This window comes from Phascolarctos cinereus, unplaced genomic scaffold, assembly GCF_003287225.1.
Source record: "Phascolarctos cinereus isolate Bilbo 61053 unplaced genomic scaffold, phaCin_HiC Scaffold_3;HRSCAF=262, whole genome shotgun sequence".
Lineage (NCBI taxonomy): Eukaryota > Metazoa > Chordata > Mammalia > Diprotodontia > Phascolarctidae > Phascolarctos > Phascolarctos cinereus.
In genome coordinates, this window is record NW_027555736.1 from 47,935,021 (window position 1) to 48,059,094 (window position 124,074).

Here is a 124,074-nt window from a genome sequence, read left to right on the forward strand (position 1 = left end):
TGAGGAGGCTGAGGCTCAGATTAGGCAGGTGACTCCTCTAGTACCACATGGAAAGCAGAGCTAGAATTCGAAACCAGATCTAGCTTCAGATGCCAGGTTCTCTGCTGTGTTCCCCCATGGCTTACAGACAAAGTGTCCTTCCTCTACACATCTGTACATGTTCTGACTTGTGAGAATCTGCTCCCCTGCATGGGAAATGCATGCCAACAGCCTAGGAAACCTAACCCACTTACATGCTCATAAGTCCAGGTAGAACCAAGTCAAGTCTGGAAGGGACTCTTCCATCTTACAGATGGAGAAACAGAGACGCAGAGAGGAGAGTGCTTACTCACTCAAGTATCGCCCTCCCTTCACATCCATAATGGCTCTCCCCTTCTGTGGGGCAGGGGGTGGTGGATAATCAGAGACCTCTCCTTTTGAAGAGAATTCTCCAAAACACCTTGTACCTAACTCCCATGCCTCAGTTTCCCAGAAAAGAACAGGTGAGATAAGGAGTCCCGGGTTCAAAGGCATAGCCAAGTAAGTAGCCACCAATCCCTGGTGTGATGTTAGGGCATCAAGAAGATCATCAGACTGTCACAGAGAGGAACATGTCTCCACAGAAGCCTTTTCCCTTTAGGCTCTTCTTTGCCTGGAGCCTAAAAGTCCTTGAGAAGGGGAGCATCTTTAGTCCCTGCCAGCCCAGGGGAAGGATGCTGACTACAGACTCAGAGAACCTTAGAGCCGGCTGGGACCACCCAGATCATCTGGTCCAGTCCCCCCATTTGACTGATAAGGAAACAAAGGCTCAGAGAGGGAAAGAGCTAGCATTTGAATCAACCACTTTCCCCCCTGATTCGGGAGTAAGGACAGGAATTCTGGGAAAGCATGCAGATGAGGAGTGGCTGGCCTGGGGAGGACGAGGACGACAGCCCCGAGGGTCTCCACTAAAGGCTGGATAGCAGCCTGTTAGGGGTGTTCTGCTCAAATAGAGGGAGCCATATTGTGTCCTGGAAAGAGCCCTGAGCTCCAAGTTGGGAGACTGTGGGATGGATCCTGGCACTGTTGCTTAAACCCAGGGGACGTTGGCTGTGTCACTCCTTGGGACTCTGTTTCTCTATCTTTCAAGTGAGGGGTTTGGACTCCCAGAAGTCTAAGGCGCCTTCAGGATCCATGATCCCAGATTCAACATTGAAACTCTGTAACAGAAGGGGTAGAAGGCATAGAACACGAGGGCCTCTCCATAGAGACAGACTTTACTCAGGGTGGGCCAACACTGTGCCCTTGGCCACAGCACATCCCTGCGCCTGGGCAGTAGGAGCTAGAAAATGTGGAGTATGCGTGTGTGGGGACCCCTTTGGGGAAAGAGAAAGGAAAAAGGAAGGGTAAGAGGGACTAACGCCAGAGGTTTGATCGCTGGTGCTCCATCCTTGCCTAACAGGATTCTGCCACAGGGATATTTCTAAAGTACTGTCCTGATCACCTCACTCTCCTGCTCAAAAACCTTCAATGGCTCCCTAGTGCCTCCAAGACAAAAAATACAAATTCCACTATTTGGCATTTAAAGTGTTTCACAACCTGGTTCCAACCTCCTCTTTCAGGCTTGTTGCACATGAGTCCCCTTTTACACACACCCCATGGCCCCGGTAAATGGGCCCACTTGTCGCTCTTCAGGCACCACATTTCATCTCTATCCTCCTAGACTTTCCAAGAGCTGTTCCCCCGGGGCCCAGAATCCCCTCCCTCACCAACCCCACTTCCTAGAATCTCTGGCTTTTTTCAGAGCTTTCCTCAAGTGCTAACCTCCTCCACGGCCTTTCCTGATTCCTCACACCTCTACCAGCCTTCCCTTGCAAGAAATTAAAATACTTTACATACATTATCTCATTTGAACCTCAAGGTGCTATTAGTACCCCTGCTTTACAAGTGAGGAAAGTGAGGCAAAGGGTAAATGACTTGCCCAGAATAACATAGCTAGTATCTGAGGCAGGATTTGAACTCAGATCTTTCCTGACTCCAAGTCTCATGTTCTACCCACTGAGCTACCTATCTCCTTAGAGTTGTAAAGACAATATATGATTATATGTATGTATAATAAATATAATATATAAGCATATAGGTATATACAAGTATTTATAAATATATATGTATGTATATGTATTATGCATGTTTACATACTGTACATGTTGTCTCCCTGGGCAAACCTGGGAGCACCATAGCTAGTGCTGAAGTAGGAGTTTAATAAATGCATGTTAATTGATTGACTGGTGGGGGGACAATCCCAGCCTCCTCCCACCCCCTGCCTCCCCCTACAACCCACCCCTGAGATTGTGACCTTCCCACAGCTCAGTACATGTTTCCATGAGGTCCAGGCTGACAGGTGTCCACACCCAGTGTCCAACCTGCCAGTAAAGTGGTTCTCTGAGGAAACGGAATGGTCCTCAGTGACGGGTTTGTAATCTATCCCAGTACATTCTGCCAGCCTGGCGAACACAGGAGGAAAACCTTGAGTTATGGGATGGTGTGGGGATAAAGTAGGCATGTGCTGCCCTCTTGTGACCAGCAGTACAGACTCACAGCTTCTTTCAGCCACTCGGAGAGGTCAGCACCACAGAGGGTTCACCAGATGAAAGGGAGCTTAGAGATGAGCTAGTCCAGCCTTTTTATTTTAGTAACTAAACTGAGGCCCAAGAAGAGGGAGGAATTGACCTAGAGGCAACGTGGCTCAATGAGTAAAATGTGGGAGTCAGGAAGACCTGAGTTCAAATTCTGCCTCAGATACTTACTAGCCGTGTGATCCTGGGCAAGTCATTTCAGTCAGTCAATTATTAAGCGCCCACTAGATGCCAGGCATTATGCTAAACACTAAGCACAGAAAAACAGTCCTGGCTCTCCAGGAGCTCACAGTCTCATGGGGAAGACACCATGCAAATAATTACAAACAAAATGTCTATAGGATAAATTGAAGAAAACGAAAAGACAGAAGGCACCAGCATTAGGGGAGCCCTGAAAAGGCTTCTTGCAGATTGTGGGATTTTAGCTGTGGCTTAAAGGAAGCCCAGAGAGCCCAGGAGGATGTTTGAGGCTTGGCAGACAGGGAAAATGACTTTGCAGACTAGAGGTGGAATGTCTTGCTCAGGGAACAGCGAGAGGCCATTGTTACTGGATCTAAGAGTAATGGAGGTGGTGGGGAAGACTGGAAAGGATGGAGGGGGCTAGGTTATGAAAGGCTTTCTTTGAATGCCAAATATTTTCTGTTTGATCCCAGAAATAACAGCAGCCAGTGAAGTTTATTGAATGGGGAGGGAGAGGTGACATAAAAAAGATCTGCACTTTAGGCCTGGATTGAGGCAATATGAGTGGGAAAGGACTGTATTCTTTTCTGCCTTTGTTTCCCCAGTGCCTGAACAATGCCTGGCATATAGCAGGCACTTAATAAATGCTTGTTGATTTATTTAAGTTAAATTAAAATTTTAATTTGATTAAACTAAAGACAGTGGTAAGCAAAGTGCTATATGGGGTTTAAAGGAGAAAAAGTCATTGTGAAACAAAAGGAGGCTGGCCAGAAAAGGTAACAGGTAAGGATCCATGGCGAGGCAGAATCCAGAGCAGAAGATTTCTGAGTAAACTCAGGGACCCAGCAAAGTCAGCTGGTTCAACAACTTAAATTGGACTTCATTGTTCACTGTGGGAGCTTTCAATGTAAAGAAAGTTGAAAGCTCTGAGACCAAAGGGCCAGGACCTGTGGATCAATTCTGGAAGAAGAAGTTGATAGAAACAGAAGTCAAATTAGCTCGGACCTAAGGTCCAGCATCTCGGGATTCTCTTTCCTTTCCCATTTCCCTGAGAAAACAGATCCTATTTGCCCCAAGGCACATACATATTGATGGCTGAGGCTGGGAACTGAGGGCCAATGAAACAGGTGAGAGAAGGAAATATCATGTGGTCCTTTGCCTGAAATTTACAAAAAGATGAAGCCTTGGGGAGACGGTGTTGAGCAATAAGAGGAATCCATATTTGGCCTGATCTGGCCCAAAGAAATAGGTGGTGTGACCATGCTACGATGCCCCCCTCCCAACTCTGCCTCCCTTCCAATGGCAGAGGCCATCCAGGGAGCAATAGGGCCAAGACGAGACATTGGGGAAAGAGCCTCAGATGGCTGGTATTCATGGCCCTAAGTGAACCTGAGGATTTGCACCCATTGTTGTGACTAATAGTTGGTGTCCTAGCAACTCTTTTTATTTCTTCTGTAACACTGTGAACCGCCTGCTTATAGGTGGGGAGCTGGCCTCAGTGCACTAGGAGGCACCAGACCACAACAGAGGACGGAGAAAAAAATCCTCCAAGGTGGCTCTGGTCCCTTTGTGTCACGAATGCTTTTCCGACACAAGGGTTACATTTCATAGGCAGGAAGTGAGAATGGCTGATTGAAGTGTGCCCCCATCAAATTCAGTGGCCGTGTCCCCCAGACCTATGCTTCTTTCCTGAGAGTAAGCTAAAAGACAATCCCTCTGTTCTCAGAGAGCTTATACTCTGTCTAGGGGCACATGTTATTTAAGGTCCTGCTCAAGTCATGGAATAAAAAAAGATTAGGTGGTCAGAATGGACCTCTAACCAAAGGCAGGAAGGGAGGGGGTGCAATGGTATTATCAGTGACGCACAAGTATAGGGTATGGAGGGGGCAGCTAGGTGGCGCAATGGATAGAGCTCTGGCCTTGGAGTCAGGAGGACCTGAGTTCAAATCCAGCCTCAGACACCGAACATTTACTAGCCGTGTGACCCTGGGCAAGTCACTTAACCCTGATCACCTCACCAACAAATCCAAAAAAGAATAGGGTATGGAGGTATGGAGAGATGGGGTCATGCAGAACAGTAAAATGCTGCTTTCCACTGAACACAACAATTGTATGCACTTTGGGGCAGCGCACTGCAGAGTTAAAAGATGCTTTTTGGGGCGGGGAGTGGTGGAAGGTAGTTTGGGACGCGCTCCTAAGGCTGTCAGAGAAATATCAGAGACAGGCAGCAAGACAGACACTCTCCCTGGTCACTTCGCTATCATCGCTCTATGTGTATAAACGCAGCCACGAGAGAGAGCGGATCTGAGGAGAGGGGCCGTGTGTGTGTCAGCAAAGGAGTCACGCAGGGAGATGGGGAGCAGGGAGGTGTGAGTGTGGGGCACTGGTGAACAAAGAGATGTGTGATCGACCAAACGGGGGCAGGGCAGGAGCCGATCCAGGGCAGGTGAGTGAGGTCGCTTAAGCTGCAATTGCTTCGGTTTTGTCTGTATTTCCTCAACCTGGCAGTAGGAATTGAGCCAAATTGAAAGGACTGAGTAAAAGGCAGGGTTAACAAAGGAACGAGTGTGTGGAGGGGTGGAAACTGAGGTGGTGGGAAGTTAAGCCGGGAGGAAGCGGGAAGGCTTTACGAGGGGAAGGGGGAGGGTATCCAGTGTCCTGCTGACTCAAGCTTCTCATCTCCCTGCAGTTCGCACCCTCCAAGGGGGTTTATGTACATGCAGCATGTCCCCAAAATCTTAATGCAGGTTTTAAGCACACTGTATCAGATCTCCTTGGACTCTACTCTTCCCAACTTTCCTCCCCTCCTACCCTCTCACTAAATCAGACTAGGGACAAGAAGGAAAATGGATTTGCCTTGAGACAACGTTCAGAGGAGCCTCGGTATCTCCCCATTGGCCCAAAGGGCCAGGGCCAAGTTGAAGTCTCTCCCTCACCAGGGGCAGCTTTCACCTATCATTTCTCCCTGTGGGGCCCACCTGAAAAAACAGCAACAATAACAAAAACAATGTGGAGTCTGAGCGAAGAGGGCGCTCAGAGTTGACATGTGGAGTACTGAGTTCAACTGTAGCCGTAGGACAGCTAAACAGTTCAGTGAATAGACTGCTGGGCTTGGGAGTCACGAAAACCAAGGTCCACATCCTGCCTCTGACCCTTACTACCTGTGGGCCCCTAGCCAAATCACTTCCCCTCTTTCTACCTCAGTTTCCCTGTCTATAAAGTGGGGATACCAATTTCAAATACCTCACAAAGTTGCTGTGAGAGTCAAATGAAATAACATGCAGTAAAGTACTATATACAGAGCCAGGAGAGCGCTGTGCACAGTGACAGCCATGCTGTGCTGTGACTGACTTCGACAGACTCATCTCCTCTCAGCAAGGCAAGGATCCAAGACAACTCCAAAGGTCTTGTGATGGGAAACGCTGACCACATCCAGAAAGAGAACTATGGAGTCTGAATGCAGATCAAAGCACATAGTTTGATCTTTTTGTTTGTTTGTTTCTACTTTCTCATGGTTTCTCCCATTGGTTCTAATTCTTCTTTACAACATGACTAATGTGAAAATAGGTTAATATGAATGTATATGGAAAGCCTACATCAAATTGCCCGCCATCTTGGGGTGGGGGAGGGGAGAGATGGGGAGAAAATTTGGAACTCAAAATCTAACGGAAGTGAATATTGAAAACTAAAAATAAAAAACAATTTCTTAAAAAGCGCTATATAAATGCTGGTTATTGTTATTTGAAAGGATATTGACAAAGTGGGGAGTCTAGAGAAGAGCAGTTGGTGTGGGGAAAGGGACGCAGTACGGGGGAACAATCATATCACTCCAGAAATGATTAAAGGGACCAAGGAGAGAACAAAGGGTAAGGGCTGACATGTGGAAGAAGGATTAGAGTGAGTGGGGCTGGGGGCTCAGCAGCACTGGGCAGTTTTACAGAGATTACTACGAGAAAAAAACCCTCCACAATCAGAGCTTTCGAAAGGTAAGATGGGCAGCCTTGGGCGGTAACTGAGTCCCCCAATAACTGGAGACTAGATGACCATGCATTCTTTAAAAAAAAAATTTACTTGTTTTTCCGTCACTTTCATTTCCTAATCTATTTCCTCCTTTTCTTATCCAGACAGCTATTCTTTATAATGAAATGGGGGGAGGGGGGAGAGACAGAGAGACACACAGAAAGAGAGAGAGAGGGAAGGGGGAGAGAGAGAGAGAGAGAGAGAGAGAGAGAGAGAGAGAGAGAGAGAGAGAGAGAGAGGGAGAGAGCACAGTTCAGCAAAGCTAACTAACAATAATCAGTCAACAAGTATTAAGACCCTACTCCATCTGTCAGGCCCTCTCCCAAGGGCTGGGGATAGATACAAGGACAAAACTGCCAGTCCCTGCCCTCAAGGAGCTCACATTCTATCACATCCACTGAGTTTGGTGGTATATATACTTACTTAACATTCTACTTGGGGAAGTACTTACAGATATTATTGTGTAATGTTAAGGTGACAGGCATACCAGAAAGTTGTAAAATAAAGCACAGTATAAGATCAGAAGAGTCAGTATGGACCAGCAGAATTGCAGAAGATGGCATTTGTATTTGGTTTTTTGGTGGGTTTTTTTTGGCATTTGTATTTGTAAGATAGGTAGTAATTCAACACAGGCAAAGAGGGGGAAGAAGGTCATAGGGTAGGGCCTGAACGAAGGCATGGAGGTGGGAAAGCACAGAGTGTGATGTAAAAACTAGTCCAGTCTGGCTGGTTTGTAGAAAGCTTGGAGGCAATAGGAGGTATGAGATAAAAGTGAAAATGTAGGCTGACACCATCTTGTGGTGGGTTTTGAATTCTGGGCAAAAAATAATTCAAGCTGGCACTGATGATTTTTGAGAGGAGGATTCTGGGAGCTCTTTGAAGGGTGGTTTGGAGGAAGGGGAGAGTGGAGGCAGAAACCCTGTTAGGAGGCTACAGTAATAATGAGGACAGGTGGTGAACTCTTCTTGTATTAGGAGGAGGGCAGTGGGAACAGATACACAAAGTCAAGGTGGAATCCACTTCTAACTGACCATCTAAGAGGAATGAGGTAGAGGGGGAGATTCCAAAAGAATCCAAAGGTTTCAAATGAGACGGAACAAATGGTGGGAGCCCAGAGATAGTCAAGTCAGAAAGAGGAGGCTGGGATGGAGGAGAAGTCTGAAATAGAATTGGGATTCAGTTGGAGACATGCGTCTGGAGCCCGGAGAAACAGAGGTTAGAGCCTGAGGTGGCGATCAGGAAGTGAGTGAAGATCCCGCACAGGGTGATGATGGGGGCAGCAGAACCAGAAGGGGGAAGTATCTGTGTATAATCAGAGCCACAAAGGCTACGAGTAGGTTATGAATGTGAATGGAAAAAAGGCCACTGACTTTGTCATTTAGAAAGTCCTTGCTGATCTGGGAGAGGACAGATTCAGTAGGTGGGAGTAGAAGCCACATTGCAAGGGTTTGAGGAGAGAGGGGTTGATGAGGAAGTGGAGGCATTTGGTGGAGAAAGTTTTTCAAGAAGTGAAGAGAGAGGGGAAAGTAATTGTGTGAGAGAGAAGGCTTTTTTAGAATTGGTAACATCTGAGTGTATTTGTAGGCAGACAGGAAGTTTCCAGGAGGGAGGCAGAGTTTGAAGATGCTTGAGGGGGGATTGATGCCCAGGGTAAGGGCCTAGAGAAGGCTCATAATGGTGGAGGGATGCTCTGTGAGGAATTACTGCTCAAGTTTGGGTTAGACTGGATTTAGAATCAGAGGGCCTGGGTTTGAAACCAGGCTCTGCCACCTACATGGCCTCTGACCACAGGCAAGACACTTTAACTTCTCTGGGCCTCAGTTTCCTCATCTGTCAAGTGAAGGAGTTGGACTTGAAGAGCTCTGAGACCTCTCCAGGCTCTAAATCTCTGACCCTGTGACTTGGGATATTTCCGGCTCTTCTGGGAGTTAGTGGCTTATGACTCTATAACAGTGGGGATTAGGGTATACCTGTGGGGACTGGGGGAAGTGGGAGGTCAGCCGATGGGCTCAGTCCTTTGCATTGAGTGAAGGACCCATTGCTCTAAGGCCCCTAGGTTGTCACCTCAGGTTTTTCTATCTGGCCCAGAAATATCTGGCCTAGATATAGCTCTTCCTGTCTTCTCTATTCTCATCAGCCAGGGGCCCAGCCCCCTCCTACAGGTAAGCCGAGCTATTAGCTGTCTATGCACCTGTCCTAGGGTGGGGCCAGCCAGAAGGTATGCTACTGTGTGGGGTGTAGAGAGGTACCAGCTTAGGGCACTGGTCTCAGCAACAAGGACATAACTTTCTTCTCCCAGCCCATGGCTCACAAAGAAAGGGGTCATTGGCTGAGGATATGACCACGAAGGGCAAGTTAGTAAAGAACATGCATGTGCTCACTAGTGGGCACTGGTTTTGGGAGCCACATTTTCTCCAATCCTCCCATGCCCTGCACGTTCCTTCCCACTGTCCCAGCTTCCCATCTCCACCCACACCCCACATAGTGTGGTAGCTCAACTTGGGGGAAAAACCAGCCAACCACAAATGATTTCCTTCTGGGTGCTCTGCCTCACAAACAAAGCAAAAATAAAGCAATAAACAGACCCCAAACCCTGCCTGCCTCCGTCCCCAAACTCCAGCGCGGTCAACAGGAAAGTGGGAGGGCAGTACTAAAAGGGCCCCAAGGAGAACAGAGAGGCCCCGACCCAAGGGACAGATCAGCCTGGAACCAGAGCATCTGGGTCTTTCCAATCACCTGGCACCAGGCTGGCATGATGGAAAGGACACTGGGCTTGGAGCGAGAAGACCTTAGCTGAAGTCCCTGCTCTGACACATACTAGCTATGGGACCCTGGGCAAAACTCTTAACCTCTCTGGGGCTCAGTTTCTTCATCTGTAAAATGGAACCAACCATTGCTCACATTTGGATGGTGCATTAAAGATTAACAAAGTGCTTTCTCCTTACAACAGTTCCATGTGGTAGGTAGTATCAAGTATTATGACCTCCATGTTACAGATGAGGCAGTTCAGAGTGTTTTTATTTCCTATTTCCCAGGATTTCTGCTTCCTGCTCTGTGTGTGTGTGTGTGTGGGGGGGGTCATTCAGGGCTAGTATTTTCTCATAAGTTTATCTCTTATCGTACAAACCCTCACCAGAATGTGAGACCAGGGACCTCTAAAGTCATTTTGGAGCCATATTCTCAACCTTAAAAGGGCCATAAATGTGTGAATCCATTTCTTTTCTGAAATTCTACCTAGGGGGCTCACATTCTGGCTTGGGAGTCAACACGAACCCCAAAACTGTACGAAATGGGAAAGAATTGGAACTCCTGGGAAAAAAGCTCAGCATGCTCCCTCACCCCAGGGACTTTGTGGTGTGAGAGGGGAACCTGGAGTAGAGACAATGATAAACTCAAAAGGTGTTTCACTGGGAGAAATGTCAGGGGAGAGGGATGGGGAAGATATTTGGGGAAATGCAAACTCTATTTCTTGATCTCAAGGGAAACTGACCAAGGGTTGTGCCTACTGAGGATTTTGATATATCCAGCTTCCTGCTCCAGTCAAACTCAAGGGAATAAGGTTGGGGCTGCAGAGGGAAGCACTTGGAGGCAGGGGGGAGGAAACCCACCTCTCAACCTGGGCAGTAAAATATCCAGTTGCTCACTTCTACTGAGGACACCAGGTGGCGCTGCATCCCCATTTCATATCTGTGAAGGTCAAACCTGGAGAGGCTTCAGTCAAAGTTAACTGGCCTCTCAGCTCAGGTGCTGAACCCTTCAGTTCTGATTTGGGGAGTTTAGCAGACACTATGCACTGGTCCAGCCTTGTAGGGTTCATTTGAATAATAATTTATCCAACACCTTCTATGTGCAAGACCTTTCGCCAGGTCCTCCCCATCCTTCTTGGCTCATACCACTTAGGCATTTACCCCATTGGTAAAGGACTATGGGAACATCACTAACATCCCTGAGGGTCAGCGCCACAGCCCTCACAGTTAGAGACCCTGGAAGCAGCTGCATTCATCCTCACTGTCCTCACCACATCCCAAACAACTAGCGTCAAATGACATTTGTCCCTCAGAGATTTCTCCAAATGCCTCTTCTAGAGCCTGGTTCTGTTCTCAGCTTGGCTTGAAGAACAAGTCATAGAATTACAGCCTGCTGAGGAAACTGGGAGGGCCTGACACTGGTCCTGAAATGGCCCCTTTATCTCTAAGAAAGTCTCTCATTGTAATATCAGCCCTGGGCCATCCACTGTTTAGGTCCTCCTGGACTTGGGTTCATATTTGCACTGTGTGCAAGTAGCAAATAGCAAGTTTCTCTCCTGGTTTTCAAGTTCTTTTATTTCTCTGGGCCTCCATTTCCTCATTTGTCAAATTAGGGGACTGGACCTGATGACGTCTCCGGGCTCTAAACCTATGATCTAATGACTTGGGATGCTCCCCAATTTTCTGAGATTTAGTGGGGATTAGGGTATAATGTGAGGACTGGGGGAAGGGGAGTTTAGCCAATGGCTTCAGCTCTTTGAATTGAATACTCGAGGGAAATAAAAACCCTCTGAACTAGAGCCTTGAAACTCAGTTATTGCTATAATAACGGAACTCTAGACAAACAACAATACAGAATCTGCACAAGCATTTAGTTGGAACAGAAAATGAAACAAATAACAAAAAAAGAGAAATGTTCTTAGCAATTATCCAAATTAGTATATACTTCCCTCTTCCCCAATATATTCCAGAGAGCCCCTCTCCTATCCATAAATATAATTATAATAATTATTATATATTATTAATGATCGATAATAATTTAAATTTTAAAATAAGGATAGTTTGAATTTGTAGAGCACTTAAAGGTTCTCAGACTTTTTCCTGAGGTGATGATCATATCCTAGGAGCCAGGACTCCAATACTTGCTGGCCTCTCCACTGACAGGAGATCCCGACAGTCTCCACCTGCCGCCGCCATGTGTGCAGAAGTCGACCTTTGCCTTTGCTCCAGCTGGATCCATCTAGAGCTGCTTAGAACCTGGGGTCGGTCCTCTTCCCCGGCTCCTCCTTCTCTGGTTTTCCTCTTCCCCGTAATGATGTGTCTCCTGCACCTAACCGTCATCCTCCTAGGAAATGAAGTCCTGGTCAGACAGGCTGCAACAAGGATTTGTCCAATAGGTATTTATTGAGAGCCTGTGGTGAGCCAGGCCCTTGTGCTGGGTGCCAGGATACAAAGAGAAGCCCTCAAGGAACTTACATTCTAGAAGGGGAAGAGAAAGAATATGGTACAAGTATACATTGTAGAGTAAATACAAAGTGATGGGGGAATATTAGGAAAGGTCTGATGGGGGTGGCACCCGACATGCCCTTTGGAAGCTACGGAGTGTACAAGGTAGAGATGAGGAGGAACGGCATTCCAGGTGTAGGGTACAGCTCGTGCAAAAGCACATAGATGGGAGCTGGAATACGGTTTGGGGGAAGAGTAAACAGACCAGTCTAGTCAGAGCACAGACAGTGTTAGGCAGAGCAATGTGTCATCAGCCTGGAAAAAAGATAATTCGGTTCTCTGCCACCGAGCACATCAAGAAGGGTAGTCCTGCCCTTGCCTTAACCCTCTTCCCCCATCACGCCTCGGAAGGCCTGAAGACCTTGACCCATGCTGATGGTGAAGATAGATAACAGCAGTTAGGACGCAGCAAGTGATGATGGCAGAATGTCGGTGACTGAAACAGTGGTGACATATGGCTAATGACAGCGGTGGTGTTGACAGAGTAGTACAGGTGATGGTGGTGAACAGTCCTCAATGAGACCACCTAGGGACTGGCCCTCCCTGGCCTCGGCCTCTCCATCCACCAGTTGGAGGAATCTCTTGGGAGTGGTCTAGAAGGGCTCCTGGGGAAGGTGGAGGAGGGGAGCCCAGGGAGGTTAGAGAGGCGAGGGAGGGAGGGAGCTGCACACAGGGAAGAATGCTATATAAGGGTAGAGCTGGGCCAGCTTATTTCCTCCCATGTCTAGCTCAGCCTTGAGCACCTGCTCTGCAGGAAGTAGATGGGACACGGCTGCAAATCAATCTTTTATCTCGGCTTCCTGTTTTCTGCCCCTTGGGGCCCGACGTACAGTCAGAGCTCCAAACCACTTCACACCAACTTCTTTAAACTGTTATCTCTGGCCCCCTTGGCTGGGGGGCAGAGGGGAATGGGGGAGGAGGCCCTCCTCCTGGTGCACAGAGGTCTCGAGCCTGCCACGACCCTGTAGTCAAGGGTGCCCGGACTCTGGACCACAGTTCAATTCATCCGAATTTGCATCAATTTTGCATTTAACTGGTATAACTAAATGCAGAAGTCCCCTCAGGTCCCTCTTTCTTTTTCCTCTCCTCCCACGGTTTTCCCGTTCTTCCTCTTTTCTCAACACCTCTGGTCCCTCACCCACTGTAATGTAAGAGCTGAAGGGCCCTCGGGGATACTCCACCAGTTCATAGCCTTTGCTGACCAAAGGAGGAAGTTGAAGCCCAGAGAGAAGGAAGTAACTTGACCAAGGTCAGGAGGCCAGGAAGGGCTCTTGACTGTCCACTGGATGAGGTGGGCCTTAGTCCAGCCAAGGGGAGAAAACCCAAAACAACAACAATCAGTGATGGGCCTCCACCTAGATCAGTTTAACCTGGGAGCTGGGATGGGGAGTGGGGGGGGGGGGGAAGAAGTTACATCTAAATTTTCTAACTAAAATCAAACATTTCCTTCCAGGATGAATTTTTTAAATATACATCATTCAGAGAAGGTATCCATGGGCTTGAGACCACCAAAAATGTCCATGAGGTTAAAAAGTTTAAGAGCTCCTGACCAAACTGCTTATTTAAAACTGGATTCCAGACCTGGCCTCCTACATATCTTTCCTAAAAACTAGCTGGAAGTACTTTTCCCCAGGCTGTCCCCCCAGTAGCCCTCTAACTGGGCACCCCTACTTACCATCCACATGGAATCATCTCTTAAAGGCACAAGTCTGCTCACCAAGGTTCCCTGTTGTTTCTAGGCAACCTTTTAAACCCTCTCAGCTCTCAGTAAACCTTCCTGTACCCCTTATCCAGACATATGTTATCTAAATACATCCAAGAGTTTACTGTGCTTCTATGACTATCAAAACGGAGTAAAGAGATTCATTTCTCATAAAGAAAAATTATCCCCGCCTTGACAAGCTTCTCATACCCCAGGCTAGAACTCCCGACGCTGGCACTGAAAGTTCTCCACAATCTTGCCGCTGCCCTTCAGCCTGCCCAGATTTGTTCACCAAACTTCCCTTCTGGAACTCTCCAGGCCAGTCCAACTGGCCTAGCAGCTGTTCCCTAACTCTCCTCTCCGGGCCTCCAGCCAGGCTGTCTCCCCAAACCTCTCCACCAGCCCACCTCTTAGAAGCCAGAGCTTCCTTCTAGACTCAGCTCCTAGGGCACCTGCTCCCTAAAGCTTTCCCAGACCACCCCTACCCCTGCCCCACCCCCTCACCCAACAATATCACTTCGGTTCTTTCCTTATCTGTGTACCAGTTGTATATCCCCTCCCCCTCCCCAAACCCGAGTCTGCTGGCATGGTCAGGTGTCATGCTTGAAGCCTGACACACCACAGGCCCTCAATATGGAAATGTTGGTTCAACTGAAATCCCTTTACCACCTCAATAAGGAGTCTTTTTTGCCAAGACTATTAGCTTAGAACCATTACAGTCCCCACTCCCACCCCAGCATCTCCCAGTGGAAGACCTAAGACCAGGAGTTAAATGACCTGGGTTTCTAGCTCTGGATCTATCGTAAATTTGCTGTGCAAGCTCAGGCAAATCACTTAACTTCTCTGGGCTTCAATTTCCTCAACTGTCAGATGGGTTCTGTGAGGATCCAGTGGGACCAATAAAAGCACTTTGTCTCTCCCCTCTCCAGTCCATCCTCCACCCAACTGTCAGAGTGAGCACCCTCACTTAAGAAACTCCAGTGGCTTCCTATCGCCTCCAGGATTAAATATAACATTCACCATCCCCCCCCCCCCCCGACACCCTTACTCTGGGATCCAGTAACACTGGCCTCCTCGTTGGTCCCTGAACAAGTCATTCCATCTCCCAACTAGCTATGTCTCCTAGCTTCCCTCAAGCACCAGATAAAAACCCCACTTTCTACAGGAAGACTTTCCTGACCCCTCCTCTCCCTCTAAACCAGGGCCTTCCCTCTGTCTACAATGTCCAATTTGTCATTGACAGCAGGGACTGTCTTTTGCCTTTCTTTGCGTCTCCAACGCTTAGCACGTCCCTGGTGATTAGGAGGCACTTAAATATTTATTGACTGACTCTGAAAAGTACCAAGATGCATGTGAACTGAGGCAGAGTTAGAGTGAGCAAGGACCATGAAAGCCCTAAGAACTCTGAACAACACACTGATCAGCCATGTTTCAGAGGACCAATGATGAAGCAGGCTACCCACCTCTTGACTGGGCAAGGGGAGGGGGTGATGGATTCAGGTTGCAAACTGAGACATCTATTTTTTGGACAAGGCAGGAATTCTTTTTGCTTGATTATGCATATTTGTAATAAAAGTTTTGCTTTGTTTTGGGGGGAGGAGTAGATTTTTGTTCATTGAAAAAATTTTTAATAAAAAAACCAGAAAAATAAAGTATGACACATCACATACATGTAAAGTCAGTCAACAAGCTTTTATTTAGATTGGCCAAGGCTAGTTTTGTTTGGAGCCCAGGGGAAGGGAGAATTCAGTACTCTTGAAGGACATCTGTCTACCACCTTCCATACCTATTCTTCCCACCCAGCACTCAGAGTTCTCTCTCTCTCTCTCTCTCCTCTCTCTTCTCTCTCTCTCCTCTCTCTCTCTCTCTCTCTCTCTCTCTCTCTCTCTCTTCTCTCCCTCCTCTCTCTCTCTCTCTCTCTCTCTCTCTCTCTCTCTCTCTCTCTCTCTCTCTCTCTCTCTTTCCCTCTTTCCCTCCAGATATCTCTCTCTCTCTCTCCCTCCAGATATCTCTCTCTCTCTCTCCCTCTCTCTCTCTCCCTCCTTCTCCCTCCTCCCTCTCTCTCTCTCTCTCTCTCTCTCTCTCTCTCTCTCTCTCTCTCTCTCTCTCTCCCCTCTCTCTCTCTCTCTCTCTCTCTCCCCCCCTCTCTCTCTTTTCTCTCCCCTTCCCCTCCCCCAATATCAGCTGTTAGTCTAGCTCACACCAGGTCTTCCCCTATCAACCCTGGCACCTCAGTGCTAACCCAACAGTAAGGAATCCAGGAGACAGGTGGCACTGGAGAACAGTCTTCCCCTTGTTACTCCAAGGGTCCAGTTTCCTGCTTCACTTCTAGCTTAAAAAGGGAAATTTCAATTCAACTGCCAATGACCAGGCTACTAACTAGCTGCGTAATCCTGGCCAATTCATCCGGAATTCTTCAGCTCTAAAATGCAGAATTAAAAGATTTCTGAGGCTCACTAGGGTACAGCCTAATGTCCTGAATTTGGGATGTTCTGGCTTCCCTGGCTCTGTTACTGACTACCTGGGCAATTTTGGGAGAGTAATCTCTTTCGCCTCAGTAATCTCTCTGGGCCTCAGTTTCCCCAGCTGTAAATAAGGTAGTTGAGCTTCTAAGGGCCCTTCCAGCTCCAGCTCTGTGATCCTTTGTTCTGGCTCTAACACTCTGTGATGTTGCTGGGCGTACCAAGCAGGTGTCACAAGACTCACTACTTGCTCTCGGGATTGTGGTTGGATTTTTTTTAAGGCCTTTAAGGTTACTTAACTTTGTTTTTATTATTTTCATATTTATTCTATACATACACATAGACACATGCATATATGTATGTGTATAAATACACACTTGTTTCCTCCCCAATTAGAATGTGGAAGATCCTTGAGAGGGGGAATAGTTTCACTCTTGGTCTTTCTATCCCCAGCACCTAACACAGTGCCAGGCACATAGGGGGCATGTAATAAAGACCTGTTCATTGACTGTGCTCAGTGCTGGCAAAATAAAGATGAAAAATCATCCCAAAAAATTCAAAGAGGTGGTAATCTATAAGGGGAAATGTGCCATGTAGGCAGAGGAGAATAATAAAGGCAGAACGTGAATGGGACAAGGCAGCTAGGTGTCTCAGTAGGTAAAGCACCTGGCGTCAGGAGGAACCAAGTTCAAATCCCGTCTCAGACACTTGACCCTTACTAGCTGTGTGATCCTGGGCAAGTCACCTAAACCCAAGTGCCCCTCCCCCTAAAACCAGTATGTGAATGGTTCAAAGACAAAATCCAGACCAAGTGCTTCAGGAAAACCTGAAGCTTGAGATCACTTTTAGTTGAGGGGAAATACAGAAGGGCCTCCTGGCAGAGGTGGCTCCTGAGCTGGGCCTTGAAGAAAGAGGTGGGGAGGTTCCAGTCAGAAGGAACAGCCTGATCAGTCTATACTAAATCAGGAAACAGGAGGGTCAAAATCAGAGCTAATTGTCAGTTTGGCTACAATGCAGAGTGTGTGAAGGAGAATAATGAGAAAAATCAGTCTAGAAAGGTAGGCTGGAGCAGATTATGCAGGCTATGGAGAGACTGTGGTGACAAGGAGCCAAAGAAGGTTTTAGAGAAGGTGAGTAACTCCTCAGATCTAAAAAAGGATGGTTACTATGGCAACTGTGGGAAGGGCAGGATTGATTTCCATCTTGACTCCTGGAGTTTTTAAGTTTTCATTTTTTTAACTTTTTTTCGGGGGGGGGGAGCCAATTGGAGTTAAGTGACTTGCCCAGGGTCAGACAGCTAGTGAGCGTCTGAGACTGAATTTAAATTCAGGTCCTTCTGACTCCAGCCCATCCTCTATTCACTGGGTAATCTAGTTGCCCCAAGATGTCTTCTTAAGAGGAGGCAGGGAAGAGTCATCTAGATCAGGACTTCTTACACTTTTTCCATTCTCCATCCCTTCAGCATTTCTTAAACTATGGGTCGAGGAGGTGGTAGGGCTATTTTCTCCCAGCCCATGGGGGAGAAAGAAGGAGATCCTTTTCTCTCCATAAAGTCTGGTGACCCCACAGCTTATTGAGGGCCAGGAAATCCAGCCCTCCAAGAATTTTAAAGTTTATTTACACTGGGGTAAAGGGATCCTCCCCCAAACACACTGTACTGTTCCTGTCGACCTGACCAATGAAGGCTGTTCCTTAATTTCACTCTGTCCTTTCTAGGGACCCAGGGTGTCCAGTTCTTTGTCCTAACCCTGGCTTCCTTCAAGTCTCAGATAACCTCTGCAAGAAGCCTTTCCTAGGGCTCCCTGATCTCAGCACCTTCCATCCAACGATTATGGACAATTTATCCCTGTCTATGCTGTTATACATGTGTGAATCTCATCTTCCCCAAGTGAAGCACAGACTCTTAGGACTGGAAGGAACTTCGGGGGTCAACTACAGAAATTCACCCCTGAACAAGAATCCTTTCTAGGACATCCTCAACAAATGGTCAGCCCGCCTCTGCTTGAAGACAGCCTGCCAGGGAGGGGAAATCAACAGCAGCTCATCTGCTTTGGGATTGCTCTAATGGTTAGGGAGAAGTTTCTCTTCTTTCCAACAACCACCCATTGCTTCTAGTTTGGTTTCTGGGGGTCAAACAACACAAAGCTGATCCGTCTTCTACCAGACCACCCCCCACACACAGTTTAGTTTGACAGTTTGGCCTTTCGACTATGGTTGGGGAACCTTTGGCTTCCAGGCCACATGTGGCCCTCTAAAGTTCAGCCCTTTGAGGCTTTGATTTCATTCAAAGGGCCGAACTTGAGGACCTAGAAGGCCACATGTGGCCTAGAGGCCGCAGGTTCCACATCCCTGCTAGACTGTGAGTTCCTTGAGAGTAGGGGCTGTCTTTTGCCTTTCTTTACACTGCCAAGCTTAGCACAGTGCCTGGCACATAGCAGGCACTTAATGAACGTTTACTCACACACACACACAAGGTTACACAAGCAAGGACTCTAGCTATTTATATTTGAACTCTGGACCTTTGTTTATCCTTTGGCCCTTTACAGTCCTGTCCTGGGGTGGTCTCAGGCCGTTCACTCCGAATAATCACAAAGCAAAGCTGGGTCCCCCCTGCAACAACGAAAGCCCGTCTCTCCCCAGGGCCGCAGCTGACCTATGGCCTGGAGCTCTCTTAGGGAGCCACCTGGACGGATGACCACTCACCACTTTGCAGGCGAAGGGCAGAGAGTATGCCATTGTCCTGGGACTCCGGCTCGGCGCCCACCTCGCTGGGGGCCGCCGGACAAGCAGCTCCAGTCTTCAGAGCCACCATCCCTCCGGCCGCCGCTCGGCGTCTCGCGCGGCTCTCCGTTTCAGGAGTCCAACAGCCAATGGGTCCGCAGCCAGGCCGTGAGGCTGGGCAGAAAGGGCCGCGTCAAGGGCTCGGGACGCCGGGACCTAGACACACCCCCACGTAATGCCCGTGGCGTCCGGTAGGTGGCACAGCCTCCCCGCTCGCGCCCCGTCCGCGAGCGGGTCAAGCCCATTTGGCGCAGGCGCGCTGCTGCAGGCGGATGGATCCGGGCTCCCCTTCCTCCGGCCAGGCCTGCGAGCTTCCTTCCAGCTGAGCCGGAGAGGGACTGGGGAAGGGGCGGCCACCGCAGCAGAGGACGCGCGCGCGCGCGCCGCCACCCTTTCCCCCCTCCCCCGCCCCGCCCCGCCCCACCCCTCCTGCCGCGCTCCCGGGGTGGGGGCAGCAGCCGCCGCCGCCGCCGCCGGCCCTCTAGTCCGGCCCGGGAGCCGTCGATTCTGTCCCTCCCTCCTGCACTCCCCCCTCCCTCCAGCCCCCTTCCAGCCTGGGCCGCCGGTGCCCGGAGGGGTTGGATCGCTGGGAGCCGCAGCGTTCCAAAATCGAACGTCGCGTGTCGGGGCTGCCCGGGCGGCGAGCGCTGCGTTCCAAAATCGAACCTTGGCGGCGGCGGCGTTCGGAAGCGGAACTCTCCTGGGGCCGCGGCAGCTACATTGTTTCCTCCTTCTCCCTCCGGCTCTTTTCTTCCCTCCGTGACGCGGGCCGCGCGGTGATCCCTGCTCCTTGGTCCAGTCGCTAGTCCTCTCTCCTGCCCTCTTCCCGCTCCTTCTTTCCTTCTCTCCCCCCCTCCCCCGTGCTCCTTTGTACCCCTCCCACTGGGGACGCCCCCCCCCCGCCCCTCGCTTCCACCCAGCCCCTCGGCCGCATGGACTGTCCCGCAGCCCACTGATGTCGCCGGCGGCGAGGTGGATCGGACCGCAGCGCTCAGAGAGAGGTGAGTGCCCAGTGTTCAGGGGCTCTGGCCCGGGCGGCTGAGTCTGGGTGGAGGTCGCCTGCCCCGGAACCGACTGGTCCTTGTCCCGCTCCCGCCCTCCCTGCGTCCGCTCCCCTCCCCCACCCGAGGACCGAAAGGGTTTGAATTCTCCCGGGAGTTGCTGTCACCGTCGTAGACCCAGGGAATAAGCCATCTTCTGAGATGGGCCCCGGGCCCTTGGGGCAGGCGAGCAGAGCGCCAAGTTTATGGGTCCTCACTGCCCCAGGGCCTACCACGGGGTTCCAGTGGGGTTTCTATGGGTACTGGGGAAAACCCCAGTCCAGAGGAGGCTCTGACAAACTCCTCCTCGCCAAGCCTTTATCTCCCTCCCCAGCGAGAGCTTGGAGCCTCTGTCCCGGAATTGGAGGGGCAGGGATGGGGCGGGACCCAGGGTAATGCCAGCTTTCCCTCATAGTGGGACTGTGCGGGATGGGCATGTGGCTGATGGAGGGAGGGAGGAGGAATTAAGCTTCCAGCATGGGGTGGGGTCAGACTGGACCGGGGCGGGGGGGGGGGGGGGGATGTGGAGAGAGAAGCCATTTCATCGTCCCTGGGGGTTTGCCAGCACTGCCCAAAGCTCTGTCTTCTCCTCCCCCTTCCATTCCCCCCATCCCCACCCTCTCCCCTGTAACCGTGTAACCTGCTGACTGAGCCTGAAGCCTGACAACAGGGGTGCTCACGCCAGCCTGGGGACAATGCTCCTTGTGGCCCAGCCTGTACCCCTGTGTCCAGCCTATACCTTAGGACTCATGCTCAAGACACGGGAGACTGGGCTGCTCATAGCCAGGACAGGACTTCAGAGGGTTGGTTTTCTTGATTTGGCCCCACTGAAGAGGGTGAGATAGTCTCTGTCTGGGGCTGCTCCTTCTAGTCTATGGTTCTCACTGACTACATCCCTGGGTATCCAGGGAGAGCAGCCTTGGAAACAAAGCCCCCTGTACCACCTAGAGGGAGCTGGTCTTGCACATGTGGATTGTATTTCTCCCCTTCTCCACCCCACTGGGCTCCTTCCTTCAGCCAAGGCCTGTGTTAGACATCTGGGACTGGGGTGATCTGATTAGGGCAAAAGAGACCTTTAGTGAACATTTAGGCCAACCTCTTTATTTTACTTTGGGGCAGACTGAGGCATGGGGCTTGCCCAAAGTTAGGGTGATAGGATTTAGAACTGGAAGAGAGTTTAGAGGTAATCTAGTCCATCTCCCTCATTTTACAGATGAGGAAACTGAGGCCCAGAAGTGACTTGGCCACAGTCACACATTGAATTACTCTCTAAGGCTGGGAGAGGTGTAGCAACTAATAGAAACCAAAATTGTTGCTTGAGCAGGCAGTGGCCAAGACAGACTAAGCTGAGCCCTGAGAGGCTTAACAGGCTCAGCTGGGCTGCAGATCTAGGCATAGGGAAAAAAGAGGTTTGGAGAAGCCACCCAGCTGCCAGGTTTATGGCTCAGTGGGGTGCTGGCCCCAAGGCATTCCTGTCTTTCCCAGATTTACTTTCTCTTACTGGGGTCCTGGGCTCTGAAATCTCAGCTGCTTTGGGGACCCAGACCTTGTCTTTCTATTCTTCAAAGCAACTATCCTGTCAGGCTAAGAGGTCCATGTGTGAGGTGGGGAGTGATTAGAGCTTTTTTTTGGGGGGGGTGATAACTGTTGAAGTGACCTTTGGTGTCCTTGGCTTTCCTTGGAGAGAGTTTTATACATAAGAGTTGCCCATAGGCCTGGTTGTTCTGGGTGAGAATCCTTCATGTTCAGGGATACAGAAGGTAACTAGCAAAACAGGAAGGGTCATGTGGCTGGCTAGGGACTCATGATGTTCAGAAGCCCCACATTTTGTCTTCCCCTTTCCCCTTTGATTTGAGATAATAAGGGCAGCCAAGAAACTTGGGGTGGGGGGAGAACTGAGGGAGATCTTAACTTCCTAGTTGAATGCCATCTTCATGCCTGACTGGTCACTAGGGTAGCTTCTGGCCGCCACACACACTGCCAGCAAGGGAGACACACAAGGGTTCCTTGTGCCCTTGCCATGACCACCTCAGAGTACCTGAATTCCAGGCTCTTAGTGGAAATAGCTGATAGTAGAGTCAGAGAAACACTTAGAAATTTCCCTGCAGAAGGAGACTTGGGGTGGTGAGGGAGAAAGGGGTATGGGGCACTTATTTCTTAAGAGCCTTGTGTCTGTGGCTCTTTTAGAGGCATAGTTTAGAGGTGTCCGCACTTAAGTCTTTTGGCACAGAGCTAGGGTCAGCCTTTGCCTTCATTGGAGGCTGATGTCTTTGCCATCCGATAGCTGGTTCCAGCCTCAGTTTCTTCCTCGAAGAAGAGTTGGGGAGAGTCTAGTGTCCAAGCTCAAAGTCATTCAAATCCCTCACTTCCAGTTCTTGTGAATCTATTCCATGTGGCTCCCCTCCTCCTCCCTCTTTCAAGGTGATGACTGGAAGCCTTCCTAAAACTGGTCCTACCCCTCCTTTCCTCAGTGGCCACCATGAGCTTTGTTAAGGCTTGGGGATGAGGCTCCCAAACTGAAGGGCCTGAAGGTGGGAATGTTTGCAATCTCCCTCATGGGCCGTGTCCTCATCTCCATCCCATCCCCATCCTTTGGGGCCTGTGCTGGAGCCCCTGAGTTCAGTCTAGGACTTACATCCTCTACGGGGGCTGCATTCCATAAATCTGCCCCGTACTCCCTGCATCCCAGGCCATTAGCATCTTCTCGATGAAGCTCCTAGTGGAACTCAGCCCTTCTGATCCTGCCAATCTCTCTGTACCTTAAAGTGGCCATGTTGGGAGCTTGTGGAAAACTGGCTTAAAATATGGGTCGAAGCCTTGGGAGAAGGACAGAGAAGGTGCTGTCCTTCTCCTTCCCCATGCCAGCCCACCAAATAAGATGGGAGACCTGAAATAAAGGGGAGGAGCTGATACCAGAGGGGAGCTCTGGTGGGCTGGAAGCAGCTGGAGCCTTTTACATCCGGTCAGCACCATCCCCAGGGGCTCCCCAGGGGATGCTTGCTTGGCCTCTTGGGAAATCCCCATCAGCTTTGTAAGGACTCAGGAGGTCTCCATCTGGGTGTGAGTGCTGGGGCTGGGGAGAAGAAGGGAGTCCTCACCTCTCATTAGCCACTGAAAGGAGGCATGGGAAGATTCCTCTAGCCAGAGGGACAAATTCAGGGGCCTTGAGGCTGAAACATCTCCAAAGAGAGTATTGTTGATAAGATAACCTAGGAGGACATGAAGTGGACTCTGGACCATTATTAGGATATTTCTCCAGAACTGCCAGAGGATAAAGACCTAAGTTGTTCCCTCCCCGGGCTGGTGAGAGGACACCTCATTTCTGCAACTATGAACTAACTGAGTACTTAACTCCAGCTGGTCACAAGGGAAACTGGTCTAGATACCATGCGTGGTTCGATGTAGCCCATCCTCACAACTGGAGACACATTCCCTGCTATGGTGGGTCATTTGGGGTTAGCTGGGGCATAATGTGATTCCTGCAGAGATGGAGAGATCTTCAGAGGTGATTCACTTCCTCTCATCACAACCTGATGAAGTAAGGAAGAGTTAGAGGTGATTCCCCCTGCCCGTCTCTCCATCTTTTATAGCTTGGTCCCAGAAAGATTAAGTGACTTGCTGGGTGAAACAGAAAGCATCAGAGCTAGGATCCCTTCTGACCCTCTTGATTTCTGTTTGTGCCTGGTCTTTGTGCTGAGGGGTATCCTGGTCCTGACTTAACCCATACTTCTTCCTGTCCTCCTTGGAGCAGGAGGGAGATTTTTCTCTCTGAGAAATGTCCAGGCTATCTCCTTCCTACTGTCCTGGAGCTTCTTGGGCTGAGCCCAGCCTTCACCTAACTAGCAGAGATCCTGGGGCTGTGTGAAACAAGATGAGAGTCAGAGGCTCAAGAATGGGACTCAAACATCCTAATCAGAGCTTTGGTCCCCCTCTCCCTTCTACCACTGTTTCTCCATCTCTTTATGGGTAGGGGGTTGTGGTGGGAACTGTGGTTTTGAGATTTTTCTGGCTAGACCGCACAGATCCCCAAATCAGAGCAAAGAGTTGGAAGGAAGAACAGAAAACCATTTACTGTGGCCTGCAGACAGGGCCTCTTGCTGCCTTCAGCCATCTCCATTAGGTGACTATCCCCCTGCTCATTAAAAGTTACCCCACAGAGAGAAAGTACCTAACCCCACTTGGCCTGTATTCCATTTCTGTTGTGAGAGCCAGCCCTAGAGATGGGCGAGGTAGACAGCCACCTGGGGCAGAAACCACAGGCAGAGACTCAAGGAAAGGAACTTTTCCATCTGATTTTTTACAAGTATGGTTTTCATGTCTGTGGCATGTAGAGTTGGTTATTATCAGTTAAGCTACATGTGACAGCCTGGGGCCCTCTAATAGACAGTAACCATGGAGGTGGAGTTAGCCAGCCTTGCCTAGGACTCGGCTCTGCTCTTCATCCCATCAGTCAGGTAGCCTTTGTATCTACCTGAGCACGCCTTGCTGCATTGAGAGTCACCTTCTAATCTGCCCTCTGCAGAGCTGGAGAGCAGCTGCCAGCATCTTCCTGCCAGTCCGTGAGGCACCAGGCTAAGGTGGCTCCTGGGTGCTAGTCCCCGAAGAAATCTCAGCAGCCCTGAGAGTATGTGGGGCTCCCAAGGCCTAGTGCATAAGAGTTCTGGACTTGGAAGTCAGAAAGACCTGGGTTCAAATCTCGCCTCTGGTATTTTTTGGCTTTGTGACCACAGGCTAGATGATGTCTAAGGTCTCTTCTGGTTCTGTGTAAATCTAGGATCTTCTTTCTTCTTGACCCTCTAGAGAAAGGCCACTGATGGGCTGGATCAGTTTGAGGAGCTATGACTGGAGCCATAGCCTTAAATCCTGGTTTCTAGAACTTTGACCAAAGCACTTCCCTCTGGACATTCTCCCAGGTTGCATCTTCCTTCTTTTAGAAGGCTCAGGACAAGGCTCGGGTGAGCTGTCCTACCTGGTTTGGGATAAGGGGCACCTCCAAGGCTCTGACTAATTCATTAATCAGCTTTTTTTTTTTTTGGACTAGGATAAGGGGTGTGTGTGGGTGGGTAAGGTCAAAATCCAGGGTATCTCAGAACTGGATGGGTCAAAGAGCATTGTATCTTAACTAACTGTGTGACTTTGAACAATTCATTTTCTGTTCCTGGGCCCCCAGTTTCTCCCTTTGTGAAGTGAGTGGGGGTGATTTCTGAGTTCCCTTTCCGCGTACAGTCCTATAATTATAATGCCTGTCTTCCCAAGGGGCATCCTTCAGTTTCTTCCACCTCAGCCTTCTTTGGGGATTTCCTAGCCCCCTTTGGGGTAGTATGTAAGCTGGCTGGCTCCCCCATCCCATCCTCCACCCCACAGATCACTGCCTGCCTGCCTTGGGCTGCCCTCCGTGGGCTGGAAATAGAATCCGCTAAGTAACGATTAAAGTCAAATTCGGGCCTAAAAATAAAGTACTGGGGAAGGAAGAGTGAGAGCACATGTGAATGTGCTTGGGCCCAAGGGGAGAAGTGGAGCCTCCAGCTGGGGCCCCTAGTATCTGTGTGTAGGGAGAGGGAGGGAACCTCCAAGGGCTACCCAGACCGCAAACATCAGCAGTTTGGAACAGCCATCCTGTCCATTTGGGTACGCTTAGTGCTTCTCAGACTTCTTTCCCATTCATTGGCCCATTTGATTTTCCCGAGCAGCCCAATGTGGTAGACAAGGCAGGTGCTCTCCCCATTTCCCAGGTGAGCAGCAGACTGAGGCCTAGGGAAAGGAAGTACCTCAGGGTCACATAATAGCTTAATGGGAGAGCCAGAGTTTAAACCCAGTATGTTTTGTTGGGGTTTGGTTTGGTTTTTTTTGTTCGCAAGCCCTAACTTAAGAACCCTTGCACTAGATTGGGGGGAGGGGTGTTGCTCAGGGACGGGATCAGTGATTCTAAAATCAGAGGATTTGGTTTCGAGTCCCATCTCTGATTCTCACTCTCTGTCAGACCTTAGACAAATCATTGAACTGATTTAGGCTTCAGGGCCCTCTACTGTAAAATCGCAAAGTTAGATTTTGTGGTGTCTGAGATCCCGTTGCCCTCTAGAGCTGTGCTTTTATGGCTGAGTTCCCTGTGGGAGGTCTGAGCCTGGATGAGAAGCCCCCTGCTAACTTATCTGTATCACCTGGAACAAGTCATTCCCCTCTTACTGGGATTCAGTTTTCCCATGTGTCAAATGAAGACATTGGTCTTGGATAACGTTGCCCCTCTGCCTGCCAGCTCTCTAGGCATAAAGATGCCGGGCCGGATCAAAGGTGAAGGAAAGAAGGGCCCTGCCCTGGAACCAGAGCAATCTCTTCCCGTAGGAAATGGCTGTCAGGGTTCAGGGGGGAGCTTCGGCCAGGCTGCCCCAGCTCCCCTTATTGGGCTCCTCTCCCCTTACCTCTTCCCCCTCCCCCCCCCACGGCAGTTTCCCTTCCTGGTTTTAAGGCACAAAGGGCTGGGGGTGGGGATGTTAAGCTGATTTTTAGGCTCTTAGATACTCTACTCCTGTTGGGGTGAGTGAACAAAGCTCCCTCCTCTTACTTCCCCCCCAACCTGGTTCCAGCCCAGAAAACTGGGGGAGAGGGGAAGGGAAGTGGCCCATAGCTTGCTGCTTTCCAACCCTCACTTAAGCCAAGGCCTCTGCTCAGAGTCTGACCTTCTAGGTCTCTTAGCTTCTGGGTGGGGTTGGGGGGAATCCTGCCTGGGTCCTCTCCCTTTCCACCCCCGTGCCTCCCCCATTTTGGAGACAGTTCAGTGAATCGCCTGGGTTTCCCCTAGGTCCTGCTGACCAGCTGGGATGCTGTGTTCTCCCGTTGTTGTATTCACTCCACACGTGGCCCAGTTAGGCCCTGGAGGGGGTGGGGATAGGTTTGGAGAGGGAAATAGAAGAAGAGACTAGATACTGCCCTGGGGAATTCAGTGTAGTTGGGGATTTGCACAGAAAATAATTGGAGAACTATCTGTGGAAGTGCTTCCCTCTCTCCAGGAAGGGAGAGGGGCCTTTGAACTTCCAAGGACTCCTAGAAGAGATGGCCCTTGAGTCTGATTTTGAAGACTGAATAGGCTTTATCTAAATCTGAGAATCTCAGAGTTACAAGGGACATCATCTAGTCTTACCATCTTCTTTACAGATTGGGAAACTGAGGCCAGGTAAAGTGAATTGTTCCCAGTCACAGTTATTTAGTGGTAAATAAAAGATTACATTGAGGAACTTTGTCAAGTATTTATTTATTTATTTTCAAGTATTTATTAAGGTACACAATGCTAAGCGCTGGGAAAGCAAAACCAGTCCCCACTCTCAAGGAATTCATAGTCTAATGGAGGAGACAACATGCAAACTGTACAAACGAGATCTAGGCTGGATAAATTGGGGATAATCTCAGAGGGTTAATTTAGGTTAACCTTAACTGAGAATCAGGAGGACTGGGAAAGGCTTCTAGCATGAGACTGGAAGGAAGGCAGGAGGTACAGTAAAAGAAGGAGAGCATTCTAGGTATCGAGGAGAGCCAAGGAGATGTCCCCAGGGGGAGTTAGAGTGTCCGATCACAAAGGGGAGAATGGTGTAAGAAGACTGAAAAGGAGGGGCCAGATTGTCAAGGGCTTCAGAAGTCATGCAGGATTTTATATTTGATCCCAGTGATAATAGGAAACTACTGGAGTTTATTGAATGAGCGGATGGCATGACCAGAGGTGTGCTATAAAAAGATCACTTTGACAGCCGAATGGAGTGGGGAGAGACTTGAGGCGGGCAGACCCCGTAGTAGGCTATTGCCATAGTCCAGGCAGGAGGTAAAATAAAGGCCTACACCAGGGGAGTGGCAGCGTCAGAGGAGAGAGGCTGGTGTATAGGAGAGATATTATGGAGATGGAAATGGTAGAATTTGGCATCTTATTGGATGGATATGGGAGTAAGAGTGAGGGGTCAAGGGTGACACCTAGCTTGTGAGCCTTGGGGACTGGGACAGTGGTGGTAACCTCAGCAGTAATTAGGCAGGTTAGGAAGAGGGGAAGATTTGGGAAGGAAATATAATGAGTTGAGTTTAGGGTGTGTTGGGTTTAAGATGTCTGTGGGAGAGATCATCCAATTCCAGATGTCCAAATCCTGTGCTCTCCTCACTAGGCTAGTCATTCAATCCAGTCCAACAGTATTTAAGTACCTACTGCACAGTGTCAAAGACTAACCATACAAAAATCCCACTCCCAAGGAATTTATATTCCACTAGTGAGCTCTGCTGGGTTCTGCCCAGAAGCTAGGGCTAGCAAGAGGTGGATAAGCATAAAATGTGTTGCACAGTATTTTTAACTTTGGAAGTGTTCTTGGCTTAGGTGTATAATAACTTGTCTTCCCTGAGCTTAGGGGGATGTGGGGAAAGAAAGTCAGTAATCTGTCCAATAAGCAAACCTTTATTAAGCACTAACCTATTAAGCACTCACATGTGCCAGGCACTGTACTAAGCTGGAAATACAAAGAAGGGAAGAAAAACAACAGCCCCTTTAAGAAAGATACATTCCCGGGGCAGCTAGGTGGTGCAGTGGATAGAGCACCGGCCCTGAAGTCAGGAGGACCTGAGTTCAAATATGGCCTGAGACCAAACACTTGACACTTATTAGCTGTGTGACCCTGGGCAAGTCACTTAACCCCAATTGCCTAAAATAAAAAAGATACATTCCTTATAGGAGAGACGATTGGTACCCATCTAGGTATGTCCAAGATGTATAGAGAGTAGATGGAAAGTAGTCTGAAAGTGAAAGGGGGAACCAGGGAAGGCCTTCTGCAGAAGCTGAGGCTTGAAGGAAACCAGGGAAACTAGAGATGGAGGTAAGGAGGCAGAGCAAGCCACCTTAGTTATGGTGTGCTGTAGCCAGCGACTTACCTTTAGCAAGAATGAATCAACTCGTGGTTCTCTGTGATGGGAGGCAGTGTCTCATCATGGCAAGAAGGTTTGACAGGCAGACCCAGGTTCACTTGGGCTTTGGCCTCTGTTCCCTTTGCAACCTGAGTGATAGGGCAGGAAGACATAATTCAGATGTCTCACACCTTGGCCAAGTGGTTTCCTCAGTTGGCCAGCAAGCAATCATGTGGTAGATGCTGGGAACGAAGACAAAAAGTCCTGGCCTCATGGAGTTGACAGGGTTTGTTAGGGGAGACAACATGTGCATATATCAGAAGGGGGGGCACTGCAGCTGGATTAATCAGGAAAAGGCTTCATGTAGGGGGTGGGGTTTGAGCTGAGCTTTGAAGGAATCTAGGAATTCTAGAAGAGAAAGGGCATTGCTGGCATAAGGGGGTAGCCAGTTCAAAGGCCTGTAGGGTTGGATCAGAATGACCTGGTAGGTCCCTTGCACAGGATGGGGGACTACATACAACCCAGGTTTTCTGACTCCCAGGCCAACACCCTTTCCACTAACCCCAAGCCTGGCACCTGAAGAATGAAGACACTTTCCGCTGCATAGAGGGGGAGGACAGGGGAGCTGGTTAGATTAGTAGATCTCTAGGGGGTCCCATGCCAGTCCGGTCACGCCCACATTCTAGGATTCATTTGCTGGGTTGGTCTGCAGGCTTGGGAAGATTTATGAAAATGTAGGCAAATGGATATACAAAGGCATTTAGGCCCAAGCCTGGAGTCTAGGGGCTTTGGAGCCTGGGATCACCACTTCAGGTAAAGGGGGTGGGTGGGGAAGGGGGAGTGCAGTACTCTCACCTTCTACTGGCTCAGGCCCCAGCGCCTCTACTTTCTCCTTTCTCCAGGGTTTCGTGTGGTAGCGCAGGGTACCTCGAGCTGCGCTGCTGCGTGCTAGCCTGGACCAGGCCGCCTTGCGCCCGAGCTGAGCTCCGGCTCCACTCCTCTCCCAGGCCCGGGCGGGGCGGGCCACTCCTCCCCAAGGGCCCGGCCGGCTCAGTAATTAGGCGCTGAAGCTGTAGTTAAATACCTTTCTGGGCTGGTAGGGCCGAGCTGTGTGCACTGCAGCTCAGCCCCGATGGGGGAAGGAGGAAGGTAGGAAGGAAGGAAGGAAGGATGGGAGGGAGGGAAGAAGGAAGGAAGGAAGGAAGGAAGGAAGGAAGGAAGGAAGGAAGGAAGGAAGGAAGGAAGGAAGGAAGGAGGGAGGGAGGGATCGAGGGATCGAGGAAAGGCCTCCGGTCCCCCAGAGGGGACAGACCGAAGCAAGTACGTGCATAAAGTTAGTTCATACAGTTAGTTCCTCGATACTGTTTTATTTTTAATGAATGCGAAGAAATGCCCTAATGTCCAGTTGAAAACGTTTTTTCCTAGACACCAGGTTTTAAGAAAAAGCCTTGGGGAGCTGGCTGACTGGAGAAGCTAACCAGGGATTTCCCCGCCTCTAGAAGATTATGTGACCTCAGTTTGCCTAGCTGTAAAACAGAGGGGTGGGGGAGTGGCTAGCTCCAATCCTCCCATTAGTATAATTAGAGGATAGAGACTGGCCTGAGGGGAAGGAGCCCCCTGGGTTTTAGCCCCTATTCAGGAACTAATTTATGAACTTGAGCAAGTGGCTTCTGCTCCCAGGCTGGCTTCTACTTCTAGCAAATGGGTGGATCATAAAATTAGCCCTACCCCCACCTCCCAGTGGCTGCTGTGCGGACTCAGAATATAGTGACCCTGGCAGATCTGTGAACTTCTCTGAACCTCAGGCTCCTCTTCTGTAGAAAAGGAATGATTTTATTTGTATCATTTGCCTCCGGTGTGGTGAGATACTGTCTATAAAGAACTTTGCACACTTAACCTTGTATTTATAAAAGCAAGTGTTATTATTATTTTTGGTACAATCACATACTCCTTTGTATCTTAGTTACTCATAGCCTCCTCCCTCCAGCCCAGCCCCTCCACCCCTATTCAGCTCCTCTGGGACCTTTACCTTTATATCCTGAGGGCTCAAGTGTCTAGGACCTTAGTAGGTGCTTAATGGTTGCTGAGCCTTTTAAGGGAGTACTCGTGAAGAACTCGGAGAACCGATTAAAAAGATCCCCTGTAGATGTCAGATAGGTAGAACCACTGTATGGGACCAAATATTGAAAATTCCTCACCCCCTTAGCCCCCCAAGATCCCAACCCTGCCTTAGGGTTATTAAGACTGGAATAAAGTTTCTAATTGTTATCTTTTTTTCAGCATATCCATCTGTATGATTTCTTTTAAAAAGACCCCCATTGGAGAGGTTGGATTTCCCACTTCCTGACTGTAGGACCTTGTTTGGGCAGGTCACTTTTTGGGGTGCAGTTTCCTCATCTAAGTCAGGTCCACAAGCATTGTAAGTACCCAGGGGTCAGATAGCAGCTTCCCTAGAGAGGCCTCCAATTTCTCTAATAAACAGTATTTACTGGATAATTTGAGGAGCATCTCAAAGGGTTGTAAAATGGAGAGGTGGAGGCGTGGCTTCTGAGCTCTCTCCCAGTTCCAAAGCTCAGATCCCAGAATTGTATTTGACTGGTCTCCAGTGGCCTGAGGGCCCGAGACCAGAGGGCAGAACAGCTACCTTTTCTTTTCAGGTGAGAGAGAAGGGGAGAGACACCCAGATCTGGGAGGTTCATCTAACTTCCTCGGGAAAAGTGGCTTGTATAAATAAATGCCTGGACAGTCATCCCTTATTATTGTGATTATTTAATTGCTGTGGAACTAGCTAAACCAAACGGAGGGGTTGGCACGCCCTGCCCTGGGGCTTCCGTGCTACCGTTTCCAAGATGCAGTTCAGCTTTTTAGCACCTCCTGTGTGCTCACCTGGCCTGGCTTGCCCTGCCTAGCCCAGGCCTGGGCCAGGTGTGCTGGGAGGGAGCCCACCTGCCTTATTATCCCAGCTGCTTAAAGCCATCCCTCTCCACTGTCAACAGCAGGGGTTTGGATTCAGTCAAAGGGTCACACGTGAGGACCTAAAGGGCCACATGTGGCCTTTACGGGCCACAGGTTCCCAACCCCTAGTCTACAGGATCAACTTAAGACTTGTTTCATCCGTGGCTGTTTCCACAGTCTGGGCTGACCCAATGGCTCAAGCTATCTCTGATGATTACAGAGATCAAACCAGCCTCCTGGCTGCCTCAGTGGCCCCTTTGTTCCCGGCTTTCCCTCTTCCAAGAATGCCCTCCCTCCCACCATTTCTGCCTGTCCTTCACAGGCTAGCTCCTGCCTTATCTCTTTGGGAAGCCTTCTTAGGGAACCTCCCCAGCCCCACACTGATTTTTTTGGGGGGTGTTGGGGGCGTGCTGCCCATCCTAACATTATACACAGTGCTCTGGATGACAAATCACGGCAGTGCAACTTCAGGGTTCAGAGAGGCCTCAGAAGAGGAGTTCTTCCCACCTTGGGGTCTTAGACCCCTTTGACAATGTGTGCTGACGTCTTTGGGTCTCTTCTCAGAATCATGGTTTTAATGTGTTACTGTAAAATATGATTGAAAACACACAAGTTCATACACTCCAGATTAAGAACTCCTCCCTGAGAACAGAGAACTTTAGGGCTAGAAGAGACCTAAAGAACATAGGCTATTCAATTTAGAAAATATCTTAGAACGTAGAGTATTAGATATGGCAGAGACCCTAAACGTAATCAAGTTTAACCTAATTTTTCAGAAGAGGAAACTGAGGTGATGCCCACAATAAAGTGGGGGGCAGGATTCACGGTGAAAGAACACAGTTTGAACCTCCCATCCTGTCGCCAGACTGGCTGTAAGAGACAGCCTTAACTGTGTGGCAAGGATGAGGGGGCCTGTGGAGGACAAGGCTGTACCCACATACAAGCATTGGCCCATTTGAGGACTCCCGGGTGAAGATGGATTACCCCCTACTCCCTCTGCCTGCCCTAGCTTCATGCTGGGGTGCTCCATAACTATTTCTGGGACCCCATTAGGATCTAATTCCTACCAATTCCTGCTTTGAGGTGCCTCTGCCTGAATTTACAAAGTGCCCACCCCACCCCCCTTCTGTTCACTTCCCTTTTCAGCTGGTATTTTTAGATTCGTGTAAACAGCCGCCCAGTGGCTCCCACGCCGCACCAGACGGGGCTGAGCTTGGGGTGGGGGAGTAGGGGGCAGGGAGCTGGGCTAGAGACCTCATGTCCCCCCCCTGCCCTTCAACATCTGCCTGGTTTTCCGGGGTCTCTGGCTTCCTTGGGCGTTCTGGTAGCTGGGACCATACCCCTCCAACCCCTTGTACGCACACTCCTTGCTTTTAGCCATCCCATCTTCCCCTAGGAGCCCAGACCTTCTAAGAAAGGGCTGCTTGATGCGGTAGCCACTGACCTCAGAGCAGACGGCACAATGCCCGGCTTGTTCCCCTGGACTTCGACACACAGAGAGGCCCCTTTTCTGAGTCAGGGGCTGCCCCAATCCCCAACCCCAACCCCCACCCTCCCCCCAGGGCCTGCTGGGAATTGTAGTTTGGGGGCCCACCCCATCCCACATCCCCTCCCATTGGTCCCAAGGGGGTGTGACAGCTGCTTCCAGGAGTTAAATATAGCAGTTCAGCCACAGAAGGGTACATTCAGAATGGAGGCTCTGGAGGAGGAGGAGGAGGAGGAGAAGAAAGTATTGCTGGGAGCTCTGCCCATATGGCTTCTCTTCCAGTCCTGGTCTTTCTGGTGGAGCTCACTGTTACCTCTCCCTTTCTGACTCTGGATCCCAGAAGACCCCCTGGGCTGCTCAAACAGGAGGAGAAGGGGCAGCCTGGAGACACTTCCCTTGAATGAGTGGGGCCCCATCCCTGGAGGCCAGGCCACGAGACTGAGAGTGTCGTGAGAGACAGTTGTGGTGTAATCATCACTTCCTTTCCTATAACCCTTGACAATTTTTAATCAGTCAACAAGCATCTATGTAGGGCTTGCTCTATGTGTCAGGCATTTTACTAAGCCATGAGGCTACAAAGAGAAGCAGAAACAGTACCTGCCCTCAAGGAGCTCACATTCTGATGGGGGGGGGACAACATGGAAAGAACTAGCAACATACAAGCCGTCCATGGAAGGTAAGATCAGAGGAGAAGTTATAGTTGTTATTCAATCTTGTCCAACCCTTTGTGACCCTATTTGGGGTTTTCTTGGCAGAGATACTGGAATGGCTTGCCATTTCCTTCTGCTCATTTTACAAATGAGGAAACTGAGGCAGACAGGGTTAAGTGACTTGCCCAAGGTCACACAGCTAGTGAATGTCTGAGGCCATATTTGAACTCAGGAAGATGTGCCAACTAAAATTCTGTCTTCTACAGAAGCCTTCCCCACCCTCTCCTAATTCTAGTGCAGACCCTCTGTTAATTATTTCCTATTTACCCTGTATCTAACTTACTTTGTATTTGTTTGCGTGTTGTCCAACACACACGCACACACGCACGCACACATACACACACACGCACGCACGCCACTCCTCTGATTGTAAACTCCTTGAGGACAGGCACTGTCTTGTGTCTGTTTTCCTGTGTCCCCTGCACTTAGCATTGGTGCCTGGCTTAGTAAGTGCTTAATGTTGATTGATAGCAGCTGGGGGTTGGGGTGGCTAGGGTGCAGGATTGGACCCCTGGAAAGGCCTCTGGGGTGGGATTTGAGCTGAACCTTGGAGGGAGGCTGGAGAGGCAGAGCATTCCAGGTGTAAGCGGCTGTCATAGATTGTGGAGGGTATGGAAGAGGCCTGGCTCGGCCCCAGACAGGATCTTACGTTTGATCCTGGAGATAATGGGGGACCACGAGGGCAGGGGTTGACACGGCCAGACCTTCGGTTTAGGAAAATCACTGGCGGCCTAGCAGCGGAGGTGGGTTGCTATTTAGATAGCTGTGATGGAGAGGCCAGTGAGAGGCTGTTGCCATAGTCCAGGAAAGGCGATGAGGAGCTGACCCAGGGGGGGTGGCTGTGAGTGCAGCGTCACAGTAACCCCACAGAACCACCCCATAGGGTAGGGAGTGCAAATGTCATCTCCATTTTACAGATGAAACAGTGTCCCAGAGGGGCCAAAAGACTGACCTCTCAAGTCTCTTAGCTGATGAAGGGCAGAGCCAGGGACCTGAACCCTAGGCTCTCCCCAGCAGCAAATCCAGTGTTCCAGTTCTTCCTAACCTGCCTGGGAGCCCCCTGAGGGCAGGGAGGTGTCTGGAATTCTTTGTTTCCTTCCTGGATTTTCCTTCCTTTGATAGATTGGGACTGTTGGCTTGCCAGTGATTGAGACTTGATGATCGAGGGACTCATCTTTCAAGAGTCAGAATCCTTCCTGGGAGCCGGATTCCTAGGGGCCTGAGTCAGGGGGAGAGGGAGGGATCTACAGTGGGTGGTGAGAGCCAGTGAAGAGAGGGAGTGTTCGCCAGCAGATTGCTCGGCAGACTGGGGCTGACTGGAGCAGTTCTGGGACCTCTGGGTATGGGCAGCCCTTAGGGAGTTCTGAACACTGAGTACTCACTGCAAACCTGGGCGGCAGTTGACTGACTTGATGGTGGGATCCATCCCCATTTTACTGATAGAAAAGTTGAGTCGTAAAATGACCTGTTGGGGGGGGTCGTAGTGCTAGGTAGGGTGTGACAGAGCTGAGATTTGAAAGGGGGACTCCTGCTTTTTTCCAGAACACCCTATCTCCCTGTCCTGATGGCATGGAGTCAGCAGAGGACTGATGTGAGTCCCGTTCCTCCCTGCAGCCACTGACCGACTCCGTGATCTTGAATGAACCACTCTTTGGGCTTCAGTTTGCCCTTCTGTCAAATGGTTGTTGAGTCCTTTCATTTGACTCATTGTGACCCCTTTTTGGAGTTTTCTTGGCAAAGATACTGCAGTGGTTTGCCATTTCCTTCTCCAGCCCAATTTTACAGATGAGGAAACTGAGGGTTGAATGACTTGGCCAGAGTCACACAGCTATCTGCCCTTGTCAGATAGGTTTAAGTATAAATGCCTACCCCATTGATCTGGTGAAAATGAATTGGGCGCCTTTGGCATGCAGGGCACTGCTGGGCACACAACATATGTGAGAGATAGCATCTGTGCCTTTGAAGAGCCTGCCACCCGCCATCTAGTTGAGAGGGCAGACGTGTATCAACTGCACACGTAAAGGATGGGGGAGAGGCGCGATTAGATAACAGGTCATGTGGAAAAAGATCTGGGGTTTTTAGTGGGCCGCAAGTCGGAGATGACTCAGCATTGTGATGGGACAATCTAGCAAGCAGAAGCTGATTAAAATCCCCGCTGCCTGTAGAAGCCTAGTATTTGCATAGTGAAGGAGGTTAGTTTCCTGTACTGAACCCCAAGCAGACTGTGTCTGGACCATGTTGTCAGTTGAGGGTGCCACATTTTAGGGATCCCTGGAGGGGAGGGTGGTGAGGGGGCTGGAGACTTCATCGTGAGAGGGTCAGCTGAAGGAAGGAATGAAGCTTCCCTTGGAGAAGAGAAGACTTGGGGGGTGAGGGATAATAGCTAAATAGTGGAAGGTTTGTTACTGGAGGAAGTCTCGATCCTGGGAAGGAGAGGTTGGCCCCAGGGTAGAACTGGTGTCTTGGGGGAGAGGTGGTGAAGAGTCAAGACTCCCAACAATTAGAGTCATCAAGGAATAGAACAGCCTCTTGAGGTACTGAGTTCCAGTCCTGTCGCTAGAGAAGGACCTTAGTACAATGGAGGGGGTCTGGAGGATGGAGGCCAGTTTGGTTAATAGGTCTAATACAGGGCAGCTAGGTGGTGCAGTGGATAGAGTATCGGTCCTGGAGTCAGGAGGACCTGAGTTCAAATCTGGTCTCAGACACGTAATACTTCCTAGCTGTGTGACTCTGGGCAAGTCACTTAACCCCAATTGCCTCACTAAAAAAAAAAAAGTAGGTCTAATATGGAGCAATTGAAGGAACTGGGGATATTTTGACCCAAGAACAGAACCCAGTGTGGACAAGATAAGGTTCCAGTATTTGGAGGGCTGTCCTTTGGGAGAGGGATCGGACTTGTTCTTGTAAATGACAAAGAGGCAGACAAAGTCGTTTTGGTCATGACCCCATCTGGAATTTTCTTGGCAGAGATACCCGAATGGTTTGCCATTTCCTTCTCCAGCTCATTTTACAGATGAGGAAACTGAGGCAACAGGGTTAAGTGACTTGTCCAGGGTCACACAGCTAGGCAGTATTATATGTCTGAGGCCGCATTTGAACTCATGAATATGAGTCTTCCTGACTTCAGGTCTGCCCCAATGGGCTCAGTATCAGGAAATAATTCCTAACAATTTGAGTGGGCCAAAAGTAGCATGAGCTGTCTTGGGTGGTAGTGAGTTCCCGACATTGGAGGTCTTCAGGAAGAGGCTGGCTGGCTGTCAGGAATATTATATGGGGGATTCCTGTTTGGGTTTGACTAGTGGGGGCTGGGGCCTGGGTGATATGTAGAGGGGTGTGTGTGTATATCTCGATGGTGATGCAGTCAAGAGACTGGCTCCCCCTGAGACTGGAAGCCAACCAGTCTCCTTGTTCTCTGGATGTTCCTTGGACATAGGAGTTGTAAATCTACTGCAACTCAGAGAAACTGAGGCACAGAGAAGTAATTTTACCTAAGGTAAATGACAACAGAATCCACCTGGTTCTGTGCTCTTGCTCTCTCTCTGTCATATGAATGGACAAGCATTCCACCAGTCAGGTAGAGTTTTAATAAGACTAATAGTGTTCTTGAGGGAAGCTGGGAGCCAGGAAGCCAGGAAGCCCTGGGTTTGAGCCCTTCCTCTGACCTGCCCTGTTTGGGGTAGGTCTGTGAAGCATTTGGTGTTCCTGGTATCTCTCTCAGACATGGCAGAGGGTGGTGACCATTGTTGGGAAGAGGACTTTCCTCCCCCTGGGAATCCGTATGCCAGGAAAATCACAAGCCCACCCTTAGTAGTAATCTCGTCCCAGTGTGTGGTCCCTGGCACCGTGGAAGGTCAGCTTGGATGGATGAGCTGTGCCTTGGTCTAGTACCCAGAGCAACCCCCCCACCCCCCACCCCAGGGTCGCAGGCTTCCCTCCTCCCCACCTGCTTGGGGCAGCCCATGTGATTCCTTCACCTGCCAGCAGGGGAGGCTTCAGGGGCTTTCCCTGAGTGAGACGAGCCGGGCAAGGGCTCATCGATGATGCTTTTGTTCTCCATTCCCTTTGCTGCGTAACAGGCATCCATCCTGGGAGTCCCTTCAGCTCCAGGATCTTAACCTCAGTGGTTCTTCCACTTCTTCTCTTCTTTGGTGGAGTGCTGGACAACCTTCCCTTGGAATAAAGTGCCATCTTTAAGGAAAACAAATAGACACGTTGGCACTGTATGGTATCAGCATGCCTCATTCTGTACCCGTAGGCTACCAACTCTCCGAGGGGAGATGGGAGCTATACTCCCTGGATGGTCCCCACTGTGTACCAGGCATTGTTCTAGTCCCAGCCGCTCAGGGGTATTGATCACTTTTTTAAGTGATCTGTTTTTTAAAGTCTTCCCAAGTTGTTTTAGTCACTCTTTCTTTTGAAGACAGTGGATTTCCGCGGAGAATCTCGTTAGCCCAGGGAGCGGTGTGCAGTCTGGTGGGACTGCTCTGCTCACCAGCTCTTTCTCTTTGCCTGATTCCTGTTAGCTCAGCCTTGCTCACCCAGATTGGAAACTTGTTTTCCTTCAGCTCCTAGAGCCGGTCACTTACTGCATCCTAATGATTCTTCCTTTGGCCCTTCAAGGTCATCAGACCGTAGATTTAAAACTACAAGATACCTTCGAGGCCACGTAGTTTTATAGATGAGGAAACTGAGCCCCAGAGAATTCAAGTGTATGATTAACTGAGGTGCCTTCATTAAGACTCTCCCAGGGCCACATGCATCCTAAGCCTAAACTCCCCTGGCCCCAAGTGATGAAGGACCCGCCCTCTGGAAAAGAGTTCTCAGTCATCATGTTAGAGGAGAAATGTGGAAGCCCCTGGGGCCCCCAGCATCCCTCCTGACAGACCTGCTTTGCCCCTGGGTAAAGCCAAGCCTTGGGAGGAGAGGAGGAGGAGGAGGAGAAGGAGGAGAAGGAGGGCAATGCCTGGGGCCCACCTCCTCACACTGCCCCCTCTTCCTTGGCCTCCCTCTTTCTAGCTCTAATGGTACCTAGTGACGGATCCTTCTTGTGAGAGTCGGACGTCAGAACTCCAGAGAAGATGTCGGCAATCCAGGTATGGACAGGACTGGGGAAGAGAGAGCGAGGAGGGAGCGGAGAGGACAGACCCTCCTCTTACCTCGGCCAGTTTGGGCAGTGGGCACTCAGCACAGGGCCCTGAGTCTGGAGGCGAGAGCCCACTCTTGTATCCAGGTTCTGCTTGTCTACACTGTGGAATCTGCAGCAAGTTCCCTCCCGACTTCGGGTCTGAGTCTCTTCTCATCTGTAAAATGGGCCACTTGGACTAGGTCATTCCTGAGGTCCCTTTAGCTAATGGCTCTTGATCTCTGGAGGTCTCCAAGGCTGAGTGAACACCGCACCCTGCCCCCAGGTGGTAGAAGGAGTGCCTTCAGGTGCATTTGGGCTGGACCTTCAGCGCCCAGATTCAGGGGTTCTGCTTCCCAGGAAGGAGAGGCAGGGATGGGGTGGATCTCTCCAATCCTGGTCCCCTGGCCCCTTTCCTGCCTGTCCCCCAATGCTAGCTTCTTAATTTCATTGAGAGAAATTCTATTTGGAGCCAGGAAGTCTTCTGGACATGGGAGCTGGCAATTGAGGGTGGGATTTCAGGACCAGAAGGGACCTCAGAAATCATCTAGTTCTTTTCCTGCTTAATTTCCAGAGAAGAAAATTGAGGTCCAGTGAGGTTAATCAGTATACCCAAGGTCACACAGCATATTAGGGACAGAATCCAGGTTTAATAGCTAGGTCTCAGGCTCTTCCCCCTGTAGCCTGAAGAAGTGATAACATGTGATACTTGGGACTGGGCTGGGCTGGGACCCCCCACTGGGTGGCTGGGACCTCCTGCTGGGAGAGGGGGCTGGGAGGTCTCCAGGTCCCTTCTGGAGATGGGTGCCTGACCCCGTGCTGTCCTTCTGTCTGACAGGCCGTCTGGCCATCCGGTACAGAATGTATTGCCAAGTACAACTTCCACGGCACAGCCGAGCAAGACCTGCCCTTCAGCAAAGGGGATGTGCTCACCATAGTTGCTGTCACCAAGGTAACAGTCACCTAGCAACAGCGGACTCTTTCTTTCCCTCCTTTCTCCCTCCCCCTTTCCTCCCCGTCCTTTCTCTTTCCCGATGCCTGGTCCCCTTCATGAGAGGGGTCCTTCCCTAGGGGATGGCCTGTTTGAGAGCCAGGGCATCCAGGCCCTACCCAATGCTCTGTACCTCGGTCCATCCCCGTCGTGGCTCCTGGGGTCACCTCTTGTCACGTAGACCCCTTCCCATCCCGGCCTTGTACCCTCTTGTGAGGGGCAGGACTCTCATTCACCGTCGGGATGGGGGGGTGCTGGCAGCTGGTGTCCCGTTCACACGTGCACCTCTTTTCCCTCCCTAGGACCCCAACTGGTACAAAGCCAAAAACAAGGTTGGCCGGGAAGGCATCATCCCAGCAAACTATGTGCAGAAGCGGGAAGGAGTGAAAGCTGGCACCAAGCTGAGCCTCATGCCGTGAGTAGCCAGGCCAGGCATCATCAGGAAGGGAGGAGGCCGTTCCTTCTCTGCCCTGGGCTGCCTCCTCCTCCCCTTCCCCGTCAGCCTCCCGGTGCCCATTCCCCGTCTGGCCTCTCGTATGTCCGGATGCCCCTGAAGGTATCCCGTGACCCAGGTGGGGCATCAGACGGCAGTCAAGCGCCTGCTGGGGGCAGGGCGCTGTGCTGGGCACTGGGGGTGGTTTGAAGCCCAGTGCTGCCGTGGTCTGTGCATGCCTTAGTAGGGGAAGGAATCCAGACATAACTGTGATGCACAGTGTTATAAGATAAAGGAACTAGAGAATGGTGGGTCAGAGTGCTATCTGGCAGGTCGTTATTTGTGTGTGTATTTGGGGAAGGGTTGGGGGAGGGGGCGTTTAAAGTTGGGCTTTCCAGCATTTGAAGAGAGGGCATGGAACAGTGTGAGCCAAGGGGTGGAAGGAAGTGGGGCGGCAGAGGAGGTTCAGGAGGCAGAGAGTTTGGGGGCCCACAAGGCATGTATTGGGGGGAGCGGCAATGTGCTTAATTCAGCACCTTCTTGGGTGGGCCTGGTTCTGGGGAGACACTTACCAGGAAGGAGAAGGAAGGGACATAGTCCCTGCCTCGGGAAGCTCCGGGTCCATCTAAGGAGACAAAACAATTATTCTTGTTGTCATCAATAATATTAATTAATAATTCTTAGTAATAACAATAATAGAGAGGCAGCTCAGCCTCTCTCAGTGCCTTGGAGCCAGGAAGACCTGGCTTCTGACCTGACTGACTGCGAGGCCCTGGGCAAGACCCTTCCACCATTAGTGCCCCAGGCCACCCTCCAAGATGGTGGTGACCTGCTTTGTAAAGGGCCTTTCCTCACCTGGGAGGTCCCTTCTGTAATGAAACTGCAGGTCCCATCCGTGTCAATAACAACAGTAGCAGTAACATTTATTTCTAGCATGCTTTTCAGTTTACACAGAGCTTTCCTCATAACTCACTAGGGAGCTTTTCAGTGCAGGTTCAGAGAGGGGATGTAATTTGTCCAAGGGGGCACAGTTAGGAAGCATTGGAGCCGCGGCCCCCAGGTGCATTTTGTTAGATGACGTTGTAGTGGTAGGTGTAGACACTGCCTGCACACAGGCTCAGCCTCACTCCCATTCTCCAAGAGGCACTTCCCAGTTCCCCCAGTTCTTAGTGCTCCCCATCTCATCGCCAAATTATGTGTATGAACATTGCGTTTGCTTGACTCATGAGCAGTTGTGGCTTTCCTCAATAGAATGTAATCCTTTTGAGGGCAGGGACTCTTGTCTTTGTGACAGCAGTGCCTAGTACAGAACCTGGTATGTAATGGGTGCTTAGTAAACGCTTCTTGTTATTAAGCCATGTAGAATCCCATGACTGGACCTGGTGCTTAGAATCTAGGGGGTCTAGGAAGTCAGGAAAGGGGGGGCCCAGTGTGGGCTGTAGAGGTTGGGGGGCAGACTCCCCAGACACAGAAGGTGGGCAGGATTTAGAGAGGCGGAGAGGAAGGGGAGTGCACTATTGGAGGAATGATATAACCAGAGATCCGGAGATAGGAACAAGCCAGATGTGTGCCCAGGGAGGGGGAGGGAGCCTTGGCTGGTGCCAGATGAACTTCCAGGTGAGGAAACGCCACCAACCAGCCCAAGTTACCACCTTCCTCTACAATTAATAATCTTAGATGCCTGGAAGGCGAAGAGGTTAATTTGCCCAGCATCAGAGCTGTGTAGGACTTGAACCCAGATCTTCCCACCTGCAAGGCTGGCTCTCTGTCGCCTGCCTCTCACTAGATTACTAGTTTGGCATCTCAAACCAAATTCAGGATGAACTCTCTCCTTTAGATAGCAGGGAGCTATTGAAGGTTATTAAGTAAGAGAACATATACATGAAACATATACTCTTGCAGGGGCCCTGCCCCAGGATTGCCCCAAGCCGGGGTTCGACCTCCAGCTCTGATACCCCGTGTGTGCCCTTCCCTAGGTGGTTCCATGGGAAGATCACTCGGGAGCAGGCAGAGAGGCTGTTGTACCCCCCAGAGACAGGCCTCTTCCTGGTCCGAGAGAGCACCAATTACCCGGGGGACTACACGCTGTGCGTGAGCTGTGAGGGCAAGGTGGAACACTACCGAATCATCTATTCTGCCAGCAAGCTCAGCATCGACGAGGAGGTCTACTTTGAGAATCTCATGCAGCTGGTAGAGGTGAGTGGCTGGTGTGGTACAAGGGCTGTGGCTGTGATTGGCTTTGGGGGGGCATCTGGCATGGCCACATGCGTGATGGGGAGTTAACAGCCTTCCAACCTCTTTGTCTCTGGAAGGCCAGAAGCAGCGCTTAAATCTAGGCCCAGGATTCTTGCCCTGTTGGCATCGTGGCCCTCTGGGGCAGCCTGGTGACGACCCCTTCTTGAATTTGTGGTTTTAAATGCATAAAACAAAGTACAAAAGAAGCCAATTACATTGAATACAGTTACCAGTTTTTTTAAAAGTCCAGGGATCCTTGAAATCTATTAGTAGAGCCCCGGATTAAGACCCCACATTTAAAGCTGGGATCCCCACCTAGTTGACTGTGAGTACAACAGCCCTGTCAGCTCCTGAACGTCTCAGCCTCAGACTGCCAGAGCGTAGGAGCTGTGCTTTTAACAGCCATCGACGGAGGAAAATGCAGGATCATATAATATGGAGAATCCATAATTCAGTAACACTCAGATTTGTATTTCATGAAGCACAACAGCATCTGTGCACATTTGAAAGTAATAGGTCTGTGGAGGACACATTGAGTCCACAGAAAGTGGGTTTGCTGCTTTAAGGAGGCCCACAGGGAGTCTCGGGCGCCTTGTGATAACTCCATAGCCCCCCTCCAAAAGATTGTGGTTTGAAGATTGGGAATCTCTAGTGGAATCTGGTTCAAACCCTCCCTCAGGCACCTCCTAGCTGTGTGACCCTAGGCAAGGCAGTTTGCCTCAGTTTCCTCATCTGCAGTTCACTGATCTCTAAGCTTTGTTCCAGCCCCAAGAATGTCATAGTTGACCTCTCCTTTATCAGCCTTCAGACAAAACAAGTCTAATTAGAAGCAGCTGGTGGTACAGTGGATAGAGCAGCAAGTTTGGAGTCAGGAAGATCTGAGTTCAAATTCTGCTTCAGACACTTAGCTATGTCACTTCACCTCTATATGCCTCAGTTCCCTCATCTTTAAAATGGGGATAATGACAGTCCCTAATTCCCAGGGTTGTTGTGAGGATCAAATGAGATCCTATTTGTAAGATGCTCTTGCAAACCTTCGAAGTGTTCTGTAAATGCTAGCTTGTTGGTAATATTATTACTACTCAGAGTAATCCTCCTACTGCAAGATGGCCCTTCAGATTTTTTTTTTTCGAGGTAGTGGTCAGCAAGTATCCTAAGGCCAGATGTCCTGAATTCACCCTCTTCTGTCGCGTTCACTCCCCTTGGCCATCCCAGCTTTCCTCTGGGTTCTGTTTCTCAGGGGCACTCCACAGATTTAACACCAAGACAGACATGTCCTATAGGTGTGCCTGGGGTGGGGGACAGGAGAATGGTCACCCCACCCCCTTGTTATGTGTATTGCTTAATGTAGCTTATGATCAAATTCAGGTTTGGTGCCATCTGGTTGCCCTGTCTGACCCAGGCAGGTAGAAAGAGGGCCATTGGAACACCTCTTTAAATGCACAAGAGACAGAAAGAAGCTGGACAGTTTTGAAAGTAATCAGTGAAACTTATTAGACTCTTTTTTAAAGCACAGTTTCATATACAATCCTCTTTTTCTGTTTTGCTGTGTATATGGAAACTCTTTTGGGGTATTTATAGTCAATAAAAAAAAATTAATAAAGGCAAATCCTCAAGCCTGACCCACCTTCTTTCCTCTCCCCAAAAGCCCGCCCCCCCTCCCCCCACGCATACACACACTCAGCAGCTGATTGGCCAGCCCAGGGTGTGCTGGGTTGGGTTATGTCCCAGCCCCATCTGTGAGCCAGCCCTGCCCCTCCCCCTGGCCACAAGCCTCTCCACCCAGGACACACCTTTTATGTGGGAAACCCTGTGAGTGCAGAGTGTGGGAGCATAGAGAAGGCTGGGCTCTGGCAGCTGGACTGCCAGCTGCCACCTTTTACATGTGGAGAGACAGGCTCAAGAGAAAGGAAACTGCTCTCCCCAAGGTCCCACTGTGGTCACGTGGTTCAGTGGCTGAGCTGGGTCTCCTGACTTCCAGACCAGGCCTTGTTTCTCCCACACAGTGTCTTCCTCTTCTGTGTGCAGTTACATGTGTGACATTGTCAGACATGTGTGTGCATACACACAGATACATGTGAAAATGTGGTCCCTTACCAAAAAGCCAAAAGACATGTGTGCCTTGCCTCAGACACTTGGGTGTGGCACATCCCCTGCACTACAAATGGCCTTGTGAACACCGAATTAGAACTTGGTTTCAGAAATCAGGGTGACTCAGGCACTCCCCATTAGATTGTGAGCTCCTGGGGGCAGGAGCTGTCTTTTGCCTCCAGCACTTAACACAGTGCCTGGCACACAGTAGGTGCTTAATAAATGTTTATTGATTGAGTTACTCTCTGCCTCAGTTTCCCCATCTGTAAAATGGGAATAACCGTACTTCCTACTTCACAAGGGTTCAGCAAGGATGTGTTAGCCAAAATAAAGCCCTGTGTGTATTAATAACCTTGTAACAACTATGTAAATGGGTCCAGAATGGACCCTAGAGTGGGAGGCACCTTCCTCAGCATCCCTTGTCTGTAGAAAACTCCCCTTTTTCTCCATCCCTGCCCTGAAGTCACTCTGGGCTGTTGTGGCCTCATCAGTTTGGGATCTTCACTGCCTCTTCTCCCTTCCCCCTGCCCCCCAAGCCTGTGGGTGTCTCTACCCGATAGGGACTGGAGCGTTTCCGGCAGAGGCAGGAAGCCCTGCTCCCCAGCTCGCCCCCACAGAATAACTTATTCCATTACCCTCAAGGGGGTGGGGACCCATGAGGATGAGCTGAGGGAACGGGTCCCCTGGACATTCAGGGACCCTCTTTGGACAGTGAGGGAAATAATGATACAGGGTGAGGAACTCTGAGAATCGAGACCAGCCTTCTCTAGTATTTATCTCCTAAGTCCCCTCCCCCTTTGCTTCCTCATCCTAACCCTCCCCACACCCCAGAAAAGTTCAGACCAGGTTGAGCTTACGCGTTCATAGGAGTGAGGGCTAAACCAGCCTGGTACTAGGCTGCCCTCTGGTGGCCAGAAGCTAGAAGTGCACCTTGAATCAGCTGGATGGGGGGTGGGGAGACCCAGAGCGTTCATCTCCCAACTCCCCAGTTCTACCAGGATTATTAAATGCCTGCTGTATGTAGAGCACTAGGCTAAGCCCTGAGAGAAAGACAGTGACTGAGTTAGGTACAGTCCCTTTCTGCTGCTCACAGACTGCTCTCTATTCCACCCCCTGCACATACTTTTCCTCCCTCTCTCCTATCTCTCTCTGTCTCTGTCTCTGTCTTTTACACACACACACACACACACACACACACACACACACTCCCTGTAGTGTACAGTGATGCCTGAGAAACAGAGACCAGGTGTTTTTTTGGCGGTCTGAAGTGGGAAAAAGTTATTACCAATGGGAGGTGGGGTTAGAGAGGGAGTCGGGGAAGACTATACTGCTAATAACAACAACCATTGTAACTGATATCTAAGGTTGGCCCAGCTCTTTCCGTACATTATCTCCACTCTTTGAGATAAGTGCTACAGGTATCATCCCCGTATGACAGATGAGGAAACTGAGACTTCACAAGCTTCGGTGACTCACTGGACTGTGGAGTCACCGCTAGTCCATTTCAGACAGGATTTGCACCCAGATCCAGAGCTCTCCATTGTACTAAGCTGGTGCTCCTCCAGTAGATGGACAGGGCGGGAGGCCGTTCTAGGCACAGAGAGCAGCAAGCAAAGGCCTGGGCCAACACTATTATTATCACTGGTTCTTTGCACCTTTCACGGGGTTCCGTTAGAGGCGGTGCTGGGATGCTTCGCCGTCCCACTGGGCCGATGGGTAAAATAACTGTACTTGAATAACAGTACTAGAAAGAAGGCACCTCCTCCCAGCAGCCTGGGAGTGCGTCTGCTGCAATCAGCCAGCAGATCAGACGTCCCCCCAGGCGTGGATCTCCTCTACACGATCCCTAGATTTCTAAACGCTTTTCATTACTCATAGCTTAGAGATTCTGGGTGTTGTGTAGGGCAGCATCTGTTAAGCCCTAATTTGGCAGTTTCTTCCCAGTTAGTGTTATGTCTGGGTCATCGTGGACCAGTTTGGTCTGTGACAACGCCAAGGCCGGCCCGGTGTGTTGGTCAGATTCGCCAGGATGTACCGAGGGCTGCATTTGCAGGACGGAGGTTGGCTCGGCAGCCCATGAGAGATAGGGACCTTTTGAGGTCTGATTCCAGTGGCCAGGTCATGTCTTGCTGGAGAGTCAACGCTGTATTTTTTATGGTTGTTTTGAGGATCAAATGAGCTCACATAATATAAAGCACTTTGTAACACTATTTATTATTATCATTATTAATTATATTAATAATAATAATATTTTAATCATCATTATCATTGTTACATAGTTTCTCCTATTTCTGTGCATCATCATCCTCCTTCTCCTCCTCCAAGCCTGGCAGAGTGGTTTCAGACTCAAAAAGGAATGGATCCCTACAGAGTATATTGATTTAGAAAACGGCAAATTAACGTTGTCTTTGTTGTATCGTATTTTTGATTATTTTGTTCAACATTGCCCAAGGATATTTTGAGTTGGGCTCTGGGTTTGATGCCTCTGGCCTGGTGCTTACAAGTTGTACCAGGGGCTCAGACCTTCCTGACTCCAGGCCCCGGGTCCTTCCAGATGACCGCCTCCTGCTCCCACATTGCGTTCATAAATCCCTCTTTTTCCACCAACAGATTCACAGGACAGTTTGCTTAAGGCTTATGAGTTGATAATGTTGTGATTGTTACTGTTTCTGTAGTTGTTTAAGCTAGGCGGTGCTGTAGTGACAGAGTGCTGGGGTTGGAATCGGGAAGACCTGAGTTCCAGTTTGGCCTCTGTCATTTACTGGCTGTGTGACCTTGGTCCCGTCACTTAACCTCTGTCTGCCTCATCTTCCTCGCCTGTAAAATGGGGATGATAATAGCAGCTATCTCCCAGGGTCGTTGTGGGAATGAGATCATTTTTCATGGGACTAGAGATAGCTTTGCTTCCTTGTCTGAAAACTGCCTGTTCACACCCTTTGACCATTTGTCAGTTGGGGAATGATTTGTATTCTTATAAACTTGACTCAGTTCTCTCTGTCTTTTTGTGGATTCTGCTGCTTTAGAATTTGTTCGAGCCATTTCTGGTGGTATTTTGAGGGGTTTGGGGGAGAGCTCAAGCAAGTCCCTGCTTGCACTCCACAGTCTTGGCTCCACCCTGTGACTCAGTTCTCTCTCAGTTTGAGAAATGAGGCCTTTATCAGAGACATTTGCCATGAAAAATATTTTTCTAGCTTTCTGCTTTCCTTTTCTGGTCTTGGCTGCACTGATTTTGTCTGTGTAAAACCTTTTTAATTTAACATAATCAAAATTATCCATTTTATTAATTTAATTTGTTTTATTAAGACAGGCTCATTTTTGTAAAGCGCTGTATAAATGCTGGCTGTGATTGTATTATTCAGGTACAATGGAAAGAGCATTGACTGTGGGCTCCAAGGGACTGGGTTTAGATCCCGCCTTAGACACTTCCTAGCCTGGGCAAGTCATTCCTTTCCTTATCTGCCAAACAAGGAATTGGACTTAGAGGCTTCTGGGATTCCTTCCAACTCTGAATCTGCGATCTGTTGGACAAAGACCTTTTCCTTATTCTCTCTGAGCGCTGCGATGTAAGGGCTGTTATTGTCCCCATTTTACACATGAGAAGACTGAGGCTCCAAAACGTGCAGCCACTTCCTAGCTAGTACAGCTTTGGGACCTGGTTTGAATCCTGTCTCGAATACTTTGTGAATGTTTGACCCTTGGGGAGTCACTTACCTTGTGTGGGCCTCAGTTCCTCATCTATCTGGCCCTCGGGTCTGTCCCAGCTTTAATGCTGTGATCCTGCGGGTAACCCAGAGGAAGGCCAGAGGCTGGGCAGCGTCAGGCTGTGGAGAGCCTTGAGTGCAGAGCTAAAGCATTGGATCTTCATTTGACAGTCAGTGGGGAGTCTGAAGAGGGCGGTGGGAGCTGGGCTGGCGAGCATAGGCCTGGGATGCCCAGGGCTCCCTCAGAGCCCCCGTACCATGTCCGCCCACTCCTCTCCCCCCCAGCACTACACCAGCGATGCCGATGGGCTCTGCACCCGCCTCATCAAACCAAAGGTCATGGAGGGGACTGTCGCAGCCCAAGATGAGTTCTCCCGAAGTGAGTGCCCGCTCCCCTTTCTCTGCAGATGCCACCCAAGCCCCATCCTTTCATCTCCATCCCCAGGCCCCCCAACTGCTTCTTCTTCCTGGGTGCCCTAGGGTAGCACTTTCTCATTGCTCCGAGCCCATGCCAGGCTTACCCTGGTCCCTTGTGCCCACTTCGGTCCCCCTGCCCCTCCAGTCCACTGTCCTCCTCTCCCTAACACTAAGCTTCCTTCCTCGGACAGGTGGTTGGGCTCTCAACATGAAAGACCTTAAGCTGCTTCAAACCATTGGCAAGGGCGAGTTTGGGGGTGAGTGGTTGTGCCAGGCTGGGATCCAGAGGGGATAGGGAGGGAGGGCAGGCTGGGGGGCCACAGGTGTCTCAACCCTGTACCCCCGCCTGTCATCCCCAGATGTGATGCTTGGGGACTACCGGGGTAACAAAGTTGCCGTTAAGTGCATTAAGAATGACGCCACCGCTCAGGCCTTCTTGGCAGAAGCCTCGGTCATGACGTGAGTAGGGAAGGGGTGCTGAGACTGGGGCGGGGGGAAGACTTGGGAGCCAGTGTCTGAGCTGACCCGGTGGTTTCCTTCACCCCAGGCAACTCCGGCATAGCAACCTGGTGCAGCTCCTGGGCGTGATTGTGGAGGAGAAGGGGGGCCTCTATATTGTCACGGAATACATGGCCAAGGTGAGCAGCCCTCCCTCTGTTTCCCCTCTCCACACCCTCCCCCATCCTTCTCTAAATGCTCCCTTTCCATCATTCCTCCTTCCCTGCAGTCTCTTTTTGGGGGGTGGGGGACACTTTCCAGCTCTTACCCCCTTCCCGAAGAACTTCAGAATTCTCCTGACACCATCGATTGGAATCAGTGACCCAGGGAGATGTTGGAGGGAAAGAGAAGGCTGACAGTCCCGAGAAAGGCATCCTGGGCCAACATCCTGAGACATAGGAACTGGGTTCAGATCCTACTCTTTGACTTGCCCATCTCTGTGATTTTGGGCAAGACAGCCCCTCTGGACCTCAGGAGGAGGCCAAGGACCTGAGGCCTCCACTCCTCGGCTGTTAAATGAGGGGGTCTAACTCAAAGACCTCTGAGGACCATTCCAGCTCTTAATTGATGATTCTTTGGGAATTTATCTCCCTGTCCCAGGGCAGCCTGGTGGATTATCTTCGATCCAGGGGCAGGTCGGTGCTGGGTGGAGATTGCCTCCTCAAATTCTCCCTGTGAGTACCACCAGGGCCAATGAGGAGGGGGCCTGGGAAAGGGTCAGGGATTGTCATGTCTTGAGGAAAAATGAGGGAGGCCTTAAGTCACCCTGTGGGTGGAACCCAGTGCTGGGCACTGTGGAGGGAGACCCAGGAGAGAAGTCACAGTCCTCCCCCTCAGGGAGCTTCCTGTCAGAGTGGGATGTAGGGTTTGTTGCAAAGGGGACAGATTTTGAGTCAAAAAGACTCAAGACTGTTTTGTGGGGCAGGCCATGGGGTTAAGTGACTTGCTCAGGGTCACACAGCTAGTAAATGTCTGAGGCTGAATTTGAACTCAGGTTCTTTCTGACTCTAGGGCCAGTGTTCCATCTACTGAGCCAGCTGGCTGCCCCTTAAAACGTTTTACCTAAAGCCTTATATAATGTTAACTGTTATTATTGATATTATTATTGTTATTATTAGGTGCTTACTTATTCCACATGCTAGGCATGTGAGAAGACAGAAAGGCAGAAATGAAAGTCTCTGCCCTCAGAGGGCTTCTATTCTACAGGGGTGGGGTTTGCAACTTGTCCACAGGTAACTAAATATAAAGTCCCTACAGAGGCATTTTGATGAGTAGGGCTGAGCTCAGGTAGGAGATGGCATCTAAGCCAAACTCAAAATTCCAAGAGATGTTGGGGAGGATTTGGGGAGCTTTCCAGGCATGGGAGACAGTCTGTTCAAAGGCCAGGAGGTGGGAAATGAGATTCAGAGTCACAGGACCGTCAGTGGGAGTGAGATTGGTCAGGGGATTAGGGTTCACATAGGAAGCTGGCCTGAGCATGTAGGCCTGAATCAGCCCTTGACCTCCCAACCCTTCCCTCCCAGAGATGTCTGTGAGGCGATGGAATACCTGGAGGCCAACAACTTTGTGCACCGGGACTTAGCTGCCCGGAACGTGTTGGTGTCTGAAGACAACATCGCCAAAGTCAGCGATTTCGGCCTCACCAAAGAGGCCTCCTGCACCCAGGACACTGGGAAACTGCCCGTCAAGTGGACCGCCCCCGAAGCCCTGAGAGAAAAGGTAGGAGGCCGTCCCTGCCCCATCTCAGCCTGCCACCCCTATGGAGTATAGTGTAGTGAAAAGAGGACCGAATTTGGAGTCCAGAGACTTAACTTGAAATCCTGATGACTCCTTGGCTAACTGTGACCTTCAGCAAGGTAGTTTCTCTCTCCCGGACCTTTAGTCGCATTGGACTCAGGTAGGGGGACCTGCGACCTCAAAGCCAGAGTGGATTTGGATTCAGTCAGAGGGCTGTGCTTGAGGACCTAGAGGGCCACGTGTGGCCTCGAGGCAGCAGGTCCCCACCCCTGGACTAGATGGTCTCTTCTAACTCCAGATAGACGGCCCTTTGATCCTCCAAGGCCATATTGGGCTGAGCGCCTGGACCCCAAGGTCCACAGGTGGGCAGGTCAGGGTAGCTAGGAGGGCCTCAAGCCTCGCTTTCAGATTCTGCTCCTTCCTCCCCCTCGAGCAGAAATTCTCCACCAAGTCCGATGTGTGGAGTTTCGGGATACTCCTCTGGGAAATCTACTCCTTCGGCCGAGTGCCTTATCCGAGAATCGTAAGTTGTCGGGCCGAGGGTTGCGGGGGGCTGGGGAAGCGGGGCAGGTCGAGATCCCCCAAAGACTCCAGCGTCGGGTGGTCTTCCCCCAGCCTCTGAAGGACGTGGTCCCGAGAGTAGAGAAAGGCTACAAAATGGACGCCCCCGATGGCTGCCCAGCCGCCGTCTATGAGGTCATGAGGAATTGCTGGCACCTGGATGCTGCCACCCGGCCCACCTTCCTGCAGCTTAGGGAACAGCTAGAGCGTATCAAAGCCCACGAGCTGCACCTGTGAATGCCAGGTGGGGGGCACCCCATGGGCGCCCTTGCCAGCCTCTTCAATCACCCCCCACCCTCAACACAAAGACTGAGGTGCTGTTGAGAACTGGACCAGCTCGGACTGAAGCCTACTCCTGGCAAAGACTACGTACATCCTTTTGGCCGCCCCTTGTGCCAGGACAGGCCGGGGGGGGGGCTATGACTCAATCCTGGGGGGCGGGGAGCAGCCATCAGGTCCTCCCACCCTGGCCTGGCTCCTCCCCTCTCCCCACTCTGCCCTCCCAGTCCCCTCCACTAGCCTCTGGCCACCTCTTTCCATCCCAGGAAGCCCATCTTGGCCTGTCCCTCCCTCACAGGTCAGCCGAGCGGGGACCAAAGGGGTTTGGGGGACTGCACTGAAATGGGAGGAAGGGGCAGACTCTCCCTTGTCTCCCCCTGTCCTCCTGGCTCCTGCCTCTCTCATTTTCTTCTTTCTTACTCTTTTTTTATGATTTTTTTCCTGTTTTTTTTTTAATTTTCAAGTTGAGGAGAAAAAAAAATACCCAACATTGGGCATTTTACAAGAAGTACGAATCTCATTCTTAATGTATTAAGGGCAGAGGGGGAAGGGAACAGAAAGAAAAGAAACGCCCTCTCCCCCCAAGCTCTCTCCCGTGGACCCTCTGAAGCAGCCCATGCCCGTCCCCCGCCCATCTCCTAGCCTCGGGCCTGGTGTTTGCGCTTGACCCTGTCTCAATGTTGCATGCCGATCCCAGAGGCCTTTGCGTTTCTGTCCGGTGCTTTAATCTCCTGTATTGCTGCCCACCCTGTGAGATGAAACTGTAATAAACCATTCCATGAGGACACCCAACACCCCCAGCCTCAGCGCGTCCTCTCTCGGGGGCCTGCCTGCCCGCCTCCCTCCACACCCCCAACCTGAGGGGGGCCCCTCCCGAACCTGACTGAGGCTTGAGAGGATCCCCCCTGACCACTGTCCCTGCCATCTTGTCCATCCCCCTGTCTCTACGAGCAGGACTGTGCTTGTCCCATTGTATCGGGAGAGGGTGGCGGGAGGGGGCCTCTTGGGGAGATGTCAACTGCCTTCTGTTACCTGCATGAGTGTCTTGTGTCCGTCACCATCAGCGAGCTCTAACCTCCCTCCCGCTTCAGTGGGAAGCCCACCTCTCACTCTGTGGGAGCTGGGCCCGTGACGATGGAGAAGTCGCAGATGGGTGCCCGAATTCTCATGCTGTTGGCTCTGTGGCTTGGGGGGGGGTGTCTTCTGCTGTCTATGTCCCTTGGTCCTGTCCCCAACCCCTCACTCCTACTCTGACCCTCCCAGCTCCCCAGATTAGAATTGAGAGCTGAACCGGGTGTTGGGAATGATAATCACAGATGGGAAAAGGGGTCAGTAGTCTGACATGGGCATTAAGGAAGGAGGTTCTAGGAGATCCACACTTCCTTTTATTTTGAGGCTGGAAAATGTAGAAAGGGGGCAAAGGAGAGAAGGGCCAACAGTCTGTTCTCTTGTGGGCCGTATTGGGGAGTGGGATTGTGTTCCTTGTAGGTGCCTAGAGGCAGGGGTGCAGGAAGCCTGAGTCCTAGAAGAGACATATGGCCCACAGGTTGGAGAATGGGGCAGGAAGGATTCAGGACCAGGCCCCCTGAGAATGACATCTGATGTGTCCAGCCCCAGACAGGAGGAGACATGGGCCTGGACTTTGGGGAATTCATAGTCTGGGTAGGGAGACAGGGCTTATGCAACAGGATGGTGACATGTTTAAATGTGAACATGAGTGATAGGAACACCTGAGTGTTTGTGTCCCACAGTGGGAAGAGATTTGTATTGGAGTTAACTAGCCAGGGAAGGCTTCCTGGAGGAGGTGACCTGAACTGGGTCCTAAAGACTGATGAGATTTGGAAAAGTGGAAGATAGGTGGTGCTGTGGAAAGGGAGGGACCGAGTAGTTACCAAGTCCTTCTGTGTTCTTCACATCCTTCTGAAGGGTACAGGCTGAAAAGGCTGGAGTTGACCCCTAAGACATCAGCTCCCTTTGAGAACCAGCCCAGGACCTCCCCGCTCCCTTGGCCCCGTGGCTTTTCTGTACTGCTGATCTTGAAACCGTTACTTGGAGGCCCAGAGGCCCTCCACATAGACCTTGAATTCGGGGATCAGCCACACCTAATCCCCAGTTATCTCCCCTTCCCTTTTTAGGGCCAGATCCTAGCACCTCCCCCCTTCTCCCAGCCACCACACAGGCTTTCTAGGGCTTATTCCCAAGGAGGAAAGGATCTGCTTGGCTCTGTGACACCCGGAGGGAGAATGGTGATGTTCGTGTTTGTCCAAGAGCATTACTTGTGGCTTGGACACTCCGGGCCCTGGCTCACTTGTCCAGTTCCCCCACCAATCCAATGGCCTCTTTGGGGAGCTAAGTTCAATAAGTAACCATTAAGAGACTTGTTTGTAATCGAACCAAACACATTCCGCCTGGTTCCCTGTTTTACCCCCAGAGTTCACAAAAGAAACTTCAACTGGTAGTTGGACATCTGGGCCAACTTAGCATCTAAATAGGAATCCCCAGCCCAACCCCCAAGATGTTTCCAGCCAGTGGTCATTCAGCTTCTGGGTGGGAAGAAGAGCCCACCACTTCCAGAGAAGCTCACATCCTTCCTTTCCCTTCTCCCTACTGTGCACCCCTCTCCCCTTCCTTGGGCACAGCCTGTTATAGGAGCCTCCCACCTGGTCAGCCTGTCTTTATTTTTTTTTCCTTTTGTAACCATGGTAAGGATATACGGATTGAGAATTCCCAGGTGAGCACATTCCCTCCACCAGTGCAGATCAGCACCTTCTCTGCATTAATTGCCTACATTACCCAGAGGTTAAATGTCTTGTCCGGGTTCCATATCATGAATATGTATCAAAGGTAGGACTTTGAACCCAGATCTTCCCAGTTACACATGGTAGCCAGAACAATTTTTCTAACACCTACCTCTAATCAAGCCAGTTTTATACTCCCAGACCTTCCATGGCTCCCTTTGGCCTACTGAATAAAATCCAAGCTCAGCCTGGAATCCAAGGCCTCTCATGGTCTGGGTGCCCACCTGTCTTATCATCCACTATACCTCTGTCACAGGAGTTCTTAACTCGGAGTTCACGGATTTCGGGGGGTCTGTAAACTTGGAGGGAAAATAACATCTTTATTTTCACCAACCTTCGGTTTGCTTTGTAATCCTACGTATTTTATTTTATGCCTTTAAAATTGTGGTTTTGAAGAGAGATCTGTAGGCCTCTGGAGCCTGCTGCCGCCCAAGGACCATGACATAAAACATGTCATTGCGAGGAGTAGTGACTTAGCAACCTGTCACTATTCACTCAACACCCCTGCCTGGTCTGCTTGTGACCGCTGCTGGCATCTGTAGGTCCTTAACCTTCAGCTTTTGAAGCGGCCACCAAAGGTAGCATTTGTTAAGCCCCTGCCATGTGCCAAGGGGGCCTCTGCAGTCACGCTGAGCTGTATCTCGCCCCTGGACCCAGGTGGCTATGGAGGAGAAGGTAAGGCCAGGGACCTTGCACAGCCCTCGCCCCTCAAATCTGTTCCCTTGAATATCATGGCATCCGCTTCCTGATGTCGTGGTCCTCTTCCAGACGAACCACAACAGCTGTGTGCTGAGCGCTTTACAGGCAGCTCATGTGATCCTTGCGACAGCCCTGGAGGGCAGATGCTGCTATTGAGGAAACTGAGCCAGACTGGTTAAGGGACTTTTTCCAGGGTCATACTGCTAATTAAGCATCTGAGGCGGGATTTGAACCGAGGTCTTCCTGACTCCAGGCCCACCATTGTCCATTGTACCACCCAGATGCTGTAGTAGTTGTAGTAGTAGTACTAGTAGTAGTAGTAGTAGTAATAGTAGCAGCAGTAGTAGCTGTAGTAGTTGTAGTGGTACTAGTAGTAGCAGTAGCAGTAGTAATAGCAGTAGTGTAGTAGTATTAGTAACAACAACATGGGACAGCTAGATGTATAAAGTGCTAGTCCTAGAGTCAGGAGGACTTGAGTTCAAATTTGACCTCAGACACGTATTAGCTGTGTGACCCTGGCCAAGTCACTTAATTCTATTTTACTCAGTTTCCTGGAGAAGGAAATGGCCAACCGCTTCCAGTACCTTTGCCAAGGTCACACAGAGTCAGACACAACTAAAGTGACTGAACAGCAATTACAGGTAACATATTTGCATATATTACCTCATTTGAGCCCCACAGCAGCCTACAAAGTAGGTGTTGTTAATATCCCCATTTTACAGAGAAGTAGAGGCTAAGGGAGGGTGCCTGAGTTGCCCAGGGTTGCAGGGCTATTTAGTATTTTGGGCAGGATTTGAATTCAGGTCTTCCCGCCAATGCTGCAGATTCAAACCCATTTTCATGGCTGCCCATCCTTTTTGACATGTTCATGTCCCGCTGTTTGTCATGGGATTTACACCCAGCATGTTGGGGACTTTCCATGGTTGTTTTGGAATCCCAAGGAGACAGTGGAACATGTGAGCTATTGATTATCTGTCCTTGCCTTCTGGGTGAGACTCCTTTTCACTTCTCCCAAGCCAGCGTCATAGCTGTGCCACCAGGAAAGTATTGGCATTAAAAGGATAGACATCATCGTTCTGGGAGGAGCTTGGGGAACACGGCAGCTTCCCAAAGGCAGTCCAGCTTCCTATCCTTCTTTTCAATTTTGGGCACAATTCATTCATTGGCCAGGGTGTGCAAGAAGGAAATGGTAACCCTATTTTGTGGATTAGGAAAACCAAGAGAGGACCATTAACATTAGGACTGGTGCCTGGGTGGGCCTGGAGTCAGGAAGACCTGAGTTCAAATCTGGCCTCAGATGCTTAACTAACTGTGTGACCCTGGGCAAGTCATTTAACCGCTGTCTGCCTCAATTTCCTCAACTGTAAAATGGGGATCATAATATATAGCATGAGCTTCCTGAGTTCCTGGATGGAATGCCCTCTGAGGGCTTACACAGAGTAGGGGGCTCAGGAAAGCCTTGATCAACTGGGTAGTGTGACCAGGGAGGTATGAATGTGTTGGTAGCATAGCAAGGAGACCAGCCTGGTCTTCATGTACAGAGAGAAGCAGGGGGAGGGGACTGGCAAGATGGGCAGGCAGGCTTCAGAGGGTCTTGAATGCCAGGAGAGCTTGCACTTCATCCCACCCAACGTGGGCAAACAGCTGGTGTAAGGAAGAAGGAAGGAGCCCGGCTCCTGGGCAGTGCCTACATCCTCCTCAGTCCCTTGGACTGCCCCTCCCCAGCAGCTCTTCCTCTAAGCTCTGGGAGCCCCTCCCTCCCTTTCTTCCACGTGGATACTGGATCCACTCTGCCAGCCTGTTGGAGGTACTTCAGGCGAGAGCAGGTGCCACTGATCTGGGGCCCATGGAGTCTGGCCCTTCTCCTCTCCTCTGCCTCCTCTGCCTCTTGCTGCCCTCCTGCAGCCAGGCCAGGGCAGCTCCTCCTTGGCACCGAAGGTTTGAGTACAAGTTCAGTTTCAAAGGACCCAGACTGGCGATCGTCGGGCAAGAGATACTCTTTTGGAACCACCACGGAGGTTAGGGGACAGTGTAGGTGCGGGGGGGGGGGGTCCAGGCCTGAAACTCGAAGAGGGTGGGAAAAGACACTGAGGGCTGTTCCCCTCCCCGGCTTGGTGCCAGCCTCTCTCATGCCTAAGCCCAGGAGTCGCTGAGGATGTAGGTGCCTTTCTGCCTCTGAAGGGCTCTGATTCTGAGTTAGAGAAGATTTGAGCTGCCAAGGGAGAGGGTGGTCATTGAGTTGTTGTTCCCAGGCAGAGGCCATCCCAAGACTACTTTTTACCTGGCAGTGCCAGCCTGTGCCGTAGGACCAGAAACAAATTTTGTCCATCTGGGCTTTGGTGTTCAAGGCCCAGACTTTACCCCTTTGGACTTCTACAAAAGCCAGGTGATCTGACCAGTAAATAAGGACATGGGGAAGAGGCTAGAGGTCATCCATGGGGTCTTGGTTGTACCACTGACTCACGGTGGACTTGGGGCCCAGCTGCAGACCTAACTGACCACATCACATTCTCATTCTCTCCTTCAGCCTCTGTTTCCCCTGCCTCTACCTTTGCAACTTGGCATTTCCCGATGTCACCCATAGATTCATAGGCTGTTAAGGGACTTGAGAATAATTTAACAGTTTGAAGCTTTTTTTTAGATAGAAAGACTGATGTCCAGACACTTTAAGAGACTTGGCCAAGGTCACATATGCAGGAGAGTCTGTTTTAAACCCGCCTCTTGATTCAAGGTCCCGGGCTTTTCCCACTGTACTATATCACCTTTTAGCCTTCTTTCTGTGTCTTTCCCTTCTGCCCTCCCCACCCCTCTACCTCAATTTCCTCTAGTCTGGTGCCTGAGAGGACTGTGGTTTGATGAGTGGGTGTTTGTAGCATCATGGCCTGGAGGAGACTTCTGGGGTCATTACGTCCCAGGCCCTTCTTGTTATAGGGAACTCTCTAGGGTGGCCTTATCCCCGGACTCAGCTACTTTGTAAGCCTGGGCCCTGGCCCTCTCCCAGTGACAGCCTCCCCACCTTCTCTAACCTCCAGGCCCTTCCTCAGTGTTGTTTATGGGGGACCCAGCTCCCCGGACTCCCCAAAGGACTCTGGAGGGGCCCAGAGTCCTGCTCTCCTGCCAATCCTGGCTTCCCCAAGCAAGGAAGACTCCAAATCTTGCAGCCCAGCTGTCTTCCTGGCCCTGGGGTCTGGGACCCAGCAGCTTTGTCCCCCATTTCATTCCCGTTTGTCTCTGGCCGCCATCTCCCGTCTCAGCCGCCCTGTCTTCTTCCTCCCTAGCACACAGGTCAGGGAGAAGTGTCTGCCAACCTTCTTCCCCTAGGGTGCTCCCTCCCAGCCTTCTCTGGAGTTCTTCCTCCCCAGGCTGGATCAAGATCCAAGAATTCCTCCCTGGTGTCAAGTGTGTGGGACTAAGTCCTCCTCCCAGCAGGGTTTGTAAGGCCTATGGAGCAGACGATGTGGACTTTGAAGGGAGGCAGCTCCAATGGGGGAATTGCAGGCGCTGGGGAGCGAGAGTATATTCTGGGATAGGGCCTTCACAGAGCCCCTAAAATCACAACTGCAAAAGTAACCTCGTCCTTCGCCAGGGGTGAGAGCAGACCTGCGTAGAACTTCCTCTGGGTGGTTAGTGCCTTCCTGCTCCCACTGAACCCCAAAGGAGGGCGCCTGAGGGGAGAGGGAAATGGAAGGGACCTTAGAGGTCATTCATTTAATCTGACCCTCTCATTTTACAAATGAAGAAACTGAGGCCCGGAGAAGTTGTGGCCCTGCCTCCTCAGCTCCCCTTCCCTTCCTCCAACCAATGTGAATGTAGTCTTCGGTTTTTTGTGTGCCCTCCAATGTAGGGGATAGTCGAGTGGGACCAGATTTCCATGGCTGTCCCTATCTTGGATTGACTCTGACCTCTTCGGAGGTTAGGGGGAGGGGCTGGGGCAGCCCTGTGACCATCCCACAGGACAGGGGAGGCTCCAGGAAGCCTAGAGGGCACCATGGATTGATTGGGCTGGGAGTCCAGTGGCCCGGGTTCTGGCTCTGGCTTCCTCTCTCTGGACCTCAGTAGAGGAAGAGGTGAGCTTAGAGGGTCTCCAAGTTCCTGCCAGCTCTACCCATCTCTAGAATGAAGACTGGCTCAGAGCCTTCCCCATGCCACATTCCTTCCCTTTCTCTGCAGCTTTTCCCAAGGGCAAATGCAGGGATTAATAGGATCTCCAGGAAGAGCCAGCAGGGACTTGGGTGTGTGTGGGGGGGGGGAGACAATGACAGAGACCTGGGACTTGTGCCATTTTCCAGGCTGGCACATGGCTGGGGGCAGGGGGGATCAGCGGAAGGATGGGCTGTGGTTGGGCTGGCAGCTCCTTTCCCAATTTGGAATTCTGAATGGGCCAAGCTTCAGCTTGGTGACCCCAGCACCCTGATCTTGGCCAGCCTGGCCCTAGCCTTTTCTTCTTTAGCAACAAACAGTAACTAAAGAAAAACAAAAGGTATGAAAGCCATGTATAGGTATAAGTAACCAGGATCTACTGTGAATTTTACCCCTCACAAGGGGTTGTTTTGATTAAAGTATGTGAAGAAATCGAGCTTCACGTGGATATGCAGTTGGAAAAGAGGCAAATAACGTGTTAATATAATTGAGAAAATAGTTTTTGATCTTGTGGAGCCTTGAAAGATCTTGGGGACCCCACTTTGAGAACTGCTGCCCTGAGAGATAAATTCAGAGGAGAGAGCCAAGCAAGTCACAAGAAGGAAACCTAGGAGAGGGAGAACACCCTTGCCGAGGATCTGTCAGCAGAGTTGGGCTTCAGAAGAAAGATGGGACAGGTAGCACACCTTAGATATGGCAGGTGGGGCAGGGGAGTGTCTGAAAAGGAATGGAGAATGAGACACAAGTGGATAAGAACAGGATGTTTGGCTCCGAGGTCAGATATTTGAGATATGTGAGATGAAGCTCCGTCCTAGGTTGGAGCCAAATTGTGAAGGGCCTCGAATACTACAGTCAGGCGTTTGTACTTTGTTTGACGGGCATGGTTTTTCAGTAGTGAAGTGACATGAATTAACAGCTCAGACAGTGCAGGAGTAGACTGGAGAGCACTGCAGAAGCTGCTTATTTTCCAGCCCTGGGCCTGTCCTGAAATTGGCGTTGCATCTCTAGGCAGATAACTTCCCCTCTAGGAACCTTGACTTCTTTCTTTGTAAAATGAGGAAGCTCTCATCTCATCCTGCTGTGACAGGTGATGCACATATCTCTGTCTCCCAGAGACCCTAAAGCTGATCATGCACCCCCATCTGCCTTAGTTTCTCCTCCCAGGAAAGGCTCACTCCCACTCTTCAGGTAAAAGAAGAAAATGTGGTCCAGAAATCCTAAGGGGCTTATGGCAAAACAAAAGAAATCCAATCCAGGTGTCCTGCGTCCCAGCCCAGCATGCTCCTTCCCCCGAGGTCTCTTCGACATGTCCTGACTGCACTTCACTGCTGCCTCATTCCTCAGAGTTCTCCATTCTTCCCCACTCTTCCCCACTTCTCCCCAACCCATCAGATACCTAATCCTACTGATTCTATCTCTCCCACCTCTCCTCTTCCCATCTCCTTTTCTCCATTCACACCGCCACCTCCCCAGATCAGATACTTGTCACCACTCACTAGGATTATTACAGTAGCACCCTAATTGGTCTTCCTCCAATCTGTTTGCAAAATGTATATTCCTAAAGTGCAGTTCTGATCATACTTCCTGCTCAAGAAGCTTCAGTTGTTTCCTGTTCTCTCTAGGATGAAATATAAATCTCTGTTTGACATTTAAAGCCTTTCACAGTCCAACTCCAACCTATATTTTCAGGTTGGGCTTGCATTACTCCTGCTCTCACACTACATTCCAGCCAAACTAGCTTACATCCTGACCCTATCTATACATTACACTCAATCTCCTACCTCTGGGCCTTTGTCCTCTGTGCCTGTAACGCTCTCCCTTTTCACCTCTGCCTCCTAGAATCCTTAGTCTCCTTCAAAGCACAACTCAGCTGTCACCTCCTACAAGGAGACCTTTTCTGATTCTCCCAATTGTTAGCGATCTTGTGCTCCAACCCCTTCCCCCGCAAAAAAAAAAATCTCTTTTGTATTCACTGCATGTAATTTGTATCTGCTCAACGTATTCTTTCCTCCCAATATAGCATAAACTCCTGGAGGGGAGAGATTGTTTAATTGTTGCTGCTGCATTCCCAGCGTCTACCACAGTGACAGTAACTGACAAAGAAGTTTAGCTCAATAAGTTCCTGTCTTACTCGTACCCCTAAATCTTTGCTCAAGCTGTTTCCCCAGAGCGAGACTGTTTTTCCTCCTCTCTCCTTCCTGAAAATCTACCCACCCTTCAAGGCCCTTCCACTAAGTCCCCCTTGACTGTCTCCTGTGCCCGGCCAAAGGTGTTCCCTTCCTCCTTTGACCTGCTGAGTCCTTCAAGTCTGAACCGCTACCTTATGTGATTCTGGACAAAGACACTTACCCTTTCTCAGCCTCAGATTTTCTCATCTGTAAAAGGGGCTGGGAATACATGGCCTCTGAGGTCCCTCCCAGCCCTGATCTGCCCTCATTATTTCATGTATAAGTCTTGTCTCTCTAATTATGCTGTGACTTCCCCAAGAGCTGGAATTGTGTCTTTGGGCAGGGGGCTTCAATTTCCAGACATCTGCTGGAGCACTTTCTGCCAAGAGCAGAACAGTTAATCCTTTCTTGCCTTAATGATACTTTCATCCTTCAAAAGGCGCCAGAACCAACAAGGGGGAAATTCTATCCTGGATCTGATTGTTACCAACACAGAGGAGTTGGTGTCTGGGGTGGAAATAGATGGAAATTTTAAGGAGAAAATGAGTACTTCATCTTAGAAGCTATGATAGGGGAGTAAAGATGAACCCTCGATGGTGGAAGAGACTTGGAAGGTTCCAGAGAAAGGCAAGGTTGACTTCCTTTCTAGGGGAGGGATGAGGTCTTAAAGATCAGAATCAAAAGAAACATACAAAAACCATCCTTATGGGGAGGGAATAGGGACGTTGCCTGCAGAGAACATCGATGTACAGAATGCTCACTAACCAGTTTTTAGTTTTTTAAGGCATGTACACAAAATAGAAGCAAGGCCAGGTAACTCCTGGTGAATTCAGAGGTGCGATGGGGTGATGTAAGAATCATCTCAAGAGAACTAGGGATGTGAATAAGCTGAGAGTGGCAAGGAAACCAATGAATAATAACCAAATAGGAGTTTTTCAAGCTCTGTTGAGGAAAGAGGAAAAACAAAAAGGAGAGACCCACTGCTTGGGGAATAGGGGATGACAGTGACTGATGATGGCGAAGTGGTGAAGCTGCCCAATTTGATTTATCTTGCCTGTTTTCTGAGACAGGGAGAACGACCCTTGAACAGGAAAGCATAAGAGTAAAAATGGCTGATCGGACATTGATACCCAAGATAAGTAAGGCATGAGTAAGGAAGCGTTTAGCTGCCCTTGAAGTCACCTGGTCCAAGTGAACTATGTCCCCAGGGTGCTGAATGAATGGGAAGATGTAATGAATGGCTGAGCCACTGCTAATGAACTCTGAAAAATCATGGAGGATGGGAGGGCAACTGTTGGCATGATTTTCAAAAAGGGGAAGAAGATGTAATCTGCAAAGTGGAGCTTGGCAAGGGAGCTTGATTTTGATTCTTAGCAAAATCTCAGAACATATTATTAAAGAGATGGATGGTGCACATCTCGGGAAGGAAGCAGTGATTACAAAGTACTAGCACCATTTCATCGAGAGCAGCTCATTCCAGACTCTTTTTTTTTTCTTTGACATGGTTGCTAAACTGGTAGATCCGGGTAATGCTGGTTAGTAAAACATTTGTCAAAGTCTCTCATGTTCTTCTTGAAGAAAAGATGGAGATTTGTGGCCTAAGTGACAGTATAATTAGACAGATTTGGAATTGGTTGAATGGTTGGAGTCAAAGAACAGTCATTAATGGTTCAGTGTCGACTTGGAAGGAGGTCTTCAATGGAGTGACCAAGGAATCTGTGCTTAATTTTATGCAGTTTAACATTTTAATCAATTATATCAAACAATGAAATTTTTATTTATCACCAACAATAGGCAACTATGGTCAGCTAGGTGCCACAGTGGATAGAGCGCCAGGCCTGGAGTCAGGAAGACCTGAGTTGAAATCTGGCCTCAGATACTTACTAGCTGTGTGACTCTAGGCACGCCATTTAACCCTGTTTGCCTCAGTTTCCTCATCTGTAAAATGAGATGGAGTATCTTTGCCAAGAAAACCCCAAATGAGATCACGACTGAAAACAACTGAACAATGACAAACTATATGCAGGGTTCTGTGCTAGACACAAAGTGGGTCCAAAACAATCCCTAACCTCAAGGAACTTATGTTCTGCCAAGAGGATATACAGATGTACAGAGAAGAGTAAACAAGAGAAAGCAGTAATAACTTAAGAGAGTAACAAGGTCAGGAAAGGCCTTGAATAGGAGGTGGTACCTGAGATAGTCTTTGGAGAAAGTTGGGATTCTCCAAGGCAGAGATGAAGAGGGCCTGCCTTCCGGTTATGGACAAGTGCCAGAGCAGTCACAGAGGCAAGAAATGAAATGTATACTCATAGGCAGTTTGACTGGAATATAAGGTGTATGAAGGGAAGGTAGCCAAGTATAAGGCAAGTGGGAAGGAGATGGTGAAGAACTTTGAATGGCAGACTAATGATTTTCTATTTCATCCTTGAAACAGTAGGGAGCCACTGAACAGTTTTGTGTAAGGAAATGACATAGTCAAATTTTCTATTTTACAAAAAGCAATTTGATGACTGTATGGATGAGAAGTTAGAAGGAAGTGACTGAGATAAAGGGATAGATGCTATGACTGGGAGGGGGGGATTAACACGCTGGGTGACAGGACCAGGATTCAGGAAGATCTTGACAGGCTATAACTGGGCCGAATCTAATAAATGTAAATTTTTACCCTTGGTTCAAAAAATCAATGTCACAAGTGAAAGATAGGGAAGGAGTGGATGGACACCAGTTAATCCCCCCAAAAAGAGAAAATACGTGGCAGTTTTAGTGGACTGCAAGCCAATTTGAGTCAACAATACAATATGGAGGTCAAGAAAGTGAATGCAATCTTAAGCTTCATTAAGAGAGATAGAACATCTAGGAATGAAGAAGAGCTAATATTGCAGTGTTTTGGCTTCATCAGATCACATCTGGGGAATTATGTTCAGTTTGGGAATATTGTATTTTAGGTGGAACATTAAGGAGCTGGAGTATGTCCAGAAGAGAGCAATTAAGAATGAGTTCACACCCTATGGGGATCAGCTTAAGGAAAAGGGAATAGTTAGCCTGGAGCAAAGACTCAAGTGATAGTTGGCTTTACAGATCTGAGGTGCTATATCATATGTTAGAGGGATTCGATTCATTTTGCCTGTTCTAAAAGGGTGGTACTAGGGGGAGGGAGAGGGAATTGTGAAGAGGTTTGTGTAAACTTCATGGAAGGCAAAACTTCCTCCCCTTTGGAGTTAATCCATAAGTGTCCTGGCCTGTCTCAGAAAATAGGGACCTCCTTCATTGTAGCTTGTCAGACAAAGCCTGACACACCATTTGGCTCAGGTAGTTATTATTCCTGAAAGGCAGAAACTATTTCATTTTTGTCTTTGTACCTCCAGCCCCTAGCACTGTGCCTGGCACGTAGTAGGGATTTAATTAGAAACAACAATAACGATAACTAGGATTTGTGTAATGCAAAACACTTTACTTATGTTAATACATTTACATAAGTTGACACATTTACATGTGTTTGACTGTATTAATGTTTTAATCCTCACAACAACCCTAGAAGGTAGGTGCTTTTGACTGACTTTGGGCATTCATCTCCCTGGGATGTGAATGGGATAAGATTCATTGTCCTCAGGGGCCCCTGTCACTCCAGGTAAATGATCACATGGCTGAGTGTTGTGGTAAAGTGATGTTTGGTCAGGTGTGAGTTGGGCTGGATGGCCTCTGGGCTCCCTTCCAACTCTGAAATTCAGTGATTCTCTTGTCTCCCCCCATAACATTTGGCACAAGGCTAGGCACACTGGAAGCCCTCAACTAATAATGAATGAAATGAATGAATGAATGAATGAATGAATAAATAAATAAATGAATGAATGAATAATATGAATTATTAAGTGAATGAATGAGTGAATATATGAATTAACCAGTGAATAAATGAATTAATGAAGTGAATGAATGAAGTAGTGAATGAATGGCTCATGTAATGAATTACTGAGCAAATGAATGAATGAATGATATGCCTTTGTTAGGCAGTGTGCAGAGATCCCAGGAGGCAGCTGCCTTGAGGAAGAAGGATGGCCCATATCTGAGTAATCCCTGAATACCTACAGATGCCATTCCCGGACTAGGGGAGGTGAGGCTGGCCCCATCCATGAGGAACAGGAGTGGAGCCATGTGGACCCAAACTGCCGTCCCCTTTCCCAGCTGGGAGGTGGAAGTGGCTTTCCATGTATCTGGGCTGAGCAGCCTGGGAGCTGAAGGGATGGTAAGCAGCCAGCCCTCTGTCCGTTCCAGGGGGCCCTCTCTTGTCTGAGGAGCTCCTGTTCTCCCTAGGTTGGTAGGGACAGCTGCATCTCCCTTTAGAAGTAGCTACAGTTTGCAAAAGAGGATCAAGAGCAGCTGCCAGGAATGGGGGAGGGCTGAGGCTGGCCAGGTAGGGATCCCCAGGGTGGAGGCCCTCAGGAATCGTGCACTCCAACTATAAAGCTCCACATAGCTGACTGGAATAGGGCTAGCCACCTTGGCCCGAGGCTAGCTACTAGAGGCTGCCAGATGCCAGGGACGTCTGACTGGGCTGTTGGTACCCGTAGGCAGTGTGGTATATCCGGGACAGAGGCCAGACTGGTCCAACCCTAGGTGGCCCTGCTTTCTGGGATGGCGTCGGGATCCTCTTTGACTCTTATGACAATGATGACCAGGTGAGTTGTGCTACAGACCCTGTGCTCTGGTCCATCCACAGTGCTGCTGGGGCATTGGAGGGCTCAGCCAATCACCTCACTTGTTCTTCCCACAGAAGAACAACCCTGCCATCCAGGTTTTGGTAAATGATGGACAAATTCCATATGACCACCTCAGGTAAGGGTCTGCCCTCTCATCTCCCCCCCAGCCCTGAGAAGGAACAGGATGAAGCTCACTGGTGGAGCCCCCTCACTTCCTTGACAAGGTTGTACTCAGGCACCAGGATTCTGGGTTTGAATCCTACTTCTGACCCCTTACTGCCTGTGTGACCTTGGGAAAGTCACTAAACCTTTCTGTGCCTCAGTTTCCTTATCTGTAAAATGAGGGTGTTGGACTAGATGACCTGAGGTCCTTCCTAGTTCTGAGTCTATTACCTATGATGATAAGTTGCTTACTGAATTATTGTGTAAGGAAGGAAGAAACTTGTTATCAATTCAATAAATATTTATTGAATTCCTACTCTGTATAGAATGGAGGTAGCTAGATGGCTCAGTGGTTAGAGAGCTGGGTTTGGAGTCATGAAGACCTGAGTTCAAGTCTGGCCTCAGACACTTACCAGCTATGTGATCCTGGACAAGTCACCTAACCTCTGTTTGCCTTAATCCACTGGAGAAGGAAATGGTGAACAGCTCCAGTATCTTTGCTAAGAAAAGTCCGTGGACAGTCCTGGTGTGCTGTGGTCCATGGGCTCATGAAGAGTCAGACACAATTGAATGACTGAACAAGTATATAGAATAGGGTGTCAGTGTTAGAGAAATAGAAGGAGAACTAAGATGTGGCTCCTGTCCCCCTGAAGTTCAATCTAGTGGGGGCATCAAATATCCTTTGATGCCCTAGTGGATCTTCTATTTTATCAGTGAGAGTCTTCCCTCCGCTTATACAGACAGCAATCCCTCTATGCCTTCTCATCCTGGACTGTTACTGTCCATGTCTTTCCATAAATCCTTCACAGAGGATCTGTCTGGGTCTAAGACAGGGGTGGGGACCTGCGGCCTCAAGGCCACATGTGGCCCTCTAGGTCCACAAGTGTGACCCTTTGACTGAATCCAAACTTCACAGAACAAATCCCCTTAATAAAAAGATTTGTTCTGTGAAGTTTGGATTCATCAAAGGACCACGCTTGAGGACCTAGAGGGCTACATGTGACCTTGAGACTGCAGCTTTCCCATCCCTCATCTAAGAAAATATAAATGTAGCCTAAACTCCATATGAGTGGGGATCATGTCTTAGTTATAATACACATCCATGTACACAGAAAAACGGGACACAAGTTAGAACTGGACTGAGCGCAAAGCAAAGGCCAAACAGAGAATCCTAAAGGATTTGAGAAGGTTCACTTCTACATGAGTAAATCTGGGAAGGCTTCATAGAGGAGGTGACACCTTCAAGGTAGACCTAGAAGAAAGGGAAGGATTTTAAACGGGTCAAGATGTTCTCATATGGGAGACTGTGGAGATAGACAGCCAGGGTGAGAAATCAGGGAACACTGAGTAGTCCAGTTTGTTGGAACATAGGTAGATTACGTGGGCTTTGAATGCCAGGCTAGATAGTTTGACATTTAATTGATAAGCGATAGAGAGTAACTTAACAGGTTTAAGGAGAGGAATAACATGATCAGACCTGTGCATGAGTGAATGTCTTCCAGGGATGGAGGGGGCCAGGTACTGGGCTCGTGTCTTCGGGATTTCCGGAACCATCTATACCCATTCAGAGCTAGAATCACCTACTGGGATCAGAAGCTTCGGGTGAGTAACCCTGGAGTAGGGCTTACTCTACTGGGTCATTTCGCCACTCCCATCAGCACGTGGGCCTCCACCCTCCTGCACCAACTAAAATCTATCAGGCTCCTTAGATGGGAGAGGGAGGCATGTGTGATCATGTTGACACCACAGAGCGCAGATGTGCTGTGCTAGCTAATGCCTCTGGCAAACTGAGCATCAAGGGGGTGGTCACACCCAACACTCTTAGGTCGTACTTCTCTAGGTCCAGTTCACACTTTCTTAGTGTTCCAAGTGTAAGCTTCTCTTCCTTGGGATACAGAGATGACAGTACCAGGGTCCTCGAAGGCTGTGTCTCAGAGTGAAAGCTCAGGAAGATCTGGCCAAGCCAGAAGATGGCCCAGTGATCACCTGCATGTTGGGTTGTTTGAGGACCAGATTAGCTAAATTCAGAGCAGCTCATCTTCTGTTTTATAAGATCTTAGATGTCGAGCTGGAAGGACCATCTGATCCAACCACTTCATTTTACAGATAAGAAATAGGAGGCCCAGAGAGGTTGAGTGATTTGCCCAAACTCACATAGGTGTGAATGGCAGAGCCAGAGCTCAGCTTCAGTTTTTTCAGTAATAGCCACTCTTTAAGACCTTTTACTGAATTAGTTATGGAAGGGAACATAATCTGTATCCATGGAGGGAAGGCCCTGCAACAACCAGGTGAAGCATATGATACTGGACAAACCTTAAAGACATGTAAATTATCATTATTATTATTATTATTATTATTATTATTATTATTTGTACACATTATCTACTTGGTTCCTCAGAACAACTCTCATTAGGGGATGTACTACAAGATGAGAAAACAAATGAAGGTATTTTCCCAAAGTCACAAGCAAGTGACAGATGCCAGATCTTCTGACCTCAATCTCAGCATTGTATTACATCCTTACATCTAGGGACAACATGTTTCATTGGTATATGCACCCAAGGAATTTTTTTTTTTTGCAGGAGAACATCTATTGAATATTCAGTCATACAAGACATTATTTTTATTTATCAAATAAACTAAAGAAGCAAAAAAACATAGCTAAACTCAATTTTGATATCAACAACTAAATTTTACTTTTAAAATACAAAGCTTTGAAAATGAGACACAAAATGCCAATATTTTTGTGTGCCTGAACACACCCAGCATACCTTGTGTTCATGCTTATGCTTCTGAATATTGACTGCAGGCATGCTGGCCAAGTCATACACGGGCACGTGGACCTCAGTGAGGTTTCTCACATGCCACCAAGTTAGTGAGGTACCAAGTACTAGCAAAGACCTACAGAAAGGTCTTCTCTATTGCTTATCTACCCCACACAGGTATCTGTGAACAATGCCCTCACCAACCAGGGAGCAATAGATGAAGTCTGCACTGAAGTGGGGCCCCTTCTTCTGCCCCCTGGAGGCTTCTTTGGGGTCTCAGCAGCCACTGGTACCCTAGCAGGTAAGGACCCACAGCTGAGCCGGGGGGGGCTGGCAGGGAGAGGTAGCCCCCACTAGGGCCTTGATTGAGGGAAACCAGGAAGGAGTGTGTTATTGTTTTCATCGTAAGGGTGACCTGCCTTATATGAGCTCAAAGAGTAAAAAGACAGGTGAGTGAGCAAATCAGGCCCACTTGCCTCCTAGGGGCTTGGCTAGAATATCTATTCAGAGCATAATCTCTAACTCTGAGCCCAGACCTTCTTCTGCGTCTTGGCCATACAAGAAATCACCAACTTGTATCTTCCAAACAGCAACTAGGTCCTTAGTGCTGCCCCGGTTTTATCTCACCTTGTTTAATCTGTAGTTAAAAGTTCAAAGACTATCAGACAATATTTCATGAATTTATCAAATTAGTCTCAGCTCTCATTAACATCTTATTAACTTTGCATTAGGAATATACATTTGTATGAAAGATTATAGTATATTGACTGAATAGAATTGGAAACAAAAAAGATACTTTGTCACTCTGGTGAGGGTCTGAAACCTCTCCCTTTCCTCTCCCCATTGAGGCAGGAGTTATTGTATAGTCTCTCAGGGCTCACCACTGCTCATCATCTGCCCTTCTCCATCCCTCCACCAGCACCTCATACACCTGGAGTCTCCTCTCAGCATCTCTGTCCTCTTCTCTTGTTTGGACTCTCCTGGAATCCCTGAAGCTTCAAAAGCTGCCAATTCCAGCCCATTGATGCCCAGGAGAGTAGGAGGGTTCCTATTTAACAGTCCTCATTTTATAGTACACAGCAGACCCCATACTCATACTGGGTTTTTGGGGTCACTGATGTAGATTGACTGGTTTTTTTTAAAAAACTGTTTTTAAATACAGCAGGATAGTACTCAACTTTACGCAATACCCAGCCCCTGTTTTTTGCTTTTCTCTGGTGCTTTGAGAGCTGGGGAGATTGCAGGAGAAAGAACCTGGGCTGTTTCAAAATATAGGTTCCATTTCTTCAAGGTTTCAAGGATCCATGATTTCATCAAGGTGGGTGGCTCAGTGGATAGAGTGCTGGACCTTGAGTTGGGAAGACCTGAGTGCAAATCTGGCTTCATATACTTACTAGCTTTGTGACCCCAGACAAGTCACTTAACCTTTGTCTGCCTCAGTTTCCTACATTGTAAAATGTGGATAATAATAACACCTACTTCCCAGTGTTGTTGTGGGGATCAATGAGATATTTGTAAAGTGCTTGGCACAGAGCCTGGCATATAGTAGGTGCTTAATAAATGATTGTTTCCCCTTCATTGGTTGCAGATTGCAACCCTTCCATACCTTAGTAGCCAGTATTCATGAGTTTCCATATTTAAAAAAGAAAACCATCATCTTGTTGAGGAGATCTTTGCACTTAGCTGGTCTGGCCCTCAGGAAACAAACACAGAGGTCATTTCCAGGCCTGAACTTGAAGCCTTTCCACTGTGCGAGAACCTATCAAGGCTTGTGTTCTGCTTACGTAGTCTTCAAGAACCCAGAGCTGCCTCCTCACCATGGTGACACATTGAAAGAAGACTGCCATGGAGAGTTATTGCAATGATTGAGATTATACCATGGATGACCCTGATGGAAACTCAGCATTGCCTCATCCCACAAGTCTTTGCTGTACCATTGTGAAGGAGGCTGGGGAAGAAGATAGACTCCCTCTGCTCAGCTGGTCTCAGGACAAGACTTCTATACATATATAGTCAAAGAGTAATTAATAACAGGATATGGTAAAGACCAAATGAGATTTATAGACACTAAGATCTAGAAGAGGTCAGAGAAGGGAGAGAGAGCATCATGCTTGGCATGCTCAGGGATGATTCCTTAATAGAGGTATGATGAAGGTAGGGGCTTTGAAGGATGAGGGGCAGCCAGGTGGTACACTTGATAGAATGCTGGACACAGAGTCAGGAAGACATGAGTTCAAGTACTACCTGAGACATATACTAGTTATATGACCTTGGTAAGTCACTTAAACTCTTTCAGCCTCAGTTTTCTCATCTGGAATAGGGGGGTGAAATGGCACCTACTTCTCAGGGTTGTTGTGAGTATTAAATGAGATAATATGTAAAAAACACTTTGCAAACCTTAAAAGTGGCATAGAAATGCTAGATTTTTTTTTTTATTAAGGATGGGTAACATTGAGATAATTGGAGAGAGAGAGGAGAGCATTCCAAGAACAAAGAATGAGCAAAGGCAAGGAGGTAGAAAGGTGCATGGTGAGTTTGGGAGAGAGTGAGGAATCTGACCTAGCTAAAGCAGTGGAGAGCCAGGAGAGATAAGATTGGGTAGATTGTAGAGATCCAGATTGTGGAGGGCTTTGGATACCAAGCAAATAAATGTGTACTTTCTCTTGTAGGAAAATGGGGAGACGTTGTAGGTTCAGAAAATGAAATTATGAACAATATAGTCAAAAAATTGTATGAGAAGGAATAGAGAGAGTGTCATGTATAAAAACAAGTGTGGCTGCACAGGGAGCTCTCAGATGAGCTGAGTTTTTTTAAAGGATGCAGACAAAAATGGAAACTGTGGCATATAACTGAGGAAGAGTACAAAAGAATGCCACCTACTCACAAAAAAAAGTGTTGGAAAGGGTCAAGTCTAGCATGAGCTAAGATTTGTGGATAGTGTTAAGGACAACCAGAAAAAGGATTTTTAAAATCTAAATGTGAAGCTATACAAAGAACAGGTCAAGTGCTTAGAGGTAGATGATGTAATGTTAGCAAACAATAGAGAAGGCAGAACTACTCAACTCCTAAAATGTCTCCATCCAGAAGAATATTCTTCATACTGGAAAGATTAGATCAGACATAGTTAAGAAGTTGGAGTCCAAAGTAAGTATGGAGATACAAGTAAACACAAAACCATTCAGAGTTTCAAGTCTCCTGACTTATGATATCCTAGAATATGGAAAGAACTTGTAGATGGGATCATTGGTCTACAGTCTGCCTTCTCTGAAGAATCATGGAAAATTGGAGCGATATTACCACGAGACATCTCTTTTTGGTCCCATTTTAGAAAGGGTCAAGGTGAAGTAGATTTTGATATTGATAACTGGCAAAATTCTAAAAGTGGATTTTTAATCAGTTGGCTTGTGGATACTTAGGTAAGAAGGTGATCATAGGACTTAGAGCTGGAAAACACCTGATGGGTCACCTCACCCCAGCCCTATCCTTCACAAATGAAAAACAAAGGCTCAGAGAGGGAAAGTAATTTGATCAAGGTCATGCTGCTAGGCCTCGCAAAGCCATTATTCTAACCCAGGTCCTTGATTCCAAATCAGGCTTACTCTACTCCAACAATCAGCATGGATAAGTAGGTTAGGCCAAACTAGCCTCATTTCCTTTTTTTTTTTTCAACAATTAGGATATTGTAGATACATTATGTGAATTTCAGCAAAATTTCTTGGAAGAAAGTCTCTACAGGGAGAGTGAACTCTCAGAAGGTTAGAACTGGAAGGAACTTTAAAGATAATCTAATCCACCCTCCACCTCTACACATCCCCACCCCCATCAGTTTAGAGGATCATGGGCTCACTCATAAGCCTAGTACTGGAAGGATATTTAGAAATCATCTCTTCTTTACAGATAAGGAGGGAAGCGACTCTCTAAAGTCCCACGCGACATATGTGTGCACAAGACAGTTGGATGATTCTATAGTCATGTAACTTCATAGCTGATTCAACAATTATACTTGAAAAGTGTTAACCTGGAGAATGGTCTCTAATGGAGTACCACTGGACTCTCTCCTCAACTCTATCCTGTTCAATGTTTTTATCGAACACATGAACTCTCTTGGCCCTATCACCACCAGGTGTAGTGGTATATAGACATTGAAGAGCAGGGGCAGCTCCTACTTACAAGAAGGAGTTGCAGCCATCAAGATGCTGGGGCATGCAAATTAGCCATCACTACCAATACTGAAGCTTGCATCCTAAGCTCAGCTGTAAGCACCTCTCAATCAACCAATCAACAAATATTTATTAAGCACCTACTGTGTTTCGGGCACTGTGCAAGGCACTGGAGATGCAAAACCATAAAAAGTTCTCAAAAAGTTTGCATCCTCTGCTTTATTTGACATTTTGATTTGGTTTCTGGTTTTATACATACTGACTTCCCAACACAGCTAGATTCCTGATTCCCAGTGCAGTAGCCTTCCTCCTTGGTACTGGCTCCTGACTCAGGCTGTTCAGAGTCTCCCTTGTTGGGCTCAAATTGGGACCCCCTACCTCCTGTTTCTACTTGCTGTCCTTCAAGATCAGGCTCCAGGTGTGCCATGGCCCCCTTGGAAGGCCCAGGTCTAGATCAACCAAGCTCCATCATCATTAGAGGCAGCATGGTATAATAGATAGGATACTGGACTTGGAGTCAGGAAGACCTGGGTTCAAATCCTCCCATAGACATTTAATTGCTTTATGACCTTGAACAAGTCACTTACACTCTCTGGGTCTCAGTTTCCCCACCTGTAAAATGAGGAGTTGGACCAGATGGCCTCTATGGTCCCTTCTAGCTCTATTCTGTAACCTTGTAGTTACATTGGTATGTTTTTCAAAGCTGTTAATGACACAAAGCTGAGTGAGATGGTGAATACAAGGGACAATAGAACCCAGATTTGAAAGAATCTCAGTGGACTAGAATGAGAGGTTAAATCTATCAGGACACGTTTTAATAGGCACAAATACAAATGACTCTGCTTTTACCAGAATCCTTCAATTCTAAGATCTAAGATGGCCATGATGTGGATATTCCCTCTGCTGAAGCGCATAACAGCCCCTCCTGACTTTCCTTTCCTGTGTGATACTTGGCAGTGACTTCCCATAAATCCCGAGTAGAAGATAGTCGGCATGCTAGAGGCTTTGATAGCTCAAGAAGACAAACATTCAAGGATATTCAAGCTGCCCTTCTCTAATCTCTTATCCTTATTGCATGACCAGATCACCTTTGCTCCCAGTCATACACATCCTTGAGGATGGATCTTGGGCCATTTCTTAAGCCCAGGTCAGCCCTGGTAACATAGCATAGCCTATTCACATCCACCATATGTCTCCCCATTGCCCTTAGGATCACCCATGGTTTTGACTCTTCAGCCATTATGCTGTTTCAGGAACAAATGAAAAATCATTTATTGAATACTTACTATGTGCCAAGCTCTTGTACTAAGCACTGGGAATATAAAAACAAATGCTAAGAAAGAACCTGCCTTAACGTGTTTATATTCTAAAGAGCCAAGACAATGCAAATAGATGAGTGGGAGCCAGGGAGGCGTGTTATGGTTTAGAGAGTTACAGAGATGGTGAGTGGAGCCATAAAGAAGTTGATTGGCATTCACCTTTGAGTAGCAGTGACAGTATTGAATTGATTATGGTACCAGAACTGGAAAGAGATAAGGTAGGGTTAAGGGGCAGAGGAAACTGGTAGCAAGAAGATGGCCAGAGTGTAAAGGGAAGCATGACTGGAGCCTGCTTAGATGCAGTGGGCCACATGAGGCACTCACTATACATGAAGCAGCAGAACCATAACATAACTGGGTAAAAATTTTAAAACATGGAGTTCTGAGTAGGGTAGCATGAGATTGCTACATACCTTCCCAAAGAATAGACACATTATTCTCTTCCTCCTGTTCAATTCCTGGCTATTTGATATGTATTGATGGATTAACATAGTGGGCTGCTCACCCAACTGCATGTCATAATCTGGGCACTAGGCATTCTTCATCCACTTGGTTTTTCTTATATGGATTGTTAGACCAATCTCTTCTGAGTAACCATGCATCTCACTGGAGAGATCCAGTAGTGTTCTATCCCTTGATGCAGTATACACAATGTCATCCATACACAGGAGCATCTAGAAGGTCATTTCATTCTGTATTTCAATTTTCTCATTTGTAAAATAATGGAATTGGGATGAATGATTTATTATGACCCTTCTGCCTCTAGTGCTATGATTCTATGAAATTGAAAACAAACACACACATGTGTAATTATAAATGGAGGAGACATGACTAGAGGATTCATATGAAGGGTTCATGTGAAAAAGACTGGGATATTTTAGTAGTATCAATGATGTGAAGTATCAATTGAAAAAACTGATCGGAATTTAGTCTTCTCTAACAGAGGACTAGCATCCCCAAATGCGGGTTTGGAGTAGGAATTGGAAGGTAGTAATGATACTGGTGCCTTCTGTTCTTATTGGACCAGAACCGTAACCTGGGCGGGGCAAATGGAGCTTTTCCCTAGGGCACCAAATTTAGAAGGTGCAGTCGAGCAGCACAAACAAAAGAGCTGAGCCCCAAACCAATGAAAACAATAAGTTAAAATAGGAAGCTACGAGATGGCGTACTCTGAGTACGTTCCTTTCCAAGAGAGCCTTGTACTGATGTTCTGCGTCCCTCTCTCCTCATCTGAGGATGAGCTTCATAGCTCTTGCCCTAAATACTAAAATTCCTAGTTACCACGATGGGGCCCATCAAGAAATCAATCCTCCACTAGCCCTTACCGATCTCACGGCCTGTCAGCTCTCAAAGACTGAAGCATCCTTCTCTTTCTGGTCTCTGTTGTCACATGTGAAGGATGGACCTCCTGTGTCCTGTCTTAGAAATCGAGAACACCTTAGGTCTCCGCTAAGCACTCAGATAGGTCACCCATAGTTGCTATATGTGAAGGTGGAACCTACTCTCTCCAGCGTCCACCAGTGCAGTCTGAGAATACAGCAAACAATACTCCCTCTTTTCCGTCTGTTCCCAGTAATGTGTAGACTGCTGAATGGAGTCATATGGAGAGCCCTGCTCTAGCACTTAATAATAATAATAATAATAATAATAATAATAATAACAACAACAACAATAACAATAACACACAGTGTTTTAAGGTTTGTACTTGACATTCATTATCTCATTTGATTCTAGCAACAACTCTGGGAGGTAGGTACTATTGTAAGCCCCATTTTATAGATGAGGAAACTGAGGCAAACAGAGGTTAAGTGACTTGTTCAGGGTCACATAGCTAGTAAGTGTGTGAGGCAGGATTCAGGTGCAGGTCTTCTGACTTTAAGTCCACTACTTTACCCCCCTCAGAGGTAGAGGTTCACACCTATCCTTGCTTTCTCCGTGCCTGGACCATGATGGTGAGGTTCGAACCTTGGACCCTCTCAGGGACTGCATTTGGAAGGCTCCTTAGCCTGGGATCTTCTGCATGTGTGGAGGCACTATTCACTCCATCCTGCTTCTTCAAATTCTACTAGAAAACAATGAGTAAGCCCTCCATCACTATTGGGAAGTCAACACCAGTCCTCTCCTCTCCAGGACACCATACAGGACTCAGGCTCTTTGACACCAGGCCCAGTCAGAAGCCAAAGGCTAGCTCTGCATGCTGAACATAAAAGTTCTGTCAGACCCCTGGTGACCTGATCACTGGGCACTTATCAGCCCAGACAGGTGGGCCCCAGTCTCCAGCCCCTGCTGGTGGCAGATAGGGACCAGGCTGCTGTTTGGATAGAGACCAAGCTTATGTTGCCTTTCTCATCACAGGACCTGGGCCGGGTGGGGGGGGAGGGAAGGCCCCAATCAACTGATATTTCCCTGTCCTGTGGCTAGCAAACTCCTACCTCTTCCTGCCCTAATCCCTATAATTCAAAGACACCATCTGCCAAGAGGAAAACCTCCTTATGTTGCCAACACTTCCCACTTTATCATTCCTACCTGGATCAGCCCTTCCCCACTCCCTGTGTTCTCCCCTTGTACTGTGCCCTTTGGATTCCTGTTCTATCATTAACAAATGGTTCATCCTAAATCTCTTCTTTTCAAACACTGTCCTCTCCCCACAGCTGCCAAAATCATCTTCCTAAGGCCCACCCCCCTGCTCAGAAATCTTTAGTGATTCTCCGTTGTTACTAGGGTAAAATAAAGCCCTCTGCAATCTAGCTTCCAGACATTTCCCATTACTTCCCTTCGTGCCCTCCAAATTCCAGCCAAGCTGACTTCCTAGCTATTCCTTGAATTTGGCATTCATCTCCTTCTCGGGGGCTGTGTCCCATGCCAGAATGCACTCTGAACTCACCTCCACCTCTTAGAAGACTTAGCTTCCTTCCAAGTTCATCTCTGGTGTAACTTCATCCATGAAGCCTTTCCTCATCCCCTCCTCTCTCTCCCTCCTCCAACTGCCTTGGCTTTACCTATCTGTGAACATGCTATATCCTCCCAATGGACTGGAAGCTCCTTGAGGACAGGGATTGTCCCACTTTCATTTCTATATCCCCAGCCCCAAATATAGTATAATACACACTAGCCACTTACTATATAGAATAGAATTTTAATAAGATGGATCTTTACTTTTAACAACTCATGTTTTTACAGTGTCTTTATATTTATAAAGCCTTTTCTTCCTAGTCACACTGTGAGGAGATGATGTTAATTAGGGAGTCAGCCGGCATTTATTAAGCAGGTACTGTGTGTGAACCAATGCTAGGATGAGAGGAGTAAGACCCTGAGGAGGTCATCAGCCTAGCCAGGATCACACAGTTAAGTGTCAGAACCAAGTTTCAAAACTAGGCCTTGTGGTTCAGTGGAAGGAGTATTGGATTTAAAATAAGAGAACCCAGATTTGCGTCCCGCCTCTGCTCCTTGCTAGCTGGGCAGTGATCATGGGCAAGTTCTTTAATCTCTCTGTAAAATGAGGCAGTTGAACTAGTTGGCTTCTAAGGGACTTTCCTGCTCTAGAGCTTTGATCTTCTGATTCTTGAACCCAAGGCCAGTGTTTTTCCATGCTGCCTCTAAACCAGCACGCCTGAAGCCAGTCCCATGGCAAGTGCCGAGATGAGCTTTCTTTGAATCGTCATCAGCTTCCACACCTATTTCCACATCACCCTGGCCAGAGCCCTTGTTATCCCAGGAGGACAGATGCATGAAAGAGTCCTCAAAGCTTCATGTGCTCCAGTAAATTGAGATGTCTGGCCTAATGGCCTCTGTGTTCTGTCCACTCTTATAAATCTACCCCAGTATGTTTAAAGTAGCTTATTAACTTGATTGATGTGGGCATTCTTTGATTTATAGCTGGAAGACCAGGCAGTTTCATCCTCTCATTTGATGGATGAGTAAACTGAGACCTAGAGGAGTTGAGTGACTTACCCAAGGTTGCATATCCAGGAGGTGTTAGAGCTAGGATTTGAACCCCAGTCCTCAGACTCCAAAAACAAGATTCTTTCTGCTGCCCCACATGGCTTCTCCCTCTGAGTTTGACTCTCAAACCATCTTTGCCTTTTCATCCTTTATGATTCTTCTCTGGGTTCTCCAACAGATCCTTCACAGAAAGTCTTCCCAATATGCTGGTAGCCTTCCTCTGGGTCCTTTTTACATTTTTATGGATAACACTGCAACACTTGAGCTGTCTATCTGTTATCCCTCCCTTCAGTCATGTGACTAGTTCACCTTTGGTGATCACGTGCATCTTACACGACATCCCTTATAACACGTCTTGCATGTAAATCATCTTTTGAATTATGTTGAAGGCTATTTGTGCCTACCTTGTATGTCTCCTTATTCTTTGGGTCAATCAATCAATCAACTTGTATTAAGTGCCTACTATGTGACAGGCACTGGGTTAGGGACTGGGAATATGAAGAAAAAGGAATGAAATAATCCTTTGTCCCAAGGAGCTCACATGCTATGGGAGGATAGAACCCACAAATTGGATTTTTTAGAGGTTGTAGTATCCCAAGACTCACAATCCTACAGCATTGCCAGAACAATATTTGTGTTTAAAAAAAAAAAGAGTTGGGTTTTTTTTTACACTGGGGAGCTGCTGGGTTCTTTAAAAGTACTACTCAAATTCCCAAATGACTGAAAGGTGCAGAAGAGCCAAGATGCCACTGTATTGAATATTTTTTCATTCCAAAAATTAAATCATTTGATTCAGTAGAGCCAAATGTGTCCTTCAAGTCTATCCTCCCAAAAGCAGTCACATATATCGTTTGAGATTCCCTGATAAATGCAACCACCAGAGCCATGCTAGACAAGAACTGAGCCTGAACAGTGGTCCAAGGGATGGTGGTAGGGGTGGTGGTGCAGAAAATGGTTCCCTCACAGATGCAGTCGCAATGACAGGAGGCAGCTAGTCCCCCAGAGAGTCCCCTACTATTAGTGGGGATAACATCCTCCAATATTCCAGAGGACCACGAGGCAAGACACTTGAATACTAGTCATTGAGGGAAAAGTATGGAAGCAAGCCCTCCCCCAGGAAGAATTTTTTTAAATATAAATTTATTTTTAGTTTTGAACATTTACTTCCACAAGATTTTGAGTTCCAAATTTTCACCCTATCGTGCCCCTCCCCCACCCCAAGATGCCGTGCATTCTGAATACCCCTTCCCCTAGTCTGCCCTTTCTTCTATCTCTCCCCCCTCCTCTCTTATCACCTTCCCCTTCTACTTTCCTGTAGGACAGGATAGATTTCTGTACCCCATTTCCTGTATTTCTTATTTCCCAGTTGCATGTGAAAATATTTTTTTAAACATGTGCTTTTAAAACTTTGGGTTCCAAATTTTCTCCCTTCCTCCCTCCCCACCCACCCTCATTGAAAAGGCAAGCAAGTCAATGCAGGCCATACACGTGCAGTTATGCAAAACACTTCTATAGTAGACATGTTGTGAAAAACTAACTCTATTTCCCTTAATCCTATCCTGCCCCCCCATTTATTCTATTCTTTCTTTTGACCCTGTCCCTCCTCAGAAGTACTTCCTTCTGATTACCCCTTTCCCAATCTGCCCTTCTCTCTATCATCCCCCTGCTCTCTTATCCCCTTCCTCCCCTATCTTCCTGTAGGGTAAGACAGATTTCCATACCCAATTGAGTGTGTATGTTATTCCCTCCTTAAGCCAAATCCTATGAGAATAAGATTCACTCATTCCCTCTCATCTTCCCCCATTTCCCCTCCACTGTAAGAGCCTTTTCTTTTCTCTCATCCCTTAATTTTATTCTCCAGATATGACCCCTTAATCTTCAACTCACCCTGTGCCCTTTATCTATCTATCTATCTATCTATATATGTTTTTTCCCTCCAACTACCCTATTACCGACAAAGGACTCATGAGTTACAAATATCATCTTTCCATGCAGGAATGTAAACAATTCAACCTTAATAAGTCTCTTATGATTTCTCTTTCCTGTTTACCTCTCACAGGAAGAATTTGTGATGCTTCCTCCACTGCCCTCCCATATGGGGAGGTACCCTTGGCCAAAGCCCCATTCACCCTATGCTAGTTATAGCTCTGGCAACTATAGAGATAAGACACCTAGCATTTTCATAGAATGGATCCAGTGTAGGGTACAGATGGAAAGTGGATTCCCAATAGATGCTAAGGTCCTCCAGATGCTCCTGATTTGAGAATTCAGTTCAATTCAATTCAACAAGCATTTATTATGTACCTACCATATGCCAGGTGAGAGGCAGCAAGGCATAGTGGATAAAAGGCTAGCCTTAGAGTCAGAAAGACCTGGGTTCAGGTTCTGACTCTGATTTACGCTTGGCTGAGAGACTCCAGATAAATAACATAACTTCTCAGTGTCTCAGTCAGCTCTCTAAGACTGCAAATTCCAAACCAGATGCCTATCTGCCCTGGGTAAAAGGAATCTCCCAGAGCATTCCCTTCACTGATGATATTACAGGGCAAGTCAAAACGTAGTTTTCCAGTGCTAGGTCCAGGGAATATAAAGCTGAAAAGAAAAAAACAACCCCTACCCTCAAGAAGATTCTGATCTACTGGGAGACCCAATATAGATACAGATAAGTAAATAGGAGTTATAAACAAATGAAATACGGTGTAATGGAGTAGGGTGGAGAGCAGTGTGCTAATAACTGGAGAAGGTCAGGAAAGACCTTGTGCAGAAAGTTGAACATGCACCAATTCTTGAATGGAGTTAGGTATTCCAAGAGGTGGAAGGGAGCCCAGAGAACGCTTCAGCCTGTGGGATGGTCTAGGCAAAGGCACTAAGTTGGGGGATGGAATAGAGAAGAGGAACTAGGCCAGTCGGGCTGGATGTGCATAAGCCTGGAGAGGCAAGCTGGAGTCCCATTGTGATGGGCTTTAAAGACCAAAGGAAGGAGGGTACATTTGATCCTGGGAGCCACTGAAGCTTTTTGAACAGAGGAGTAACAAGGTCAGACTTGTTCTTTAAGAATATCCCTTCAGCAGCTAGGTGGAGTGTGGATTGGAGAAAGGAGAGATGAAAGGCAAGGAAACCAATTAGAAGGCTCTGGCTATAATCCAAGTGAGAGGTGATGAGGGGCAAAACTAGGGTGGTGGCTCTGGTGAGAGAGAAGGGAACAGATGTGAGAGATAAGGAGATGCCATGGAAAGACCTGACAACTAATTGGTTATAGGTGGTGAGGGAGAGGAAGGAGTTAAGGATGACTCCAAGGTGTTAAACCGATTGATTAGAAGGATGGTTTTGTCCACCATAAGAGTAGGGAAGTTAGGGAGCAGGGTGAGTTTAGGGGGAAAGATAATGAGTTCCATCTTGGATAGGTTGAGTTTGAGATGCCTATGAAACAGGCTGGAGCTGTGCAGATGGCAGTTAGTGATAGGAGATTGGAGCTCAGGGTAGAAATAAAGGCTGGACCCTAGTTGGGGAGTCATCTACATAAGATAATTGAACTCAAGGGGGCTGAGGAGGGAGTATAGAGGGAAAAGAAAAAAGGGCTCAGGGTAGAGTCTTGGGATATACCCATGCATAGGGGCATGGATGATTCAGCAAAGCAGACTGTGAAGGATTAGACAGGTAGCAAAAAAGCTAAGGCAGAGTCATGTCAGGGAGAAAAGAATATTAAGGAGGAAGGAATAGGTGAGGATTGGTGTCAGATGTGGCAGAAAGGTCAAAAAGGGTGAGGACTGAGAAAATACCACTGGATTGAGCAGTTAAGAGGTCACTGGTAAAATTTTGACAATCTTACCTTGGAAACAATAGTTTTTGTTGAGTGGCTGGGTCAGAAGCCAGATTGCAAGGGGTTGAGAAGTAAGTGAGTGAGGAAGTGGAAACGATGAATGTAGACAGCTCTGTTCTAGGAGTTAGGCTATAAAAGGGAGGAGAGCTAGAGGGTGATAGCTTGAGGGGATGACAGGGTCAAATGAAGGATTTTGAAGGACAGGAGAGTTCTGGGGATGTTTGTAGGCAACTGGGAAGGAGCCAGTGGATAAAGAGAGATTGAAAATTGGTGGGGGGGGACTAATCAAAGGGATAAGTTACTGGAAGATCCAGGAGGGGATAGGATGAAAGACACATGTAGGGGATTGACCTTGTCAAGAAGGGCTGGCTCATGATAAATAACATTTATTAAGTGCTTGCTATGTACTAGCCACTGTGCTAAGTGCTGGGGATACAAACATAAGACAGTCACTACCCTCGAGGAGCTTGCATTTTAATAGGGGAAGACAGGAGGGGAGAGTACACGAATAAGGGCAAGGTGGTTGGTGAGAAGGTGAAGTTTAGAGAGTGAGTCCAACTATGAGTGACTCAGATACTTCCTGGGAACAAAAGAGGAGAGAATGGGAAGAGTATGATATTGAAGGGATCTAAGATGTTGAGTGAGGAAGAAGAGAGAGTTCATAACAGGCGACTGTTTTCTCTGCAAAGTGTGAGGCAAAGTCTTCTGCCAAGAGGCACTTAGAGACTGGGGTGCACAATACCACCTACGGTGAGATATGAGGAGACCCTGGGGGGGAAGGAGTGTCAGTGGAAGTGAGGTCTTAGTTCCTGACCTTCAGTGTCCCCCATACTTCCAGATGACCATGATGTCCTGTCCTTCTTGACCTTCAGCCTGAGCAAGCCAGCTCCAGAGGTAAAGTATGGATTGGGTCGCCTCCTTAGTTGTCATTGGAGGGCAGGGGAAATGAGGTTTCTTAAAACCTAGCCCAACCTGAGCAGTTAGTCTTTCCTTCTGGCCTCTGGCCCCCAGCTAGCCTGACCTGAAGGATCTGATGGCCATGACAGAGGAATTGAAATGCCTGCCAGCTGAGCTAGGGAATACACCTTTATGCCGAGTAGAGAAACTAGGCTGATGGGACTGATTCATGTTGGGGGTAGCCTTCCCTGCAGTCTAGTCTGAACTCAGGGAGAGTTGGCACAAGGTATGAGTGTTCATCTACTCAGTTCTCCTCCCACTCCTGAGAAAGGGCCTGAAGAGCAGCCTCCTAGGCTCCTGTGGGCATGTCCCCCTGTAGAATTCCTCCTGTGTTTCTTCTCCTTTCTCCTTGTCCCTTCCAGCATGGCTGGGGACCTCATGACCAAGGCTGTTGCTAATGCATTATTTCCCGCCAGGTGACACCAGCCTATTCTCAATGAGCTCCGCCCTGCTTCTCTAGCCTGCCCCCACCCAATTCTCTCCCCAGGCTCTCCCCTCTGTCATTCCTGAGTCTGAGCAACACAGGCTCAAGCATCAGCTGCAGGATTTGCAGAAGAAGCTGAAATACCAGAAGGAAACTTCTCCAAAGCCAGACTTGAACACTCCCTCCTGGGGTAGGAATCACATGACCCACCCACCTCCCACTTCTCCAGACCAGAGAAAACATGGTAGTGTGATGGGGAGATTGCTGGATTTGGAGTCAGAGGGTTTGGGTTCAAATCCCAGCTCTGCCACTTACTGCCTATGTGACCTTGGGCAAGTCACCTGCCTCTCTAAGCCTCAGTTTCCTCAGCTGTCAAATGAGGCAGTGGACTAGCTGACTTCTGAGATCCCTCCCAGCTCTAAATCCGTGATCCCATCATCTCAATGCCTCTATTTGTTCCAGTCTAGAAATGCCAGTCTCTTTTCTGCTATCCTCCTTTACCTTAACATGCCCTGCTCATGTATCCACTCCAGCCTCATTAACTTGAGCTAAGAAAAGCCTGTTCACTTGACCATGACCAGAGAAGGGATTGAGGGGGGAGGGGGCTGGGAGCACTGCCTGGGAGAGGTGGCCATGAACCCCAGTAGGAGACCAGGGAATTTGACTTCCTTTGACTTGGGACTATGAGCAAGTCAATCCATCCCCAAAAGTCCAAGCAGCCAGACTCCGGCCACGTGATTTCCCTCACCCCCACTCCTACAAGTCCCTCCCTGAGTTCCCAACTCACTACCCACCCAGGGGAAGGGTACCTTGACCTAGAGCTGACCCTTAAGAGACACAGCTCGGTCCTGGAGCAGCTCCAGGACCTCTCAGGGAAGATGACGCTGACTGTGGGACAGTGGAGGAGTCAAATGAAGTCCTTGGAGCCACTGGACAAGGAGAAGCAGGAAGCTGATGGAGTCCAGTCAAGAGGCTGGGTGAGTGACTGCCTCTAGCAGGCTCCCCAGCTTCCCTAGGGGAGCAACGAGGGGAGGATTTGAGAGTCTTTATCCCTCCTTGTAGCCAGGGGGCAACCTCTAGGAAGATCCAAGAGTGGGACAGACAGTCAGGCGTGTCCCACTACTATATTCCTGTGACTATAGTGAGCAGGGTTGAGAGTGAGTAGAGTAGTGCAGTAGAGAATCATCAGAGACAAAAAAAAAAGAAGAGAAAGGGAAAGATTAATTTATAGAACTCTATAATAACAACAATGATGGTGTTAATGATAGTAATGCTCTAGGGAATGGAGAAATGACTAATACTTCACATTTATAGCTCATTTTACAATTTACAAAATGCTTCCTTCTCTCTTGCCAATCTTGTAAGTTGGGTCATGTACAGATTGTTAACTTTGTTTTATAGATGAGGAAACTGATGAGGCAATGTGATGCAGAGGTGGTGGGGTGGGGGGGTACTGGATAGGAGTTAGAAGACTTGGGTTCGAATCCCTACTCTGCTATGGCTACCGGTGCGATTTTGGGCAAATCACTAAATCTCTCTGGATTTTGGTGGAGGAGGGGAAAAGGAGGGGGCTGAAGGAGATGACTTATGGAAGGTGGCTTCCCCTTCCAAATCCTGTGATGGTTCCTAGAGATTCAGAGAGGTTAAGCAGCATCCCCCAGGTCACATAGACCTTGTCCTAGAATCCATTTCTCTGCCCTCCAAGTTCTTCCCATTCACTTCTCACGCTGAGTAGCGGGAGGGTAAGACTATCGAATGAGAAGATCTGCTAGGTGGCGCCATTAGTGCACAAAGTGCTAGGCCAGGAGTCTGGAAGACCTGAGATCAAATCCACCCTCAGACACTTACTGGCTGTGTGACTCTGGGTAAAACGCTGTTTCCCTTAGTGTCCTCAGCTGTAAAATGGGGATAAATAATAGCACCTACATCCCAGGGTTGTTGTGAGGATCAAATGAGAAATATGAGTAGTGCTTTGCGAACCTTAAAGTGCTATGTAAATGCTAGCTATTAAAAGCAGGAACAGATAGATTCTTGCAGAGCCATGAAAATTAATGCATTTGTGAATGGATTTAGCCAGGGCTGGGAGAGGCCACTGGTGCTTATAAGGGACTAAAAATGCCCATTACTTGGGCTCAGGCTTACCATCTGATGACAGGCATAGAATTGGGGCTAATTCACACGCCACTTTGCATGTGATTGGCATATCACCTGATTAATGCCCAGATGCCCAGAAATCCTCCCAGCCCCAGCTTCTTTCATCTGCCTGAGTAAAGCCCACAGCAAATCCTTGGCTGTCAAGACCAGTGTACCAAGCCTGGGAAAAGGAATGGACAGTCAGGCTCTGCTCAGGTGTGCCCAGCTGGGTTTGATCTTCAAGAGTAGAGCTGGGGATTGTGAGTTTTGCTCAGCTCTGATGGCAGATGACTTTAAGCTTCATAATCCCTTGAGCTAAAGCTGCTTATGCCCGGGGGGATTGGCGGAAGAAGGAGATCCGGAGGGAGGAGGCAAGGTTTGGGGTGGGGCAGGAGTGGGAAGAGACTAAAAGTCTTTCTCCTGGTGGGGGAGGGGGAGTTAGTTGGACATTCCTGTGGGCAGTCCTGAGATGAGGGTCACTGTCTGCTGCAGGTCTGATCTCTAGGGATCCAGCTATTGAGGCACAGAGAGGGGCAGTCTGATAGCCAAGGTCACAGACTAAAGCAGGGGCCTTGGAAGAGCTCATTGATGCGACATTCAGGGCTCTCTCCCTGAGCGTGATGGGGCAGACTACTGGCCTGAAGATTCCTGGCTGTCTCAATTGAGGAGAGAGATAGACCCATATAGCCTTGTATTCTAGAGGGCAGAGATGATGGCTATTATCCTGGGGAGTGAGCTGTCCAAACAATGGACTGATCAGCCTCCTATCAGCAAGTGCCCTAGGCTAAGTACTGTAGAAAGAGGCAGAGAAATGAGAAAATACAGTCCCCATTCTCAAGGAACCCCTGGAATGAGAGGGGAGGTACAACCTACCATCCTTATACCCCTTACATATGTTCTCACTTGAGCCCCTCAACAATCTTATAAAATGAGAATTACTATTCCCATCTCACAGATGAGGAAACTGAGGAACTCAGAGATGAAATGGTTTGCTCATGGTCATATACCTAGCAAGTAGCAGAGTTAGGACTCAAAGTCAGGTCTCCCGACCCCAAATATAGGGGCGTTTCCATCACACTGAACTTTAATATGTGAAGGGAGCTTTCAAGTGACTAGATCAAACAGACAGGGTTAATTGGGGAAGGCTTCCTGGAGATGAGCTTGGAGCAGAGGCTTTGAAAAAGTGGTTTGAGGGGCAGCCAGGTGGTGCAGTGGATAGAGCACCGGCCCTGGATTCAGGAGGACCTGAGTTCAAATGTGACCTCAGACACATAACACTTACTAGCTGCGTGACCCTGGGCAAGTCACTTAACCCCATTGCCTAATCAAAAAAAAAAAAAGGAAAAAAAAGTGGTTCGGGACTCCACGGGTTCAGTTGGCTATGACTGGCCAGGATATGGCCCCCAAGGAAAGTTACCCCCTCACCCCCAGATCTTTTCACTGAATATCCCACCCTGGGACTCTTGCAGAATGCTGCTGCTACAAGGGTCCTGCTCCATGGCCAACAGACTTTGCTTCAGAACATGCAGGAGATGAGGTAAGCACAGCTCCTCACTCCAGAAGGGAGTAGGTCCAACCCTCAGCAGAGAGAGATGAAGCTGACATTCTAACAGGAGAGCCTCATTCCTTTGGCTTAAGGGACACACCCCCTTGGGAAGGGTCACACGTGAATGTTATTAGTTATTAATACCACAGTGTGAATGAGGTTATCAGAGCCTTTCTCCTGCTGAGGGTCACTGGGAATTTTGATGCAGGCCAGAAAGGGAGGGGTAATTTTAGAACCTAGGACACCGCCTAGGAAGGACAGGTCAGGAGGGCTGGGGGTTGAGGAGAGGAGAGAGAAGAAGCCCTATATAAGGCCCCTAGGACCCCTTCATCTCTCTTCTGCCTCTGCCTGAATACCCCATCTAAATTAGAAAGCACCAGGAAGGTAGTCACTGGCAAGAGTGAGAGGAGTGAAAGGGATGTGTTCAGAGGGGCAGACCCTGGAAGTCATAACCTTGGCCGCTGAGACCTCAGCAGCTGAAAGAGTTCTTTCCCACTGACTTCTTGGCAGGATGGTTTGGACATCCGGCTTGGGAGGGCTTCAGCCAGAGGATGGCACTTGAGCCATCATGGGGAGCAGGGGGCCCAGCTGCAGGAGGGAGTGGTGCAGAAACTGATGAGGTTGAAACAGAGGGTTCGATCCCAGACTGGTACAGCCTGATCTTCCTACCAAGTTGGCCGTGTGCATAAGCAAAGTTGGCAGCTATGCAGGTGGTACAGGATGCCCCAAAGTCTTGGTGTAATGTTAAGCTATTAAAGCTAATTGTTTAATCTTAAAGCTAATAGCTATTAAAACTTAAAGTTTTGCTAGGACTTTGGGGCACCCCTTATAAGGGAGTAGTGGGAACCGGACTATGTTCAGATTTCTCCTTTATCCACTTATGACTTTACCTGAAACTCCTCCTATCAGAGTCCTTCCTTTGGAGCAGGCCATCATGACTCAAGAAGAATCCACTGGGGGCAGCTAGGTGGCACAGTAGATGGAGCCCCAGCGTTGGAGTAAGGAAGACCTGAGTTCAAATCTGGCCTCTTGACACTTACTAACTGTGTGCCCTGGGCAAGTCATTTAACCCCAATTGCCTCACCAAAACAAAACAAAGCAAACAAACAAACAAAAAACAGTGAAAATATAAAAATGAGAAAGAATAATGGACTCTTAACAATGCAGAACTGATCCAAATATTCTTTACTTCTCCCTCATATATACTTGGATCTGGCTTGTATAAAACCTGAGTTCAAACCATAACTGATAAAAACATGAGAAGGGAATGGGCAGGCTTTGTCAGATGGGTTCCTACAGCAGATCACCCATCCATGGCCTTACAACTGGCAGCTGTGGAGAATGTGAGATCCTGCTTTGTCTATGATCTTCCTTAAACTAGGGGAGGCCTTCACCACACACAACAGGTTAACATTAACAAGCTTCTATAATAGCTGTGATTGAGGAAATAACTCTTCAACAATCCATCCCCCAAGCATTGATATCAAGTGAGGCGTAAACAAGAGGATGTGGTCACTAAAGGCGTCTGCCAGTGTCCTGGAAAGCATCACCGATGACCAGGTTATCCAAATGGTCTTCTCCACTGGTAATGTTACCATTCCATTGAGCCCCAGAACACTGCTCAGAAAAATCCATAGAGAAAAAGAAAGTAAGAAAGAAAGAGATCAGTCTGGTCATTCTTTCACACTGAGAAAATAAAGTGGATGAAAAGCTTATAGTAACTGCAGTCAAACATGCAGCCGGATGAGCAGCCTAAACTTGCACCAGTTGGGAAGCATTACACAGCACTGCTTTGCAACATCACAGGCCTGTGAGCTTGACAGTCATTTTCACTTTAGAGAATGGAACCAAGCTCAGAAAAAATGAAGTTGTTTCATAGGGTTAGATCGGATGTTAGAGGTGGAAGAGACTAAGAGGAGTAAACCAACCCTTCCCTTCCCCCCCCCCCCCAGTGGAAGGAAACTAGGTCAAGTCAGCTGCAGAGGTAGCTTTTCAGTGGTCTGACTCCTCCCTTCCAGCCCCATGCACCACGTGGTCTCTGCTGGGGGATCTATGATCCTCCAGCACCTCTTGACCTAGGATTAGTATATCTGCTGAGGTAATTGTCTTCTTGGGAATAGTAGAGGGTGTGGAAGAAGGTGGAGGGGAGGCAGTGACAAGCTTAGACAGCTCGAGAGTTGAGAGACTTGTTTGGGGAGGGCAGACCTGATTAGGGAGCGCAAACAAAGTCCTTGGTATGCTGGGGATGGGTGATATAAGGGCTCTCGGTGTCCTGAGGCAGGGCTTTCAGTGACACACTTCCCTTGCCCTTCTGCCTCCTGCCAGGCCTCTCCCGCTCTATATAAGACCCAGCTCTGCTGGTGGGAAAGGAGGGTATGTGCCAAGCAGAGCCTCCCAGATGATATATGTGCCCAGTCATGTGTACTTCCTCCACCTCATGTCCCCTCCCCAAGCTGCCTCTGGCCCTGGCCTGATTCCAGGTAATCCTCCTGCTCCCCACCTTTCCCCAGAAGCCTGCTGAGGCCCTTCAGCTGCACTATGTATCTGGCAGCTTGGACCCTTGAAGGGCACGATGGGATTTATAACCACGCATAGCACTCTCCCATCCCAAGACATGGAACCCACTGTCTCCCTGTGGACAGAGGAGCGGATACTCTCCCCTTCCCGTGGATCTAGAGAGAGAAGTCTAACAAGAGTACAGGCTTGGCACTGAGGCCCAGAACATAGGGATTCCCTAACCCAGGCTCAGATGCCTGAGGGTCTCCAGGGGAAATGTCAGCCTAGCGCTGCTATCCTTTCCCTCCTCCTTGCCTATGTGTGGCAGGCAAGGGGAGAGGGGGGCAGTGTGGGTAGGCAGTACGTGCCAGATGGCACAGGGGAAGCCTGGCAAAAGGAGAGGGAGGAGGTGGAAGGGGAGTGAACAGTCTTCAGGTTTGGGGGAAGGGCACACTGGCCCAGGTAGGGTGAGGTAGGTACTGAACAGAGGGCAGAGTGGGAGGCATTTAGGGTTATAACAAAGGTTGACAAAGAAGAAAATCAGTTTCAGTAAAAACTAACCAACATTTCAATAAAATTCAATATTATTTGTAGTATTTCACACCCATTGTCCATCACCTTCTCATACCTCTTCTTTGGGTCTAAGCACAATCGTTATGATTTCACAGCATTCCATTTCCTTGAGGTGATTCTTCAATAGATCAGAAAACCTTTCTCTACCTCACATTTGAAGACATAGCCCATGTTACTCACGTTTGAGGGCATAGCCCATATAATGCATTGGTGTGGCCATGAGTATGGTCCTGAGAAGGGACGCTAGTTGTTGTTGAGTTGTTTCAGTGACATCTGACTCTTTGTGACCCTATTTGAGATGTTCTTGGGAAAGATACAGGAGTGGCTTGCCATTCCTTCTCCAGCTCATTTTACAGATGAGGGAACTGAGGCAAGCAGGGTTAAATGACAGCTAGTGTCTGAGGTGGGATTTGAACTGAGGAATGTGAGTCTTCCTGACCCCAGGCCCAGAGCTTTGTGCACTATGGTGCCACCCAGCTGCCCCCAGGAATACTAGAGGTGCCTGTTAAGGACCAGCCAAGCTGAATTCAAAAAGACCCATCACCAACTTGACCTGAAGAGGATGAATTTTTTTGATCCCTGATTCTCTCAAGTAGTAGAGGAGTTGCAATAGGTGTTGGGGAAGGGGAAACCCAAGTGGATGAAAGTCTAGTCTCTGCAGGTCCAATGCGGCAAATCGAAAAGGCACAAGATTTGGAGTCAGAGGACTTGGGATTGATTCCCTGCTCTCCTACTTGATACCTTGTGACCTTGGGCCAATCGTTTATCTCCCTGGGCCTCAGTTTCCTAATCTGTAAAACAAGAGGGTTGGATTGAGGACCTCTTACAGCTCCTCCCAGGTCTGCATTTATGATCTCAAAGAGCACTAGGCCTGGAGTCAGAAGACTTGGCTTTGACCCTGGCTCCACCGTTAACTAGTTATATGACTGTTGCTAGGTGGCGCTGTAGTGAATACACAGGCCTGAAATCAGGAAGACTCATCTTCCTGAGTTCAAATCCCACCTCAGACACATATTAGCTGTGATACCCTGGGTAAGTCACTTAATCCTGTTTGCCTCAGTTTCCTCATCTGTAAAATGAGTCGGAGACGGAAATGGCAAACCACTCCAGTATCTTTGCCAAGAAAACCCCAGATGAGGTCATGAAGAATCAGACACGATGAAAAATGACTCAACAGCAACTGTTAGCAAGTTATTTGCCTTCTCTGGGCTTCACGTTCCTTCTCTGCAAAATGAGGAAGTTGGACTAGAAGATGATCCCCTTCCAACTCAGACCAGCTGTGATTCTAGGGATGGGGATCAGGAGCAGAGCTGGAGGTCAAGGCTGAGAACTGGGGACGTAAGGGTTGGGCCTCCTCCCCCCCGTGCACTGAAGTTTTGGGGTCATTGTGAAACCTCTCTATCCGTCCCACTCCCATTCTCCACAGCAATGGTCTGGGAGACAAGGGTTAGGAGGAAGTTAGGGGCAGCTAGGTGGCTCAGTGAATAGAGCACCGGCCCTGAAGTCAGGAGGACCCGAGTTCAAATCTGGCCTTAGACCAAACACTCGACATTTACTAGCTATGTGACTCTGGGCAAGCCACTTAACTCCAATTGCCTTTAAAAAAAAAAAAAGAGGAAGCAAGGATGGCCACAGGGTCTGCCTGTCTTCTTGTCCCTGCTGGGATATAGGACTGCTGCTGCCCACATCACCTCCAAGGCTAAAGCTTTCTACCTGCCTGTGGGCACAGAACATCACTTCCAGGAGCTGCATCAGACTTTGGCCCTGCTGCAAAGAGATGTAGAAAGTTTGCTCCACCTGCCGGTGAGTCTGGGGACCCCTAGGTTGGGATGGGAGTGGGGAACAGGGCCTGGGATGGAATTTAGTATGCCCCGTCCTCCTTCTCTAATTATTAGACTTTCCCCGCTCAAATTCTCTGAGTGTTAGTTTATGCATAAATCCAACCTTCTCTCACCTCTTTCCTGTCTGGGGTCAACTTTCTTCCTGCTTTTGTATGTGCATATGTGTATACATTTGTTTCTGTGTGTACCTCTGTCTGTCTGTATCCGTTGTGTTTGTGCGCATCTGTATCCCCTTCTGACTTCATCTCTTGGCCCTGTGTGTTTGTTTCTCCTCAGTCTTAACCTATTTCTGAATGCATGCACAGTGCTTTTCCTCCCTTTCACCCTCGATCTCTGTTAACCTTTTCTCTGTAAGGTCTGGGGATCTATTTCCACCTCTTTGGATACATTCTCTGCCTCATACTGCATTTATTTCCTCATCTCTGGCTCATCATTCTATCTCTCCCTCTCCCCTTCTTTTCCTCTCTCTCCTCCATCTCCATATTTCTGTCTCCTTCTCTCTTAATCTTCTCTACCTCTGTCTAGCTATCTCCCTCCCTTCATCTCTCTCTCTCACTCTCCCTCCCTTCCTCCCCCTCTCTCCCCCTCCCCCTCTCTCCCTCCTTCCCTCCCTCTCCATGTCTTTCTGTCTCTCTCTCCCTCTCCACTTTCCCTTCTGTCTTTCCTGTTCTCTCTCCTCTTTCTCTTCTTATCCATATCCCCAGTCCCCAAGCTATTCCCAGCCACTCAGATAAAACCCTGCTTCTCCCATGGACACTGGGGACTGGCAGGAGGCTTTTTGCCCGTTATCATCACTTGGTAGAATCCAAGTTTTTGGAAAGGGACTGAATTTGCCTCAGATTGTGGATTAGGACTTCCCAAGTTATGGGGGCACAGGTCTCCTTCCAACAGGAACCCCTTCTTACCCCTACCTCTGGACTTGGAGTGAAGAGCTGAGAATAAATCCTCAAAATTCTCCCCCTGCAGAAACATGCAGCCAAGTCTTCCTGTTCCCATGCTGGAAGGGTCCTGTGCCTATCCCGCGGCATCTTTCTGCTCTTTCTCCTGTTCCAAACTGGCTGTGCCTTTTACTGTCTGATTTTCAGGTGGGTGATAATGACTCCTCCTTTCATACAGCAGACTTTCTTCTTCAAGAAGCCAACACTCACAAATCTTTGAAAAACCCTTTTGAAGACAGGCCAGGGATTAGTATTCATGGTTCAAATAGGGATCCTGAGGCCCAGTCAGTAGCTTGCCCAAGCTCACATGCAACTTAGTAGCAGAACTCAGTTCTCCTAACTCTCAACGTATTTTCCAACAGTCAACAAGCATTTAAGTGCGTACTATGTGCCAGGCACTGGGCCCAATCCTAGAGATGTAAAGAATGACTCTCGAGAAGCTGATAGTCTAACGGAGGAGACATGTAAACATCTATGCACAAACACCCTACGAAGAGGATAAATTGGGGCATAGTCTGAGAGGGAAGGTACTAGCACTCAGGGGGATCGAGATAAGCTTCTAGTACAAGGTGGGATTTTAGCTGGGACTTGAAGGAAGCCAAGAGGCCCAGATGAGGAAGGAAATTATGCCAGGCATGAGAACCAAGATAAACAGAGTAAAAATACCCCAGAATCTAGATACAGAGTACAAGGCACAGCAAGGAGGCCGATGTCACTGGATTTCAGAATACATGGGGGAATAAGGTTAAGAAGACCGGAGAGGTGGGAGGCAGCCTTGTTGTGAAGGGGAGGGAGCAAGCATTTGCTGAGCACCGTGTGCCAGGCATTATATTAGGCATTTTGCAGCTATCTCATTTGATTGCTAAACAGATTTTATATTTGATCCTAGAGATGACAGAGGTACTGAAGTTCACTGAATGGGGGAGAGGGGAGGTATGTGGCACTATGGTTACACCACAGAGGGAACTGACTGCAGAACCCCGTCCCCTTCTTTTGGCCTCAGCATGATTGCCCGGTAGGGGTGTACACCACTTACCAAGCCATAGGTGCATAGAATCATATTGTTATTGTTGTTTAATCATGTCCAGCTCTTCATGATCCCATGGGTCATAGCAAGCCAGTACTGTCCATGGGGTTTTCTTGGCAAAGATACTGGCCTGGTTTGCCATTTCCTTCTCCAGGGGATCAGTGCAAACAGAGGTTAAATGACTTACCCAGTAAGTGTCCAAGGCCAGATTTAAACTCCTGTCTTCCTGACTCTAGGCCCAGAACTCTATCCATTGAGCCACCTAGCTGCCTCCTCATAGAATCATAGATTCTCAGAACTTAAAGGGACCTTAGAGATCCTCTCATCCAATTCTCAACTGAAGCAAGCATCTCCTCCTAAATCCCCTCAAAGAAGCATTCATCACACCTTCACTTGAACACCTCTAGTGACAGTGAACTCACCACCTATCCAGGTAGCCTATTCAGGTTTCAGATATACCTAAGTCCCAATTAGATCAAATAAGAAATCCCCATGAAGTGGTCACATTATTCAAATTAGCACTGCCACATTTCCCTTGCACTAGGACCAATGCCCATAATTTTCCATAATTATAACTTCAAATAGTGAAAATTCAAATGCATTCAACCACTTCAAGGAATTCACATTAATTGAGACCTCACTACAGCTCTAACCATTAGAGAGTATTTCCTTGTAAACCAGTTCTTTATCTATTCCACTGGGTTGCCTTTCAAGAAGCTTCTAAGTCTTCTGGTCTCCAGGCTTAACATTTCCAGTTCCTTAAGCCAGTCCTTGTGTGTTTCAGTCCCCAGTCCTGCTACCATCCTGATTGCCACCCTCTGAACCTACCCTCTCAGAGGTGGCTCCCAAATGGGTTTCTTCCCAACTTGGGGAAAGGATGAGTTTATAAGAGATGGGAATATAGAAAGGCACAGGCATGAAAAAAAAAACCAATCAGTTTCTCAGGCATTATTAAACTATCGATTCTAATTAGAAAATGAAACAGCATGGACAGATTCCTACCATATGCTGATCTGTATTCATTATGTGGGGGCAGGGTGGGGGTATGGCAGCATCTCCAAATTCACTCCTGCTCTCAGCTGAGATCAATGAGATTCAGCTCAGGTCAACAAATATTTGCTGAGTGTGTCTGTGTGCCCAGCTCTGGCTTTGTGCTTGAGAGAGGCAGGAAGAGGAGGAAGACACAGATTTTGCTTTTAGGGAGTTCCAAGTCTGGTTTGAGGTGTGATCAAAAGGTTATTAGACTTGGGATCAGATCACCCAGGCTCCAGTACCAGCCTGCTGGGTGACTTTGGTCAAGTGATTCACCTTTCTGGACCTTAGCTTCCTTGTCTGTACAATGGGAATAATAATACTTGCACTGACTGCTTCACACCATTGTCATAGGGGAAGTGCTTTGTCAACTGTAAAGCCTTATAGAAATGTGAGCTGCTAATCATAGAGAAAGTGAAGCTTGAACTGAGCCTTGGAGAATGGGTAGGATTTGAAAGCATAGAAAGAAGGCAGAGGCCATTTCAAGGCCTTCCCTTCTCTCATTCGATAATCAAAGGCATAGATGCACCTATAAGCATTGTATGTGTCAAGCAGAGTAAGGCCCCTCTCTGCTCTCCCTATGGCTGGATGGTAGGATGCATGTTGGGTTGCATGTATTAGCTTGAGCCAGCTTGAATATCATTCTGGAGGTGGGGGTGGGTCGTTGGATTGGCATGTTAGATAAGGAGTAGCTATGGGTTCCCAAACATTGATTGTTCATTGGGGTAGAGGAGCCTATGGGGTATGTAGGATGGATCAGGGGTTCATAGGTCTAGAATTGCATGGAAGCTCAGAGACCATCGAGTCCAATATGGTTTGGAGGAGGCAGAGGTTACAGCCAGCCAGAGTGACTTCTCATTTTGTGTTCCCTCCTTCTTCACAGGTGGGAGACTGACAGGAGCCTCAGGGAATACTTTTCCAAGAATTCCCTTGTCCTGGCCCTTGGCTCAAAACAGCTGTTCAGGAGCCTCAGCAGAGTGCCGAGACAGGACTCCCTGACCCCAAGAGCATGCCCCTGAACTCCCCGCCTCAGCCAAACAGGCAAAAAAGTTCCTAATTTGGCTAGGTATGCTCTAGCCTTCCCTTCCAATCTGTTCTCTCTCCTTACTGTTTTCTTCCTGGGCATGTTTCCTTGGAAGACTAATTCAGGATGAACCCTCTGCTGCATTAAAAGCATCTGGTGGGTTTTTTTTTTCCTTCCTTTGCCTCTCCTCCATCCACCACCCTTCCTTCCTGTAGCATCTTCCATGCCGAGGTCTGATTATCATTGAAGGCTGTCACCATCTCTCAGTTGCTGCCTTGCCAAATGGGACCCTGAGGCTCTCACCAGTAGGAGAGATGGGCAGGAAGAGGTGGGGGAGAATGACTTTCCAGAAAACTAGTCTATTCCATGCATTTGACTCCTAGACCCTTGGAAAGAGGGAGAAATAGAGGCATCGACAACTCTGCTTAAGGATGGCACCTAGGAAATCCCCCCAAGCCACGACTTCCCAAATGAACAGAAATGACCAGCCAAGGAAGGGGCATAGAAAAGAGCTGCAGTCATTGAGTCTTCTCCACCCCAACCATTTAATAATAATAAATAACTAGAGTAGCTGGTCTGTGCATTGTGGCTTAAAATTTACAAAACACTTTCACATCTTATTTGATCATTGAAGAAACCCTGACTGGTATCCAGGGTAGAGATTTGTATGCCATTTTGCAGATGAGGAAACTGAAGTCCAACAAATATATTAATATGATCTTATCCCGTAAAATCGTAGATTTGGAGCTGGAAAAGACCTTGGGGTCATCTAATCCAACCTCATTTCATGGGTTAGGTTACTGTGATCCAGGGGCTAAATGACTTGCCTGTGGTCACACAAATAGTGGCAGAGCTGGGATCCAAACCAAGGTTCTCTCCAAATCCGGATTCAACACTCTTCCCACTATAATTCAGCACTTCAGATAAGGGAAGCAATATGCACAAGGTCATGTGCAAGGTCACAACCTTTCCCACTGTCCTGGTGCCTTACTAACCTTTTCCATCTCAACTGACCTCCACAGTACCCTTGTGACACAGAAAGGGGAGGGATCATTACATTCATTTTATCGGGAATATTGGAGATCCAGAGGGAGAAGTGACTTGTCCACAGTCAAGGTTATCTACCTGATGCACAGACTAAACGTGGCCTAGGCTAGAGCCAGCGTGTCCTGACTCCTGGGACGTTTCTCTTGGGAATGTGTTGTCTTCTTATCAGTTCACCTTCTATTATCAGTGCACTACTGTTATCTAAAAGACTTGCCTCTTTGGTTTTGTGTGTGTGTGTGTGTGTGTGTGTATTGATACTTTTTTTTTGACACAACTGATATTTCCCAAGAAACACCTGAACAACCCTTCCTACAATGCATAATTTCTTGAAAACAGTTGATCAATTGTTAATTGAAGAGAGGCTTGTGTCCTTGTGTGGTATCAATATTGATCATTGTATTTGGCAAGAGTTTTGGATATCTTGCCTGGCTAACTTTATTTAAATTCTTCGAATAGTCATTGGAGGCACATTTCCATGTGAACCCTTTGCCTGGATTGGGGATGAATCTTCATAGTTAATGAAGTTGAAGTCCCTGTCTCCTTATACAATTATGTCCCAGACATACCAAAGCAGCTAGGTGGTACGGTGGATAGAGTGTCAGGCCTGGAGTCAGGAAGACCTGAGTTCAATCTAGTCTCAGACACTTACTAGCTGTGTGACCCTGGGTAAGTCACTTCACCCTGTTTGCCTCAGTTTCCTCATGTGTAAAATGAGCTGGAGAAGGAAATGGCAAACCATTCCAATATCTTTGCCAAGAAAACCCCACTTGGGGTCATGAAGAGTCAGATATGACTGAAACAACTGAACAACAACCCAAACAAACATCCAGTAGAAGGTGAGAACTTTTGATATAAAAGCTTTTGAACAAAATACAGCATAATAGAGTAATAATAGTACAAGATTTGACATCAGAGGACCAGGCTTTAAATTTGACTCTGCTATTTACTTGCTGACTTTGGGTAAGTCGTTTAACTTCTCTGAGTTCTTAATTTCCTCATCTGTAAAATGAGGGGGTGAGGTGGGGAGTTGGATGCTTAAGGTCTTTTATAAACCTATAATCACATGAAAAAAGCAACCACCTTTCTCTGTGACTGCTTCTAGTGTTTGGAACCTGGCAGGAAGTCCTTTTCTCTATTTCTCTATAATCCCTTATGGTTCAATCCCTATTTCCTGCTATGCCATCATCTGTATAGCCAGATGTTGATAGGGTTCTAGAGGGTTGGAGGGGCAGCATTGCAATAATAGTGGGGAAGCTGAGTCCTCAACAATAATAACCCTTTGTGGAGCAGCTGGTGGAGAAGTGGACTGGGGGGAGCCATGCTGGTGACTGGAAGGGACATAAATTGGATTTTTTGGACCCTTTCAGTTACCGACCCTTCCTTGTACTCCCTTTGCTGCCCTGTAAGGTTCCTGCCTATCACCACTCTTTTCTAAGGGGCAAGGGAGAAAAGAGGATCAGAGTTAATAAAATCTGGGCTGGGTTGAGCTAGGTTTTGTGCTCTATGGACTCTAACCCGGGCTGTGAACTCTAGATTTTGTAGGAAATTTGGACTCTGGCTCTCTCCTAGACTCTGGGCTGGGCTCTGTAAGCTCTGTCCTCCCCTACTAACCACATCCCCAAACAAATGATATCTGGACTGGGCTGGGTGAAGCACTGAGATAGGTTCTGCAGGAGACTGTGGGCTGGACTCTGGGCATTTGATTCAACACAACTTTATTACTGTATGCAAAGCACTGTTCTAGGCAGAGGGAGGAAGATTTTAAAGTTTATGGGTTTTGTCCTCATTCATGAAGCTTCCAGTCATATGGCACATACACAACTATAATACAGTATAGTGTATGACAAGCAAGTGAAAGCTGCAGATAAAATGCTATCAATGTCAGGAGAAGGATGGGAAGCTTATTAACCAACCCAAGGAATCAAGGAAACTTCATAGAGAAAATGTCTTTTTTATTTTTTACTGTCTAGAGTTCTTTTTTTCAATATTCTTTTTTTAAATAACATTTTGAGTTCCAAATTTTTCTCCCTTCCTCCCTCCTCTTTCACCTCCCCAAGACAGCAAGTAATGTGATATAGGTTATACATGTGCAATCATGTAAAACATATTGTGGAAATGTCATTTGAATTGAGCTTTAAGGACTTGCAGCCTTTGGGCTCTAGGCTGGCTGAAGTCATGGGTCATGTTCTAGGCTGGGGTCTCTGGGCTGGACTTCAGTCTAGTCTGTGAGCTCTGTGATTTGGATTCTGGGCTTTAGGCTAGACTCTGGAGTAGGCACTGGATTGTGACTTCTGGGCTGGGCTGTAAGCTCTATATTGAGTTAGAATCTAGGCTCTGGGTTGAACTTTGGACTAGGCAAATCTCACCTAAAGGACTGAGATCTAAGCTCCACTTGCCTTCCTCTGATATCTCTGATATTTCCCAGTGGCCAATCAGGAATTAAGGATGTGAAGAACATCTAGTTTAATGCTCCCACTCAACAGGAGAAGAAATTTGAGTCCCTTAAAGGGGAAATGGGGCAGCTAGGTGGTGCAGTGGATTAAGTGCTGGGCCTTCTGAATTCAAATCTGGCCTCTGACAATGTGTGATCCTGGACAAGTCACAACTCTGCCTCAGTTTCCTCATCTGTAAAATCAGCTGGAGAAGGAAATGGCAAGCCACGTCAGTATCTTTGCCCCAAGAAAACCCCAAACGGGGTCACAAAGAGTCGGACACAACTGAAAAGCCGCTGACAGAAGAACAGCAGCAACAAAGGTGAAATGATTTGCTCAAGGTTGCATAGGTAGCTGACCCAAGCTTCTAAACGTATCCCATGACACCAACTGTAGCCCGTGCAATACCCCACAAGCAGCCCTTAATCCACTGTCATTTAACTCCCCTGATGAAGCGGGGGGGGGGGGGGGGGAGTGTCGGGGGAACAGAACATGTGGTCTGGTCGCGTCAGTCCAGTGAACGCCCCCTCATCCCTCTTTAAAGAACTGGAGAAAGCTGAGAGCTAGGTTTGAGGACCGAAGGGAGGGGCTGAATCAGACACAGCTAGCCAAACTCGGTGGCAGCCTGTGCCCAACTCCAGCTTAGGGACGCAGGTCTAGCCCGGGGTGGGAGCTGTCCACAGGGGATGTAGTGCTGAAACTCTCGAGCCTGATAAGCAACAACAGGAGAAAGTCGCTCTAAGGGCTGGAGGGTTGAACGGATCTCCCCTTTCTCCGGAGTCCTCTCTCCTCAAAGATTCCCTGCCGTCACCCACTCCTGGTTAGGGGAGAGATATGGCGTTCATGGTGAAAACCATGGTGGGAGGCCAGCTGAAGAACCTCGCTGGGGGCCTGGGGGGCGGCGAGGAGAAGGGTGAAGGGGACAGATCGGCGGCTGAAGCTCAAGGCATGACCCGGGAGGAATATGAGGAATACCAGAAGCAACTGGTAGAGGAGAAGTGAGTAGGGGAATCTCCTTCTGGGTTTTAATCCCTCCTGTGTGTCCATAGCATTTCCCCCTCCTTAGGGACTCCTGGCTTGTCTACTTTCAGGGGCAGCCTCCCCCCTTCCCCCGGCTCCCTCCCTACAGCAACTACCGTTGGAAGAATCTATTCCCCTTCCCCATTCCCTGGGACAGAACCAGATTCCACAGAGAGAACCAAGGAATTCCTCCAAGATAAATCATCCCAAGACTCAGGAGCCAATTCCCGCCTGTCCCCAACCTGAGCCCCTCTTGGAAGAGCTGGAGGATCTGGGCTATTGAGCATTAGTGAGTGAGGAAACAACAAGGAAAACTCTGGAGCCAGAGAAGGATGTGAGGGGAGGGGAAATCAGGAGGTCCCTAATGTATTTCTGATGAAAACACATAATCCCTTAATCCGATTCTTACCCCCAGTGGGTTGGGTGTCTCAGCAGGATCTCTGGAACTGGGGGCTCAGGACCCGATGGGTGAACATCAGGGATAAGGGAGTCTGGAAGAGATAGATTGATAGAGCTCTACACAGATGTAGAAGTAGAGAGAAAACCCAGCAGAAATGGAAAGGCTAAAACAAACAGGTACAAAAAAGACCAGAACAGAGACAAGACTGAGTCATACAGACACAGTCTTGTACCCAACTGTGCTCTAAAGGACTCCATAGGGGCTCTGTATGTAGATTCATAGGGAAAAGGTGGTATGGGGTTCTATTGAGGTAGGGAGTGAGAGGCAAAAGCTTCTGGGGAAGTAGCATCCCCCTTGCCACTACACACACACACACACACACACACACACACACACACACACACACACACCTCCCTCTTCCCCTAAAAAGGGTAATGATGACCATAAAGAAGCTGAGAGAGACATCCAGGGGAAGAAGGTTAGAGATAACAGAATTATGCCCTGTAAGCCAGTTCTTCCCACTGACTCTGCCCTGCCCCAGAAAACATGCCTGTCTCCTTCTGTAGTAAATCAGCTTCCTGGCCACCTGCCCGTAGGACCAGGATTGGATTTAGGATTGGAAGGGCCTCAAGGGACCCCTCTGATCCAATTCTTTCACTTAAAAATGTGGGAACTGAGGCTTAGAGGCAGGAAGTGATTTTCTCAAGGTCAAAGAGGGAGGAAGCTACTACTTACCAGAAAACAACCCAGCTTCTCTGACTCGGAATTCTGTAATTTTTCTTCTACATCCGTCTGCCATCACAATGGAATTCAACAAAGATTTATTAATCGCCTGTTATGTGAGGTGTGGTGTGCTACCCAGTGATGATGCTTTCACATTTCTATAGATCTATGATGTCATCTGTGTGGGCACATACTACACTGGTGCAGATCCTGAGCTGTCCAAGCCTTCTCATCCTGTGCTGTTCTTATTCGTGTCCTTCCAAACACCCTCCACAGAGGCTCTCCCCACTGTGCTGGAGCCTTCCTCTAAATCTCTTCATGTTTTATGGATCTTGGTGTATCACTCAGATGCCCATCTGTTATCCCCCACTTTTTATACGTGAGTGGCCACTGTCCTTTTCTGATCACATGCATCCTTGTCGATATCTTTTAGGCCACTTACAGAATGACAGAATTATAGATTGAGAGCCAGAAAGGACGTTGGAGTTCATGTAATCCAACCAGCTCATTTTGCAGAGGAGGAAGCAAAGGCCTAGAGAAATAAAGTGACTTGCCTAGGATCACACAGAAAGTGGTACAGCCAGGATCTGAACCTAGGTCTTCTGACTCTAACGACAAGTGGTTTTTTTTCCCCTTCTACTCTGTTGCTTGCATGCAAGTTATCGTTGGCAATATGCTAGAACATACTTATACCCATCATGCATCTTTCCATTGCCCTTTGGTTCATCTGCAATTTTGATTCTTCAGGGATCATGATATCCCACTATCCATAACCATATGCCATCACAAGGAGAACACTGATTGGTATTTTTTTAAAAAGTGAGGTTTATTGGAAAGAAGCAGCTTGGGATCATTGAAAGTACCACGTAATTTCCAGAATTCATCCTGAAGTCAGCTCATTTTTCCATCTACTGTCCCTCTCCAAGATAGATAGATAGACAGACAGACAGACAGACAGACAGACAGACAGACAGATAGATAGATAGATAGATAGATAGATAGATAGATAGAAGATGGATGGATAGATAGATAGGTGATAGACACACAGACTAACTCAATGGGCTCACCAGTTGCATTTTATTATCTGGACAATATGCATTCTTCATCCATTTTATTTTTCCTGTGTGAATTTCTAGATTGATTTCTTTTGAATGACTGTGCAACTCATTAGAAAGGTTGTCTTCAGGGGCTCAACACAGTTAGCAGAATGTCATCCATAAACATGAGCATCTGGAGATCACACCATCTATAGGGAATTCCTTTTCCATTCAGTCTACACACAACATCCTCCATGACAGTGGCAAACACTTTTGGCAAATACTTGTCTCTCTAACATATTCTTCACTTAGTATTGATAGTAAGAACATCTCCAAAAAAAAGTTATCTCTATAGCTGTATCTATGAAAGACTTTTAAATGACCTTAATGTATACATGGGAGACACATCTTGTTTTGTAAAGTCAAATGCTTTTCTTGGTAATCAAAAAACAAATACAGTGGGTTCCAGTATTTTTTACTTCACTTAGTCAATTAAATGACTGCAAAAATGTAGTGTGCCCTAGCAAATTCTCTGTGAAAGTCTGAAACTTCTCTTACCATATTTTCATCAAACATACTCTTGATATGTGTAGACCTTTTTCATAAAGAATTTCTAAGAATGAGAAAGGAGACAGTCACCTTTTAGAGGACTAATACTGTCATCAGTGATTTTCTGTCTTCTTTTTGAATCCTCTCTTGTTGAAGACATCTTGAAAAACTTCCCAAGAATCTTTAAAATTGTGTCACCTCCAGCATATTTGTATATATTTGTTCAGGTCTGGCTGCTCCTCCAGCTTCATCATCTACTGCCACTTCCGCTTCCTCACTTAGCACTCAGAATGTGGGGATTTTAGATATGATCGTTCCACTATCATTAGTAATGAGAATATGTCACCATAGAAGTGGCAGGAAATCTGGTCTACTTTACACCTATTTGTTGTCTAGCTTCATCTATAAATACCCTCACGATGATCTAGCATAGTCAAATCTCACACTGAGTTTTCTGCAAATTTGTCTTCTCTACTATTTTTTGCTGGTTTGTGAAGAGGGATTCTCCACTCTTAACTCTTCTTTTTTGTGATGTTTTACAAATAAGCTTGTATTCCAGACTTATGTTGCCCATGGTTATTATGTTTCTCTACTTGAAGGAGGACAAATATTTTCTGGTTGGTTCAGTTTCTAGTTTCTTTTGTCCTTGCACATTACTGAAGTTCACTGGTTAAACTTCTGATGATAATCAGCCAATGCCTGTGTTCTGTATTTATTTCCCAGTTTTCAGTCAACAGCTGTTTAACTAGGTCTAGTTGCAGCTATTATAATTACACATAGCATCTTATTTTTAGCTTTTCTTCTAATTTGGTGTTGATTTTGACCTTTTCTGGTTCAGCTGACTTAACACACAGGAGAGTTGGTTCTGAAATCGCACTCACATCAGAAACCAGTGCTTTTTGAATCCATCAAGATGGAGTTCTGTTTCGTTTTTGTGGTATTCTTTGGTGTCGTTATACCCAGAACCTTCTGAGAAGCTTCTTGAAGAAACAATGATCCAGATGTAAGACTTCCGAATAACCTATTCTGATAGGCCTTTGACCCCTTCCATTTCTTTATCTCCAAACATTTTCCAACACATTTTTGTCATTCTTGCCTTTCCCCCTTTTCCCCATTGAAGTCATGAAGTATCAACTTATATGTTTAGTTTGGAGAATCTCATGAATTTCTCTCCTTTTTCATCATCATGAAACAAATCTTGGTGCATGAACTGTGACCATCTCCATGGTAGTATTTCTGTCTTGTCATATTCGTCATGTGCACTGCAGATAGATAACCCAAGTGGGGTTTCTTCCTGCCTTTTGGTGTACAATGCAACCAACCTCAACAACCCTTTCATTTGCCACTCTGAGGAGAACCTCTGAGCAATCCTTCCATTTAAACTACAGCTTCTTCATGTCAACATGGGTGTGTTTCAGTTTTTCCAACAGCATGTCAACTTGCTGCTTTTTGGAGCAATACCTTGCATTAGGGTAAGCCTTCTTCACCTTCATCATGTCATGGACCCCCTTTGCAATCTGATGAAGCCTATGAATCTCTTTTTATAATGTTTTTAAATACATACAACAAAATACACAGGAGTACAAAGGAAACAAATTACCTCAAGATACAGTCATGGAAATATATGTTTTTAAATTCACAGATCTTAGGTTAAGTGATTTGCCTGGGGTCACACAACTAGTGTCTGAGGTCAGATTTGAACTCCCAAAAATAAATCTTCCTTACTCCGGGCCTGGTACTCTATGCACTGTGGTGCCACCTATCTGCCCTTGTGAACTATGGAGAAGTCCATTGTCAATAGTTGGGTCACATCAAATCACACAAAAAAAGAGAAAAATATAAAATGGCCTTCAATCCAGCCCAGGCCTCATGGATGAAACTAGACTAAAGAATTATAATTGTTCTGCCATCTATAAATTGTCATTTAACTGCTGGTAACCAATAATATTGAAATATAGTTATCAAAATTTTTTAAATGTTCACAAACCGCAGGTTAAGAACCCCTGTAGTAGAGGAGAGAAGGTTTATGGCCCTTCATAGTAACCCTGGGTTCCTTCCCCTCTGAGACTGCCCAATTCCTCCACCCTTCACACCAGGCGGACCTCTTAGCCCCACCCAGTCTGACTCCTGTCCTCTGATCTACAGGATGGAACGAGATGCACAGTTCACACAAAGGAAGGCAGAAAGGGCTACCCTTCGAAGCCACTTCAGAGACAAGTACCGACTGCCCAAGGTGAGCTGTCCACCTCCCAGCTCCCACTATCGTCCTTGCCCTTTCCCCTTGATGCTGAACCTCCCTCCCTAAATAGGTTGTGGGGCAGTGGTCCAGGAGGGCTAGAGCACTTCCTGGAAGGCAGCCCCCTCAGAATCATTTTCTGGTTCCCCACAGCAAATTTGGTGAGATCAAGTTGAGAACATTGAGTTCTCTTAGGGCTATGAAGGACTCGTCTTCCCTTTTCTGTCTTCTTAGCTTAGTACAGGGCTGGGCACACAAGAGGTCATTGACATTTTGCTGAATGAATGAAGGATTTCAGAAAGAATAAAACCTCTGATGGACAGAGATTGTTCTTCTTAGCCCATTCAATTACCCACCCTGTCCCATCTCCCAAAAAAACCAGCCAGGCCCCAGGGCCAGTTATCTGGGAGCTCAGTGCCCTTCTGCTCTCTTCCTCCTGGGAAGGGACCCATTGGGAAACATGTTACCTGCCCTTCCCAGAATCTTATAGAATATTAGTGTGGAAAGGACCTTAGGTATCATCCAATCTAATCTCATCTTATTATTTTTTTTTTTGGCTAAGCAATGGGGTTAAGTGACTTGCCCCAGGTCACACAGTTAGTAAGTGTCAAGTATCTGAGGCGGAGTTGAACTCAGGTCCTCCTGACTCCATGGCCACCTAGCTGCCTCCCCCACCAAATGAGGAAACAAAGGCTCAGCCAGGGAAATGATTTGTCCAGGGTCACATGGCTTTAAATAGCAAGGCAGAGACTCAAATGCGAGTATCTTGACCCCAAGTCTAGTCCTCTTTTCACTGCACCCTTCCCAGGGACCCACCCCGTTGCTGCTTCTTGTATTGGGCTCTCCTGGTCCTTATGGTCTTCCATTGTCAGCATGAAAAAAGAAATAAAGTGCTTTGAGATCACATTCAAGCCTCACAATGTGTTCCAAAGGTCATGTCGACATATTAGGAATCCATTGAGGGCTTAGTATATAGTTTTCAATGAATCTGCATCTTATCTGTCCCAGCCCTAGTATTAGGAGCAAGAATTGGAGCATTAGGTAGTAAGTAAGCATGTCATCATGACATACCCATTGCCTGGAAAGGAAAACTGAAGCAGGATCAATTAACAAAATATTGACTTAGGAGCTGCTATGTGCCCGGCTCTGCAGTGACCCTGTAGAGGAGATAGGATTGGCCAACATAGTCCCTGCCCTTAAGGAATTACTGTCTAATTTGGGAAATAAGATTCAAAGTTGGGGAAAAGGTCATTAAGATAGCGGTATGATTTGACAAGGCAGAATCAGGGCCAAATGCATGGTACACCTTATTATACTACAGGCAGCTGTTGAAAGGCAGTTAGGTGGTGAAGTAGATGGATCGATTGCTGGCCCTGGAGTCAGGAAGACCTGCATTTAAATTCTACCTCAGACACTTACTAGCTGTGTGACCCTGGCAACTTCTTGTATTGCTCAATGTCCTGATCTATAAAATGGGAAATAATCAAAGCACCTACCTCCCAGGATTGTTGTGAGAATTATATGGGATAGTTGTAAAATGCTCCACAAACCTTAAAGCTCTAATATAAATGCTAGCAATTATTTTTAGGCAATCAGGGGTTAGAGAGGTCACTGTGGGCTGGAATGTGGGCTGGCAAAGCCTTAGAGAGTGGGACTTGAGTAGAACTTCGAATGAAGGGTAAAATTCTTATCCATCTTTCAAGAGCAACGTGAGGAAGGGTATTATGTTCAGATCCAGAGCAAGTTCAGGAGAATATCCCCAGACCCAGACATAGAGTTCTATTGTCTGTCCTCTTGAGTTCCTGCTGCCATCATCAACCCCTTCTCCTTTCTCACTTGTCTTTTCCCAACAGAACGAGACAGATGACAACCAGATCCAGATGGCCGGGGGTGATGTGGAGCTGCCCAAAGAGCTGGCCAAGATGATTGAAGAGGACAATGAGGAGGAGGAAGAGAAGGCTTCGGTCATTGGGCAGCTGGCCAGCATCCCCAACCTGGACCTCAGTTCCATCAAGGACAAGGCACAGGCTACTCTGGGAGAATTAAAGCAGTCAGCTGAAAAGTGCCATATCATGTGACCCCCATCCCCCTTCTCAGCCCCCCAAGGCTGTCAGTCTGCCCCAGTCCTGCCTCAGTGTGACATGCAGGGATAGGGTGGGTAGGGCAAGGATGGCTGGATGTTGGGAGACACAGCTGGCAGGGAGGGTAGCTGTACAGCAGTGTCACTCCCCTTGGGGCCCAGGGAGGGCTCCCTTCCTGGTGACCCACATTCTGTCTCTGAGTCCTTATTTCTTCAGGGTCCTCCTCCATCCTAGCTAAGAGCCTGCCTTCTGGTCCCCACCCACCCCCACCCCTGACATCCTTAGCTCTGGTCCCTTATCTAGGGGCTGGGTATAATGGGGCTACTCTGGTAGCAAAGCCCCTCTTCCCCAGCCAAGTGTGGGGCTGACATTTAAAGATGAGTGAGAACAGGAAGTTAGTATTTCTATACCTGGGTTCACCCAACCCATCCTTCAAACACACACACACACACACACACACACACACACACTCACCCAGCAAACCTAGAGCTCCAATGACCTATATAGACACACACACCTAAATACACAAGCACGATCACAAAACCAAACACACACACCCACTCATACACATAGATTTCCATGTTGACACACAGACCTCAGTACTCAGAGACCATTGTACACATCAGTGGTACAAACATCGACATGCCAACTCCTACCTTGGGGCATGGAGCCAGAAATAATGGTGGGGGAGAGGGAGGGGGATCTGAACTGGGATACAGGACCCGTGGGTTCTTTCCCTGTTATTGCTGCACATCTCGGAGCATTCCATCCTCCTTTACTTTGTGCCTTGAAAGTAGGGGGGATTCTACCCCTCCTTCAAGGTCCAGTTCAGGTCCCACTTCCTCCAGAAAGCTTGATCTGACTGCCTCCCTTCTCTGAACAAACCCCCAAGCATTCAGGACACATGCAGTTGCTGTGCCTTCCTCCTTACTCCCAATTCTATAGGAAGCAACTGAATGAGTCAACACCTTGAAGGAATCAGTCTCAGAAATTCCTCCCTCTATTAGGAAGCCCGGTTCGCCAGGGACCTCACATTTGGATGGCTTCACCGTCTGAGCCCTTTGGAAATCCTGTGCTGCCACACCTTTCCTCCTTTGCCTGGGCTCTCTGCTTCCTTCACTGGATGTTACTGGGGGATAGGAGGGATGGTTAGCCAATAAAAGCCCCATGAAAGTGCGTTAGGACAGTGTCTGTGTGACCATGCAAGTTCACTTCCTGTCCTCAGCCCTCTCTCAGTCACATGCATACCTGCACATTGCCAAATGTTCTCTATTCTTACCAGGATTGGTCCTTCTTTCTGGAGCTCTCAAATCACATTCACACTAGGACTTAATTCACCTTGCCTTCCCAAATCCACTGGGTGATGATAAGGAGTGTTCCCCCTCTTTCCCATTTTTCAAGTAAGGCAAATGAGGTTCTGGAGGAAGGGAAGAAAAGATTCCCCTCTCCAACCCAACTTTGAGACCAGACCTCAGCCCAGATGGCCCTACAAAATCTGGGTTTTTCTAGCCTCTAGTCAGAGTCTAAAAGCCAAGTTTTCTATGGTGTCTTGGGTATAAGAGCAAGGTCAGTTTGGGTGTCTTGAATTGAGATGAGCTGGGCTCTGTTCTCTCTGAAGTCCCGAATCCTAATGTCTTCCCTTTCTCCAGTAGAAAGACTTCTTGATTTTATAACTCAAAACTCAGCTGTCTTAGTTTAGTGAAGAATAAAATTTCAACCAGGACCATGTGACTCTTTTCTTGTATTCTAACAGATGTCCTATGCCACCCACCTTGTCCAATCATGCTTCTTTCCCAGTAGAATCAGCCCCAAAGTTCTGCCCTCAAAACAAGAGTTTTCCCAGACACACATGGAAAGTGATGGAGTCTTTAAAGTAATATTTAAATAAAAACAAGCAAAAGTTGTTGTTTTTTCACAATTACAGGTAAGGAAATCACCTCTTTGAAATGTGACCCTCCCACCAGAGGTTCCTCACTTCTGATTTTGACAAATCCTTGGAGAACATACCTATGATAGGTTGCTAAGGGGAATCAGAAGTGTTATGGGCTCATTCTTAATCCATAAAGGATGGTATGTTATCTTTACCCCTAATTTAGCCAGCCCATAGCCGTGCTTTGGCAAAGTTTTCAGTGATTAGAAAGGCAATAAAAAGGATGTGGTGGAAAGTGAAGACCTGGGTTCAAGACCTGGCTTTGAAATGTACCAGCTCCAGGACCCCAGACAAGTCTCTGAGCTTCTGTGTTCCCACCTGTGAAATGGGTATAATCTAAAATCTGGAACAGGTATAATCTGTTCTACCTATCCCTCAGAGGGCTGATGTAAGGAAGGAGTTGAGTCAATTCACCAAACATTTGTAAAATGCCTACTATGTTCAAGGCCCCGTGGTAGACACTGGAGCTTCAAGGACAAACACAAAACAGTCACTGTCCTCAAGAAACTTATAATTGTAAAGGATGGAACAGCCCCTGTGGGTCAACCTACCCCATTACACATTTTACTAGAGAGATAACAGCAGGTATGCGATCTAATTAATATAAATAAATACGAAGTTATATGGAATAATTTCAAGAGTGCTAATAACTGGGGATAGGGAAGGGGGAGGGGTTTTAGTAATCAGGAAGGAACTCCTGAAGGAGATGATACCAAACTGTGATTTGAAGGAAGCTACCAGGTGGAAGTAAGAAGGAAGTACAGCCCAGGAATAGAGGACAGCCTGGGCAAAGACATGAAGGTGGAAGATGAAATGTCATTTGTGGGAAACAGATACCACCCTGTTCAAATGAAATAATATTTCTGAAGCACTATAGAAATGTGAACTACAGTTATTGTCATTCTTGTCCTGTGGTCGTCATCATCACTGTAGTCCTTGCCCCAGAGGACCCAAAAACCTGTATTTACCCCTCTTGCACAGAGGGGCCAAGTGACCTCCTCCCCCATCTACCTAATACTAGACCAGGGTGAAAGGTTTAGTAGAGGAGCCCAGGATGCTGAGCTGAGCTGAGCTGAGTTGAACTGAGCTCAATTCTGCCTTGGGCGCCAGCGGCTCTGACGTCTGCAGCTGCTCCCTGAGGTGGGAGTTCGGTCATCGGAACCCTGCCTTTGAATGGCTTCCCACGTAATGAAACATGACAGATTTGTGTCTTTCACTTCAGTGGTTTACTGTTTTACTTTTAATTAGAAATTAAAATTGGAGTATCTGTGTATGCATGTATGTATGTGGGTGGGGCAGAGATTTGAGGGAGAATTGTGGTGATGCTTTGGTATATTACACACACACACACACACACACACACACACACACACACCCCATCCCCATTCAACTAATCACAGCGGGCTTCCTGGAGGAGGAAGCATTTCAGTAATTGAGTTTGGAATAAGAGGCAGCCCTGGTAAGAGAAAGCAGGTTTTTTAGCGGCATGAAGAATGGTTGGCTGCCCTACAGGAAAATAGAAGGGGAAGAGGATAAGAGAAGGTGGGGAGATAGAAGGGAGGGTAGACTAGGGAAAGGGATATTCAGAATGCATGCCATCTTGGGGGTTGGGGGAGGGACAAGATGGGGAGGAAATTTGGAACTCAAAATCTTGTGGAAGTGAATGTTGAAAACTAAAAATAAATAAATTAATAAGAAAAGAAAGAAGAATGGGGGACTGTGGGAGAGTAATAATAACAACCAGCATGTATATAGTGCTTTAAGGTCATTTTGCATATGTTATTCCCTTTAAAAAGGGAAAGAGTAAGGTGCATGGTGAGCCAGTGGGCAGGATTGGCTCTGTTGTTTGTGTTGTTTGTCCTTCGTTCCCAAAGAGGACCATGACATCAGGAAGGAGATGTCATGACTTTCAGATGAATTGGATTTAAGTGAGAGAGGGCTGTGGAAAGTTACCCAGCCTCATTCTCTCCTCCAGAGCCATCTGGGTCCCATGGCAAGATATAGATCAAGACGATTGGAGATGGCTCCAGCAGTCCTTGGAAGGCATGAGGAACTTCATCAGATCCTGAGGCTGCCCTTTTCCCCCTACCCTCTTTAGCAAGCCCATCCCCAGCAGCATAAAGACATGTAGCCCCTCCTCCATTCTGTTTGCCTCACCAGGAGCCTGGGAGGCCAACTGACCCAAAAGCCAAGTCCTGTAAAATCTCCTGGACAGTATATCTTTGAGATATTCTACTCCATGTCCTCCACTTTACAAAAAAGGAAACTGAGACCCAGAAATGAGAAGAGATTTGTCCAAAAAGTTGGGCAATGCCAAGGCGCTGTTCTTAGGGCAGGATGCCCGTGTCTCCTCTGGGCACCAGGAGTCCCCTGAGCATTTTCTGCTGGATTTTCTGAGAAGAAAGGAGCCCGTCTACAAGGGAATGCCTGCAATTAAAAAAGGAGAAAGGTGGGTAGCTAGGTGATGCAGTAGATAGAGCCCTAGCCCTGGAGTCAGGAGGAACTGAGTTCAAATCTGGCCTCAGACAAATAACACTTATTAACTGTGTGACCCTGGTCAAGTCACTTAACCCCATTGACTAGCCAAAAAAAAAAAGGAGAAAGAAGAAGAGGCAATGGAGAGATCTCTAACAGAGAAAGGGTTCCACCTTGATGGCAAGATGAAAAGAAGGAATGCACGGAGGACCAAGGAAAGTAGTCAGAAGGGTTTTAGGGATTAGAGTCCCTTGGCCTAGCCACTGACTTCCTGTTTTCTTTCCTTCTTTTCCTTTTATCTCCCCAGAACTGCTCTTCCTTCCATTCGGTTCTTCCTTCACCTCCAATTCTCTGCCTCTTTGTCGGTCTCTCCAATTGTCTCTGTTTCTCCCTTTACCCCATCTCTCATCCCTAGGTCTATCCTGACATACCAGTCACAGAAAAGGGGGCCTTTTGTGAGCAATCAGTCAAAAGTATTCATTTGAATGAGACACAACCCCTACTTTCATGAAACTTACAATCTAGTAGACATATGTAACTTAGGAAGAGGGACTGGCCCTAGTAGACAGCTAGGCAGCGCAGTGGATAGGATGGGGTCCTCAGAGTCAGAAAGATTTCAGTTTGCCATCTTGTCACTTAGTGGTTGTATGACCCTGTGTGGATCTCTCTGTGCCTCAGTTCCCTCATCTGTAAAATGGAGGTGATAATAGCACCCATCTCCCAAAGCTGTTGTGAGGATCAAGTAAGATAATGTATGCAAAGTGCTCTGACAACCTTAAAGTGCTTTATATAACCTATTATTATTATTAGTTATTTCACTGATACAGGAACTCTATCAGTGAGGATTGGCTCCTTCTCTGGAGAAGGCTTTATAGAGCACCAAACAGTTAAATTATTTGGTCCAGATCACAGGGCCAGTATGTACCAGTAGCCCTCCTTGGACCCAAGCCTTCCTAGCCAGCACTCCTCCCACTATGATGCACTGACTCTCACAGAATATACATAAGTAATTAATTATTATGCAAAATGGTCTAGGTACAGAAGAAAGCTACAAATAACCTACAAACGTGTGTGTGTGCATGTGTGTGTGTGTGTTTGTTGAGAAAGGAGAGTCATTTGTTGACCAGAAAGCTTCCTGGAGAAGGTGATATTTGCGTTGGGCTTTAAAGGCTGGGAAGGAACGTACCTCTTTCTCACCCCCATCTCTCTGATTTCTTTTCCTCCATTAAGGCTCAGCAGCAGCTTCTTTGGAGAACCCTTTCTGATCCCCTCAGCTGAAAAGGTTTTATCCCTTCTCAAATATTCCTATAGAGCCTTTACTCCCTTTACTTCCTGCCCTATGTTCTATTTATCTGTGAACATACTTATCCCTCCCTATCCCCTAGGTGGCCAACTAGATAGAGGGCTAGACTTGGGGTGAGGAAGATCTGTGTTCAAATCCTCCCTCAGACACTTGCCAGCTGTGTGAGCCTGGGTAAGTCACTAACCTTTCTGGCTCAGTTCCCTTATCTTTAAAATGAAGCAGAGACCCAATATCCTCTAAAGGTCAATTCTAGCTTTAAATCTATGATCTCTAGAATATAAACTCCCTGAGGGCAGCAACTGTCCTTTTTTCCCCCTCCTTTTTGGTGTGTGTACTCTCGCAGACTTAGAATGGTGCCTGGCACATAGCTCAACACTTACTCTTGGGTGACCTCCACTAAGAAGCACCCTCCCCCACCTCCTCTGGCTCACGGAGCTTTCATCCATCTAGTTGGAGCAGGAACAATTTAGCCCTGGGAGGTCCAGCTTAGAGGCCAAGTGACATTCTCCCAAGGTCACCCAGCCAATCCAAGGCAGGAGGAGAAGCCCGTGGCTATGTTCATGGCAATTTCACCCAGGGGAGAAGGGGAGGCAAGAGCAGACTAGTGAACCAGAGTGCTTCCTTGGGTTTTTGCTGGCATCGGCCATCCCAGCTCCAAGCTGCTCCAGGCATCTCCCCCACCCCCTACTGCCAACTCCCACCACCCCTCCAATGGCCAGATGGCTCCCTCCCAGCCAGCTGACAGTCCAGCCACCTCAGGGTCTGGTGACATTTGGAAAATGTGTTCGCTGTCTGAGCTCTCCTGAACTCCATCTGCCCCCCTTCTCCCCCAGGGCTGGCTGGACTCTCAAGGGGAAACCACAGTCTTCTTTGGACATTCTGCTATCAGATGGAAAAGTCAAAACCCAGAGGGAGAGAGAAAATGGGCCGTAAGACCAGGGTGATAAAGCAAGGAGAGAGATACAGAGCAAGAACTGACTGATGATAAGGAGTCTAAGCAGACCCACATCCCTTCCTGGAGGATCCTCCTCGAAGCAGGGATTCAGCCCACCATGAAGCCCAACTCAAGAGCTCATTCAGCAACTTTATCTCCAGCTGCATCATCCACTCACACCACAGCATACTTTTTGCAGCCAGACGGAAAATTCAGGAATTTCATTAATTTAAATGTACAGATAAGGACTGTGGCTGGACCTGTGATTTCATTGGCATAGGAACTCCTAGGTGAGGAAAATCCCTCTACCAAAACAAGTTGGCACCTTCTAGTTATAGCTTTAGAGAGCTGCCCGAGAACTGACAGGTTTTATTAATTTCCCAGGGCTATGTAGGTGATATTAGCAGTGGGATGTGAGCCCAAGTGATGACTCTTAAACATTTTAAAATTTAAAATTTAAAAAGATAATTCATCAATTCTGGAAGGAGGTGGAAGGTAGTCAGAGGGAGTTTTACCAAAACCTTATCAGACCTGGAGTATTTGATTAATGGCCTCTCTGCTGTCATGAAGAAATTCTCAGCCTGAGAGTTTCACCTAAATGACTTCCAAGTTCCTCTAAGAACTCTATGTTTCTAGGACAAAATGCGTGCTTAAAACAGAGTTCATTATCTTCCCCACTTTGAAAACTGCCCCATCCCAACATCTCTTGTTTGTTAGGCATCGCTGTCCTCCCAGTCTCCCAGCAACACAACCTTGCATCATTCCTGCCCTCTTGCACCCCACATCCAAACATTTGTCCCTCTTCCCTTTATGCCTCCTTCTCTCCATGCATACTGTGCTATTGACCTATTGTTCTACCCTCCAGATTGCTCTTCCCACCTTCATTCTCTTCACTCCCCAATCAACCAATAGGTATTTATTAAGCCATTACTATGTGCCAGGCACTGAGGCTACTAAAACAAAAATGAAAAAGTTCCTCAAGAAGCTTTCATTCTATTAAAGTTAACAATGCTCATACACCATTGCAAAAAAAAAAATCTTCCTAATATATCCTGCCATTCCCCTGCTCAAAAACTCTCAATGGCTCCCCATTGCCTCCTGAATAACATGTAAAATCCCTCTACAACTGGAGACCAAACTACCTGCCCTATCTTATTTCATACTACTCCCTTTCTCCCATTCTGTTGTTGTTGTTGTTATTCATCCTTCATTTTTGAAAAGGAGCAATGACATCACATAGTGGCATCTAGGCTTGAGCATGAACAGGATTTAAGGGAGGCAGAGTTACACAAAGTCATTGGCCTCCCTCTGTCTTCCTAAGTCATCAAAGTCCAGTGGAAAGACAAAGCCCAGTGGAAAGACAACTGGCCCAGGGTACAGTGGATGACCTTGGCGTCTTTGATGAGAGCAGCAAACTGTTCTCATCTGCTCATTCTTCCAGAGGAAGTCTTCCCATTCTTGGGTAGACACCCCTACAAATCACTGATTTGTAGGCTTTGAGGGCTGTTGGTTATCCTCAGCCTGGTTTAGCTCGTCTGCCAAGATGGTTTTACCAGGGTGTCACATTCAACATAGTCGGCATCACCCGTGGCTCCCCTATGCTAGGTTCCAGTCAAACCGTCTTATGGAGGAGACAACATGTAAAAAAAGGTACATACAAGATATATACAAAGTAGAAGAAAACTCATTGGGTGGGGGGGATCAGGAAGGAACCAGCAGCTGGAGGTGGGGCTCAAGGTGGGACTGGGAAAGGTACCCTGCCGGAAACAGTATTTAAGTTGAGTTTTGAAGGAAGGCAAGGACACTGAGAGGGGGAAGTAAGGAGGGAGAGCATTGCTGGAAGCAGCCAACCCAAAGGCACAGAAACTGGAGCTGGAAGGTCGTGTCTAGTGAGTGGAAGGGAAGGAAGTGTAAGAAGATCGGAAATGTAGGAAGAGACAAATGGCTTTGACTATCCCACAGACGATCTGATTGTTGATCCTGGCATCAACAGGGAGCTACTGGAATTTCTTGAGGAGGATGGCGTTGCGGTCAGACCTGTGCTTTAGGAAAAATCCCTTTGGCAGGGGAGTGGAGAATGGACTGGAGTGGGGAGGGACATGAGGCAGGCAGCCCATTTAGAAGGGTGTTGCAATAACCAAAGGAAGAGGTAATGAGGGCCTGACTGTGGTGGTGATTGTGTGAGTGCAGAGAAGGGGATGCTGGCCAGAGATGTCATGAAGCTAGGAACGAGATTTGGCAACAGATTGAAGCTAGAAGGGACTTTAGCAGTCATCTTGTCCAATGACCTCTTTTATTTTTTTTTCCAAAAAGCTTCTATTTTAAATTGTTATTGATACATTTTACTTCTTCATCACCTTCATATCCAAATCTCCCCTCCCCCCACTTCTCAGCAAACTGTCCTTAGTAAGGAAGCTCTTTGGGAGCCTTGTCCCAACTCCTCCCACTCTAGCTGACAAGTCAGGTCCCATCAGGACTAGCTGTAGACTTTGCAACCCCCTCATTTTACAGACAAAAGAACCATGGCCCAGAGACTAGAAACAAAGCCTCCAGTCACACAGCTGGGTTTCAAATGTAGGTCCTTTGGGCCAAATAGAGCTGCCTTTCCGTTCTTGTACCATGCTGCTTTCTCATGATGCCCAATCCTAGCACCATCAACTCCATGAAGTCTTCTTGTGGTCTTTTTCCAAGACCTCTCATTTTCGCTCATTTCACATTCTCTTGGATCACTGGGACCTCATTCTTGCCCTTCTGGATCCTCTGCCCCCAACCTGGGAGCTGGCTCTGTGTTATATATTGTATGTAGTTACTTATCTTGTTTGTTTCTTGAATTCAATGCTACAAGCTACACGCTGAGTACAATACATCTCACACCCATACATCTGCCTAGATTCTGGCTTTTCCCCAGTCTGAGGTCAGGTTCATAGGCACAGGAATCCTTCTAGCACAAAGTGCCACAAAGACTGTACCCCTAAAGCCTAGGACTAACACACACAGACACACAAAGACACAGACACAGACACATAGACACATACACACATACACACACTATGTCGTGGAGCCACCCTCTCTGCAGTTTCAATGCAGAAGAAAAGCACATAGACATACACACTCATATATAATCTCAACTGGGCCCTCACTGCAGCAAGGCAATGATTTTATACCTCCTTCATTTATTCACAATATCCTACTCACCACAGCAATTCTTCCAAACTTTTTTATCCCTCTTCAAATTTTCTATGGCTCCCCAGCCTCCACTCTCTCAGCTGAGAACCATGCCTCATATGTCACTGAAAAAAGCTGACACCAGTGGGGCAGCTAGATGGTGCAGTGGATAGAGCACCAGCCCTGGCTTCAGGAAGACCTGACCTCAGAGACTTGACACTTGCTAGCTGCGTGACCCTGGGCAAGTCACTTCACCCCATTGCCTCAAAAAAATTTTTTTTGAGACTCTTCACCATGAACTCTCTCTTCTCTTCTCTTCCTCTTCTCATATCACTCACATGCTTTCCCCTGCTATCTCTTAATCTCCCGCTATCTCTTAATCTCCCATTCCATCCCATCTTCTCCAGCAGATTGCCACCTTTGTCATCCCCATTCCTTCACTAATCTCCAATCTTCCTGTCTACTGGATGCTTCCATACTGCCTACAAACATGCCTATGTTTCCCCTATCCTCAAAAAATCCTCACTCAATCTATTCATTCCCTGTCTGCTATCTTTCTTCCATTTCCCAGCTAAACTTCTTAAGAAGGCAAATTAAAATAGGTGCCTACATTTCCTTTCCTCTCACTCTCTTATCTCTTTGCAGTCTAGCTTCTGACCTCATCGTTCAACTGAAACTGCTTTCTGTAAAACTAGCAGTGGTAGCTTAATTGCCCAATCCAATGGCCTTTTCTCAGTCTGCATCCTTATTTGAGCTTTCTGCATCCCTTGACTCTGTGGGTCATCCTTTTCTCCTTGAAACACTCTTCTCTCTAGGTTTTTGTGACACAACTCTCTCCTGGCCCTCCTCCTTCCTATCTGACCATTCTTGTTCAGTCTTCTTTGCTGGATCTTCATCCAGGTCATACCCACTAACCCTTGTCCCTCGAAAGTTCCCTCCTATGCCTTCTCTTCTCCCTCTAAATAATTTTACTTGGCGATTTCATCAGTTTCCATGGATTAATGCACATAACTCATATCTATTTATTCAGCTCTAACCTCTCTCCTAGGGGCATCGAGGTAGCCCAGTGGATAAAACACTGGGCCTGGAGTTGAGAAGACCAGGGTTCAAATCTCGCTTCACACCCTTACTATGTGACCCTGGGCAAGTCACTTAACCTTTATTTGCCTTAAATCCACTGAAGAAGGAGATGACAAACCACTCCAAAATCTTTATGAAGAAAAGCCCATGAACAACATTGGCATGCTATGGTCCACAGAATCACAAAGAGTCAGACAGGATTGAACAACAACACCCTTTTCCCTAACCTCTAGCCTCACGTCTGATTGTCCCATAGATGTCTGAAGTTCAACATGTCTAAAACTGAACTAATAATCTTCCCTCTCCTTCCCCAAACACTCCCCTCTTCCCAACTTCTCCATTAGTGTTGAAGGTACCACCATCCTCCCTGTCACCAAGGCTAACAACCTAGGCATCATCCTCAACTCCTCACTCTCACCCATGGCCCCATATCCAATCCAAATTGCCAAATCCTGGGGATAGCTAGGTGGCTCAGTGGATAGAGCTCCAGCCTTGGAGTCAGGAGGACCTGAGTTCAAATCTGGCCTCAGACACTTGACACTTACTAGCTGTGTGATCCTGGGCAAGTTACTTAACCCCATTGCCTAGCCAAAACAAAAACAAATTGCCAAATCCTGTTAATTTGGCCTTTGTAGCATCTCTCCTATATGCTCCTACCACCCTGGTGCATATTCTCATCACTTCCTACCTGGACATAGCAATAGCCTCAAAATTGGTCTCCCGCTGAAGTGAGTTTGCTAAAGTGCAGGTCTGACCAGCTTACTCCTCTTTTTAATAAACTCCAGGGGCTCCTTACTACCTCCAGGATCGAATAGAAAATCCCCTTTGCCTTTTTTCAATCCTTCATAATTTGGCCCCTTCCTACATTTTCCAGCTTTTTCTACATTATGTTCCTCACACAAGATACTCTACCGCCTGGCTTTGGGCTTTTACATTGGCATTTCCCTCCTCATCTCTGCCTCCCAGCTTCCCTGAAGTGCTAGCTGAAATCTCACCTTCTGCAAGTAGGTTTTCCCTGATTCTCTCCTAATACTAGTGCCTTCCTCCAAGACGGACTCCGACTTAGCCTGCACATAGCTTGTTCAGACATTGTTGTCTGTTGTCTCCGTTAGCCTGGGAGCTCCTTGATGGCTGGGACTGTTTTTGCCTTTCTTTGTATCCCCAGCATTTAGCAAAGTGCCTGGCACACAGTAGGTGATTAACAAATGCTTCTTGACTTGTTAATTTGACATACAACAAAACAATCTTTTTACAACAATTATATTTTATTATACCTATTATTTTATTACAAATTATATTTTTATTATAAACATGACAATCTCCAGAAATACAAGCATTTCTGTATAAAAAATACAATATATTTGAAACCATGAACTTGTTACATCATTTGTTTTAAAAATGTTATATTAAATTGAACAAGGTAATAATAGAGTTGCTCTTCCTTTCTTGTGTATGTTTTAAACTTGTTTTGTAGTTGTTTTCTTCCTCTGCATTTCCATCATTACTAACTCACAGCCTACCCCCCCACCCCCACCCCACAAGCCCTGTCTTGTAACCAGTAAGTCTAGCCCAGCCACAACAACCAAGACGTAGGACATAAGCAGCTAATTTCTGCTGGTGTTGAGGAGCCCCACGCTGCACACACCGGACTTCTCTGTAGACTCAGATGTCTCAGGGGCTTTGAAGGAAGGTTTGTGTGCAGAAAAAGGAACAGGATGGGCAGGAGAAAGGGAGGAGGGTTGGGGTTGAGGAGGAAGAGGAGGTCTAGGTATTGAAGGGAGCAGGAGAAAAGGCTGGGGCTGAGGAGATTAGGGTTGGGAAGGGTGGTAGGGTGAGAAAAGAAAAAGGCTTAGAATGAGTAGTGAAGAGAAGAGGGAGAAGGGGAAGACTAGGGGACTGGGGAGGGAAGGATGTAATGGAGGGAGAAGGACAGAAAGAGAGCTAGGGTTGGGAAGGCAAGAAGCAGAAGAGGGGTGAGAATGAGGGTGGGGAGAGAAGGCTGGGGATGAGTAAAAGGAGGCCTGAGAAGGGAGGAAGGGAGTCCAAGCGGTAGGCATTGAGGCACTGCCTGCATTCTTAATGTGCCAGTAAAGGGCCTCAGGAGCTCCTGGCTGGCTTCCGTCTGTCCATCACTATGTCTGTCTGTCTCTGCAATGGGAGGAGCGGGTCTGACTTCCAGCAAAGAAAATTGTCTCAGAGAACTGAGTCAATTCCAGTGTATCCGATCATTCGCCACTAGCGGTCGTGTCTTAACCTGAATTTTCCTGTTGTTTGCTTGCGTGTGGAATACGCGGCGGTGTATGTTTCAGGAGTATGCGTCAAGTGTGCGCAAATACGCACATGTGTACAAACATGTGCATGGGGGTCTAGCGGTGGCTTAAAGGGGTGTTTTCGAGACTGTGTAGGCTGGGGTTCTATAAAGCATTCTGAGCTCTGTCCCCCTCCGCCTTCCACTCCCCCCTCCCCTCCACTGTTTTTTCCCCTCAGCATTGTGAAGCCTCCGGGGCCTCGGAGCCCCCGGCTGGCCCCCGCCCCACCCCCTCCCCTAGAAGGCCCAGACAGGCCTCGCAGGGTCCTTTCCATCTGAATGGTGGGGAGGAGGAGGGAACGCCATTCCACGGCTGCTTCTCAAGTGCCCTTTGTGGTGAGGGGGAGGCCGGGACAGAAAAGCGCCTTTGACCAGAGGCAAGGCATGAACAATCTCGGGCCTCAGCTCCCCGCGGACCCCCGCGGGGACAAAGGGAGTGAACCCGGCCAGAAAATGCGATTCTATTCTCCCGGGCCTCTTTCAGACTCTAAACCCTCCAACCGCCCTGCAGTCCTGCCCCTCCCCCTTGGCTACCCAGCCCCAGCCCCTCCGGGCCTCACTTAGAGGAGAGGCCAGCCCCTGGTGAAGGAACCCTTCCAGGCTTCTCTACAAACACTGCTCAGTGCCTCAATTTCCTCATGTTCGCACGCACCTTCCCGGCCTTCTGCTCCAGAGATGCTCAGTGGGCTGGGAAGGAATATGGAAGTGTCCTCGAGAGGGGCAAGGGGCTCCAGGCTGGACCAGAGAACTCTGGGGGCCCCCTCTGTCACATTCCCTTTTTCGGGGCCCCCTCCCCCCTTTCGTGGAAGGGTTCCCGGGAGTTGCGGTGTCTCGGGCGTCACGCACGTCTCTGGGGGCAGTTACAGGGACCACACTGGCTGTTCCCTCCTTCCGACTGTACAGTGTCGGAGGGGGCCGGGGGGCGGGGGCGGGGAGGTGGGGGCCGTCCGCGAGGCCAGTCCCCTTGGCAGCAGGAGGGGAGAGGACCCGAACAATAGGCCGGGGGGCTGCCGGGTCCTGAATGGAGCACTATCCCCACCCCCGGTCCCGCCGCGGGAAGGTGGGAGGCAGCAGCGGGAGGAGGAGGAGAAGCGGGGGATTTCTTACTGGGCGGCCAGGAGCTGGAGAGAGCTGGGCCCAAAGGAGGGGACCGGGACCCGGGAGCTGAGAGCCATCAGGACCAGAGCAAACCCCGGGGAGACAGCCTGGACCAGGGAGACAGGAAGTACTAGACACCAGACAGGAAAAAACGGAACGAAGCGGATTGGACGTAAGGGCCAAGGAGACCAGGGGCTAACCCCCCCCCCCACTCTCACGCGTCCCTCTCTCAGGCCCTGGGGGGTGGCCGCAGCCTAAGGCAGGTGCTCGGTGCCGCTGACTGGGGGAGCTCGGGTCCAGGACTGCCTTCCGTCGGAACCGAGACCCTGGAGTGTGCAGCGCGCGGTGGCCCGTAGGCGTCCGGGCTGGAGGTGGCCCTGGGAGCGTATGGCGGTGCCCGGGAGCCCAGGGGGGCCATGAGGCCAGCGCGGGGCCGGGGGTACAGCGGCCGCGGGCCAGTGCTCCTGCTCCTGTACCTGCTGTTGCCGTCGCTGCGGGCCGAGGTGGCCGGTTCGGCGCCCGGGGAACCGTGCTGGGAGGCGCTGCTGCGTTGCCAGGGGGAGCCGGCGTGCGGCTCGGCCTACAGCCAGAGCCAGGCGGCGTGCGAGCCGGTGCTGGGGGGCACCGGGGGCTGCCCCAGCCACTGCGTGGGCGCCCTGTTGCAGCTCAACAACACGGAGCGCGGGCCGGCCCTGGAGCGCTGCGAGTGCGGGGCCGACGCGCGCTGCCGCCGTCTCAAGGCGGCCCTCGAGCCGTGCCTGCCGCGGCCCGCGCGCGGTGGCCTGGGCTGCACCGCGGCCCGACGCCGCTGCCAGGCCGAGCCCGCCTGCCGGGACACGCTGGCCTCCTACCTGGCCCGCTGCGGGCAGCTGTTTAACGGGCGCCGCTGCACGGCCGCGTGCCGCGCGGCCATCGGGGCGCTGCTGGCCACCGCCGGGGGCCCGCTGCTGGAGCGCTGCGTGTGCGACGGCGCCGAGCGGCCCTTCTGCCAGGTGCTCAAGGACAACATGGGCCGCCTGTGCTTCGGCCCCCGCCGTCGCTGCGGCCGAGGCCGAGGACGATGACTATGAGGACGAAGAGGAGACGTCGCCGCCCCCGCCTCACGGCCCCAGAGAGACTCTGTGGGGCCGTTCCCGAGCCGAACCGCTGCGACCAGGGCTGGGGCAGGAGCAGGGACTTTCAGGGAGGGCCCTGGCCCTGGGCCTCCTGAGGCTGTCGCTCTGGCTCCTCTCCGGACTCTAGGAGAATGGACCTTCCCACCCTTGGACCCTGGGAGTGAGGGTGACCCCCCCCAAGCTCCCCCCTTTCTGTAACTGAGGTCCAGACCCCATCTATGCCCTCTAACACCCTCAGGGGCAGCAGAACTCCTAAAATCTGAGAAGCCACAGCCAGGAGGGTGGAACTACAAAGGGACAGGGGCCAGAGGGACTCCCCTCCACCCCTAAACACCCTGTACCACTGTCCAGGTTTCATCCCTCCTAGGAGC

General features: G+C 48.3%; 3 protein-coding genes and 1 long non-coding RNA gene across 5 annotated transcripts; 3 read left to right on the top strand and 1 right to left on the bottom strand.

Moving 5' to 3' along the window:
- Positions 1-11,391: 11,391 nt before the first annotated feature.
- Positions 11,392-19,320, bottom strand: LOC144456256 (uncharacterized). Its single transcript, XR_013485179.1, has 2 exons — positions 18,914-19,320; positions 11,392-11,885 (listed from the first exon to the last, which is right to left on the bottom strand). It is a non-coding gene; the product is annotated as an uncharacterized LOC144456256 (long non-coding RNA).
- Positions 19,321-19,391: 71 nt separating this feature from the next.
- On the top strand, positions 19,392-52,904 carry CSK (C-terminal Src kinase). 2 transcript variants are annotated; one of them, XM_020994521.2, is made up of 13 exons: positions 19,392-19,992; positions 39,064-39,140; positions 40,008-40,121; positions 40,463-40,575; positions 42,570-42,789; positions 48,906-48,999; positions 49,229-49,294; positions 49,397-49,496; positions 49,585-49,675; positions 50,136-50,209; positions 51,059-51,254; positions 51,709-51,795; positions 51,888-52,904. In XM_020994521.2, exons 2-13 carry the CDS (start codon positions 39,126-39,128, stop codon positions 52,068-52,070), a joined length of 1,353 nt encoding a protein of 450 aa, XP_020850180.1. In that variant the 5' UTR covers positions 19,392-19,992; positions 39,064-39,125; the 3' UTR covers positions 52,071-52,904. The 2 variants fall into 2 exon arrangements, with proteins under 2 accessions (XP_020850180.1, XP_020850181.1); XM_020994522.2 differs by lacking the exon at positions 19,392-19,992 and adding an exon at positions 33,886-34,013.
- A 4,452-nt stretch (positions 52,905-57,356) lies between these two features.
- On the top strand, positions 57,357-96,641 carry LMAN1L (lectin, mannose binding 1 like). The gene is made up of 13 exons (XM_078151597.1): positions 57,357-57,627; positions 66,003-66,157; positions 66,483-66,590; positions 66,689-66,747; positions 68,267-68,375; positions 69,716-69,839; positions 71,222-71,224; positions 83,618-83,673; positions 84,224-84,350; positions 86,615-86,669; positions 87,687-87,830; positions 92,579-92,711; positions 96,630-96,641. Exons 1-13 carry the CDS (start codon positions 57,456-57,458, stop codon positions 96,639-96,641), a joined length of 1,257 nt encoding a protein of 418 aa, XP_078007723.1. The 5' UTR covers positions 57,357-57,455.
- Positions 96,642-100,788: 4,147 nt separating this feature from the next.
- CPLX3 (complexin 3) lies at positions 100,789-110,083 on the top strand. The gene is made up of 3 exons (XM_020994530.2): positions 100,789-101,247; positions 106,124-106,211; positions 108,068-110,083. Exons 1-3 carry the CDS (start codon positions 101,084-101,086, stop codon positions 108,290-108,292), a joined length of 477 nt encoding a protein of 158 aa, XP_020850189.1. The 5' UTR covers positions 100,789-101,083; the 3' UTR covers positions 108,293-110,083.
- Positions 110,084-124,074: the final 13,991 nt, after the last annotated feature.

Bases quoted from the DNA above. Each gene is read 5' to 3' on its own strand.
- CSK (XM_020994521.2), top strand. The intron at 40,122-40,462 runs GTAACAGTCACC...TTCCCTCCCTAG, and splicing joins CCATAGTTGCTGTCACCAAG to GACCCCAACTGGTACAAAGC. The intron at 51,255-51,708 runs GTAGGAGGCCGT...CCCCTCGAGCAG, and splicing joins CCGAAGCCCTGAGAGAAAAG to AAATTCTCCACCAAGTCCGA.
- LMAN1L (XM_078151597.1), top strand. From the start codon at position 57,456: ATGGAGTCTGGCCCTTCTCCTCTCCTCTGCCTCCTCTGCCTCTTGCTG. The intron at 57,628-66,002 runs GTTAGGGGACAG...GAATACCTACAG, and splicing joins CTTTTGGAACCACCACGGAG to ATGCCATTCCCGGACTAGGG. The intron at 66,158-66,482 runs GTAAGCAGCCAG...TGGTACCCGTAG, and splicing joins GCCTGGGAGCTGAAGGGATG to GCAGTGTGGTATATCCGGGA.
- CPLX3 (XM_020994530.2), top strand. From the start codon at position 101,084: ATGGCGTTCATGGTGAAAACCATGGTGGGAGGCCAGCTGAAGAACCTC. The intron at 101,248-106,123 runs GTGAGTAGGGGA...TCTGATCTACAG, and splicing joins AAGCAACTGGTAGAGGAGAA to GATGGAACGAGATGCACAGT. The intron at 106,212-108,067 runs GTGAGCTGTCCA...TTTTCCCAACAG, and splicing joins ACAAGTACCGACTGCCCAAG to AACGAGACAGATGACAACCA.